The following is a 144,179-nucleotide window of genomic DNA, read 5'->3' as shown; positions in this document are numbered from 1 at the left end:
CTGCGGCACCCTCATTGCAGGAGCGCTTCCGCAGATCCTTCCGCCCATCAGCTGTCAGGCTGTTTAACAAAAAATGGCTGAGTGTTAAGACCTACCGTATGCATGCATGTACATCTATGTGTATGTATGTATATATGTGCTTATATATGTATGTATGTGTATGTACACGTATGTATGTGTGTATGTATATATATATATTTCAGCAACACCCTCTTTATTTAAATATTTATTCATGTATTTATTTATTAACTTACTTATTACCTATCTATTTATGTCTAAAATGCCTTCCTATTTCTGCTTCCTCCCCCTCTTGCTACTGTGACAACGAAATTTCCCGAATACGGGATGAATAAAGTAATCCAATCCAATCCAATACATCACATCTAGATATTAGGATATTATTTAAATGTTCTCTTTCTAAAGTTAAATTACAAAAGATTAGATTTGCTACTCATGAAACTATAACTCGATGCCTTTTTTTTCTTCTCAAACAACACGCTTATTTATTTATTAACTTATTTATTACCTATTTATTTATGTATAAAATGTATTTTCCTGTGTTCCTGTGTCTGTATTCTCACCCTCTTGTTACTGTGACAATGAAATTTCCTGAATACGGGATGAATAAAGTTATCTAATCTAATCTAAACTAATTTTTAAAAAAAGTAAGAGAAGGCCAGGGAGAATTTACTTAGATCTTTTAGGGAATCGTTTCTGTGTTGTCTTGCATCTCATAATCGCTCATTTTGGCCATGTTATTGTCCTTTTGTGTTCATGCTCCGAATTAGCCTCTATTGCTATTGCTAACCTAAAAACATGTTTCCTCTTCTTCCCATGACTGTTGGTCTGGAACTAGAATTCATCACAATTTTTGTCATTAAAAATTATCAGATTCTCATCAAGATAGACTTATTTAGAAAAAAATGACAAAGAAGGGATTTTTTTCAAATTGAATAATTGGATATTTTGCATTTACAAAGACGGGCATAATAACTTCCTTATGATATTGACCCTATTAATATGCTTTTGATACATACAGTATCTCAGAAATACTACTTGTGATGATTTTTCTCAAGATTTTCCCTTCAAAAGAACACATTTGGACTCCCTATTAAAACCATGAATATGGAGGTGAAACTTGCGAATCAGGGGGCGGCTTATGCACGAGAAATTGTAAAATTCAACAATTTAAAGGCAATTTTATGGGTGTGGCTTGTACGCACGGGCGGCTTATATGTGAGTAAATACGGTATATTTGATTCATTGTTGCTGTTTGCCACAATTTGCTCATTTATTGTCCCATTCATGACCTTGCACTAAAATATACAACTAACATATATAGGAAGAAAAAATGTTTATTTTTATTTTATTTTTATTTTTTAAGACAACATCTTCTAGTGCACACAGCACGTTGTGAAGGCTACAGTAAATTGATGTTGGGAGACAACTGTACCAGACTAGCTGTTAAACTTCTTGTTAGTATATCACTGGGAAGAGGAGCACAGGTTGCTCAAGATACAGTAAGTGTATTTTTTAACTAGTAATTTATTTTAGCGATCAACAGTAACAAATTACTGGCTGCGTCTTTTTTGACAGAACTTTTCAGACTCTCGCTATGGTGACATTATATCAGTGAGGCCTATGAGGGATTACTCTGCAAAAGAAATAGCCTTCTATAACCATATTTTCAATGTGCCTTCTGTTTTCTCACCAAACCTGAACACTAAGGTAAGTAAGGCCTACCATTCTGAGGTCTCAGATTTTCCGTGGAATTGAATTGAATTGTATGTTTTTTATTGTGATTATACAAAAAAATTCATTTCACTGTGGCAGTGTCAAATATTGTAGTGTACACTATGGTCAAAGTGTAGCTGAAGTCAACATTTTTTTCACAGACAAAATTGAATGTATATATTGATGATAAAAACAAGGAGTAAAGCTGACAAAACACATTAATGATAGTTGATCTAATCTAAGATTATTCATATTCACATTCTATTTTGGATGTTTATTTTACGTATTTCAACAACCTATGAAACATTTGGCTTTAAAAAAAAACTCCAGTTTAATGGAGACTAAGTAGTTATGCAAAATAAGATAAAACTTCATGTAACTGTGTCAAATAGATTAAAGAAAAGGCCAGCATTCAGCATCTGACGGAAAGCTTTATCAATAAACTGCAAGTAGATTTCCCATGTACTGTGAGCACCGTCTACAGGTTAGTATGCCATTTTTTTCGTGAGTGGAACAATATTCGACATTCAGTTATTACATTCTTTAGAGCGTTTTGGAATGATCAAATGTATATGTGCACTCTCCAACTGTTAAACACATTGTGTCTTGAAGAACAAGTGAAAAGCTGCAAACAACTTGTATGAGTTCATCCTATACAAACACCTGTGACAGATGTTTGCTCTGTATGTGTTCTCTGGATGCTTCACCTGGTGAGTCGTTAACGTTTTAATCTTCTGCAATTGCCAAAGAAATTAAGTATATGCTTGATTGAGACCACTCAGTATAATTTTTGTACAGGCCCCTAGAAGAGGTAGAATTGTGAATTCACCATAGCATTGAACAAACGCTAGGCAGGGAACTAAGGTTAAAATGTGAAACTTGAGTTTTATTAAAACAGTGATACAATAATTCTCAATGTACTGGAAAGGCCCTTGTTTACTGATATTATTTGACAATCAATTTAAAACAAACAAACAACAAATAATAGGATGTTATAATGCAAAAACATTTTTATTGGTTGTAATTCAGCATCCACTAACAGAGTAACAAATAACTAGTGGTTATGATGTTTAATAATAAAATTATGCATTTTTCTATACAACGGGGAGTTTGCGGATGGCGGTCGGTTGAGAGAGAAAGAGACAGAGAGAGAGAAAGTGAAAGAGAGTGAGAGAAAGTGAGAGAGAGTGAGAGAGAGTGAGAGAGGGAGTGAGGGAGAGAGAGAGTGAGGGAGAGGGAGTGAGAGAGTAAGTGAGAGAGAGAGTGAGTGTGTGTGAGTGTGTGTGAGTGAGTGTGTGAGTGAGTGTGTGAGTGAGTGTGTGAGTGAGTGTGTGAGTGAGTGTGTGAGTGAGTGTGTGAGTGAGTGTGTGAGTGAGTGTGTGAGTGAGTGTGTGAGTGAGTGTGTGAGTGAGTGTGTGAGTGAGTGTGTGAGTGAGTGAGTGTGTGAGTGAGTGTGAGTGAGAGTGTGTGTGTGAGAGTCATTTTTTGCACGGCAACGTGCTCGCAACATAACATAAACAAACTTAAATGAACTTGGATTACGATACAGCCACACTCAAAAATAAATTAAATCTAACCTTACACTAAACTTATTTCTAATTTAATTTTAGAGGTAAAACAAAAACCTTTCTTCTCCTGGGTTGGCTCTATTTGCCCCGCCTCCACCCTGACTTTCAGCTGCAGTTTTTAAAGGGAACCTATCAAGGATTGTTTGCTTTTGTCTTCCCTTCGAAATATTCCGAATATGATGCACACAAATGTCCTCACAATAGGATAACACACGACCGCTTGCCAACGAGAGGTAGTATATTCCTCTCGTATTAGCGAGCAAGCTCCCCCATTCTGCACTGATTAATAGGAGAAAAACATATATAGATTGGATTGGATAACTTTATTCATCCCGTATTCGGGAAATTTTGTTGTCACAGTAGCAAGAGGGTGAGGATGCAGAAATAGGAAAGGCATTTTAGACATAAATAGATAGGTAATAGTAAGTTAATAAATAAATACATGAATAAATATATAAATAAATAAGCGTGTTGCTTAGCACATATATACATACATACACATAAATATACATGCATGCATACGGTAGGTCTCAACACTCAGCCATTTTTTTGTTAAAGAGCCTGACAGCTGATGGGAGGAAGGATCTGCGGAAGCGCTCCATCCTGCAATGAGGATGCCGCAATCTATTGCTAAAGGAGCTTCGGAGGGACTCCACAGACTCGTGCAGGGGGTGGGAGGTGCTGTCCATGATGGACATCATCCTGGTCAGCATTCTCCGCTCTCCCACTTCCTCCACAGAGTCCAAAGGACAGCCCAGAACAGAGCTGGCCCTCCTGACCAGCTTATTCAGCCTGTTCCTGTCCCTCTCCGTGCTCCCGCATCCCCAACAGAGCACTGCATAAAACACTGTAGATGCCACCACAGTGTCGTAGAAAGTCCTCAGCAGTGTCCTGCACACTCCAAAGGAACGTAGACTCCTCAGTAGCTAGAGGCGGCTCTGGCCCCTTTTGTTCAGGGCATCTATGTTTGTGGACCAATCTAGTTTGTTGTTGAGGTGAACACCCAGGTACTTAAAATTCTCCACGATTTCAATGTCTGTACCCTGGATGTTCACCTGAGTGGTCTGTTGAGGATTCCTCCGAAAATCGATGACCATTTCCTTTGTCTTACTGGTGTTGATGTAGAGGTGGTTTTGCCTACACCAGTCAACAAAGGCTGTGATGACTCCCCTGTACTCCAGGTCGTTCCCGTCCGTCACTCGTCCAATAATAGCGGTGTCGTCAGAGAACTTCTGGAGGTGGCAGGTGGCTGTATTATGTTGGAAATCCGATGTGTAGAGGGAGAAGAGGAGTGGGGAGAGCACTGTGCCTTGTGGGGCCCCCGTGCATGTATATATATATACATATACATATACATATATATATATATATATATATATATATATATATATATATACATATATACATATATACATATATAAGGTATATATATAAGGCCTATAAGGTGAGGGCGGACAGAGATGCTGAGGAGAGCGGTAGGAAAGGGGGGGGACTAGCTGTTTTTATTAATAGTAGATGGTGCAGCCCCGGGCACATTACTGTGAAGGAGCGACTCTGCACTCGAGATATCGAGCTAGTAGCTGTTAGCATCAGGCCGTTTTACATCCCCCGGGAGTTCTCGCACGTTATCATAATAACTGCGTATATACGTCCCTCGGCCGATGCGACAGTCGCCCGCGAGCTGCTTCACGCCACTGTGTCCCGGCTGCAAACGTCACACCCCCAGTCTCTCCTTCTTATCTCTGGTGATTTTAACCATGCTCCCTTGGCTTCTACTCTCCCCACCTTCACTCAGTTTGTGAAGTGCCACACCAGGGAACAAAAAACTCTGGACCTGCTGTATGCCAACACAAAGGAGGCATACAGCTCAGTCCCCCTCCCCCCACTGGGCCGCTCAGACCACAACCTGGTCCATCTGATCCCCACCTACATCCCTATGGTGAGGAAAATAAAACCTACCACGAGGATCGTACAAAGATGGACCGAGGAGACCAGCATGGTACTGAGGGACTGTTTTGAGACCACTGACTGGGAGGTGCTGTGCAATTCACATTGTAATGACATTGACAGCTTGACCCACTGCATCACAGATTATATTAACTTCTGTGTTGAGAACATTGTACCCTCCAAGAAGGTCCGTTGTTTCTCCAACAATAAGCCGTGGGTCACCAGGGATCTAAGGGCCCTCCTGAACAAGAAGAAGAGGGCTTTTAGGTCTGGGGAGAAAGAGAGCCTGAAAATGGTCCAGAAGGAGCTGAAGAGAGAGATAAGGAAGGGTAAGACCATCTACAGGAGGAAGCTGGAGAACCAACTCCAGAGAGGCAACACCAAAGAGGTCTGGAGGAGCTTGAGGACTATTTCGGGCCATGGAGGCAACAGCGAGAGAGACCCGGAGTCTGGCGGCAGGGAGTGGGCCAATGAACTGAATCAGTTCTTTAACAGATTCAGTCCTGCCCCCACTCCCCTGACCCCCCAGACCAGAAGCAACGCTCCCCCCTCGTTCTCCTCCTCCTCCTCTTCCTCCCCCTCTTCCACCGCTCTCTGCATTACTGTCGATCAGGTGATAAAACAGCTCAAGAAGATCGAGGCAAGGAAGGCTACCGGTCCAGACGGCCTCAGCTCCAGACTACTGAGAGAGTGTGCGGATCAGCTTGGTATAGTGATTCTGCATATTTTCAGCCTCAGTCTGCAGAAGGTCCCCACCTTGTGGAAAACTTCCTGCGTGGTCCCAGTTCCTAAGACTGCGTACCCCAGGGAGCCAAACCACTTCAGGCCGGTAGCATTAACCTCTCACCTGATCAAGACATTGGAGAGAATCATCCTCAATCACCTCAGCCCCCTGATGAATGCAGAGCTGGACCCTCTGCAGTTCGCCTATCGTCCAGGCATTGGTGTGGAAGATGCTACCACCTACCTGATGCACAGGTCTCTTTCACACCTGGAGAACGCGGGAAGCACGCTGAGAATGATGTTTTTTGACCTCTCCAGTGCCTTCAACACCATTCAGCCGGTTCTACTGAGAGGGAAACTGGAAGAGGCTGGAGTAAGGAACCACCTAGCCGCATGGATCATCGACTTCCTCACTGACAGACCACAATATGTGAGACTCCAGGACTGTACGTCTGATGTGGTAGCTTGCAGCACGGGGGCCCCACAAGGCACAGTGCTCTCTCCACTCCTCTTCTCCCTCTACACATCGGACTTTAAACATAATACAGACACCTGCCACCTCCAGAAGTTCTCTGACGACACCGCTATTGTTGGACGAGTGACGGACGGGAACGACCTGGAGTACAGGGGAGTCATCACAGCCTTTGTTGACTGGTGTAGGCAAAACCACCTCTACATCAACACCAGTAAGACAAAGGAAATGGTCATCGATTTTCGGAGGAATCCTCAACAGACCACTCAGGTGAACATCCAGGGTACAGACATTGAAATCGTGGAGAATTTTAAGTACCTGGGTGTTCACCTCAACAACAAACTAGACTGGTCCACAAACACAGATGCCCTGTACAAAAGGGGCCAGAGCCGCCTCTACCTACTGAGGAGTCTACGGTCCTTTGGAGTGTGCAGGACACTGCTGAGGACTTTCTACGACACTGTGGTGGCCTCTGCAGTGTTTTATGCAGTGCTTTGTTGGGGATGCGGGAGCACGGAGAGGGACAGGAACAGGCTGAATAAGCTGGTCAGGAGGGCCAGCTCTGTTCTGGGCTGTCCTTTGGACTCTGTGGAGGAAGTGGGAGAGCGGAGGATGCTGACCAGGATGATGTCCATCATGGACAGCACCTCCCACCCCCTGCATGAGTCTGTGGAGTCCCTCCGAAGCTCCTTTAGCAATAGACTGCGGCACCCTCATTGCAGGAAGGAGCGCTTCCGCAGATCCTTCCTCCCATCAGCTGTCAGGCTCTTTAACAAAAAAATGGCTGTGTGTTAAGACCTACCGTATGCATGCATGTACATTTATGTGTATGTATGTATGTATATATGTCCTAAGCAACACGCTTATTTAATTATATATTTATTCATGTATTTATTTCTTGACCTACTTATTACCTATCTATTTATGTCTAAAATGCCTTTCCTATTCCTGCATCCTCACCCTCTTGCCACTGGAACAACGAAATTTCCCGAATACGGGATGAATAAAGTTATCCAATCCAATATATACATATATACATATATACATATATACATATATACATATATACATATATACATATATACATATATACATATATACATATATATATACATATATATATACATATATACATATATACACACACATACAGTTGTGGTCAAAAGTTTACATACACTTGTGAAGAACATGTCATGGCTCTCTTGAGTTTCCAGTTATTTCTACAACTCTGATTTTTCTCTGATAGAGTGATTGCAACAGATACTTCTTTGTCACAAAAAACATTCATGAAGTTTGGTTCTTTTATGACTTTATAATGGATGAACAGAAAAAAGTGATCAAATCTGCTGGGTCAAAAATATACATACAGCAGCGCTAATATTTGGTAACATGTCCCTTGGCCATTTTCACTTCAATTAGGCGCTTTTGGTACCCATCCACAAGCTTCTGGTTGAATCTTTGACCACTCTTCTTGACAGAATTGCAGTTCAGTTACATTTGATGGCTTTCTGACATGGACTTGTTTCTTCAGCATTGTCCACAAGTTCTCAATGGGGTTTAAGTCAGGACTTTGGGAAGGCCATTCAAAAACCTTAATTCTAGCCTGATTTAGCCATTCCATTACCATTTTGATGTGTGTTTGGGGTCATTGTCCTGTTGGAACACCCAACTGCGCCCAAGACCCAATCTTCGGGCTGATGACTTTAGGTTATCTTGAAGAATTTGAAGGTAAACCTCCTTCTTCATTATCCCATTTACTCTCTGTAAAGCACCAGTTCCATTGAAAGCAAAACAGCCCCACAGCATAATACTACCACCACCGTGCTTGACGGTAGGCATGGTGTACTTGGGGTTAAAGGCCTCACCTTTTCTCCTCCAAACATATTGCTGGGCATTGTGGCCAAACAGCTCGATTTTTGTTTCCTCTGACCACAGAACTTTCCTCCAGAAGGTCTTATCTTTGTCCATGTGATCAGCAGCAAACTTCAGTCGAGCCTTAAGGTGCCGCTTTTGGAGCAAGGGCTTCCTTCTTGCACGGCAGCCTCTCAGTCCATGGAGATGCAAAACACGCTTGACTGTGGACACTGACACCTGTGTTCCAGCAGCTTCTAATTCTTGGCTGATCTGCCTTTTGGTGATTCTCGGTTGAATCTTCACTCTCCTGACCGATTTTCTCTCAGCAGCATGTGATAGCTTGCGTTTTCTTCCTGATCATGGCAGTGACAAAACAGCATGCACTTTATACTTACAAACAATTGTTTGCACTGTTGCTCTTGGGACCTGCAGCTGCTTTGAAATGGCTCCAAGTGGCTTTCCTGACTTGTTCAAGTGAAGGATTCACTTTTTCAGATCCATGCTGATCTCCTTTGACTTTCCCATTGTATCCTTTGTGGGTGTTTGCATCCAATGAGCCCTATTTAAATAGCCTCAGAGAAGTCACCAGCTGTAGTCACTCATAATCACTCACAAGAAGTTAAGAGGCCATGCTATGAAGCTCATTTCACCTGACACAACTTTCTAACTCACCAAAGTTGCTAATTGTTGCTGTATGTATATTTTTGACCCGGCAGATTTGAGCACTTTTTCTGTTAACCCATAATAAAGTCATAAAAGAACCAAACTTCATGAATGTTTTTTGTGACAAAGAAGTATCTGTTCCAATCACTCAGTTGTAGAAATAACTGGAAACTCAAGAGAGCCAAGTATATGTAAACTTTTGACCACAACTGTAGTTTTTTTTCATTATGCTGTACTGTAACGTGGGGGAGGGTGTGTGGGTGTGTGTGGGTGTGTATATATGTTCATTAATGTGTTGCCCCCTATTAATAAATAAATCCTAAATACTAAAAAAAAGTTGACACACATGGACTTCAGCACCCCCACTACACTACCCTTGTGGTGATAAGTGGTTCTGAAAATGAATGAATGAATTCAACATTGTCATTGACTGTGAGAGATGTCAAATTCCTTCAAACCGGATGGAATGATTGTGACTGCTCATTTTTAAATGCCACTGATGGTGATAGATTGCATGTCTAGAATTGTCAAAGGCAGCCAATGAGTTAACATCATCACATGAATTGTAAACCAAACTTTTTTAAATCCAAAGAGAATTAGATACAATGAATCTTCAAACACATTGCACATCCAGAAGCGGGTCTAGAACCCAGGCAGTTGCTTTAGCCAATAAGGAGGCCCCTAAGGACTGCCAAGAATCCAGTCATTTTTGCTTATTTGGAAAATTATTATTTTTCCTCTTTTCGGATTTATGTTCTACTTTCTCATTTCTTGTTTCGGTATCAACCATATTTCAGAAAATTTGCTTTGTTTTGCGTCCGAATTCCTTCATTTTTCTGGGCATCCGCACTATGCTGATCCGAGCTCCATTGTGACTTTGTTGTTTGACTGTTACTGGCAGTATACACAGTGTACAGACGCTCCCCTACTTACGAACATTCAACTTACGAACAACGGTACATACGAACATGTCTGCAAATTGCGTTTAAGTCCAAAAATGTTCGCAAGTCCAATTTTGTATTTCGCGCCTTTTTCGGAGTAGTACTTCTTTCCGCCGCTAATACCGACGCGTGGCGCTGTGAGAGCTCAGCTCACCCAGCATCTACCTTCTTCTTCGTTGCAATGCGGAAGTGCGTGAATGTATCTCCAGTGTGCAAAGAACCTTTTTCATTTGTATCATTAAATATCTCATGCATCCAATATTGAATATGGTTGGTAAAAAGCTAAAGGCTTCTATTGAGGGAGTTGCAAGGAAGAGGCAAGGCATTTCATTTGAAACGAGTGGCAATAATAACGAAGCTTGATGCGCGTGAGAGTGGTGAGCGTTTCACGGGCATTGAATCGTTCGAGCGTCAGTACCATTTATAAACAGAAAGATCGAGCAGCAGGACCCAAATATTGAACGTTGCACAAAGTTTGCAAATCAATTGAATGATGCCATACAGTGCTACCTCATCATTTATGATGAAAAAAAGAAGAAAACTGCAATCGTCATTAGGTCGCTTCTTTTGGCCAGTTTCTAATACATAAATCTCTCTCTCTCTCTACAGTACTGTACATATTCTCTCCATTTTATTAAATGTTTTTTTTTTCAGTACAAACCAATGCGTGTTACTTATACAAGCCTTAAACATACAAATGCACTTATATAAACCTTCAATATACTTATATCGGCCTTAAACATAAATTATAATACAAAATATAGCACTGAATCAACTTACAAACAAATTCAACTTATGAACAATCGCTCGGAACCAATTGCGTTCGTAAGTAGGGGAGTGTCTGTACTTCAATGTTTAGCATCACACTACCTCCAAGTGGCCAAGGTGCACACAACAAGACACTCAGAAAAGCAATATAGCATAGCATGGCCATAAATACTCTGTAATGCTAAATTAGACATTGAAGCAACATTTACACTAATATTGTAAACGATACATATGACCTAACCAGATGATTGTGCAAATGCTACTGCCATATGAATGAACTTTTACCATTTCTCCTTAGAAAATGCTTCAGCCTTAAAGGCTACCCAGATATCTAAATGCCTCTCACAGACCAAATCTGGAGTTGCCAACGGTGCTTTGTCTCCCATTCAAAATACAGGTCTGTAAACTTTCTGAGACTTTTCTGCAATAGTTGTTAAAAATTAAAACTGCCTTATCATTCACTAAGAAAAATCAGAGATATATAATATCTTCGGCGTATGCTCTTGTTTGTGTGCTATTCAATTTTTAAAGCTTTGCTTGTGCATTTTTCACCCAAGTACATTGTACCGCCAGGCTTCTGACATACTCTCTGCCAGTATCCTGGTAATGCGTGTGCAATCACCAAGAAATGCAACTCTAAAATTTCTGAGGAGGACTTGGAGCAGAGAATAGCCCTGATGCTTGTGTTACTAAGGGAGAGAAAGTGCACCTCCAAACCTGAGGCCATGGTCCTCAGTCAGAAAAAGGTGGCATTCCATCTCCGTGTCAGGGATGAGGTCCTTCCCCAAGTGGAAGAGTTTAAATGTCTCGGGCTCTTGTTCACGACTGAGTGAAGAATTGAGCGGAAGATTGCCAGGCAAATTGGTGCAACCTCAGCAGCTGTAGATAACCAGAAAAATACACCCAGAGAACTATTTATTAGATTGTGTTTTAGTATCTATTTTTTTAAACCATGTCTTCGAACAATACTTCCCTCACACCGAAATAACAGCGAAGTCAAGTGCTACATACTTATCTGCATATTTCCTCCTTTTGGCTTTCACATGACTTACCGTATTTTCTCGCATACAAGCCGTATTTGTAACTAAAAAAATGATGACTGAATCAAGGCTACGGCTTATGTGCACAAATTAGACTTGACATGCACGAAACTGCAAGGTGACGAAACGCCATATTGCAAGACAATGCGGCCTATACGGTCATTTACCATATTTTCTCGCATATAAGCCGCCCCTTAAAATTGCTGAATTTTACAATTTCTCATGTACAAGCCGCCCCCTGATTCACAATTTTCACCTCCATATTTATGGTTTTAATAGCGAATACAAATGTGTTACTTTGAAAGGAAAATCTTAAGAAAAATCATCACATGATATTTCTGAGATACAGTATGAATCAAAAGCACATTATTAGGGTCAATATCATAAGGAAGTTCATATGCCCGCGACCCTAGTGAGGATAAAGCGGTTCAGAAAATGAGGATAAGTTATTATACCCGTCTTTGTAAATGTAAAATATCAAATTATTCAATTAAAAAAAATCATGTTTGTTTCGCGTTTTATCTATTTATCTCTTCCCTATTTTGAAATAAATGACCATATCGGCCGTATTGTCTTGCGTTATGGTGAAATTCAAGAAAAAAATCTTGCATAAAATGTGAAAAAACTCACCTCCTGCCATTGCTTGCTCAGTGTGTCGCCATCTTACCTTTTACCGGTAGTTAAACGCAGTGGTGTGTCATCAGGGCCTTCAAGGCCTTCTCTGCTGGCCTAAGAAATATCTGCATCACCGACTGATGTTAATTATATTTTGTCCATCAATACTTATTAAATAATTCCAAATTGTCTGTTAGCTTCCTTTCATTGCTTTCCCCCCTGGTTGCACTGCTTCCAGATGTGTGTTTTCATATTGAAGCATTTAACCAATCACATTTCAGCCATTATTTGTTGCCAGGGTCAGAAATCTGTCTCAAGGCCTTCACAATCAGTTCTGCAGGCTCCGTTGCATTAAACAAGCGTCGATAAGACTGTTGCTTTAACCAATCAGATTTCGAGTTGGCAACACCATAATGCCTTCTCGCAGGCGTAGGGATACGTCATTGCCTTCTCGCAGGCGTAGGGATACGTTATGGCTTTCACCAACTATGATTGGCTAGTGATAGAGTGGACTAGCCAGAGCTACCAAACTGTATCTGGAGCGAGCTGCACAAGCAAATATATTGTTGTGTTGATTTAAAGCCATTTTCAAGACTGACTTTTCAAGAAAAAAAAGCTGGACATCATTAAGAAAGGTCGGACAACTCCAAAGCAAGCAAGCCTGTCACAACCGGGAACAAACATTTTCAGCACTAAATCGAATAATAACGTATGCCAGAAATACGACAGGACAGGCTCGACTTTCAGCATTATCTTCGATGGCGATAGAGAAGAAGGAAGAAAGAAAGGAGGATGGATATTGTGTACAGTTAAAAATGATTTTGGTGAGTAAAATATGGCTATATTCCTAAATAATATTTCAATTGTATGAGGTTATTATTGATTATTTTTATGTGTCGCAGCTGTAGCTGCAGTAGAGCTTTTATAGCCATAAAATAGTTTTTGCTGAAGGCGTCAGGAAATGCACGGGCCGCCACTGGTTAAACGTGCTCTGACTAGCCAGACGCGAGTTGCCTTATTACATGTGTTCGTAGTGTTTACCATGTCAGCACATCCCATTTATTGTTAAGGTTGATCGAAGGTCTTGCGGTCGATCATTAAAATATCAGCCTTGATACCTGCGTAATGTTTATCTTATGCTATTGCATCCAGAGACTCGGACACACTTCCTGGTTGTACTGCTCACGTGACTTCCTTTTTGAATTCGTCCATGTGCAGGCAACACCCTTTTGGAATGAGCAATCCAGATGACGACCCTTTCGATTCATACAGTATCTCAGAAATACCACGTGCTATGGTTTTTCTTGAGATTTTCCCTTCAAAGTAACACATTTGTACTCCCTATTAAAACCATGAATATAAAGGTGAAAATTTTGGATCAGGGAGCATCTTATACTAGAGAAATTGTAAAATTCCACGATTTTAAGGCAATTTTAAGGGTACGGCTTATACGCAAATGCGGTCAATATGCGAGAAAATACAGTATGTTTGACTCATGATATGCATTGATTTCTCTCTGCCATACTTTCCTTTCCTGTAAAACACTTTCCCATGGTTTCGCTGAGTCCATAGATAATTTTGCTCTGTGCCGTTTGTTCTTTCGTGCGTACTCACTGGGCGATCTCTGACAGTGAGCGCAGCACTGCTATCCACAGAGTGAATGTGCAATGACACTTTATTTTGGTCCGGTAAAAAGTATGTTTTTTAAAGAAAGGCGAGTGATGATGTCTGGTGCTGGACTTGTGATTGGGTGATAGGTGCATCCATCCACCTGCGTAACCTTGGGTTTGACGCTCCCGACCATCCAGTCCGCTCACGGAGCTCTATTTTCGGATAGAATGATGGCGTCCACCCGGCGGGTGCCATTATTCTTCTTCGATGCGGAGTTAAATAGCAGTCAGGGGATTTCCGCCATTTATCTTTGATGCTGAGTTTAGCTGCGGTCCTCTGTCTTCCGCTTGCGAGTTTGATGTAAATTTTGACATTTTTATGAATATTTTTGATCTGGAAACTTAATATAAAATCCTGTGATAGACTGAAGCCGTAAATGTTTAAACCGCGAAGTGGTGAAGGATGACAGTATCAAACGGCTCTCCACATCACTGGCATTGCTCCGCGCCCTCCTAGGGTGAACCCCGCTATTTGAAAAGCACTGTCTTAGAGCAATATTTTTGTTTCGGCACATAAGTTTAGGATGTAAGAGTTTTTTTCCAGTCTTGGCTCCAAAAATGCAACAAGGATGTCCCAAAACATGTTACTTGTAATCAGTAATTTTTAACCCGTAGTAAAAAAAAAATGCAATTTATTTAAAAAAAATTAAAATAAAAAATCAATTACTTGTAGAAAAAATATACAGTCAAACCTCTACTTACAAATGCCTCTAGGTACGAAATTTTCAGGTTACGAACGCTTTTTACAGTAGCACCTGTATCTAAGAAATTAATTGGTTCCAGAACTTTTTTCGGAACTTGAAAAGTTTGTAAGTAGTGCAGTACTTAATATGTAAATTCTCTAATTCGTTCTACGCTCCTCACACAACTACCAACTAAACCCTTCAAAATTGGTCCCAATTTTTTCAAGCATCCCAATTTTGTATGAAAGATGCGAGACACACAAAAATGAGAGAAAATTATAAGAAAATTATGTATTAATGTCTTAAAATGAATAACAAGCATACAAAATATATCCGTGTTGAAGAATGATATGCGCACACGCATTTCCCTATGACCCGATGGCGTCAGAAAGCTGTCCACTTTGTAGTACATTTTAGACTTTTACGTGTGCCCTGTGTGTGTGTGCGTGTGTGAAAACCGCGTTGCAATTCTACGCTTTTTTAAAATATTGCTTAATAAGGGGAATTGCAATCATTAATAAGGGGAGCATTTAGCCAAGGTGGACAGGGCATGTTATGCACACGTGCATTCCCCTTTGACATGTCTGCGTCATAAAGCCGTGCAATTCTTAGTAAATATTAGTCTATTATGTGTGCCCAATGTGATTAAATATGTTCCCTGTGTGTAAATATATGCCGCGTTGCATTAAAAAAAAAATTTAATCGCTTACTAAGGGGAAATGCAATCATTGATAAGGGGAGCATTTAACCGAGGTGGACAGGGCATGATATGCGCAGACGCATTTCCCTATGACCCGATGGCGTCAGAAAGAGTCCACTTTGTAGTACATTTTAAACTTTTACGTATGCTCTGTGTGCGTGTGTACATATGTGCCGCGTTGCATTTTAACGTTTTTTTTTATATCACTTAATAAGGGGAGCATTTAGCTGAGGTGGACAAGGCATGTTATGTGCACGCGCATTCCCCTTTGACCCATCCGCGTCATAAAGCTGTGCATTTTGTAGTAAATTTTAGACTTCTATAGTGAGGATAAAGCGGTTCAGAAAACAAATGGTGTGCCCTATGTGTATATGAAAATATGTACCGCGTTGCATTTGTAGGGGTTTTCTCGCTTAATAAGGGGAATTGCAATCATTAATCAGGGGAACATTTAGCCGACGTTGAGAGGTATGTAGGAGAGAATCTTGAAACATGGATAGTGGTTGTTGTAAGACAGCCAATGAGAGCCCAGTAGAGTGTAGCGAGGTTCTAAACTGAGAATCAATCCATCCGCAATAATATTTTCAAAATAAAGTAACAGGTAAGAAAATGCATTTACTTTTTGGATTTCGTAACTTGGCTTTTTTTTCGTATCTCGAGGCACTCATTAGCTTGTAAAAAGCTTTCTTAATCTGAAAACTTCATACCTAGAGGCATTCGTAAGGAGAGGTATGACTGCAATTGTGCCGTGAAAAAGTATTTGCCTCCTTGATTTTTTTTGTTGCATATTTATCACACACAGAGGTTTCAGATCATCAAACCAATTTTAGTATGACACAGAGACAACCCAAGGAAATAGAAAATGCAGTTTCTAAAAGATCATTTTATTTACCAAGGCAGAAAAAAATTACATACTTGTCTGGCCCACCGTGAAAAAGTAATTGCCCCCTGAACCTAATATCGGGTTGTGCCACCTTAACCAGCATTAACTGAAATCAAGCGTTTACAATAGTTTGTGATGTCCTTCACAACTCTTTGGAGGAATTTTGGCCCACTCATCTGTGTAGAATTGTTTCAATTCTGCAATATTAGAGGGTTTTCTAGCATGAACAGCCCGTTTCAGATCACATCACAGCACAGCATTTCAATAGGATTTAAATCCGGACTTTGACTCGGACACTCCAAAACCTTAACTTTGTTTTTTTTAGCCATTCAGAGGTGGACCTGCTGATGTGCTTTGGATCATGTCATGCTGCATACTCCAAGAGCGCTGGGGTTTGAGCACACAAACTGAGGGCCGGAAGTTCTCCTCCAAAATTTGCTGCTAGACAGCAGAATTCACTCTTGCATGAATTACAGCAAGTCGTCCTAGTCATGAGGTAGCAAAACAGCCCCGGACCATCACACTGCCACCACTATGCTTCACTGTTTGTGTAGTGTTATTTTTATTTAGTGCTGTGCAATTTTTTTGCCAAATTTAACGGGCCGCAAACCTTCCAATAATTTCAACTTTTGAATCATCAGTCCACCGAATGTTCTTCCAAAAGTGTGGAGGATCATCAACATGTTTTTTGGCAAAGGTAAGACGAGCCTTTATATTGGAACAATGCCATGAATGCCAGCTTTGGCCAGTGTTTTTCTTATAGTAGAGTCATGAACATTGACCTTAAGTGAGGCCAGCGAGGCCTACAGTTCTTTTCTCAGTGTTTTTCTAGGTTCTTTTGTGACCTCCTGGATGAGTCGTCGTCACACTCTTGGAGTAATTTTAGCTGGCCGACTACTCCGGGGAAGGTTTGCCACTGTTCCCAGTTCTCTACATTTGTGGATAAGGGCCCTGACGGTGGTTCGCTGTAGCCCCAAAAGCCTTGGAAATGGCTGTGTAACATTTTCCAGACTGATAGATGTCATCCCTTTTTTTCACATTTCATCTTGAATTTCTTTGGATTCCAGTTGGATAACTTTATTCATCCCGTATTCGGGAAATTTCATTGTGGCAGTAGTAAGAAGGTGATTAGACAGAACAACAAAGCAAAAGCACAAAGTACAAAGCAAATCAAAGTAAATGGGATCATTGAGAATCACCAAATCAAATCATTAAGACAGAAAAGCAGCAAAAAAACAAAACGAGCAAGAGTGGACGGAGCTACCGCCGCCGGCTGCGACTTGAACGGCGCCATCTTGGTTGCGGTAGCTAAAACGGATACAGACTCAAAAAGACGTAAAGTTGGACAAAAACTGGAACCACACACAGGAAGTCTTCCACAAGATGGGGAACTTCTGCAGACGGGGACCGAGGTAGAGAATATGCAGAGTCACTCTTCCAAGCTTATCCACACAGTTCCTCAGTAGTCTGGAGCTGAAAAAAACAGCAGTAGGGCAGAACTCCTCGACTCCGCTCCGGCCTCGTAAGCGCCGACAGCTCTTCCATCTTATCCCATGATGGAATGGTTGGTCAGAAGCGTTGCTTCTTCTCCCGGCACTTTTGTCCAGCTCCGAATTTCCAGCGGTAATTGAGGTGTTGCTCCTTCTGCTGCGTATTGTAACAGGTAGTCCCATGTGTATGACAGCGTAGGCATGTCTGAATGGTTCCAAAAAAGAAGTAGCAGAAAGAAGCCAGGCTAACAGAACAAAGAAAGTTGTAAAAACATAAAGTAAAAAGTATAAAGTACAAAGTAAAGTAAAAAGGAATGTACGTATTAAGAAATATTAAAATGTAATTAAAAAAAGATAGAAGGGCTGTAAAACACGAAAAACATAAGAGTGGACAGAGCTACTGCCACTGGCTTCTGCGTGACGGCGCCATCTTGGAAAAATAAAAAAATGATTGTGGGCATGATGCTCTGATCTTTTAACCTACTTCACTTTGTCTGACACATTCTATTTAAGTGTTTACTTAATTTAACACGTGGTGGTAATCAGGTGTGGGTGTGCCCTGTGAAATTGAACTCACTTTTCCTACAATTGTGATTACTCACTGTTATTTTGTGACTTAACAAAGGGGGCAATTACTTTTTCACAGAGGGCCAGACTTTTTTTTTCTTCATTTGTAAATAAAATCATCTTTTAGAAACTGCACTTTCTTTCCTTGAGTTGTCTCTGTGTCCTACGAAAATTCATTTGATGGCATGAATGCTCTGTGTGTGATAAATATGCAAAAACACATAAATCAATGTAGGGGGCACATACTTTTTCACAGCACTGTAGTTTGCAGATTGTATCTGTCCATCCAACTTCAAGTTCAACAGTCATTTGAATGATTTTGTAGCAATATCTGATGTTGTATTTAATTACATCCAGAATCGAGAGGTACAACTATAGAAAAATGTTCCAAAGGCAGAGGAGAGCATTGTGAAACATCTGTGGAAGAGAGAGGCTGCTGTTCTGTTATCAGGTGCACCTTGTATAATGTTTTATCGCTATAATTAAGGATTAATGTGCCTATAATGTTAAATTCTATTTTATTTTATATATTTTGACTATAGGCAAGACATTGTTCCCCCTATCTTATAACTCATATGTCCTAGGGTTCCAAACAGTACTGATGTGACAAGCCTACTGTGTTACAGTTGTCAGTTGACCATCAAAGACATGGTGAGTGACGATATGCAGAACCGAATCCCGCCAAAGCAAATAACTATGTAAAACCTGGTACTCGGACGATTCGCCGAAAGACGTTTCGCCGACGGACGTTTGGCCGACGGACAGTTATAATATAAAAAATTGGCAGCACATTGTAGTACATACTTGTATTTAGAAATATGTCCAGCAGGGGGCAGTACATGCCCTTGTTATTCCTAAATGAATGTTATCTGTAACGGGCCATATGTGGCCTGCGGGCCGAGGTTGAAAAACTTGTACACACACGATCCGGGGGCGGGGCGAGCGTTTCGGCGAAATGTCCGTTCGGCGAACTGTCCGTCGGCCAAACGTCCGTCGACCAAACGTCTTTCGGCGAATCGTCCGGTCATGGTAAAACCTGTTTAAAAAAAATGAGTTGTTACAGTTCTGTATATTTATTTACTGTACAGATTTTTTCAGCATTGCCGACAGTTGGTCTGAAACCTTGAATGGGGTTTTCAGCAATAAAAATATTTACCATTTGTAATGCCTAAAAAAGTATCAGGGGCATGCATAAAATCTTCTTTGCAGTTTCTCATACAAAGAGTGCAAATACTCTATTGGAAATTTGCATATTGCTGAAGCAAATCAAGATAATAATGTAAGCAATATACAGATATTGCCCACCCCCAACATGCACCTTGATATGGAACCATTCAGACTTGGCTCACTACAATATATAAAATAATAAAGTTTCTCTTCCCCTCTTTTGTTTTTCTTTTAGTCCTCAATTGATTGTCTCCCTCATTACATTTTGTTGGAGGCTCAGATAAGACAAAGGAGGTAAGCCAATGGTTTATTAATGTAATCAAATCAATCATGAATGAAATATGGCGGTACCTCTACTTACAAAATCAGTTGGTTCGAGAAGTGGTTTCATAACTTGGATTGTTCATAAGTAGAAGCATATTTTTACATTGAAGTAGTAACAGATCCTTTCACGTTCTTTGATACTGCCCCCTAAACCCCATGAAAATTAAGTATACCAATTTATATGAAATATATATGCAAAACAAGTAATAAAAATCAACCCAGCGGACATTCACCCTAAAAATAGCCTCCCAGCGTATTCCAAGCATTACGGTAAATCCATTCAATACAAGCATGCCAGTTGACTTCCGTGTACTCGTAGTGCTTTTAACCCTCCATACAAAGAGGGGCAGGCAGCGTCGCATGTGTTACGTGACGATTTGGAATGGATTGTCGATGCCTGGGCTTTTGTCAAATTAGTATTACGAAACCCCACGCCCACAACTCTGACCCTTACAATAAGATGGAACCCAGCATTGTTGGCGAACTCGCCCACTTGGCTAAACTTGTTATGTTGGATACAGAAGATGAGGACTGACAGATTTGTAGATGTTTGAATATTTTGACTTATATTTTTGCGAATACACCTTACATCAATAAAACAAAATCAAACTCAGTTTTGCTCCTGTTGCCTTTTTTAAATCATACGCTAGCATGCATGCCAATGTGTTTGTCATGCTAGCACAACGCGTCCTTTGAAACGAAGCACCTTGTGTATTGCCAAAAAACTGAAAATACACCCGCAACTGAGACGGCGTCCTTTCAGGCGGTGCGTCGTATAGGTGTGAAAATACGGTCATTGCGAGCAGATGAGTACACAGACCTATACATGCACGTAACACATTTTAACGACTTAAAATTATTTTGCGCACACTCGGAAAACTAAAAAAAAACTCTGTGACAAGCGAGGGTTACACGATTCAGGAACTTAGTACTGGCTGGAGCTGATTAGCCATAGACCCAGGAAGATTAAAAGTGCCTTGAAAAAGGGACGTTTGGACAGAGAGTCGCGGTCAAACTCTGTTGGAGTGCACTGTTTTTTGACGTGGTGGCCAGTTTGCTACCCAGCTGGTTCTAAAGTCCGCCAACAGCGTGCTAACCTCGGTTGGGGCATCATGCACCTTACTTGTAGCCATTTGAGGGCAGCGCGATCTTGGGAGACAGAGCAACTCTATCATGCCAATTTAAAAAAAAAACGATGCAGGAAATGTATTCACGTTTGGGTGGTTGTTTGATTTTGTTTGATGTGTTTTTTTTTGTATCTTTGAACAAAAGGTTTCCCATCAAGGTTTTTCAATAACCTGAATATTTCATATGCAGATATGAAATTCAGGGTGTTCCAAAATGTTTGAGCCCATTTCGTAGGCCAATAATTTTGACAATTTTCGTTGTAAACACCTCAAATTTTCACAGCTTGTTTAGAAACGTTTAAAGTTTTTGCGTGTGTTTTTCATTTCTATCTTTTCAGGTTAAGAAATGCCATTCAGTGCGGCCCGGTGGTGCGAGTAGTTAGCGCGTCGGCCTCACAGCTCTGGGGCCCTAGGTTCAAATCCAGGTCACGTCCACCTGTGTGGAGTTTGCATGTTCTCCCAGGCCTGCGTGGGTTTCCTCCGGGTACTCCAGTTTCCTCCCACATTCCAAAAACATGCATGGTAGGCTGATTGGACACTCTAAATTGCCCCTAGGTATGCATGAGAGTGTGCATGGTTGTCCGTCTCTTTGTGCCCTGCGATCGGCTGGCCACCAATTCAGGGTGTTCCCTTCCTCTGGCCCGGCGTCAGCTGGGATAGGCTCCAGCATCCCCCGCGACCCTAATGAGGATAAAAGCAGTTCAGAAAATGAGATGGGATGAGAAATGCCGTTCACTTCACAAGAAAGGGCATTTTGCGTGTTAGAGTATGCTCGGACTCAGTCACCAAGGACAGTTCAGCGTGCCTTCACAAATTTTGCCAAAAAGGCACCAAATACAAAAAAAAATTGGACTTCCAAGGTAAGTTCTACTTATGCTTACCTAAATCACCAGGACGGCCATCAACATCAGCAGAGACAGTGGAGCAGGTTCGTGAAGCCTTCATGCGTAGTCCTCTGAAGAGTGTTGGAAGAGCAAGTTAGGGAAATCCACATTCCAGCGGTGCTCGGATGATTCGCTGAAAGACGTTTCGCCGACGGACGTTTGACAGAGGGACAGGTCGCCGAATGGACGTTCCACCGAACGGTCAATCGGCCGAACGGAGCTTCCGCCGAACGGAGCTTCCGCCGAGCGGAAGTTTCGCCGGCGCGCTCGCCCCGCCCCCGGATCGTGTGTGTACAAGTTTTTCAACCTCGGCCCGCGGGCCATTTACGCCCGTTACAGATAACATTCATTTAGGAATAACAAGGGCATGTACTGCCTGCCCCCGCAATAATAAGGGCATGTACTGCCCCCCGCTGGGCATTTTTCTAAATACAAGTACACGGCATATAATGACAGCACTCATGTTAATTTCATCCTAAAACAGCATTTAATGATCAAATACAAATACTGGAGCTCTTTGGACATTAGAACCGAGCCCAGGGAAGTGAATTCCTCGGTAAAATGTCGCGATGATGTCGCGATAAGGCAAAAAAAACGTCTATATATATACGACCATTCGCCAAACGGCTCAAAATGCGTTTAATGATTAAATACAAATACTAGTATTTGTATATACAATACTAGTATTGTATTTTATACTAGTATTTTATTTAAAAGAAGACAAAGGAAATTCACATATTCTTTGTGTATACAGACTAGACGTCCGATGCGCGTTGTGAGACCACGGAGCTCGACGTCGTCGCTTGTCGGCCATTTTAAGAACAGAGCCATTCGCCAAACGGCTCAAAATGCTCTCAAATTCGGTCAAATCCAGCCGAAAACAGCGTTTAATGATTAAATACAAATACTAATATTTGTATTTAATCATTAAACGCATTTTGAGCCGTTTGGCGAATGGTCGTATATAGACGTTTTTTCGGATACGCTCGGGGAAAAACCCCCGCCGATGTGTGTGGTGCTCACACTTAGAAAAAAATATGGTGCTCAGGATTCCAGCGGGGCAAGTGTCACCCCTGTCCGCCCACAGAGCACTGTGCTCGGTGAAAAACCCCCTCCAATGTGTGTGGGGCTCAAATTTGAAAAATTTCTGGAGCTCCAGAAATTCAGCGGGGCGCCGTCCAACCCAGTCCGCTCAGGGTGCACTATTCTCGGATAGGCTCGGGGAAACCCTCGCCAATTTTTAAAGTGCTCAAACTCGGGAAATATATGGAGCTCGATAATGAAACTCGGCATGTGTCATTAAAATCCGCCCACGAAGCACTGTTCCCGGGGAGAAACCCCTCCGATGACCGTAGGGATATGATTTACATACTCGGCAGGCCAGATTAAAAATCCTAATGGGCCTTAAATGGCCCGCGGGCTGAGGTTGCAAAACTTGTACACACACGATCCGGGGGCGGGGCGAGCGCGCCGGCGAAACCTCCGCTCGGCGGAAGCTCCGTTCGGCCGATTGACCGTTCGGTGGAACGTCCATTCGGCGACCTGTCCCTCTGTCAAACGTCCGTCGGCGAAACGTCTTTCAGCGAATCATCCGGCCACGCATTCCAGCCCTTTTCTTGAAATTTTTGATTCCATGTCATATTTTGTTTTGTAGTTGGTGCCTTCTTGGTAAAATTTGTGAAAAAGGCACGCTGCACTGTCTTCGGTGACTGAGTCAGAGAATACTCTAACACGCAAAATTCCTTTCCTTTTGAAGTGAACGGCTTTTCTTAACCTGAAAAGCTAGAAATGCCAAGCATTACACTCAAAAACTTGAAAGTTTTTACACAAGCTGTGAAAATTTGAGGTCATTCCAACAAAAATTCTCAAAATGATTGACCTACAAAATAGGGTCAAACATTTTGGAACACCCTGTACAGTAATAAGTAATACAGGTGTACCTGTCAACTAGTACAGTTTGCCCGTATTTTATTCAGGTTTTTGAAACTTCTTAACGGGTACGGCGTACAGTAAAATGTTTTATGGGAAAACATCAGTGGCGGGCCGTCAGGGCCTTCAAGGCCTTCTCTGCTAGCTTAAGAAATATCTGAATCATATATTATATTTTGTCCATCAATACTTATTAAATAATTCCAAATGGTCTGTTCGCTTCCTTTCATTGCTTTTCCCCCTGGTTGCACTGCTTCCAGATGTGTGTTTTTATATTGAAGCATTTAACCAATTACATTTCAGCCATTATTTGTTGCCAGGGTCAGAAATCTGCCTCATGGCCTTCACAATCAGTTCTGCAGGCTCTGCTGCATTAAACAAGCGTCGATAAGACTTGCTTTAACCAATCAGATTTCGAGTTGGCAACACCACAATGCATTGTCGCAGGCGTAGGGATACGTCATTGCCTTGTCGCAGGCGTAGGGATACGTCATCGCTTTCACCAACTATGATTGGCTAGTGATTAGCCAGAGCTACCAAAGTGTATCTGCAGCGAGCTGCACAAGCAAATATATTGTTGTGTTGATTTAAAGCCATTTTCAAGACGGACTATGCCAGAAATACGACAGGACAGGCTCGACTTTCATCATTAGCTTCGATGGCGATAGAAAAGAAGGAAGAAAGAAAGGAGGATGGATATTGTGTACAGTTAAAAAGGATTTTTGGTGAGTAAAATATGGCTATATTCCTAAATAATATTTCAATTGTGGGCCAACTTCTGATATCTGAAAAGCTCCAGTGTTTGTATTTAAGGTCCAGTGTTTGTATTTAATCACTAAATGCTGCTAGGAATTGGATTTTTACCCCATTTTAGTGCAATTTTTGCCGGTACGCCATTGACGTTCATCGCTGTCTTTTCCCGGGAAAATCACACCCCGGCCCGGTTGTAATGTCTGAAAAGCTCCAGTGTTTGTATTTAATCAATAAATGCTGTTTTCGGCTGGATTTTACCCCATTTTCGGGCAATGTTTGCCGGTACGCCATTGACGTTCATCGCTGTCTTTTCCCGGGAAAATCACCCCCCAGCCCGGTTGTAATGTCTGAAAAGCTCCAGTATTTGTATTTAATCATTAAATGCAGTTAGGAAGTGGATTTTACCCGTTGAAGGCGCAACGAGAAAATGCACGGACCGCCACTGGAAAACATGCAAGTTAAACACAATACTGCATGCATCAACTATGCTTCCATAACACTCCACTCGTACACACACTGCTTCCAGTCTCCAAAATTGCAACAGTATGAATTTTATGGTTTCCAAGTGAATTTAGTACTAAAGAGACATTAAATTTCTTAGATATGTATGAAATTCAAACTTTTTTTCACAATATAGTAGTATCTACTTTTTTTTTTTTACTGCGCGCCATAGGATTGCTGCTGCGCAGAGAAGAGAGTAGTGCGCAATTGCGCACGCGCGCAGCTTAGAGGGAACAGTGGTTGTGAGAGCTTCACCACATAGTGCACATGTAACAACAGGTAGCATATCAAGGTTCAGACATTGCCTACCCATTCTCCAGACCTATACCCAATAGAAAATCTTTTTGGCGGGATCTCAAACTCTGTTTCTCAGCGACAGCTTAGAAACCTTACTGCTGATATGTGTGGAGGAATGGGTCAAAATCCAATCTTGGAACAATGGTTTTCATATCAAAGTGACTCGTAACACAAAAAATGTGTATATGGAAGCATTCTTTCGTGGAGGTACCACTATATTAATAACGCAGTGTATTTCAATCCAGTTTAATATTTTTAAATTGAATTTAATAAAAATGAACTCTTAAAGTTGGTACCCGGACATTTCGTCGAGGGACACTTCGACCCCGGGCGTTTCGTCGAACGGAGGCTTGGTCGGACAGACATTTCGTCGGACAGACATTTCGTCACCGTACATTTCGTCACCGGACATTTCGTCGACGGACAATTCGTCGCCGGATATTTCGTCGCCGGATTCGCTCGCTCTCAAATTATAATCAAGAGAGAGAGCAAGAGAGATTTTACTGTTGAAAGCGATCAACCAGGTAATCTCTCACTCTCAAAATTATAATCATGAGAGAGAGAGAGAGTTTGTCATTGCCTTGACAATGTCAGAGCATTAATATCTAAATATCTAATATCAAAATTATCAATAAGTTGCGTATTATTTGCGTGTGGACATGTTTTTCAATGTATGTGTTCCTGGGTGACAGAACGAAACGTCCTGTTCTCGTGTGTGTATAGACAAACTTGCCTCGCCCGTGCCCATCCCACATTTTATACTATTATTGTCATGTCCCAACACCTGTTAAAGTGGTTAGATTAGAACTTCCACGTAAGCCTCTGATACAAAAGTCCATTTAAATAATTTGTTATGCACCCTTTGTTGGCAATAACGGAGGCCAAACATTTTCTGTATCTCTTCACAAGCTTTTCACACACTGTTGCTGGTATTTTGGCCCATTCCTCCATGCACATCTCTACAGCAGTGATGTTTTGGGTGTGTCGTTGGGCAACACAGACTTTCAACTCCCTCCGCAGATTTTCTATGGGCTTGAGATTTGGAGACGGCTAGGCCACTCCAGGACCTTGAAATGCTTCTTACGAAGCCACTCCTTTGTTGCCCTGGCTGTGTGTTTGGGATCATTGTCATGCTGAGGGACCCAGCCACGTCTCATCTTCAATGTCCTTGCTGATGGAAGGAGATTCCCTTTACACAGATCAGTTGTCCTGGTCCTTTTGCAGAAAAACAGCTCCCAAGCATGATGTTTCTACCCCCATGCTTCACAGTGGGTATGGTGTTCTTCGGATGCAATCCAGTATTCTTTCTCCTCCAAACACGTGAACCTGTGTTTCTACCAAAAAGTTCTATTTTAGTTTCATCTGACCATAGCACATTCTCCCAGTCCTCTTCCGGATCATCCAAATGCTCTCTAGCGAACCACAGACGGGCCTGGATGTGTACTGGCTTCAGCACGGGGATACGTCTGGCAGTGCAGGATTTGAGTCCTTGACGGCGCATTGTGTTACTGATAGTAGCCTTTGTTACTGTAGTCCCAGTTCTCTGTAGGTCATTCACTGGGTCACCCCGTGTGGTTCTGGGATTTTTGCTCACCGTTCTTGTTATCATTTTGACGCCACGGGGTGAGATCTTGCAAGGAGCCCCAGATCGAGGGAGATTATCAGTGGTCTTGTATATCTTCCATTTTCTTATAATTACTCCCACATTTGATTTCTTTACACCAAGCGTTTTACCTATTGCAGATTCAATCTTCCCAGCCTGGTGCAAGTCTACTATTTTGTCTCTGGTGTCCTTCGACAGCTCTTTGGTCTTGGCCATGGTGGAGTTTGGAGTGTGAGAAACTGGGGTTGTGGATAGGTGTCTTTTATACCGATAGAGTTAAAACAGATGCTATTAAGACAGGTAACGAGTGGAGACCTCGTTAGAAGAAGTTAGACCTCTTTGACAGCCAGAAATCTTGCTTGTTTGTAGGTGACCAAATACTTATTTTCCACTCTAATTTGGAAATACATTTTATGGGTTTTTTTCCACATTCTGTCACTCATGGTTGAGGTTTACCCATGTTGACAATTACAGGACTCTCTAATGCAGGGGTCCCCAAACTTTTTCTTGTGAGGGCCACATAACTTTTCCCTTCTCTGATGGGGGGCCAGTGTCAGTTTGTAACAGAAAAAGTGTGACGATCGTAGGGGAGCTTAATTTTTTTTTATTGTTTTCCAGAAAGCCACACACAACCAAATAACCCTTTCCAGGTTCTTTATAGAAATAAAGTCAGGAAACATATAATAACACTATTAATGAAATAAATAATAACTAAATAACCCTCTCTGAGTTCTTCACGGAAAAAACAGGAAATAAATAACACTATTTATGAAATAAATAATAACTAAATAACTCTCTCTGGGTTCTTCATAGAAAAAAAAGCCATGGAACATTAACTTTCTGTTGTGCCATGCACAATCTTAACAGATAAAAGTTCAGCTCAGTTGTCAGAGCAGAATCTCTCTCACGTCAACATTTTGCAGCACAGTGCATGGTGGTGAATTTGGCAGTGGACTCGTAGCGGGGCGGTGAGACCCCTTTTTTCCAACTCCCGGTTCATGCGTCCCATTATTAGACCGCAAGTTTCGGCCACCATGCTAGGAGCCCCGTCAGTCGTGATGCTAGCTAGCTTTGACCAGTCCAGGTCCAATTTCTCCATGGTTTGGCACACTTTGTCAAAAATATCCTCTCCCGTTGTAGTCCCTTTGAGACTTTGGAGGGCTGCCAGATCCTCGCAAATCTCAAAGTTTGCGCTAACTCCACAAATAAAAATGAGCAGTTGCGCTGTGTCTTGCACGTCCGTGCTTTCATCCAGTGCTAATGAAAAAAAGTCAAATTATTTCGTCTTCTGCTGCAGCTGGGCATATACATTACTCCCGATTTCTTCAACGCGTCTGGTCATTGTACTCACCGACAGACTTACGGCATTAAATGCATCTTTCTTCTCGGGACACACCTCCTCCGCGTCAGTATCCATACATTTCTTAACAAACTCTCCGTCAGTGAAAGGCTTACCGCTGCTTGCTATCAATTTAGCAACCCAAAAGCTGGCCCGAACGGATGCCTGGTTCTGCTGAGATAGTAGTCCACTTATTCGCTTTGAGAGTTTGTCTGCTCGTATTTGGCCTTGCAATCTATCGTACTTGTCTTTGTGACGGGATTCATAGTGTCGGCAAAGATTGTATTCTTTGAATACTGTCACCGTCTCTTGACAAATGAGACAAACAGCCTTTTCTTTGCATTGAACAAAAAAATAATCGTTTGTCCACTCCAGGTTAAATACCCTGCATTCTGAATTCACCTAACTTTTTCGCCATTATTCCGTTCTCAAACAGGTTGCAGTTTTAATATGCTTGAATAGTCCGCGATGGTCCCAGGGCTCCGCCCTCACCTGCGATCGTCCAGATGTCTCGGTAACACTGCTCGTGCATGCAACGGTGGACGTGCCCGCATGCATCAAAGGGAAACACTCTCCCCGCGCGTGTCACCAAAGAAGCAATGCGAAGCCCCGCTTCACTGGGATGATTTGTGGGCTCAGCAGGGGTGCAATGAACCAAACACAAGATTAAAACGTCCCAGTCTTCAAGGCCAAATAGGAAAAAAAATCCGATAGCGTCTCTGGTATTGTTCAGAGGGCCGGTCCAAATGTGCCGGCGTGCCGCATCCCCCCCCCAAAAAAAAAAATAATAAATCCGATAGCGTCTCTGGTATTGCTCAGAGGGTCGGTCCAAATGTGCCGGCGGGCCGTATCCGGCCCGCGGGCCGTAGTTTGGTGACCCCTGCTCTAATGTTTTCAAGTAGGAGAACTTGCACAATTGGTGGATGACTAAATATGTGCCCCCACTTTATGTTATGCTAGCCGCTAGCGTATGTTAGGCTAGCCGCTAGCGTTTTTTTTTTAAGACAGCACGAGCTGATAATGCTTTATTGAGGTATAAGGTACACTCTGTTATAAAGAGTTGGGCGTTTAACATGCTAGGCTCCACTGTCAGTCATTGATGTGTATTCCGGGAACTTGACTCCAGCTTTGGCGAAAGCTCGAACAACAGTGCTGGCCGACACTTTAGCCCAGTCATCCGCAATCCATTGTAACTCGCGACATGCATCACTCCCAAGCCTTTGATTCTCCTCGCTGTTATATCAGCATCGACAATTCATTCCAAATCGTCACGTAACTCGTGCGACGCTGCTTGCCCAAACTACTATGTTGGCCATCCATTAGCAAAGCTGTTAAATTGTGTTCGATCCATGGCTTCAGTCCATTTTCCAAGTGTTCACAACCGCATTCTGTTGTCATTCACGTCTGGTATTTCCTCTGTGTAGCTCTAATATGTTGTTTCTTTGAGTATTGAGATTCCTTTTGAGGGTTAAAAGCGCTGCGAGCGAGCACACTGAAGTCAAATGCATTGCCACTCCCCTGGGATGTTTTGAATGGATTTACCGTAATGCTTGGAATGCGCGGGGAGGCTATTTTTAGGGTGAACGTCCGCTGGGTTGATCCCAATAAGTAGTGTGCCGGCAATAAATAAAACCAGTCACTCAAGCGGTCAGGGCCATACAAAAATTGAATTTAGTGCAACAGACAAGGCGCATCGACCATTTTAGAGAAAATTTTAGACTTTTAAATGCGCCGTATAGGTGTGAAAATACGGTATTTCGTTTTGCAGAGCAACGTTTGGTTTGAAAGCAAATTTATAAAAATAAAGATGCCTGTCAAAATTTCTACAGGTTTTATTCTTTACTTTTCATAGAGGAAGGAGGGACTTCTCTTTATTGCACAACAGAACAACAAAAATAATTTTTTTAATCATCATATTTGATACTCTTTTCTGGTAAAGTAAGGTAACATAGTTACTTTCATATTTGAATAAGGAGGAAAGTAATTTATTTACTTATAGTGTGAAATTTCAAATTTGAAAAAAACATGATAGTTATTGTAATAACTATCGATATCGACAGTTTTTTTTGTAGTGATATTTATTGTGATATCGCCCAGCATTATTGTAAAGACATACGTAACTATTTATAAGATTACCTACAGCCTTGGGTTGACAGGTATGGCTCATAATTATTGTATAGTACATATTGCATGTTTTGCCCATTTCAGTTTAATTTAACTGTGGTCTTTTCTGTTTTCAGGTCCCGTATGAGAGATGAGATTACTGATTTTCTTCTGGATGATTAGGATGAACAGCATTTTAGTTGGCGAAAAATGTTAAATTATAATTGTCACCAACAAGATTTTCTATCGGAGCAAGTTTGTTTTGTATTCTTGATTAGTGTCAAAAACATGCCCGTTAACCACCAGTAGTTGTAATGCGTGAGGAGGAACTAAATGTCCCACCTACGTAATAATAATTCTGCAACATTCAGTGGATTGAAGTAATCACACCCTACAAAGAATGAGATTAGGATAAATCAATATCAAGACTGACTGTTCTGATTGTATCAATTATCTTGTTTTAAAATCATGTTAATTGTACGACATGTATGATTATATTTCCTGTATTGTAAGGTCAAATAAAACATAATAATATTCATTCATTATCTGTACCGCTTATCCTCAAAGGTTGCGGGGAGTGCTGGATCCTATCCCAGCTGAGTTTGGGCACCAAGCATGGGACACCCTGAATTGGTGTCCAGCAAATCACAGGGCACAAAGAGACAGACAACCATTTATGCTTACACTTATCACTAGAGGCAATCTAGAGTGTTCAGCCAGTCAGCCCTAGCTGTTTTTGTGATGTGGGAGGAAACCGGAGTAACCAGAGAAAACCTATGCAGGTGGGGAGAGCAAGGAACCACACAGGAACCTCATAGCTGTGAGGCCAACATACTAACCCCTTGCCACATATGTGTGTTAAACGTGCTCTGACTGGCCAGACGCGAGTAGCCTTGATTTTGAAATAAAACAAAATTCCACTTTGATTTTTTTCGTTTTATTTCTTGTTCGAAAGTGACAACTATTGAAGTACAGTGGTACCTCGAGATACGGGCTTAATGCGTTCCGAGACTGAGCTCGTATGTCGATTTTCTCGTAACTCAAACGAACGTTTCCCATAGAAATGAACTAAAACAAATTAATTCGTTCCAACCCTCTGCAAAAACACCCAAAACAGGATACTGGATTGGAAAAACATTTGTATTTGTTCTAATTTGCCATCTATTAACAAAGTAACACATAACTAGTGGTTTAATATTACAAAAATGTGTTTAATAGTACTAAAATTATACGGATTTCGCAGGGGGGGAGAGAGACGGACAGAGAGAGTGTTGCACGGCAACACGCTTGTGACATAACTGTGAAATAATCTTGAAAAGTAATCAAATAATGTTTGTGACAATAACATAAACAAATTTTAATGAACTTGGATTACGATGCAGCCACTCAAAAATAAATTTAATCTAACCTAACACTAAACTTAATTCTAATTTTGTTTGACATTTTGATACCGTTCTTCTCCCAGGTTGGCTCTATTTTCCCCACCTCCACACTGACTTTCAGTCAATATCAACGGTTGTTTGATTTTGTATTCCCTTACAAATATTCCCAAAATAATGCACGCAAATGTCCTCACAATAGGATAATGCACGACCACTTGCCAACGAGAAGTAGTATATGTATACACCATTCGCACTAATGGGGGGAAAAACACTGAAAAAAATGTAACGCTCCGCGCAGTGCTCGCAGAGACATTACATGAGGGAGTTGCGACCACAGAGACGTTACACGAGGGAGTTGCGGGGAGAGAGATATTGCCCATGATGTTCTTATGATCAGCCTCTTGCGTCTGCTGTCTGCTCGTATATCAAAATTTGTCTCGTATCTCAAATTGCTCGTATGTCGTACCACTGTAATATGAACCATCGAAAGAATTGAGATATTTTGACATTAGAAGCAAAATGGCTGCCACAACATCTTAAACTTCTGGTAAGAAAATTTTCATTTCTGTAATTAGAAAGCATCACGTTCTCATTAAGATAGACATTTCTATTTTCAAATTGAATAATTTGATATTTTGCATTTACAAAGACAGGCATATTAACCTCCTTATGATATTGACCCTAATAATGTCCTTTTGATTCATAAAGTATCTCAGAAATACCACGTGCGATGGTTTTTCTTAAGATTTTCCCTTCAAAGTAACACTTTTGTACTCACTATTAAAACCATGAATATTGGGAAAATTGGGATTCGGGGGTGGTTTATATGCTAGAAATTGTAAAATTCAACATTTTAAGGCAATTTTAAGGGCACTGCTTATACGTGAGTAAGTATGGTACATCCAGTAAAAAGAGCGGAGTCTGCTTTCTTGAGCAGTAAATTCAAAAGAACACAAAAGGCTCCTGCTATAAAAAAAAAAAACCAAAGAAGAGGTAAGATGGTTTCTCATCTTGTCAGAAGAATGTACATCTGGCTCAGAGGTCTCCAAACCGGTCCGCTGTGGGTGAAGGTTTTTTTTCAAACACAAACAGTTTAACCCATGATGTTTCTGCTGAAAAAAGAAGCACCTGACTGCAATCCACTGATTGCACTTCTATGATAACAGATTGGTGGAAAGGTTACCTATTACAGGTTGGAACGAAAACCTGCACCCACTGCGGCCCTTTCTGGATTTCTGGATAGTTTGGGGACCACTGATCTGGAAAAACAAATACTCCACACCCCATGGACGATGGGCGCAAGTTAATGAACTGCTGACCAATCTGACAAAGACAACTTTTCCCTTTGTTTTCAAATTGTATAATAATGTTTACAAGGTAGAGAGTCTCTGCTATTCTAGTGGCCTATGCTAAAGCTAAGATATTAATACTCTGAAGTTAATGAACAAGTGGCTTTACACACGGGTCAGCTGCAGGGTTATCAGCCAGGAACCACTGTTCATTGATGTTTCGCTCTTTTAATCCTGGAACATCTGGTGGCTGAGCAGTAACAGAGACGTCTCCCTGTCACCCCCTGCAGCTGATAGCTGTTGTCTCCTCCAGCCGTTGTTGGGGTTTGCTGTTGTTTCCCCAGCTCCTGTCCTTCCTCCTAAGCCAGAGCCAAAAGCTGCCTTTCTCTGCCTCCTCTGCGAGCTCTTTTATGGCCTTCCTCAGGTTGCCTCCAGACACCCCTGCATCCCTCAGGAAGCGTGTTGTTGACAGACCAACGTAGCCTCTGCAGCCAAACTCGACTGGGTAGATGGTGCACTTCTAACCAATTTCCTGGCACTCAGCTGCCAGCTCCAAGTATTTGGCCTTCTTGCGCTCGAAGGCGGCCTCAATCCCCTCCTCTGATGGTACTGTTAGTTCTATGAGGTGCACTGCTCTTGCCTTGGAGTACCATACCACAATGTCTGGGCGGAGTGATGTGCTGATGATCTCCGTGGGGAATCGGAGCCGCCTGTTGAGGTCTCTTTTCCCCCCGTCCGTTACGAAGTTGGCGTGGATCTCTCTTGGTGGTGAATTTTTACTGCTCTGTCGGTGTCTCTCCAGCACTTCAGCTAGTTTCATCAGGACCCGGTCATGGTGCCATCTGTAGCGCCCCTGAGAAAGTGCAGACAGGGAAGCGTGTCGTAGGTTGCGTGAATGAGGAAGCTGATCCTTGCCTGCGGGATCTTCCACAGGTTGGACCAACTGATGATTCGGTAAACAACTCCCTCCCAGGTTGTCCAGCTTCCTTGCAACACGCCCTTCATCTTGTAGCACTCTTCCCCCATCCTTGTCACCTACGCCACCACCATCTCCTTCCTCTCCTTACGGTTAGTTCTGGACCAGAATTGCGGTGCTTCTCCCTATCCTAGACCTGCTCTTCCTGCCTGAACTCTCCCCATGATCTCCTGATGCTGCAGTCTATTGATGGCTTGGTCAACCTCGGCCTGGGCATTCCACCTCCAGCCAGTAGGAACCGTGATGTTGGCGTTCCTTACTGACTGGTCAGTGGACTGTCTTGGCTCAAGAACCAGCCTATACTTATTTTGCCTGTAGCCCAGACTGATAGTCTGCAGTGGCAGTTGCAGTGCATTCCTTCCAAAGAGGCCCGTTCCGTGGTAGACCTAGCCACTTCCTGATGAATGAATTGGCTTTTCCATCCATCTTGCTCACAGTGGATGAGGATGAGTATAAAAGAGTTCATAAAAATTCTAAATTCACGCTGAAACTTGCAAGCGGAAGACGGGATGAAATAAACTGTGGAAGTCAGGGCTCAGAGCTGAAAAAGAAGCAGATTTTTTTCCGTAGAAGGAGAGTGACAAATCGAATATTATAAAAGCCCAAGAAGGATGACATCTTGCCTTCTCCTGTTTTGTTGCGTGAGAATTTTCCATCACGTACATCGACTGTGGAGAAATACTACATCGAGCCTATTCCAGCTTTGTTTGGATTTTGAGTCGTAGTTGAAAATGCCTCTTAAGCGTCCTGGGCCATCTAAAACATCGAGTGAGCCCAAGAAAAAATGATGCCAGTGACGGAAAAAGTTAGTGTAGCAAACCATTGCGGAATAAATAAATCTACCCTGGGTTAAACCAAGAAAGAAGCGAAGATTCAGAAAAAGCCAACAGTAACCTTTGCCTAGGACACCAAGAGAGTGGTAATCACTAGGAATAAAAAAATAAACCAGCTTCCAACAATCAGATTTCACCATAGATTTCACATAGATAGCTGGCATGACGAGAAGACATCAACATACTGCTCAAGAGCCACTCACAACCCCCCCCCCCATATTGAGGAGGACCTCAACTAAATTATCTCATCGGGGAGTGAGGAAGAAGAGGCAGCGAAAAATAACAAGAATGAGGAGAAAGAACGTCTTCCTTTAAGACATCTTAAGGAGATCTTCAATATGCCATGGAGTTTGCAACAACGGGTTCAGGAGATTGATGACAACCTGGTCGGAGCAATTGAATTTGGCAATCATCTTGACAGTGTCATGTCCTTGTACAACAGCATATAGAAACATAAGAAATGTATAAGAAACGGCGGCCGCCATGTTCATTGTGCGCCGAAAACCTCTCGCAGAAAGAAGCTCCTCCGGTTGCCCCTTCGGCACCCCCTGAAAATTCAATCGATGATCCAATGCCTCCCGAATATGATGACTTGGATTAAAGCTCCCAATAACCTGTTTTTTTAGCTTATCACTGAGTACAGTATTTCAAGTATTTACATTTTTTAAATTTATAGATTATATTTAGATATTAATATATTAGTCTTTTCATATGCATCTAACTAATATTTAATAAATACACTTTTTGAGAATTGAACTTCTGTATTTGTATCTGTAACTAACTGTCATGTCCTTTCGACCATATTGATAACACTATCAAAGTAAGGGTGGCCCAGTGGAGCGAGTGGTTAGCGTGTCGGCCTCACGGCTCTGGGGTCTTGGGTTCAAATCCCTGTCATGTCCACCTGTATGGAGTTTGCATGTTCTCCCTGGGCATGCGTGGGTTCCCTCCGGGTACTCTGGTTTCCTCCCACATTCCAAAAACATGCATGGTAGGCTGATTGGACACTAAATTGCCCGTAGGTATGGGTGTGAGGGTGCATGGTTGTTCGTCTCTTTGTGCCCTGCGATCGGCTGGCCACCGATTTAGGATGTCCCCCGCCTCTGGCCCGGAGTCACCTGGGATAGGCTCCAGCACACCCCGTGACCCTAATTAGGATTAAAGCTGTTCAGAAAATGAGAGAGAATATAAAAGTGCATTCTTAAATTCATCCATTCATTTTTATCCTAACGAAGTACATAACATTTAAAATTTTGCCGAATGTGTTTGGTCACTTAAATAAAATTAGTGTGTTTCTAAATTCAAATTGTCATAAATGCAAAAATAAACAGAATCAGAATTATCTTTGAATTTTACAATTTCTCGTGTATAAGCCGCCGCCTGATTCACAATTTTCTCCTCCATATTCATGGTTTTAATAGGGAGTACAAATGTGTTACTTGAAAGGGAAAATCTTGAGAAAAATCATCGCACGTGGTATTTCTGAGATACTAGATGAATCAAAAGCCCATGATTAGGGTCAATATCATACGGAAGTTAATATGTCTGTCTTTGTAAATGCAAAATATAAAATTATTCAATTTGAAAAAAGAAATAAGTCTATCTCGATGAGAACCTGATGGTTTTTAATGACAGAAATTACAAATTTCTTACCAGAAGTTTAAGATGTTGTGGCAGCCAAATTGCTACTAACGTTGCAATATCTCGATTTTTTTATGGTTAATATTACTGCAATAGTTGTCACTTTCGAACAAGAAAATAAAGAAAATAAATCAAAGCCGAGTTTTGTTTTATTTAATAATCACAAATGTAGATATGACGCAGGTGTGTGTATCAAGTCTGATATTTTAACGATCGACCGCAAGACTTTCGATCAGCCTTAAATACTATTGGGATCTGCTGACATGGTAAACGCTAAGAACACATCTATCAAGGCAACTCGCGTCTGGCCCGTCAGAGCACGTTTATAATTGCGGTGGGCTGTCAATGCCCTAAGCGAGTGCTGGCAAGCACAAGTGTCTTTTCTCTATTTTGAAATAAATGACCGTATCGGCTGCATTGTTTTGCATCATGGTGTCACGGCGTCAAGCGTTATGGTGTTTCGTCTTTGTTACCGTGCATGCCGTCTTTGTATGCGCATTTAAAAAAAAAAAAATCTTCCAAGATGGCGCCGTCAAGCGGAAGCCAGTGGCAGTAGCTCTGTCCACTCTTATTTGTTTTTCGTGTTTTACAGCCCTTCTATCTTTTTTGTAATTACATTTTAATATTTCTTAATACATTCCTTTTTTCTTTACTTTGTACTTTATACTTTTTACTTTAATGTTTTTACAACTTTCTCTGTTCTGTTAGCCTGACTTCTTTCTGCCACTTCTTTTTTGGAACCATCAGCCATGCCTACGCTGTCATACACATGGGACTAGCTGTTACAATATGAGGCAGAAGGAGCAACACCTCAATCCCACTGGGGCTGGACAAAAGTGCCGGGAGATGAAGCAACGCTTCTGACCAACCATTCCATCAGTGGCAGCCAGCGGCGGTAGCTCCGTCCACTCTGCTCGTTTTGTAATTTTGCTGCCTTTCTGTCATAATGATTTGATTTGGTGATTCTTAATGATCCCATTTACTTTGATTTGCTTTGTACTTTGCGCTTTTGCTTGTTGTTCTGTCTAATCACCCTCTGCTACTGTCACAATGAAGTTTCCCAAATGCGGGATGAATAAAGTTATCCAATATAAGACTTGATTCAGTCATCATTTTTTGTCCAACAAATGCGGCTTATATGCGAGTGAATACAGTATTCCATTATTGTTGTTTGTAAAAATCCAAATCAGTCAAAATTATGTACCGTATTTGCTCGCATATACGCCACCTCCGTGTAAAAGACGCACACTTAAAATTGCTTTAAAATCTTTGAATTTTACAATTTCTTGCGTAGAACTCACCCCCTGATTCACAATTTTCACCTTTATATTCATGGTTTTAATGGGGAGTACAAATGTATTACTTAGAAGGGAAGATCTTAAGAAAAATCATCGCACGTGGTATTTCTGAGATACTGTATGAATCAAAAGCACATTATTAGGGTCGATATCATAAGGAATTAATTCATCCAGTAATAGTTGTTTTCTTACTGCAAAACAGAAAATAACCAACAAATAGTAAATGTTACTTTGCAGACTGGTGAAAAAAGAGTATAGCAAGTCTTGTGCGCACATAAGCCGTAGCCTTGATTCAGTCATTTATTTTGTTACAAATACGGCTTATATGCAAGAACATACGGTATATTAACTAGTATTCTGTTCTAATCATGACTTTCTTGTTAGGCTTGAGAACTATAAAAGTCTGTAAACATGTCTAAATTCACGTTGAAACTCGCAAGCGGGAGACACTTACGTCTTCCGCTTTCCACTAAGAAAATGGCGGGAGACAGACTCAACCCCGAGAAAGAAAAATGGCGGGCAGCGGGTGGTGTACCAAAAAATAAACAGTGGTCACAACTCCTATCAACATCTTTCCTAATTTGTACAAGAAAAGAAACAGCCGTCACCATGTTCCTTGTGTGCCAAACACCTCTCTCATAAGCTCCTCCTGAAAAGCTCCCCTACGGTGCCCCTGAAAGATTCCATCGATGATCCAATGCTTCTTGAATCTGATCAAAATGACTTGGACAAAATCTCCCAATATCCTTTTTTAATGTTTTTTTCAAATTAACCGGAGGCACTTTTTTCACTGTGAATGTACAGTATTTAAAGTATTTTCCTTTTTTATTTATATATATATATATATATATATATATATATATATATATATATATATATATATATATATATATATATATATACATACACATTAGGCTTTACATACAGTGGGGAAAATAAGTATTTGGTCAACCACCAATTGTGCAAGTTATCCTACTTGAAAAGATTAGAGAGGCCTGTAATTGTAACATGGGTAAACCTCAACTATGAGAGACAGAATGTGGAGAAAAAAAACAGAAAATCACATTGTTTGATTTTAAAGAATTTATTTGCAAATCATGGTGGAAATTAAGTATTTGGTCAACCACCAATTGTGCAAGTTATCCTACTTGAAAAGATTAGAGAGGCCTGTAATTGTAACATGGGTAAACCTCAACTATGAGAGACAGAATGTGGAGAAAAAAAACAGAAAATCACATTGTTTGATTTTAAAGAATTTATTTGCAAATCATGGTGGAAATTAAGTATTTGGTCAATACCTTAAGTTCATCTCAATACTTTATGTACCCTTTGTTGGCAATAACGGAGGCCAAACGTTTTTGCCGTGTGTGTGCGCGTGCGTGTGTGCGTGTGCGTGCATGTGTGTGTGTGGGGGCGTGTGCGCATGCATGTGTGTGTGGGGGCGTGTGTGCGTGTGTTTGTTGAGATAAATGATGGCAAAGCTGACAAAGTTAGCAGGCCTGGCACTCATTTGTCATCCAACTTGTTCTGGGTGTGACAGTCACTCTATACTTGGCTGGTTGAAGAACAACACCAAACTTGCCCTCCAGGAGGGGTGGAGGTTGACCAGGTGGAGAAGACAATGTGAAGCGCTGCAGAATCCAGGAAAGGAAGAGAAAAAGTTCCATCTTGGCTAAGGCCTCGCCAAGACACACTCTGACCCCGGCACCAAATGGCATGTAACTGAATGATGGGTTGATCAAACCTGTGCCTTCACTGTTCAAAAATCGACCTGTCAAAAAAAAGACAAATTACCAAGAGAAATGTGGAATTTTGGAAGACTGGCCGAGATAAGTAAGGGACATGTGTTAGTTTGTAGTATTTTCCAAAGAAAAGCAAAAATGTTCTAACAGTAGTACCATACTTGAAGACTTCAATTTTATGAAAAGACGACATTCAATGCACCTTATATTTCGATGGATATTGGTTAATTATTGTATGAAATTTCCTTTAGCACATCTCCATTTAGTTGATGTATTATACACCCCTATTACGACTACTACAGCTTCATCCACTGCAGGGGTGACCAACTCAGGTACTCAAGGGCCCCTATTCAGTCTGTTTTCCATATCTCCCTCCTCTACCGTGATGAATCAAATGATCAACTCATTAGTAAGCTTTCCAGAAGATTGATAATCATCCTGATTATTTGATTCAGGTTTATTGGTGGAGGGAAACTTGGAAAACAGACTGGATAAGCCCCCCCGTGGACTGAAGTTGAACACCCCTGATTTAGTGGATGTATATCACAATCCCCTACTACCACCACCACCTCCACTACTACTACTGCGTCTTATGATCCGGTGCGCCTTAAATATGAAACACATTTTAAGATTGACCATTCATTGAAGGTGTGCCTTACAGTGTGGGAAATACAGTAATTTCTATGATTTTACATGAAGAATTGTGAATATAGGCGGCATACTAAGTCACTGGTTCATACCCTTTTCCCATATAAATTTACTGCTCCCAAAAATAAAGAGAACACTTCAGCAGTTATTTGTTCACTATAGTTATTTGTATATATGCTATCTCTAAATGGTATGTATCTGGTATATATACTGTATATATGGTATATATAGATCAGTGGTCCTTAACCTTGTTGGAGCTACCGAACCCCACCAGTTTCATATATGCATTCACCGAACCCCACCAGTTTCCTATGCGCATTCAACGAACCCTACCTTAGTGTAAAATAAAAAATGATTTTTTTTTCTCAAATTCAAGATACATAAATTCCTCGCATCACTGATTGGCCAAGCAATGTTACGTGATTATCTGCATTCAGTGATGGTCAAGCAGGGCATGTTATTGTGAATAGACATACATGATGAGTCGGTGTGTCTTGACTTCTGTGGTAGAGGCTCCACCGAACCCAGGTTAAGAACCACTGATATATCTATATGCACGTTTGTATACACACAACACTAACTTGACCTTTATTGTGACCAATTGTAAGAATCTTTTCCAATCTTGTCCAAGTCTTCCAGTGCAGAAGAAGCAGTGCAGAAGGAGCAGTACACAGAAGTTGAAAATGCTGTGATTTTTTGTCATACTTTGTATTATCTTTTCACCTATTACTCATTCGTTCATTAATTCATTCATCTTGCGTGCCACGCATCCTCGTAAGGTTTGCGGGGTTTGCTGGAGCCTATCCCATCTGACTTCGAGCGAAAGGCAGACTATACCCCATTCAGCCGAAGGGAACACAGAGAGACAGACTACAATTCGCACACACAATCATACAGCCACCAGAGGTAATCGAGCCCGCGCTGCGAGTGAACCACTACAACACCAACAGCTGACTCATTTTACCCATATCAAATAAAATTCAATGCCATTATGTCTCAACATTTGTGCCATTTTGATTCAAGCTGAAATTTGATTAGATATTTTTGAAGGATGTAAGGTTCAAACATCAGCTGGTGGGTGTCCTTTCAGTTCTGTTATTTCATTACTCTTCATATACTGCCTTGAAATTACTGTTTAGCAACATCTTACAATTCACATCAAATCACGTGTACAATCAGTGCATATCAAATTATTGTTATCATGGAAGTTGTTTCTCACCAGGGTCAAATAGCTCTGGGTCTTTCCATTCTTTCTCATCGTGGTGGAGAGACCAAAGGTTGACAATGACTCTGGTCCCTTTTCGCACTTTGAAATTTCCAATGCTAAAAAAAAAATACACACAGTTGCAAAATTTTGTTGAAATACACACTCAAATTTAAAGGTGGTACAATATTGGATGTCATTTCATTAGAATTTCAATCAATTCAGGGTATTTGCCGCCTACTGGTTAGAATAGGCTCCAGAACCCCCGCAACCCTTGTGAGGATAAGCGGCTTGGAAAATGAGTGAAAGCAAGACAATATATTTACAAAATGCCTTTTCCAAACTATTTTGTTTTGTTATGATTCATGGTTTTGTTTGCTTGTCCCAACAAACAGCCAGATTCATTAATGTGTGGTTGACTAGATCAGATTGAAATATTTATTAATTCATTCATTGTCCAAACTACGTATCTGCTTAAGGGTAGTGGGAGGTGGGGTGGCTATCCGAGCCAACTACGGGCAGTACTCGGGGGACACCTTGAACTGGTTGCCAGCCAATCACAGAGGACAATGAGACGACAACCATTCACGCTCACACTCATAACAATAACACTCGGGGCAATTTAGACCGTTGAACCAGCCTACCATGAAAATATTCTGAATGTGGGAGGAAACTAAAGTTCCCAAAGAAAAAAATCCAATTTTTTTTTTACTGCGCGCCATATGATTGCTGCTGCGCAGAGAAGACGAGAGTAGTGCGCAATTGCGCACGCGCGCAGCTTAGAGGGAACACTGGTGGAGCCTATCCCAGCCAATTACGGGTAGCAGGCGCGCGACACCCAGAATTTGTGATCAGCCAGCTGGCATTATTGCAGAGGTTGAAGGTGTGGCTAGTCAGTCTGTCAGTGCTCAGACCAATTGCCAGTGAAGATTTACAAGTGTTTTTTGTGTTGCTTCATGAAATGATATAATAAAACATTAATCAAACTTACAAAAAATAATGCATTAAATAATTTTTCCATGTCATGTTTAAATGAGATGAGATTTAAACATGACATGGAAAATTATTTAATGCATTAATTTTTAGTAAGTTTGATGAATGACAGAAAAATTAACGTACTGATTGTACCTTGTGTCCTGTAGAGCCACATGAGGGATAAGAAGAGGAGAAACTGGGCGTATTCGCAACACCTCTCTGATGGTGGCCTCTAAATACGGCAGATTGCCTCGGTCACGAAGGAGGGGCCGTTGCTCCCTCCCTAATTTTCTGTCCATCTCTTCCTGAATATGTTTCTGTACCTGAAAACATAAACAGTGGCCATCTATATGTAAAAATGTTAATGAAAATCTAAAACTTGATCAACAAACAAAATCTGTAAAATTCATTTATGTCATGTTACGTCTTCAGTTGCGAAGCGAGGTGGGACCCAAGTGGATGACAAGCAGAATGCTGGTGCACAAAACTAAAGGCTTTGATCAAAAGTAACAAAAAAGCCATACAAACTTAGAACATTGTAAAATTAACAAATAAACAAACCTAATGGGTCTGATTCATACGCATGACATCACAGAGACAAAAAAATAATCCCACAACCTGACATACCTGAACACAGGGTTTAAATACACACACAAGGGCTGATTACGAAACACACACACCTGGCCACATAAGGAGAGGGGTGCCCGGAGGGACACAAGAGGCGCAAAGCACACAATCACCCGGACAGCACACACAAGGAAGTCCTCCCTGAGAGAGTCTCCGCCCTCGGCCTCAAAGTCATCGCCGAGAGGGTTTCCGCCTTCGGCTTCAATGTCCTGGCCAAGTGGTTCGCCGCCGTCGGGGACGCCGTCAGGGCCCCCGCTAAGAAAATAGGCGTCGCTAGGGCCCCCGCCAAGAAAATCGGCGTCGCCCGGGCCCCCGCCAAGAGAATCGTCGTCGCCGGGGCCCCCGCCAAGAGAACCGCCGTCGCATAAGAGCGGGGCCCCGGGGGCACACAAGCTGAGTGCCGGGATGGGGGCAAAAGAGCTGCTAGCCGGAATGTCACCTGCTTGAGGGCGGTCGTCGGAGCCTAACACACAACGAAATTCTCTCCGCTCCGGCTCCTCCTCCCCCGCCACTGGCAGCCGGGACGCCAGTCTGCCCAGCACCTTGGGGAGGGGCATGCCACTGTGTTCCTGTCAACTGGGAAAATAAGGATTCCTCAGTCAATGGCCGAGAGTCCGTGACGGGGAGAGGGCTCATGGGAGCTCCACTCCCCTGCGCCTGCCGAGTAGAATGAGTGGGAGAGAGAAAGCCCCACTCGGACTCGGAGCCCAGGAGATTAATGAGTTCTGGTCCATCCTCGTATTCGCCCATATCCGAGTCCGAGTCCCATTCAAAAGTGATATGTCCTTCTGTAGAGGATGGCGGAAGCAGAGATGTTCCGTGGGGGAATAACGAGGGGTGACAAGCTGGACATCGTCGGTGTTCACGCCGATGCCGATGGCCTCCCCCCGACTCACTGGGAGAAGCCAAGTGAGCTATCCCACACCCGAACCATAGTGATCCTGCTGGGTCCAATATTGGTGGGATTATTCTGTCATGTTACGTCTTTGGTTGCGAAGTGGGACCCAGAAGTGCCGGAAATGGACGACAAGCAGAATGCTTTTGCAAAAAACTAAAGGATTTAATCAAAAGTAACAGCAAAGCCATACAATCTTGAGACATAGTAAAATTTAAAAAGAAACAAACCTAACAAGGCTGATGCATACGCACAGCGACGAGGGGACGATATGACCGAGTCAACACAATAATTCCACAACCAGACATACCAGAACACAGGGTTTAAATACACACACAAGGGCTGATTACGAATCACATACACCTGGTCACATAAGGAAAGGGGAGCCCGGAGGGACACAAGAGGCGAAAAGCACACAATCACCCGGACAGCACACATCCAATCAAAATCAAACTTTCAAGGAGGAAGCAAATATTTTATTAATGGGTTGTAACCTAACAACTGATTCAAACTTTCCCTTATATTTAACTCAAAGTTAAAACTTATTTTCACAAACATTACCTCAGGATTAAGGATGAGGTAAATGATGGCCCATTTGAGGACAGTCATGGTGGTTTCAACTCCAGCACCGAAGATATCCCCCACAGTCATAAGGATGTGATCATCACTAAGGCCCAAGATATTTGAACTAATCTCTGTTGTGTTGTTGTTCTCAGCATATCGTTTGGCTCTGAGTAGAGCATCTATCAAGTCTTTCTGCAAATTGTCACTGTATTCTGCCTGCGAGTCACATCATGTCAAAACAAAAAAAACAAAAAAAGAGCAGAATATCATGAATATTATTGTATTCATATATATATATATATATATATATATATATATATATATATATATATATATATATATATATATATATATATATATATATATATATATATATAATTATTTTTTCTTACTCTTTGTACGGAACGACATGGTAAGACATTTCCCATACCTTGTGTTCTTCATATTTCTTATGTAGAAGTTTGTCTCGCATTGATACACATTGTTTTAGGAGGCGCAGGTCTGCATTAGGAAATACCTGCAAAATGAAATTGTTGTATTTAATGATTTGACGGGACTGGTTATCTTTTGCATGAAAGTGTTTTCATTCCACATTCGAAAAACCTAGATTCTTTGGAACTAATAAATCACAGGTGTCAAACTGGGGCTTCAGGGCCCAGGTCCAGCCCTCGTCATCATTTTGTGCAACCCATGAAATTAAATATAATATATATATATATATATATATATATATATATATATATATATATATATATATATATATATATATATATATATATATATATATAATATGTATATATATACATATATATGTATATATAGGAATAATTTGGGGGATTATTTAATTCCTGTTAATAAATATATATATACATACATACATATATACATATATATACATATATGTATATATGTATATATATATATATATATATGTGTGTATATATATAGGAATAATTTGGGGGATTATTTAATTCCTGTTAATAAAACTTTGATGAGAACGACTTTATAATGTTAATATAGATGACAGTTTTAAATGAGATTTTCAGCTAGTGGTGTGCCTTGAGATTTTCTCAATGCAAAAACTGTGCCGCAGCTAAAAAAAGGCTGGGAAAGACTGTGCTAAAGGCGTAGCATGCCATTGCGGCATATTTATGGATCTACTGTGCATTATACCAAGAAAGAAGACCCGAACATTCAGGAAGCATCAACAATATCCTTTTCCAAGGACACCAAGCTAGTGGTAATCACTAGGAATTCAAAAATGAGCCAGCATTATGGGGGATTTACGCCGTAGATATGGTCGTGAAACTGGCATGACGAAAGGAAGTCAACACACTGCTCGAGAGGTACTCAGAGACCCCCAGCCGCCCAACTGATGAGGACCTCGTCGAAATTATCCCATTGGGGAGTGAGGAAGAAGAGGCAGTGGACAAAGACGATAATGAGGATGAAGAACGTGGTCTTCCTTTAAGACATTTTCAGGAGATCGTCTTGATAGTGTTATGTCCATGTACAACAGCATATTTGTACAAGAACAGAAACAGCGGTCGCTGTGTTCCTTGTGCGCCAAAAAACTCTTGCAGAAAGAACCTCCTCCGGTTGGCCCTATGGCGCCCCCTAAAGATTCCATCGATGATCCAATGTCTCTCGAAATGGATGAAGAGGACTTGGACTAAAGATCCCAGTAACCAGTTTTGTTTATTATTTAAATCAAGCGGACTGAAGCTCCCAAAAAACTGTTTTTTTATTATTATTTAAATCAAGTGGAGAGGAACTATTTTCACTGTCAATACAGTACTTAAAGTCTGTTTTATTTATAGAATATATTTAGATATTAATACATTACAGTCTTCATATGCATATAACTGTAATATTTAATAAATACATTTCTTGATAATTCAACTTGTATTTTTGTATGGGCGCAAAACCATGTAGTGTGGTACTAATAATAGCGGTGATTCTACTTTGCGGTTTTTCGATTATTGCGCTCATGTCTGGTCTACATTATCTGCAATATTCAAGGGATTACTTTATATATTTTTTAAATCCAACAATTGTTCTAATTCCATCTTTAGTGCAAAAAGCTTCCTCACTTCTAATTTTAGGGATGGAGTCCCTCTATGTAGCTGTTGGCGGTTGTCAATGGTGGCAAGTTGTTGTCACCTGGCATGGCTTTGCGGAACACCGAGACCTAGATAACAGCCAACTTGCTTAGCTATGTGTGCATTTATGTTTGCTGACCTGTAACCACGGGAAAATATCCACCAGGCTGTCTTTGGCAACAGTGTCCACAATGCCTTGGCTGTAAAGGAGCATGGCCTCAAACTCAGGATCTCCTATGGAGTACGTGGAGTTGAAACAGAGTGAACAGATGACGTTGGTGACCACACACATCAGTTCAGGAGAAAAGTCCACAGACTGGTCAGAAGCAGCTTTCTCTTGCATCATGGAGCAAAGAGTGTTGGCCTGTGTGCAGACTGAACAGAAGAAACAAGCATTATAACTATCTTTAGTGGATTTTGTATGTGCTTTAATGAAATTTGACACTTAAGCTTAAATTACATGCAGGTATCCAGCTATGACTACGACTAGTTGAATTGCTAAAAAGAAAGTATTTGACGGATTTTATAGCATTTTGTACAATCAAAACACTGCCACAAAACAGTCATGCTAAATGCATTAACAATTGTAAATATACACACATCCAGTTATCCAGATAGACTGGTTGAATTTGGTTTCATCATACATCATATTGTATATTTCAAAGATCAATTGTAAAATTTCTTTATTCTAAATTCAGAGTGATCTATATATTTCATCTTCGTGATAGAGTTGGTACATTACTGGATTATTTTTTTGACTTTAGAAACAATGTACATATTTTCAAGTACACAGGTAACTCAAATGTAATAAAAAATGCAGATAGGGAACTTTGATTTTTTTTTATACCAAAGTTTAGATACTGTATTCCCAAAACACTACTCACTGATCTTTTCAATTAAAGCAGACCCATGTCCAAACATGTGGAGAGCTCCATGGACGATTTTTCTGTGGAATTTCCATGTTGCACTGTAGTCTCCAAAAGCAATATCTTTCCCGTCCCGTGTTAGCAGATCTGTGGTTACCTTTATTCCACAGTGAGAAAAAGCAGATAATACATATGTTTAGAGGTGAAAGCCTACTCACTCAATCTGCTCTTCCAACATAATGTAAAAGGCAAAGATGTACCCACAGTTCTTGGTCTTCCTGCAAATATCTTGCCCTTTTTCAGCAGTACCTCTTTGGCATGTGAATACTGGTTGACAATGATGAATCTATGGGATCCCATCATCAGTGAATATGTCTGACCATATTTCTCCTGTAGTTTCTTGAAAAGCAAATGAGGTGGATGTTCACTTATTAGACTCAGCAGACTGCCGATGAAAGGGAGTGATGGAAGACTTGGGAGCTCCTCTAAGCCATGCATTGAGTTTCTCAATCTTGAAATTAAAGTTAAAATGATCAGGCCTATAAAAAAAAATACATTAAGACACAGAAACCAATTCATTTTATGTGCCTGAGATAACTAGAATAGAAGTGGCTTTGGTGGAGAGAGGCGATGAGCTGCAACAGAACACCTTTTTAAGCAGCTCCTTCAATGTCATATCCTTGAAACGGTGCCACTTTAAACAAAATACACCAACACTGGAAGCATGGAATAGTACATTCAAATATGTGTACTTCATGATGAAAATGATCTGTTAATGTATGTATTATCGTGTATTATTCCAAATGAAACAAAATATCTAATAATGATATGCAATACAGATATACTGCTACACCGTTGATAGGTCCTGATATTTTCTTTGTGCTTTCAAGGGTTATCGTGAGACTTGCATATTCCAAAACCATGCTGTGTATGTATGTATAATTGATGAATGTAAAACTGTGTGTGTGTGTGTGTGTGTGTATAGTAATCCCTTGATTATCGTGGTTAGGCTTTTTGTGTTGTTGATAATGACGACAGGGCCTATGTCCGATTATTATTATTATTATTATTATTAATGTAGACCAGACATGGCCGCGATAAACGAAAAACCGAAAAAACAAAAGTAGGGTCACCCCTATTTAAAAAAAATTAAAAAATATATTTTTTTTTTACTTCAGTGTTGAGTCCTAGTAGCAAGCGGAGGACAGGGGAGTGGCTTCCGCTTGCGAATTTCAGCGTGGATTTTCACATTTTTATGAACTTTAAAAAAAAAGGTTTTTTTACTTCAGTGCTGAATTCTAGTAGCAAGCGGAGGACAGGGGAGTGGCTTAAGCTTGCGAGTTTCAGCGTGGATTTTCATATTTTTATGAACTTTAATTATTATTTTTTTACTTCAGTGCTGAGTTCTAGTAGCAAGCGGAGGTCAGGGGAGTGGTTTCCGCTTGCCAGTTTCAGCGTGGATTTTCACATTTGATTGAACTTATGAAAAAAAATGTAATTAACACAAAAAAAAATCCCCCAGAAAAAAACGCGATGTAGTGAAGCTGCGATAGTTGAAGCCGCAATATTCGAGGGATTACTGTAGTGGCACTTCAACACTGTCTAGTTACATTTTTGTTAATAAACCCCATAGTCTGAACAAACAAAAAGAGAGTTGTCAAAACACCTGTGGCATGTTAAAGCGGTTTCAGCATTAACATGTAGTAATGTAATATTCTGTGTTAAAGCGGTTTCAGCATTAACATGTAATGTAATATTCTGTGTTAAAGCGGTTTCAGCATTAACATGTAATGTAATATTCTGTGTTAAAGCAAGAAAAAGAATAAAAGGTTAACACAGTAGGAATCTGTGTACGCTTGAAAACAATGAAATCGGCTAAATCCTTACAATTAAGGGTAAATGGAACTTTTTTGTCATGATCTGCCTCAGGTCCGTAGCGAGACAGAACCCAGGAGGCGAGAAGCAGGCAGGAAAAAGGCAAAGGAAGTGCTAGTACAAAATTTAGGACGTTTAATGACAAAAATAACCATACAAAAATAACACGGGGACAAAATGACAACTAAACTGGGAGGAACGCACACCGACAAAGAGACAAAAACATGACTTACGTGAAGGGGACCAAACGACACACTAGGTACACACCAGACATGTCAGACACAGGGGTTTAAATACAAACATAATGGCACACACAAGGAAAAACACGCACACATCCATCCAGAACCCCAACACAATGTGACACTTTTACACAAGGATGTTTAATTTTAGACGTTGCCTCTCATGTTACCTCTTTTTCAAAACGCTGTTTATTCCCATGCATTTTTTGCTGTCCAAAACACTGACGTTATCATTTCTCATCTCTCTCATCTCATTTTCTGAAGTGCTTTATCCTCATTAGGGTTGCGGGGGGTGCTGGAGCCTATCCCAGCTGACTACGGGCCAGAGGCGGTGAACACCCTGAATCGGTAGCCAGCCGATCGCAGGGCACAAGGAGACGGACAACCATGGACACTCACACCCATACCGAGGGGCAATTTAGAGTGTCCAATCAGCCTACCATGCATGTTTTGGAATACTTTTCTAAACTTGATACAGTGGTACCTTGAGATACCAGCTTAATGCGTTCCGGGACTGAGCTCGTATGTTGATTTAGTCGTATCAAATCAACGTTTCCCATAGAAATGAACTAAATACAAATTAATTCGTTACTACCGTCTGAAAAAATACACAAAACAGGATATTGGAATGTATGTGTTCTAATTCACCATCTATTAACATAGTAACAAATAACTAGTGGTTATGATGTTTAATACTACTAAAATTATTTTGCGGAGGGGAGAGAGGGATAGGGAGAGAGAGACATTTTGCACGGCAATGCGCTCGTAACATAGCATAAACAAATTTAAATTAACTTGGATTACGATACAGACACACTCAAAAAGAAGTTTAATCTAACTTTACACTAAACTTAATTCTAATTTTGTTTTACATTTTTTTAAACTTTCTTCTCTCGGGTTGGCCCTTTTTGCCCTGCCTCCACCCTGACTTTCTGCCGGAGTTTTTAACGTATCGAGGGTTGTTTGCTTTTGTCTTCCCGTCAAAATATTCCGAAAATGACGCTCACAAATGTCCTCACAATAGGATAACGCACGACCATTTGCCAATTTGTTCGAGTGCCCCTTTTACATAAAATCAGAAAACTCTTGCCACTTTGCTAACATATGTTTGATTTCCTTTGTAGCGAGGCGGTCCCCCCTTCCACTCCCTCCTCGCTACTGAGCTCCATCAACGCTCCGCCCATTGTTTGAAGGTACCTTCACATGAGGGAGTTGCGGTGAGAAAGACAGTACCCATGCTGTTCTCATAAGCAGCCTCTCGCGCCGGCCACTTGACTGTATGCTCGTATACCAAAATGTGTCTCGTAACTCAAGGTAAATATTTGCTCGGAATTTTACTTGTGTATATCAAAATGTGTCTGGTATCTCAAGGAAAATATTTGCTCAGAATTTTACTTGTATCTCAAATTCCTCGTATGTCGGGGCACTCGTATGTCAAGGTATTTCTGTAGTTGGGACTTTGCTAAGCCTCAACACACAGTCTTTTTCTTTTGTTGATTGGCTGGCCACCACAGTTTGAGGGTGTCCCTCCTAGATAGCTGAGATTGGCTCCAGCATCCATCAGTCCAACATTTTTTAAATATACAATTTTAATACTTACGGATCTGTAAGAGTCTTGATTGTTTATTTTGGAATACTCTTTGACAAGATTCTATCATTTAATTGGTGTGTAAAAATCCACAATAAGGGGCTTTTAAATCAGGGCTGAAACCACTATTGCCTACTACAGCACATTTCTAGGTTCCCTTACTGTATGTTTTTTGTGTGACTTGTGCTTTGTATCAAATTATGCTTATTTTCTGATTGCTATTTTAATTGTCCCAACCTCCTGCCCATAGTTATTAGGAATAGGCTCCAGCACTCCCGCAACCAACGCTCCCTCTAAGCTGTGCACGTGTGCAATTGCGCACTACTCTCCTGTTCTCCATGCACAGAAAACATATGTTGCCCAAAAAATAAAATCTAACCTGAATTGTAAAAAAATAAACACATTCCAATTTTTCTGTGCCATTTTGCAATGCAACTCAGAGAGTGGCAGCCTCTCTGGCTTATTCTTGTAACATGGCACCTGCTTATGGCAGGTGTGATACTGCTGTGTGCCCATAGCGAGCAATTATGCTGTTGTTCACATTGGTCCTCAGTATGCTCAGGGAGGTTGTCTGTATGCCCAGACATATGAAAAATTAGAGGGAACATTGCCCACGACCCTAATGAGGATACGCCGTACGGATGATGAATGAGTGAAATGTAATTGTTTTTGTTTTCAACTGTGTACTATTTCATCAAGAGCGGCCCAGTGGCACGAATGGTTAGCGCGTCGGCCTCACAGCTCTGGGGTCCTGCGTTCAAATCAAGGTCACATTCCCAAAACATGCAAGGTAGGCTGATTGGACACGAAGTTGCCCCTAGGTATGGGTTGAGTGTGCATGGTTGCCTGTCTCCTTGTGCCCTTCGATCGGCTGGACACCGATTCAGGCGGTCCCCCGCCTCTGGCCCGGAGACAGCTTGGATTGGCTCCAGCACCCTCCGTGACCCTAATGAGGCAGACTACACCCTAGACTGGTCACCAGTCAGTCATAGGGCACACAGAGAGACAGACAACCTCTCACACTGCTACCAATAGGGAATTGAACCCAGACTTCCCACATCAAGGTCAGGCAGAAGAACCACTGCACCATTAGGTAGTACATGATTTTCAAGTATTTTTAATTAGTTTTTATTTTATTTTATTAATTTATTATTTTTAGTCGTGTCTTGCTGAGTTTAGTTTAGTGTGATGGAAAGCACAGTTTTTTGTAAATTGTGTGATGCCAATATTCTGCCTATAACCTTGTAAGGATAAGCGGCTTGAAAGATAAAATGTGCCTTTTTTACGTCAAAACCCGTTACATACTCGGCTGGCAACATGAGAATAAGAATGGCAGCGGTGGGGAAAAAGCCGTGACGTCAGCGATTTCTTGCCAAAACCCGCACATTTTTTCCCTACTGTCCTATCATAGTTACTATACAGCAAAACAAAGATGGCGTCCACCGAAACTCAGCCTCGGTTTGGTCAGTCTGTGAAAGGCTTATTATCGGATAAAGTGGGCTCTTGCAGCGTAGATGTAATTGCGCTGGCGCGACAGGTACTTAAAGTTTCCCGCAGCCAAGAGGTAAGTCGATGCGTTTGTTTTTGCGCTTCACAAACAATCAACTTCAGATTGAAGTGGAGCTACGTTAACAGTATTAATTTGATTTGAAGTATTTGCTTAACTGGGCTTTTTGCAACAACAAAAATCCGCGTTTCAAAAGCTGCTCTTTCCAATGCCTTGTTTACAACATTTGCGCAACAAACCTACACGTCGTCTTTGTAAAACTTCGTCTCGCGTAACGGGAAGCAATTTAGATAATGGATTTAAGATGTATACGTGCGCTCATATTTTTATATTAGAGTAGTTCGTTTTTCTTCCGCTTCCGAAAGAATTACTTGCACCGAATAAACAGGTGACGACAGACTATGCGTATGGTATTGGAGTAATAGTACATTTCCAGTTTTTAAAACTTCACTGTTTCGTCAAAAGCTACATTCCCGATTCAGATCCGCTTTAGACGAGCCATAGTTCTGAGGATACTATTGTTTTAAATGGTAAAACAAACGCCTAAAATGTATTTTCACAATTTCCTGGTTTGCCACTTCCGTTGTATAAAGTGACTTCCGGTCGCACATTCTTAATGCTTATTTCATCAATTCGAATACTAAAATTAAAAACAGTCAGCAATATATCAATGAGAATCATTGGGTTTGGAGAACAGAAATAACTTCAAAAGGAGACAGAAAGAATGTTAAAAGTTGTCTTTCAAACATGTTTAAATTGAACCAATTGTTAGTAAAAATATATTAATTAATTTTCTGTTCCGCATATCCTCACAAGGGCCATGGGATGCTGGAGCACAATGATCAGCATTTATAACAAAAATAATTTCAATGTTTTTTTTTAAAGTCAGTTTTAAAAATTATCCAAATCATGTTATGCAATATTTTATGTTATGTCCCTCAGCTTCTAGGCCAAGCAGCCAGAAACATGGTCATTCAGGAGGATGCCATCCTGCACTCAGAGGATGTAAGTATTAAAACATTGGGGTTTTGTGTTAACAATGGTTATTATAGTATATTTTTGCTTTTAATAGCGCATTCATGAGACTATCAAAAGTGGTTATTATAGTATATTTATGTTTATAACAGCGCATTTATGAGACTATCAAAAGTGGTTATTATAGTATATTTTTGCTTATATTAGCACATTTATGAGACTATATGAGACTATCAAAAGGGTTATTATAGTACATTTTTGCTTATATTAGCACATTTATGGGACTATAAAAAGCAAAAATACAGCCATTAGAATTCCAGAAAGGAAATTCCACAATAAACATCAAGTACAGAAACCCCCCCACAATAATACGTGATTAAATTCAATTACTGCCCATTATGTCTAATACAATACACTCTAATGCACTACATTTTAATAACAAACGTTAGTTGTATCCAGGAAAGATAAAGCAGAGGACACCTTTAGAAATTAGGGAAAAATTGTGATGGATTCTACTAAATCCCTACCCACACGAATATGACGGAGATCTCCGCAAGCACAACGGCAATCTGAACAGCAAAACAAAAAGATTAGCTATAGCATAACATAAAATTTGATTTGCCCCTTAGTGTTAGGTTTATGTTTCTTTGGGGTTTTTGAGTACGGTATTCTCACACCTATGGGGCGCATTTAAATGTCTAAAATTTTCTCAAAATGGACAGTGCGCCCAATCAGTCAGTGCATGTTGGTTATGATGCACTAAGTTCAAAATTTTGTATGACCTTGACCGCTTGACTGACCGGTTTCATTTCTTAGCGGCACACTACTTACTGTGGTCAACCCAGTGGACGTTCACCCTAAAACTGAACTGAACTGCAGCCTGCGGTAGGCGAAATCGTGTCGCGGTGGCAGGCGATGGGGCTTGAGGTCAGTAATGAGGACGTTGACAAGTTGGTCGATGGGCACCAAAATGACATCTAAACGTAGCATGAGTAAATGCAACGCTCGGCAAAACACGAGGAATTCAACGAAAAGGGGGCTGAGGAGGAAGAAGCCACCATTGCAACAGCACAAATCAGAAAAAACGAGGGAGAAATGAACTTTCTGACTTTCTGGAAAAAAAAAACCCTGAACGATGTTTGTCTTGTGCATTTTAGAAACATTATTAAAAGTTGTCAAAGGCAATTGTTTTTAGATCGATTTCTCAAAACATCTGTCAACAAGCACCGCCAAAGGGGAACTTAAATCTAAACAGGTAAGAAGCAGTGGCGATAAATAAAATGGGTGAAAAATTAGATGCTAAGAAATCATAAAACGCTAATGAAAAAGATTAAAAGTCAAATCTAATGTTGTTTTGAATTCTTAATTTTATGTTTATTAGATTGTGTTCGTGTGCTCTCTGCCTGTTTCCCAATGCTAACTTCCTCTTGTTTCCCTGCGTTTCTACACAGATTTCACATGCTTTTTATTCATTTTAAGACATAAATCATTTTCTTATAATTTAATCTCATTTTTGTGTGTGTTTCTCACATCTTTCATGCAAAATTGGGACATTTTGACCAATTTTAAATGGTTTAGTTGGTATTTGTGTGATCACCGTGGACCAAATTAGAGAATTTACATATAAAGTACTGCTCTACTTGTGAAATTTTCATGTTACAAAAAAAGTTCTGGAACCAATTCATTTCGTAAATAGAGGTACGACTGTATTACGAAACCCCACGACGACAACTCTACCCTGACAATGAGAAGGAACCCAGCATTGTTGGCGAACACCTGGCCGAATTCTCTGTCGGGTACAGAAGATGAGGACTTTGACAGATTTATAGTTGTTTGAATGCTTTGACTTATATTATCGCGAATACACGTTGTTCTTCCTGGGCCTGCGTGGGTTTCCTCCATGTACTCTAGTTTCCTCCCACATTCCAAAAATATGCATGGTAGGCTGATTGGACACTCTAAATTGCCCCTAGGTATGGGTGTAAGTCTGTATGGTTGTCCGTCTCCTTGTGCCCTGCGATTGGCTGGACACCGATTCAGGGTGTCCCCCGCCTCTGGCTCGGAGACAGCTGGGATAGGCTCCAGCACCCCCCGCCACCCTGGTGAGGATAAAGCGGTTCACAAAATGAGATGAGATGAGACATTACATCAATAAAACAAAATCAAGCTCAGTTTTGCTCCTATTGCCTCTTTTAAAACACGTGAGCAAGCATGCTAACGTATGTGTAATGCAAGCACGACCATTGCAGCGCGTTCTTTGATCCCAAGCACATTTTCTACAACATAAATTGCACCCGCAACCAAGACAGCGCCATCTAGGTGTGAAAATACAGTATTCTTCGCTTTTTCCCTTTGTGTAACTTGTCTGTAATTACCCATTGAGTTCACCTGTTGTTTCCCAGCCATTGTGTCTTTCTCTATTCATTGCCTCTCGTGTCACCCACTTGTTTCTCATTATCTTATTAACCCTGTCTGTCTATTTAAACCCTCTTGTCATAATCTGCCCATGGTACGATCTTCTGCGTTTGTTGTGTTCATGCCCAGTTCTCTTTTTGCTCCTCGGGGCTTTCATGGTGTCCCTGTAGGTTTTGCTCCTTGTTGTTACTTTAGTTTTTGTGTTAATGTTTGTTTTCAGTGAACATGTTTAAGTTATTAAAAGAATACAGAGGCAACCCTAGCCCTTTGTCTGTTCCCTGCACTTAGGTCCTTCCTACTCGTACATTACTCCACTTCACCCACGCACTTATAACCTGCAAGCACCCACAACCTGCAAGCACCCATAACCTTAACAATTAGGACTTGTGTTCTGAATGTGGCCGAAAAGACGAAAATGCATAGGAATAGCTATGAATTCAATGTTGCTTTTTGATGCAATTCCTTATTAATCAGTTCTCATTGATTCAGTGTGGAAAACACACATGATTTTGTTTGAGATGTTAGATTTAAGGAATTTAATTTTCTTCTAATTTACTACCCATTACCATTAATCACTGTTTTTCAGAGTCTCCGGAAAATGTCCATCATCACTACTCATTTACAATATCAGTAGGTAATTTTCTATCTATCATAAATCAAAATGATCATGAATTCCTTTTAAAGCCTTTCATGTGAAACAGCGTTCCCTGTACACTCACTTTTTCTTTTAATTTAGGCAGGAAGCTATCCAGAAGAAGTAAGTCAAAACACGAGCCTTTTTAAAAAGCGATCCAGGGTGCAAATCACTGTCTCACCTGTGAGCCATAACATCACCTAAAGTTTCCTCTTCTTTCCTTAAGTGTGGAGCATTCCAAAAACCTGCAGGATCAGCTGACATATCTACTCAAGTGACATTAGATTTTGCGTATGAGAAAATTTTCTTTATTAGATAAGAGCAGCCAAAACACGATGACTGCTTGCAGAATGTAAGTATCTTCCATAGAGTTGTTTAGCACACAGTCAAGTATTGTTCTGTCACTTTGGTTTGTTGTTGTTAGCAACATGCCACTTGTTGTGGAATACTGGTCTCTTAATGATTATTTGGTGTAAATCATTGTCAGGGTTAAATATTTAAGGAGATAATTCTTGTGAGATTTTCAAGTGTTATCCATTTATTTAACAGTAGTGTTGTCTCATGTTTACATCATGCCTCTGCGCCAATTTGAATATTTAACTTTATTGCAAACTAGGGATGTCCTGATCACATATATTTCCATGTGACTCCGAGTTGCCTGATTTTGAGAATCTACTGAGAATGAGTCACGAGCCGGTATACAGGAAATGTATTAACTAAGAGATAAAGTACTATATCCAAATGTCTTTTGCCCATCCAATTTGAATAGAGCTGTCGCAACGTTATAATCCAATAAATGGGTGATTTCAACAAAGCAGAAAAATAAATAAATTGAGCTATTTTAGTTGTGATTTGTTGGACCTTTTACTTTTTACTACAAGGTTTTTTAAGTATCAAAATAAATACAAATATGACAAAATATACTCTATAGCTATACATTTTTGGATTATATTTATTGATGATTTTGTTGCTTATCTTTACTCATTAACTGCCATAACAAGTGATCCTATTTCACCCCCATTGACGGCAAGAGGCGTCCAATCCAATTTGACTGTGTTGGGGGGGTTTATCATCAAAATGGATTGGACGTATTCCACCATCAATGGCATGTAAATGAGTTAAGACAAAAATGTAAACCAATACATTTAAAACATTTTTTTAATCTCAATCCGATCCTTTGAAAATGGCATAATCACGCCCGATTTCCGAATTCAGTTAAATTCCGATCTGATTTTTGTATTCACTATTATTACATATAAGGCGTGGAAATGTCCAAAGTTGCTTTATGTGCCGTATACATGTACACATTCATACTACTGTTGTAAAATTACAAAATGCTAATAAAAATAACTACCATTCTGGATTATAATTGCCTTTAATAATTGTTTTACTTTGTGTGTTTTGTTTTGTCTTTATGTTAATGGTAAAAGTATTACTTCTATTAAAGTACAAAATGTGAGAATATGTCTCTTGTTGTAATAATTCATTGTAATTTAGACTAGACTGGTTAATTCAAATTTTAGAAAAATTTAAACACCTGCTTGATGATTTGACTTTTTTTCCGTGGATTTTAATCAGTTCTTTGTCTTCAGACTACAGATTGTGCGCTACTTCTGACAAAAGCTGTTTTCTTAGAATGCATTAAATATGTTATTAAATACTCCATTGCAATAACAACATGTTATCCAATGCCCTTCACTGAGTGCATCATGGGCATAGTTCAGATAATGAGCAAAAGGACAAACCTATCAGCAAATATTGGCCAGCTGCATGACCTTGATTGTATCCCTGAGGATGCTGAGAACGTTACATAATGTTGTCCATGCTGATATGAGCATACAGAATCCATCTGTACAGTTCACAGTACGGCACTGTATAATGCTGTTTTGGCAATAGGGGTTTTCATATATATGTATATATGTGTGTGTTTGTGAATTGAAACATCCACTTGATGATAGTGTGTATATTTGTATGTGTGTATATACGTGTATGTATATATATCATCTCATTTTCTGAACCGCTTTATTCTCATTAGGGTTTCGGGGGGGGTAGGGGGTGCTGGAGCCTATCCCAGCTGACTGACTTGAATCGGTGGCCAGCCGATCGCAGGGCACAAGTAGACGGACAATCATGCACACTCACACCCATACCAAGGGGCAATTTAGAGTTTCCAATCAGCCTACCATGCATGTCTTTGGAATGTGGGAGGAAACCGGAGTACCCGGATGAAACCCACACAGGCCTGGGGAGAACATGCAAACTCCACACAGATGGACGTGGCCTGGATTTGAACCCAGGACCCCAGAGCTGTGTTGTGTGTATGTATACTGCCGTGAAAAACTATTTGACCCATTCCTGATTTCTGTGTTTTTTGCATATTTATCATCATACACAAAGGTTTCAGATCACCAAACCAATTTTAGTGTGATACAGAGACAACCCAAGGAAATAGAAAATGCAGTTTCAAAATTTTAATTTGTGATGAGTCTTTCACAACACTTTGGAGTAATTATGGCCTACTCTTTTGAGCAGAATTGTCTCAATTCTGCAATATTCGAGGCTTTTCTAGCATGAACAGCCTCTTTCAGATCACACCACAGCATTTCAATAGAATTTAAATCCAGACTTTGACTTGGCCACCCTAAAACTTTAACTTTATTTTTTATTTTATTTTAGAGAGATCTGCTGGTTTGCTTTGATTGTTGTCATGCTGCATACTTCAAGAGTGCTTGAGTTTGAGTGCATGAACTGAGGGCCGGACGTTCTCCTTCATAATTTCCTGGTAGACAGCAGAATTCTTTCTTCCATCAATTACAGCAAGTTGTCCTAGTCCTCAGGAAGCAAAGCAGTCTAAGACTATCACACTGCCACCACCAGGCTTCACTGTTGGTATAGTGTTTTTTTGATGGAATGCTGTGCCATTTTTTTCGCCAAATGTAATGGGCCATACACCTTCCAATAAGTTCAACTTTTGACCCATCAGTCCACAGAATGTTCTTCCAAAAGTGTGGAGGATCATAAAGATGTGTTTTTGCAAACGTAAGACGAGCCTTTATATTCTTTTTGGACAGCAATGGTTTTTGCCTTGAAACTCTGCCACTCATGCCAGCTTTGGCCAGTGATTTTCTTATAGTAGAGTCATGAACATTGATCTTAACTGAGGCCAGCGAAGCCTGGAGTTCTTTCTATGTTTTTCTAGGTTCCTTTGTGTCCTCCTGGATGAGTCGTCGTCACACTCATAAAGTAACGTATATACAAGCTGCTCGCACGTATAAGCTGCATGCTTAAAATTGCCTTAAAATTGTTGAATTTTAAAATATCTCGCGTATAAGCTGCCCCTGTTCACAATAAACAACCCCATATTCATGGTTTTAATAGGGAGAACAAATTATCGCGGTTAATGGGGGGTCAGACCCCCCCGCGAAAAGTGAAGGTGGTGGTGGTGGTGCCATCACTGGTGCTTCCACACTTGGGTTGGAATTTTCAGCTGAGGCTTGAACTCTTCTCTTGTCCCACTTCCCCTAAAATTTTTAATAGTTGCGATTATCGCGGTTAATGTAGACCAGACATGGCCGCAATAAACGAAAAGCCGCAAAGTAGGGTATTTAAAAAAAATATATATATATTTTTTAGTGCTGAGTCCTAGTAGCAAGCGGAGGACATTAACTGCCCATGTTTCTTATTTTTCATCTTAGCTTCATCTCCCCGTGTGGTTTTCATCGTTTCACGATTCCGTTTTGTTTTCCCTAAGTAACTCCCCTTCCTTTTTAAACAACTGTAAAACTGATTATTTATCTCTCCTTTCCCGTCTTTTATCGCTCTTATCTTTTGGTTTCTAGTTCTCAATTCTAACTTCCATATCCGCGCACAAGATTACATCAAATGTTCCACCTGCAGGCCAGCTGGGGTTTAATTTTTTTGTGCGCTTGGCCCATTTCCTACATAGGTCTTCAATTTTCTATTTCCTCGTCAGATATTTGACTCCCAAAATCATCATCGCAGGATAGGCTATCTTAGCAATGTTTTCCCAATAGCGAGTTAGTAAGTAACTGTTTATTTATATCGTAGAGCTATCTTAAAAAAATCAACAAGCTTCGTTCAATGTCAGTGGATTAAAATTAAAATTTACGTAGACCGTCTGTTTATATTAAGCTGGATAGTAGACGTTAAGACAAAATGACTTAAATTCAAACGCAGTAAGTGGTGGTGTCTATTCGCAGAGTTAATCTTTATCAACTCGATTATATTCTAAATTCTCCTCAAGTGAGTAATACAAAAATTCAAAAGAATGCAATAGACACAAAAAATAAAAACACACATTCCGCTCTCAAGGGAAACCACTCACAGCGCTTTCAGAGATTCTAACTACACTAACAACTGCACCTAAGTCTCAACTCAACTCTTCCCACAAAAATACAATCCAGCTCTCCCTCAACAAGACAAGAAAAGTGACGTATTTACTCGAATATAAGCCGCTTTTGTCGGACAAGAAAATGATGACTGAATCAAGGGTACGGCTTATATGCGCATAAAAACACGATATGCACGAAACTGCAACTTGACGACGCCATGACATGATGAGGTCACGGCAAACAGACGCTGTGATGTCATGATGCAATGATGCTGTGATGTCATGATGCAATGATGCTGTGATGTCATGATGCAATGATGCCGTGATGTCATGACGCAACACAATGCAGCCTGATACGGTCATTTATTTCAAAATACCGTAGTTTAACGTGGTCAGACTGGCCAGACGTGAGTACACTTACTTGTCTGCTATTGCTCGATCAGGGCACCACCATCTTACTGTAGTTAAACGTGCTCTGACCGTAGCGTTTACCATGTCAGCACATCACAAAAGTTGAAAGCTGATCGAAGCTCTTGTAGTCGATCATTAAAATATAAACCTTGATACCTGCGAAATGTGTATGCTATTATTGCACCCAGAAACTTGGTAAACACTACGTATACCGCTAAGGGCATATTTCCCGAATACGGGATGAATAAAGTTATCCAATCCAATCCAATTTCCTGGTTGTGCTTACGTTACTTCCTTTTTGAATTTGTCTACGTGCAAACAACACCCCCCCCCCCCCCCCTTTCGGAACACAGAAAGGAGATGATTGTACCTTTGTAATTATGAAATAAAAGAAAATTCTGCTTTGATTTTTTTCCATTTTATTTCTTGTTCGAAAGTGTTGCAGTAATATGAACAATCGAAAAAAATTGAGATATTTCGACATTACAAACAATTTAGCTGACAACATCTTATACTTCTGGTAAGAAAATTGTAATTTATGTCAGTAACAAGCATCGGGTTCTTATCAAGATAGACATTTCTTTTTTCAAATTGAATAATTTGATATTTTGCATTTACAAAGATAGGCATATTAATTTATGATATTGACCCTGACATTATGCTTTTGATTCTTACAGTATCTCAAAAATACCACGTGATGATTTTTCTTAAGATTTTCCCTTCAAAGTAACAAATTTGTACTCCCTATTAAAACCATAAATATGGAGGTGAAAATTGTGAATCAGGGGGCAACTTATACATGAGAAATCGTAAAATTCAACAATTTTAAGGCAGTTTTAAGGGTGCGGCTTATGCGCGCAGGGCGGCTTATATGCGAGTACATATGGGCCGCACGCACAGAGAAAAGACCACAGCACTTAATTCAGCATACCTGAGTCAAACCGCAATACATTATCGAAGAACCTGTGCTTTTTTACTCATTCTATTATTCCTGGGTGCAAACTAACCAGCGTCAAATTTGTGTTTACTGTTCCAGAAGTGACCAATCAAACAGTTTTCCATAAAGAGTTTTAACTTTATGTTTTTAACACTTTTAACACTTTATTTTCCAAACAGTCCTATATCCTCATATGCAGACTATTTTTGGGGATTTCCGGAGTTTCGGGAGGCTGTCAGGACACCCAGAGTTTGTGTTGCTTGTCCGGGTAAACTACAGAAATTCCGGAGAAGTTGGCAGCTCTGATATTCATGTTAATGAACATATATATGTAAATATGAAAGATTGTAGCCGAGGGCTAATTCCATCATTACTCCCTTGTGCAGGTTGAAGGTAAACGATGACCCATACACACACACCCTAACTTTATAAGAAAAGAGAATATAAAATTTGATTTAAAAAAGTATTTTTGTTGTTCTGTTGTGCAATAAAAATAAGACATCACCCTCTTAGTACTATGAAAAGTAAAGAATAAAACCTGCAGAAATTTTCACAAGTGTCTAGCTTTATCAACTTCCCTTCAAACCAAAAGTTGCTGTGCGATATTAAATAAATAAATAAAATAATCAACTGAAGATATCATCGCATTTGGCAAGCAGACTATTTTCAGCCTCACAAAAAGAAACAGTGTAAGTTTACCTCACATATGGCCATTTAGAATGTCGGCAGTGGGCTGCTCTCTGCCCTCACTGGAAGACATTGCCAGCCCTCGTTACCTCAGCAGAGCCAGGAACATCATCGGGGACCCATACCACCCTGGTCACAATCTGTTCCAGCTGCTGCCCTCTGGCAGACGCTATAGGTCCCACAAAGTACGGTCAAATATATTTAATGACAGTTTTTCCCCACATCCATCAGAACTCTAAACTTGCGGTAACACAACACACAATCCCTTCTGTGTAATAACTTTGGGGTGAGGTAATATGAAAAGACGTTTGGGCGGAGATCTGCCTCCTACTGGCTGACTGAAGGTAAGTGAAAGACAGTGAGAGGTAGGTGATCCGCTCGGGGGGGTGATGCGATGTATCCATAATGGCAGAATGCCAAATTACGAGTCCGAAACTATCACTTATTTGGGTCTTTTGCCAAGAAAACGCACCTTATGGAGAAGCACTACCAATTTTGTCATACGCAGTTTCTGGGTGTGATGACAATTAGGCTTTTGTTGTTGATGATGATGACAGGGCCTATGTCCGATTATTATTATTTACAAAAAATAAAATAAAATAAAAAAAGTTGGGATAAACCCATTTTTACCCCCGATAACAAGTTTTAGATTTTTGCAACCTTTTCATTTACAAGGAATGGGAAAACACCTGAATATCAAGTAAGAAAAATATTAGACTATCCTCAACGGTGGGTTAAGGACATTTCAATAAGGCTGCCTGCTCTTTGCACAGGTATTTACGAGGCATTAAAAAAAGTTAAGAAAACGCCAGGAAGAATTCACTTAGATCTTTTAGTGTTGTCCTGCATCTTATAACCTGACAACCAGTAGTTTAAATTTGTCCTCTGTAGAGGACATTTCTAAACCTAAATATCTCCCACACAATGCATCAAATCACATTAACTTTTGTGCTCTATAGAGGACATTCAGAGCTTTCCAATGATACCAAATTTCTTTTGCAGTATTCCAATTACTTCACATAGATTGGGGAATTTCAAAATAAATGTGTTTGGACATTTTTTTTCTCCTGGTAGTCAGGAGGCTAGTCGCTTATTTTGACTGTTATTGTCCTTTGGGGTTCATGCTCCATGTTAGCCTTTATTGCTAACCTAAAAACACGTTTCCTCTTCTCCTGAGCGTTGGTCTGGAGCTAGCGTTCATCTCGTAACAGCGCCCCTCTTTTCTGTGGTGGTCAGGTGGTTTAATTGCAGTTTAAAATTATCAAATTTTTATCGAAAGTTGTTATTAATATTGTTGCCAAAAATTATTTCACAATAACTATTATTATCATTTCATCGCCAAACTACTGATAACAGTATATTCATTCATTAAATTTTCACACCGCTTATCCTTGTCGGGGTTGTGGGGGTGCTGGAGCCTATTCCAGCTGTCTTCGGGCGAAAGGCTGACTACACCCTAAACTGGTCAACAGTCAATTGCAGAGCACAAATAGAGAGACAACCATTCACACTCCCTATCACACCACCACCGAGTCGGAATTTGAACTCAGTCAGACAGACTGCACCGAAGACACGTGAAAGAACCACATCACCAACGGGTGGCCTATACCAAACAGTACAGTTATAATAAAATAATTTTTGCAGGAAGAAGTCATTCATTTTGGCTTCATTTTTTGCTTAAAACATGTGTAAATCAAATGAACTCAATATTACTATTACATTGCAAACATATTTGCAAAAAGTGGCATTAATCCAACTAATTGATTAATCAGAGTAATTCATGAGCACCTCCCGCCCAGACACGGGTCACCGGTGGAGGGGCACGATGGCGAGCGTTTGGTGGCCGGGCCTACACCCATGGGGCCCAGCCCAAAGGGACGACATAGGTTCCCCCTCACATGGGCTCATCACCTATGAGAGGGGCCAAAGAGTTCGGGTGAGTGAAAAGCTGGGCGGCAGCCAAAGGAGGGATCCTTGGCGGTCCGATCCCCGGCTGCAGAAACTGGCTTTTGGGATGTGGAATGACATCACTCTGATTGGCAAAGAGCCTTAGCTAGTGTGTGAGGTCGAGAAATTCCGGCTTGTAGTCGTGCCCACCTCTACTCTCCTCTCGTGGGGGGTCTGACACTCTTCCACTTTGGAGTTGCTCACGGTGGGAGGCGCTGAGCAGGTGTGGGCATACTTATCGCCCCCCATCTCGGTGCCTGCATGTTGGGGTTTACCCCGGTGGATGAGAGGGTAGTATCCCCCCGTCTTCGGGTTTGGGGATGGGACCTGACTGTTGTTTGTGCGTATACACCAAATAGCAGTTCAGAGTACCCACCCTTTTTTGAGTCCATGGAAGGGGTGCTGGAGAGTGCTCCTTTGGGGGACTCCCTCGTTTTGCCGTCGGCAACGACAGTTAGACATGGAGGGGAGTGATTGGGAAGAACGCCCCCCCTGATCGGAACACGAGTGGTGTTCTATTGTTAAATTTCTACGCTCGTCGTGGACTGACAATAATGAACACCATATGCAAGCGTAAGGGTGTCCATATGTGCACTTGGCATCAGGACACCCTAGGCCGCAGTTTGATGATCGACTTTATGTTGGTGTCATCGGACCTGCGGCCGCATGTCTTGGACACTCGGGTAAAGAGAGGGGTGGAGCTGTCAACCGATCACCACCTGGTGGTGAGTTGGCCCTGATGGTGGGGGCGGATGCCCGTGCGGCCCGGGAGACCGAAATGTTTCGTGAGGGTCTGCTGGGAACGCCTGGCGGAGTCCCCTGTCAGAAGGAGTTTCAATTCCCACCTCCGACAGAGCTTCTCACATGTCTAGGAAGAGGCGGGGGACATTGAGTCCGAGTTGACCATGTTCCGCGCTTCTATTGCTGAGGCAGCTGACCGAAGCTGCGGCCGCAAGGTGATCGGTGCCTGTCGTGACGGCAATCCCAGAACCCGCTGGTGCACACCGGCAGTAAGGGGATGCTGTCAGGCTGAAAAAGGAGTCCTATTGGGCCTCTTTGACCCGGAGGCAGCTGACAGGTACCGGGTGGCCAAGCAACACGCGTCTCTGGTCGTCTCCGAGGCAAAAACACGGGCATGGGAGGAGTTCGGTGAGGCCATGGAGAACGAATTCCGGGTGCCTTCAAGGAAATTTTGGTCCACCATCCGACGTCTCATGATGGGGAAGCAGTGCACTATCAACACAGTGTACAGTGGGAAAAGGGCGCTGCTGACCTCGACTCGGGATGTGGTGAATCGGTGGGCCGAATACTTTGAGACCTCCTCAACTCCACCAACATGCCTTACCCTGAAGAAGCAGAGCCGAGGGACTCTGGGGCGGATTCTCTTATCTCTGGGGTCGAAGTCCCCGAGGTGGTCAAAAAGCTCCCCTATGGCAAGGCCCCGGGGGTGGATGAGATCCGCCTGGAGCTTCTAAAGCAGTGGTACTTAACCTGGTTGGAGTTGCCAAACCCCACCAGTTTCATATGCGCATTCGCCGAACCCTACTTTAGTGTAAAATAAAATACAGTAATGCCTTGAGATAAGAGCTTAATGCGTTCCGGGACCGAGCTCGTATGTCAATTTACTCGTATCTCAAATCAATGTTTCGCATAGAAATGAACTAAATATAATTTAATTTGTTCCCACCCTTTGAAAAAAACAGCAAAAACAGGATATTACAATGGAAAAACATTTTTATTGGTTCTAATTCACCATCTACGTGGGTATATGAAAAAAAAAACTTCATGAAAAAACTTCAAACAAAACTTCATTCTAATTTTGTGTTTATTATTTTTTACTTTTCTTATTCGGGCTTGGCCCTTTTTGCCGTGCTCCACCTTCCCTTTTAGCGGGAGTTTTTAAAAGAGACCTATCGCGGATTGTTTGCTTTTGTCTCCCCTTCAAAATATTACGAAAATGACGCACATAAATGTCCTCACAATAGGATAACACACGACCACTTGCCAACTTGTTTGGGTGTTCCTGTCGTATTGGCGAGCAGGCTCCATCACACATACACCTTGGTCATCTGGGAGGGACTCGGAGTGGAGCCGCTGCTTCTCCGAATCAAGAGGAGCCAGGTGAGTTGGTTCAAGCATCTGATCAGGATACCCCCTGGACACCTCCCTAGGGAGGTGTTCCGGGCACGTTCCACCGGGAGGAGGCCACGGGGCCGACCTCGGACACGCTGGGTAGACAGTCTCCCGACTAGCCCAGGAGCGCCTTGGGGTCCTCCCGGAAGAGCTAGGGAGAGGGTAGTCTGGGCTTCCCTTCTGAGGCTGCTGCCCGCACAACCCGAGATGAGACTTGTGAGCAATGTTGTGTGTTGTTGAAATATTGAGCCCTATCATAACTTTAATACTGTGTCTTTTCTGCTCATCTTTCAACAAATGTGGATCTTCCCGGAGTTGCTCCCTTATCTTACTCTATGTACGAATGTGCCACACACCGTTGTTATTGTGATTGTCCACATCCTCGTGACAGATCCCCTCGTCCAACCTTATCCTTACTTTATCTGGTGTCAGCGTCCCTGGTTGTGGTGTCTAGTACTACTTTAAATGTGGGTCTTTTTTATTGTTTTCGTTTTTCACTTTTTCCTGAGGCGCTGTAATTGGCTCATACAAGTTTTTGAATGTTGAATTGTAAATTCGTTGAAATTTAGCTAATCTAGTATAGCATGTAAAGCAAAATTACATGCTGCCTGAAATATGTCGGTCATTCGTTGTTACTGCACCAATAAAATACTAAATTCAAAGACAAGAATAGCCTTTTTCATTCATACTAAGAAACCAAAATTGCAAAATGTATTGAACGATTAATTGTGGTTTAATCACAAACCGTTGTATTATTCCTTGTTTTATTTATCATGGATATATAACAAGCTATCCATGTAGCACAGTTGAAGACGATCATGTTCACCAATGAATCTGTGGGTCTGGACCCATTGGTATGTGTTCATCTGCATTTTCAGTACGCGGATCATGATTTAAGTTTCTGCTTTGAAATCCCTGGGAACCATAGTGAAGACAGGTATCCTCAGTTTGTCCCGATCCATCAGGCCGATCCCAAAATTCGTGGCCATCTAAGACTTCAATCCCAGAGTCTCCTGTGTTGTGCCGGTACCTGCCCTGCAACATATCCTTGTTGTTGGAAGCACTTTGAGAGTTGAGCTGATGAATCCCTAGTATGGCTGTGCAAACGGCATCACTAGGGATGGATATGGGTATGTGATGACAGGATTCATCATGTCTTTCTGCGGGTGGAGATGTTGCCAGGACAGCTGTGTAAGGAGGTGGAGGAGTAGATGGATGTTCAACAACTTCGTCATAGGCTGGCAACAGGTAGGAGGGTAAGAATCCTAAGGAATGACAATCAAAGATAATGATTACTTTCAACCAAAAATAAAAAAAATATCTCCTTTATATTTTTAACACTTCCATTTACTAAAATGAATATTTTTGGAAGGTTACAAAAAATAATGTTGTAGTTTAAGTTTCATATGTACATTTACAAGTCTTCGTTTGATCAGATTATAAACAAGTGGTGCCTGAGTGCGAAGGGCTCTATTGTTCTTCAAATTAGGGCCTGAGCGGAGAACAGATGTTGAAAAATGGCAGAAATCAGGGCACCGCTTCTTTTTCAGGGCTGAAATGGGTGGCACGCAGTGCAGAAAAAGAGGCAAAATTTCACAGTAGAAGAATGACATGTCGAATAATACGAACAGCTGACAAGGACGCCCTCTTGCCTTTTCCTATTCTCTTCGGATTACATTTCGCATTGCGCACAGAAAGACTACGGCACGTTTGCAGCATTATTTGGATTTTGAATTGCCGTTGAAAATGCCTCCAAAGGTTCCTGCGTAATCTAAATATAAAGAAAGAAGTGAATAGTTGGAAATCGTCAATGATATTTTTTTCCGAGGACACCAAGCGAGTGGTAAACTCTTGGAATACAATAAAATTATCGTTAAAATGGAGAATGCCCCATCGTCTGGATCTCGGACCATAGGAAGAGGATACCTCTGGATACCAGCATGATTACAACTACAGCCAAGACCTTTTACGATAGCTTAGCTCCTGACAAAGACAATGAAGATGAACCTCAGGCACTCAGCCGCTAGTGATCCTCGTGGTTTATATATATATATATATATATATATATATATATATATATATATATATATATATATATATATGTTTATATATATATTTATATATATATATATATATATATATATATGTTTATATATATATTTATATATATATATATATATATATATATGTTTATATATATATATTTATATATATATATATATATATTTATATATATATATAGATATATATTTTCCTGTTCCTCATCCATTAGACATGCAGTTTACGAGTGCGTTGTGTGGAAAAAAACCCGAAGCCCCCCGCCCCTTTTGTGCCCCTCTCCCCTCGGCGAAATCCGCCCAATTTTAGTTAGATTAAACACATTTTATTTCTATTAAACCACTAGTTATGTGTTACTTTGTTAATAGATGGGGAATTAGAAGAAATAAAACATTTTTTTCCAATCCAATATCCTGTTTTTGGTGTTTTTTCAGAGGGCTGGAACAAATTAAATTTTTTTTCCCATTCATTTCAATGGGAAACGTCCGCTCGAGTTACGAGAACCTCGTCATACGATCTCAGTCTCAGAACGGATTACGATCGTATGTCGAGGTACCACTGTATATTATATATGGATGAACATCGAAACGCAATAGCGCTGGCTACCGGAAGCAGCCTATTTCCGGGTTCCGGTGCGCAGTGACTGCTGGGAAATATAGTTCTTGCACGCTACACCCACACGCTAAAAACATGTTTTAAAAAGGCAACGGAAGCAAAACTGAGTTCGGTTGTACTTTATTTAGACATTTTACAACTCACTCACGTCATCATCACCCACAAATCCCTCAAAGTCCTCATTTTCTGTGTCCGAATTAAACAATCCAAAAAGCCGGGTCCCCTCTCTTCGTTCTCAGAGTCACCGTCATTTCCATCAATCCATTCACAAATCGTAGCGTAAGAAGCCCGGTGCTGCCTGCCATTTTTTGTGAAGCCAGGCCAGGCATGGCATGGCATATATTTTTTTCAATTTCAATTCAATTTATTGGCAAGAAAAAAGCACCAGGCTAAGGGCCATGTAACAAGATACAGAAATGTGCAACAAAACGCGGTGTAGTCACTGGTTCACGGCCGAAAAGTCATCCAGAGCCCTCTTGAACTGGGCGACCGTCGGCTTCTCGACCACACTCTGCGGAAGCCGGTTCCAAGGACCGGCGATGCGCACTAAAAAAGCAGCCTTCCGCCGATTCAACCGGAACCTGCGAGGATACAGCTTCCAAGGATGACCAGGTGCGGGCGTGAAGAAGAGGTCGCGGGGCATGCTGTAGATACCGTGGAGGATGTTGCAGGCCAGTATCAGGTCCCCTCGCAGACGCCTAGCCTCAAGGGTCGGCAGGTTGAGTCGCTGGCATCTTTCCTCGTAGGACATTAAGCTGAGGCCGCGGACCATCCTCGTTGCAAGCCTCTGGACCCGCTCCAGATGCTGGATGTCCCTGGCGAGGTACGGTGATGCGGCTTGGATCCCATACTCGAGAATGGGCCTCACCAGGGAAACATACAACGGAAGGAAGATGTCTGCTGTGATGACGGCAAAGGACCGGAACATTAGGAACAGCACTCCGCGAGCTTTGTTGGCTGCTTGGATGCATTGGGCCGTTGGTTTGAACGTGTCGTCGACAATGATGCCCAGATCTTTGCACCGTTGAGATCGTTCCAGTTCCAGGCGTCCCGGTTCAAAGTCAAGAGGTGCGTCAGGAGGAGGCCCAATAGCCAAGTGACTGCATTTCGTGATGTTGAGCTGCAGGTCCCACAGGTTCGACCATCTCCACACATGATGAAGGCACCTACGCAGGTCCTCGTAGTCGCTCCGGGGAGCAACGAGCTTCACATCATCGGCAAAGAGGAGAACCCGCTGGGAGATGTGCTCTGGCAGGTCGTTTACAAACACCACGAACAGCAGTGGTCCAAGAACGGAGCCTTGGGGGACACCGCTGGGGGCGTTGTGAGTCTCAGAGTATGCCGTTGACTTGTACCTGAAAGGTGCGGCCAGCCAAAAACGCATCAATCCACCTCACGACCGCTGGGTGAATCGCATATGCTTCCAACTTGCGGAGTAGCAAGCGATGGTTGACCGAGTCAAACGCCTTGGCGAAGTCCAGGAAGACCAGGTCGGCAACTTGTCGATCGTCCATTAATTGAGTGACCCATTCCTCCATCATCAGCAAGTTGGTGAGGCAGGATCTCTTGGACACGAAGCCATGCTGACTATCGGAGATCGCCGCTGCGTTCTGGAGATGGGCCATCATGGACGTTTTGATAATAGATTCTAACATTTTGCAGATTACTGAAGTGAGGGAGACCGGCCGGTAATTCAACGGGTCTTCACGGTCTCCTTTCTTGTAGATAGGGCAGATGACGGCCCGTCTCCAGTCTTCAGGGATGTCACCTGATTGCAAGGACAGTGTGAAGAGATATGCGAGGGGAAGTGCTATGGTCGGAGCGAGTGCCTGGAGGACCCTCGGGTGAATACCATCCGGACCATGGCTTTTAGTGGCGTCCAGACACATCAAGGCTCGGTAGACTTCAGGAGGTGTAATGGCAACTGCAGGCATTGGGGGAACATCCCGAGCAAATGGGGGTGCTGGTCGCCCATCATCGGCTTTGTAAATGCCTGCGAACACCCTAGCAAAAAGAAAGCTTTGCCCCTCTGCATCCGTGACACCGATTCCATCAGCATCCTTGAGTTTAACCACTTGATTGTGTAGACGTTTGTTGGCTTGAACATGGGCAAAGAAGCGTTTGGGGTTTGCACGAGAAGACTGCGCTAACCTCAGTTCATAATTGCTCTGCTCTTGCCTTTCAGTGAACACTGCCCTATTTCGCTGCTGCTTGTAGACCTCATATGCTGCTGCCGTGCCTCGTTCCTGGAATTCGCGCCAAGCAACATCTCTGAGAGTCCGTTCCCGCTTCACCTTTTGCGTCGCCCAGGGTTTGTGCTTCTGGTGCCGTGGCATCGACAATGGTACTGAACACTCAGTCACCCGGAGTATGGATTGTTTCAACAATGTCCACAGCTCACCGACTGAAGTGATCTCCATGAAGGAAGTCCAGTCAACAGCCTCGGAAGCCTCCGCCAGTGCGTGATGATTCAGGGCAGAAAACCTTCTCTTCGGAAGCATCTCACTCTGTAAGGCCGGAATTGTTGCGTGCCAGTTGAACTTGAGCACCACATGGTCAGACATGGAGAGCGGCGGGAGGATGATGAGAGACGATACCGATGACGGGTAGCACGTGAGTACCAGGTCCAGAAGAGACGGGCGTTGGTTACTGCGGAAGCGCGTCGGAGCTGCAACATGCTGTGTTAAAAAGCAGTTATACACTGTGTCGAGGAGTGCCTGATCGAACCGGTCGGCTGATGAGCAGACGACATCGCTCCAGTCTATTGATGGTGCGTTGAAGTCGCCAATAATAAGGCAGTCCTGGTGTGATGAGACCGAGCGAATTGCACTGATTACGTGGTTGTCGTCTTCGGCGGTAGCTTGTGGAGATCGGTAGACTCCCAAGATAGGCAGACAGACTCCGCCCACAGTTATATTGCATCGCACAACCTCAAAGAAGTCGGTCTGTTGAGCAGCGGGAGGGAGAGGACAAAGGGAGGGCTTTAGCTCGCCCTTAGCATTGATGATAACTCCACCACCACGTCTGTCTCGCCTGTCGCACCGGAAGGGGATGTAGCCCACCAGGTTTATCTCAGCATCGTGCACTTCAGAGCTTAGCCAAGTTTCAGTAATGACGATCATATCAGGCTTGAGTCTTGATACAATACTGAAGAGGTCACTGAACTTGGCGATCAAACTGCACGCGTTGGTGTAGATGATGACTAGGGGTGGGTCACCCAGTTGTTCTGAGTCTCTGTAGTTGGCCGTTGCGGATGCACAGACCTCTTTCGCCCTTCTGACGTCTCGCTGCCAGCTCTGCTACAAGGTTGCGCCAACGAATCCTCTCCCTCAAAGAGTACTCCTTCCGAAAATCCAGTTCGAGATCAGGCCATTGGATTTTCTTGGCGCTTGTTAAGAAGGTCTCGACTTCAGATGGAGTGCCAAGAGTCATCTTTAATGGACGGGGGCGCGCGTCAGGAGAGGATGGTGGATCGCGTCCAAGCCTCACCGATCTTCCGAGTGAGAGAGATGCCCCGGGTGCCAGTGTCTCCAGGATCAACTTATATATATATATATATATATATATATATATACATATATATATATATATATATATATATATACATATATATATATATATATATATATATATATATATATATATATATATATATATATATATATATATACACATATATATATATATACACATATATATATACACATATATACACACATATATACACATATATACACACATATATACACACATATATACACACATATATACACACATATATACACACATATATACACACATATATACACACATATATACACATATATATACACAAATATATACACAAATATATACACATTCTTATACACACATATATATATATATACACATTCTTATACACATACATATACACATACATACACACACACATACACATACATACACACATACATACACACACACATACATACACACACACATACACACACACACACATACACACACATACACACACACATACACACACTAACACACATATATACATATATATATATATATATATATATATATATATATATATATATATATATATACATATATACATATATACATATATACATATATACATATATACATATATACATATATACATATATACATATACACACATACACACACACACACACACTGAGCCACCTGGAGCACCATGGGAACTATGTGAGGATGCTTTTCATTGACTATAGCTCAGCCTTCAACACTATAATACCGGACATTCTGGCTGACAAACTCTCCCACCTTGGACTATCCTCTTCCATCTGCTGCTGGATAAAGAACTTCTTAACCAACCGACCACAAACTGTTAGACTTGGTCCCCACCTCTCTTCCTCCATTACACTGAGCACTGGCTCCCCTCAAGGCTGTATACTGAGTCCTCTTCTGTACTCCCTGTACACTTATGACTGTACACCGACCCACCAGTCTAACTCCATCATCAAATTTGCCGATGACACCACTGTGGTCGGACTCATCTCAGGAGGGGACAAGTCGGTCTACAGAGATGATGTCAACAAACTGTCTTTGTGGTGTTTGGTGAACAATCTCACACTAAACACCACGAAAACTAAAGAAATAATCCTGGACTTTCGCAGACGCAGCACAGATCTGGCCCCACTCTTCATAAATGGAGTATGCGTAGACAGGGTCCAGTCCTTCAAATTCCTGGGGTCCACGTCACGGATAAGCTCTCCTGGTCTACCAACACCACGGTAGTGGTGAAGAAGGCCCAGAAACGACTCCATTTCCTGAGGCTACTCAAGAGGAACAACTTGGACACGAAGCTTCTGGTAACCTTCTATAGAGCCACTGTGGAGAGCACCCTGGCATACTGCATTACAGTGTGGTAAGCTGGAAGCACTGCAGCAGACAAAAAGGCCATGCAGAGAGTGATCAACACTGCCCAGAAGATCGTCAGCTGCTCTCTGCCCTCACTGGAAGACATTGCCAGCCCTCGCTACCTCAGCAGAGCCGGGAACATTGTCGGGGACTCATACCATCCTGGTCACAACCTGTTCCAGCCGCTGCCCTCTCACAAAGCACGGACAAATAGGCTTAAGGACAGTTTTTCCCACAATCATCAGGACTCTGAACCTGCGGTAGCACGACACACAATCCCTTCTGTGTAATAACTTTGGGGTCAGGTAACATGAATGACGTTGGGCGGTGATCTGCCTCCTGCTGGCTGACTGAAGGTAAGTGAGGGGACAGTGAAAACGGGGAAAATAGTAGAGTCGGGGGCTGCTTGCCGTAGTTGTGAGAGCTGTAGAGGATGGTGTACCCTATCGACTGATTTATTTTATTTTATCGTGATAACAATTTTAGTATTGGTCCATATATAAAGCGCACTGGATTATAAGGCGCCCTGTCTATTTTGGAGAAAATTTAAGATTTTTATGTGCACCTTATAGTCGTGAAAATACGGTACTTATTTTGGCCTTTTGCCGTGAAAGCGCACTTTGTGGAGTAGCACCACCAATTTCGTCATACGCAGCTGGGTATGATGACAATTAGGCTTTTGACGAGTCAATGATGATGACAAAGCCTATGTCTGATTAGAAATGAGAGATTAGAGAGAGGGGGGAGAGGGGGGGGGACTTTTTGCACGGCAACGCGCTCGTAACATAATAAACAAATTTAAATGAACTTGGATTACGATGCAGACACAAAAAAATAAATTTAATCTAGCCTTACACTAAACTTAATTCTAATTTTGTTTTAAATTTTGTTACCATTCTTCTCCCGGCCGGGTTGGCCCTATTTGGCCCGCCTCCACCCTGACTTTCAGATGCAACCTAGATGTTTGCTTTTGTATTCCCTTCAATATATTCCCAAAATGATGCACACAAATGTCCTCACAATAAGAAAACGCACGACAACTTGCCAACGAGAAGTAGTATATATAACTCTCGTATTAGCAATCGCCTCGCCATTTGCACTGACTAACGGGAGAAAAAAAACACTGAAAAAAATGCAACGCCCAGTGCTTGCAGAGACATTACACGAGGGAGTTGTGACCAGAGAGACAGTACACGAGAGAGTTGCAGGGAGAGAGACAGTGCCCATGATGTTCTTATGAGGAGCCTCTCGCGTCCGCTGTCTGCTCGTATATCAAAAATTGTCTCATATCTCAAGATAAATATTTGCTCAAAATTCTACTCGTATCTCAAATTGCCCATATGTCGGGGCACTCGTATGTCAAGGTACCACTGTATATTGCCAAACACTCGTGTGTAATGTTAAGATCATTATTCTGACTGACAAGTGTGAGATTTATCTTGATTTTGTAGGTGGGCGTGGTTAAACAGCTCAGTGGCGGCCTAGCGCTCTTTGTATTCACGTTTTGAACAACCATAGCTCGGCTCTAAATCAACATATCTACACCAAACTTCCTAAAGCCATTGAGAGCCACACAGTGAACAGGCAAGTAGGGGTTATTTGCAAAAACTCTACAGCTCCAACTAATGGCAACAAAAATTCAATCTTTTGACTTAGGCACATCCAGGTCATTGCAATTTGGGTTTTATCCCTTGAATATCAGTCATTGTGGTCACAAGACTTAACATGTCATTCTTTCATAATTTGAAGCCCATGTCCACGAGTAGTTGCGTGTTGCCAGGGTGACCCAGTCTTTGCCATGAACAGTAAGTAGTTTTTTCTGGCTATTGGGAAGCAGGTACGTCCACAAAATTTTGCATGTTTTTATTGTGGTTTGGGTTTCGTGGGGGGGGGGGGGGGGGGGTGACCTTAATTTTCTCCTACAAGCCTCTACATGCGAATGAGCGAATTTGCCACACTCCGAGCTGTGTCGGGTCCAGACATGGCCTGTGTCCGACTTGCGTGAGCGGTGCTCGGGCTCGTTCAGTACTGCTTGCAGTCCTAGTTAGTGCTGCAGTAGTTATTAATCTTTTAGATTTTGTAAATCTGAACTTCCAAACCTTTTTCCATTTTCATTTCCTTCAGGAAATATGTAGGATTATTAATGTTGCTTCAACGAGCCACAGTGAATCTTACGAAATTATTGGTTCTAAGAGTTTTTTCGTAAATCGGATTGTTCTTAAGTATATTAAGCCATATTTTAAGTTGGATTAGCATAATTAATTCCACAATCTTTACTACTACCCACAATTAGCCCTTTAAAAATTATAATGTTTACCAATTTTGTATAAAATATGTATGCAAGTGTATGCAAAAAGAGCAAAAATATAATACAATTATTTATTAAGCCATTAAAATGATGCCACAACATCAAACCAAACAAAACAAAATCGCAAGTCCAGCTCTTTGCTGTTGCCGTCTCTCCTTTTTCCTCGTTACTCACACGGCCTGCCTGACAACAGCATAAAAATATTGAAACACTAGGACCCAATTTGTTTAAAAGATGTTAAAAAAATAAAAAAAAAAGAATTAAAATGAACCAAAATAATGAACCCTAACTTCAAGTTATATTAGTCACATTGAGAAAAACTCAAGAATCAACTCTGTGACGGACGAGGGTCGGCACAAAAATCAGGAACTCGTTGCCAGAAAGACAAGGAGGGTCGAACCATGACTCACTAATTACTCTTTGACGTCAACGGCTCCTCTGCTAAATTGGCTGGCTTCTTAAGTGCGCTAACCTTGGGCATCATAGAGCCATTGCTTCCTGCTTGTGAATGTGAGGCCAGTGAGATGTTTAGAGAGAAAGCTAAAGGAAAACAACTTGAGCACATTTTGAAAGGAAGAAATATTGGATGCAGGAAGTGTATTGTAGTGTTGCTTGTGTGTGGCGACGTGATGCATGCTCATGCTTATTTCCTCCTACGGGAGCTGAAAGAAGTCGTTGGGATGAAAGAAGCTATTGCCCCCGTGACCTGACTCCAGATAAAACGGAAGATGGTTGGACAACTTATAGTCAGAAGTGGTTTATACAGTAGTGCAATATGTACAGTTATACAAATAAAAATAACTTGAAATTGTTCAGTTGCTACTGATTTTTAAGATATGGATGTATAGTTTCATTGTTGGTATCAAGTTACTGTATGTAGGTACAGTATCATAATTGAATAATTTTGCCACCATGATAACACCAACTACTGTAAGTACTGTATTTTATGAAGTATATGTATTCATATGTAATACATATGAATTCATATGAAAATAAAACATTGTAATACTATATTACAATAAGCAAAGCACAGATATCCAACTTCAGCATATTGGATTCTACAATGATAACTGTACTTCTGAAAACAAGCCTTTGAAGAAAAAATGTTTGACATTCCTGGTCAGTGGCAGTGTAACTAAGACAAAAACACTCCTTACTGAGATAGAGGGGAAGCTGAGAGTTGTTGTGAGCTTCTCTGTAGGCAATGAGGTTGATCTCATTCTGTCGGCGCTGCTGCTGGAAGCGCTGTTTTGCGCGCCAATGTTGACACAAACAACAGCATGTCAGGATGCCAATCAGAGTCCACACCAACCAGAACCCTATAAATTGACCATAAAATATAACAAGAAAGATAAATAAATGCAAATAACCATGATGTTGGGGAAATAAGTGCATTTTTTGTTTTTAATTGGGGTAGGGGGACACAACAACTAAAGACAAAGGGGGCATGGATGATGTCCATAACGACTAACGACAGAGGCGTCGCAAGACGACAGCAAAAGAAACAAGTCCAAAGCACAATTGCATTAATTCATTATTACTATCGCGACGGATCCAAGATGGCGGGCTGCACGGGTGCAGCGGCTCTTTGCTCTCCAGTTTGGTGTTTTGTTTTCTCAGTCTTATCGTTATTTACGAACATCTGCGAGGCAAACATTTTCTACAGTCGCCAGGATTTAATTACTCGGTAAGAGATGCGATATATCCATCACAACAAATTACCAACGAACCTAAAATATCCCCGAGGACATCTCGAGAGCACCGGGATCTCCGTCCTTTGCGTGTACATACACGACTGGTGCTGCAACAGTAGGATCATTAACACTCACTGTTCACATGATTTAGAGGTCTTGGCAGTTCGGTGCAGGCCCTTCCTTCTATCTACCTAGAGAGCTAACAATTGTCATTGTAATGGATGTTTACATCCCACCGGATGCTAACATTAGCACGACACTTAGCCTCCTGCTAGCGACTATAAACAAACAGCAGCTTGACCACCCCGATGGAGTCTTTATTGTCGCCGGTGACTTCAACAAAGCATGTTGAAAGACTGTTCTGCCTAAATGTATCCAGTATGTGAAGTGTCACACTAGAGGAGATAAAACTCTAGAACATGTTTATTCTAACATCAAACATGCTTATAGAGCCACGCCCCTCCCTCACCTTGCTGGATCCGACCGTCTCTGCCTGTCCCTCACCCCCTCATGCACCCCACTCCGGAGGCTAACAAGGTAACAAATAAAGATAATAAAAACATGGCCCCAGGACGCCCTTTCTCAGCTGCAGGACTGTTTTTCCCCGCACAATTTGGGAACTTTTTGAACACCACAACCTCCAGGACTACACGGACACTGTACTTTCCTACATCAAAAACTGTACGGACACTGTCACTATTAATAAACGTATCCGGCTTTTTCCTAACCAAAAACCCTGGATGACCAGTGAGACACAGGCACTCATCAAATGCCGTAACAGCGCCTTGAGGTCAGGGGACAAGTTACAATACAGCGCTGCCAGAGCAGACCTGGAGAGAGGCATTAGAAAGGCCAAGGCAGCATATCACAGAAAACAATCTGTAAGATTATATCAGTTTTTGTGAGCATAAAAGCATCGTTCTCATACAAACTGTGAATGGCTGACATGTCAGCATAAACACTCAACTGTCTGACTGATTAATCAATCTTAGTCTTGTAATTAGGTTGACATGTCAGCACAAACACTCAACTGTCCGACACTGATCAATTACTTTTTGCCCTGCAAATGACTAAAACGTATCTGTCCAAAGTCCTGCTGAAAACTGTCAGTTTTGCCTGTATATAAGACTCACTCACTGGTCATTCGGAGAGAGATGCAAGGACAACAGACTGTGACCTGGTCTCCCTCTTTCTTAACCTGCTCCTTAAGCTGTTTTACAGACCTATCATACTTTGGTGCCGAAGCCCGAGACCCAACATGCCAGCAATTGCCAGAGCGACGACAGACCGATAAGAAGGGCAAAATAAAGACTGTCGACAGTATCCTCCATTGAAAGGGTCAGCCCGACAGACGTTCCCTCGCCCCTCCGGTGATCTGGTGACGGGTCCCCCGAACTAGGGCAGGTTCGGAACGAGAAAGCTTGTGAGTTCACCCTTTGATTTCTGTCTCTGTAAAGTGTGATAATTTGAATGAATATTATCACTGCGATAGTGTTGAATGTTCGTGGTCTGGGACCAACGTACGTAGAACAAGAACAGATTCAGGGACTCCGCTAAGAGACAAAGTCAGGGACTTGTCTGATCTTTTCGGTAAATTTAGAATAGAATTGTTGTTTAAACTATTAAGTAAGTGATTAATATGGATCAGAAAGCAACAAGGGAGATGGGTTTGTTGCCAGACTGCAGAATGGAGATCGGAGGGTTGCCAGATGTGGGGTATGTGCGGATGCGTAGTGTGGGGGGTTGCCTGTGTCTGCCGCGATGGGTGGAAATGCATATGTCATGGCCTGAATGATATACATATTGAAATTAACATACTCACAGTCTTATTTGTCGTAAGAAGAGCATATTGCATTTATTTTTCATTGTTACACAACGAATGCTGCCCAGCGGAGTAGATGGCACATCGGCCTCAGGTTTCAATCCCACGTGCTCAGACAATCGCAGGGCACAAGGGAAGAGTAGAGTTTGCATGTTCGCATGTTTCTCTAGGTACTCCAGTTTCCTCCCACGTCCCAAACATGAAGTTGAACCCTCTAAATTTCCCCTAGGTATGAGTGTGAGAATGAATGGCTGTCTGTCTGTTTGATTGTAAAATAGTGTTTAATAAGAGGGGCCTTGATGTAATTGATATTTTATTCACGGGGTGAGATCTTGTAGGGAGCCCCAGATCCAGGGAGATTATCAGTGGTCTTGTATGTCTTCCATTTTCTAATAATTGCTCCCACAGTTGATTTTCTTTACACCAAGCGTTTTACCGGTACCCGGACATTTCTTCGATGGACACTTCGTCGCTGGACGCTTTGTCCCCGGACAATTCGTCGCCGGACACTTCGTCGACAGACAGTTCGCCTAACCTTAACCACTATTAAAGAAGACAAAGGAAATTCACATATTCTTTATGAAGGTAAATAAAACAGCAAAAACTCGCTCGACAACACAAACACATTAACATTTGGGCATGTGCGTACTAAATGGGCTCGTCTCCAAACGGTTCCTACATTGAGCGCTCCATTTTTAAAATAAAAGGCAATAAATAACATTATTTTATCAAAAATGTTATTAAAAGAAGACAAAGGAAATTCGGTTCTCGGGGGGCACTGAGTGACTCCACTAAATTACTATTAACTGTTTGGTTTTTAATCGCGAATTGATGTGGCTACGATTCTGACTGGATGCTATTTGTTATGAAGTATGCCAAAAATACTGCATCTCTGACTTTGATATAGACGCACAAGTTTGATTTTAAATCAAGCAATCTATTGTCCTTTCAAAGAACAAATTCTATTGACTCTATTAATAGGAGCGAATGGGCCTGTTCTTAAAATGTCCGACGAGCAACAACGTCTAGCTCCGTTGCCTCACAACGCGCATCCGAAATCTAGTCTGTATACACGATACCTATGGGAATACCAAGCAAAAAAAAGGACGGCGGCGAAGAATATGTGAATTTCTTTTATCTTCTTTTTAATAACATTTTTAATCAAATAATTTTATTTATTGCCTTTTATTTTAAAAATGGAGCGCTCAACGTAGGAACCGTTTCGTGCGTAGAGTGTTTAGAGACGAGCCCATTTAATACGCACGCGCCCAAATGTTAATATGTTTGTGTTGTCGAGCGAGTTTTTGCTGGTTTATTTTCTTTAATAAAGAATATGTGAATTTCCCTTGTCTTCTTTTTAATAACATTTTTAATAAAATAATTTTATTTATTGCCTTTTATTTTAAAAATGGAGCGTTCAACGTAGGAACCGTTTAGAGACGAGCCCATTTAGTACGCACACGCCCAAATGTTAGTGTTTGTGTTGTCGAGCGAGTTTTTGCTGTTTTATTTTCTTTAATAAAGAATACAGTGGTACCTCGTCATACGACCGCTCGTCATACAAAATGCTCGTCTTACGGGGGAAATTTCGATCGAATAATTTGCCCGTGATGCGGTCAAAATTTCGTGATGCGACCAAGCTAGGTGGCCATGGCATTTTTTCATAGGCGCCGTTTGAGGGGATGCGAACACAGATGCTACAAGCTAAAAGGAGCCGCTAGCCAGCGCCCCCGAAGCTCCCATGAGCTGGGGCGCGATCGCTGATAAAAGACTGCTGCTCGTTGGCAAGTGGTCGTGCGTTATTCGATTGTGAGGACATTTGTGTGCATCATTTTCGGAATATTTTGAAGGGAATAGTATGACAGCAAACAGCCCATCGATAGCGAACGTGAGGGTGGAGTGTTTGTTCCGTTTACGAGTGCGTTGTGTGGAAAAAAAAAACGAAGCCCCCCGCCCCTTTTGTGCCCCTCTCCCCTCAGCGAAATCCGCCCAATTTTAGTTAGATTAAACACTTTATTTCTATTAAACCACTCGTTATTTATTACTTTGTCAATATATGGCGAATTAGAAGAAATAAAACATTTTTTTCAATCCAATATCCTGTTTTTGGTGTTTTTTTCAGAGAGTTGGAACGAATTAATTTGTTTCCCATTCATTTCAATGGGAAACTTCCGCTCGAGTTACGAGAATCTTGTCATATGAGCTCAGTCCTGGAACGGATTAAGCTCGTATCTCGAGGTACCACTGTATGTGAATTTCCTTTGTCTTCTTTTTAATAAAATAATTTTATTTATTGCCTTTTATTTTAAAAATGGAGCGCTCAACGTAGGAACCGTTTAACGTAGGAACCGTTTAGACGAGCCCATTTAGTACGCACACGCCCAAATATTAGTGTTTGTTTTGTTGAGCGAGTTTTTGCTGTTTTATTTTCTTTAATAAAGAATATGTCAATTTCCTTTGTTTTTAATAGTGGTTAAGGTTAGGCGAACTGTCTGGCGACGAAGTGTCCGGCGACGAATTGTCCGTCGACGAAGTGTCCGGTCGACGAACCGTCCAGGGACGAAGCGTCCGGCGACGAAGCGTCCGTCGACGAAATGTCTGGTCACGGTTTTACCTATTGCAGATTCCGATATTGAGTTAAAACAGATGCTATTAATACAGGTAACGAGTGGAGACCTTGTTAGAAGTTAGACCTCTTTGACAGCCAGAAATCTTGCTTGTTTGTAGGTGACCAAATACTTATTTTCCACTCTAATTTGGAAATAAATTCTTTAAAAATCAAAGGATGTGATTTTCGTTTTTTTTTACACATTCTGTCTCTCATGGTTGAGGTTTACCCATGCTGACAATTACAGGCCTCTAATCTTTTCAAGTAGGAGAACTTGCATAATTGGTGGTTGACTAAATACTTATTTGCCCCACTGTATGCAATACACTGACAATTGTGCTTGTCTTGTACTGTTTTTTGTATAGGTGCGGAAACATGTATTATGGTAGTAATAATAAGTGTGATCCTACTTCGCGGTTTTTAGATTATCGCGGCCATGTCTGGTCTACATTATTCGCGAAAATCGAGGGATTAGTGTACTTACATTTTGTTCGAACATGCATATCTGACTCATTTAACAATTATTGTTAGGATCTCATAAGGATCTGACTGTGGTGCCGACAGCCTCGACTAATATTCACAACTTCTCACAGCTGCTTGCAAAGGCTTTCCTTTGATGCTAAATAGCTTCATTTCGGTGCCCTTCGTTGATCATCAGACGCGTCTGAACTGCCCTCTGTCCAACCTCTGTGCCGATACCCCTGGGAGGTTGGCAGCTTTAACATGGTAGATCGCAGGAGGTTGGCTACTTGAAAAGTAAAAAGTCTGAGCACCCCTAGTGTAGAACATTGGATAAAGAGACTTTTCTGTCTGCAGAATCCCGAACAAGCAATAATAATAATAATACATAAATAAATTGAGAATTAAATTTAATGGCAAGGAATATAACTATATGATTAGACACTTGAGTTGGAATGCAATTAATAGAGACTGGTATGTTGGATTTCCCTTTTGTGTGTACCTATGATGTCACATGCTGTTTAGAGCCTGCATTTTAAATCACTTGTCAACTCCTTATTTGTTGAAAATGCCTCCTAAGTGTCCTGGCATCCAATGAGCCCAGGAAAAACGAGACATGATGACAATGACCGACAGGTGACAGGGACTATGCTAAGGGACGTAGCATGCCATTGTGGCATAAATGAATCTACCGTGTGTTTTACCAAGAAAGAAGAGGCAAACAGACGGCCACAATATCCTTTTCCTAGGACAGTAAGGAGTCATAACCACTATGAATAAAAAAAATGAACCAGCATTATGAGGGATTTACGCTGTAGATACGGCCGTGAAGCTGGCATGATGAGACATCTGCAGGAGATCTAATAATAATAATAATCGGACATAGGCCATGTCGTCATTACCACAACACAAAAGCCTACTTGTCATCACACGCAGAAACTGCGTGTGACGAAATTGATGGTGCTTCTCCATAAGCTACGTTTAATCGGCAAAAGACCTAAATAAGTGTAAGTTACGGACTTGTAATTTGTCATTCCGCTGTTGTGGATACAGGTCGCTTACCTCTCGATTACCGCACACTGTCTGCCACTTACCTTCCTTCAAGTCAGCTAGTAGGAGGCAGATCACCAACCAAACATCTATTCATATGCCGCAGAAGGGAAGGGGGGATATGTTAGCGCGAGTTTAGATGTCTGATGGATGTGGGGAAAAAACTGTCCTTAAGCCTATTTGTCCGAGCTTTGTGGGACCTATAGCGTCTGCCAGAGGGCAGCAGCTGGAACAGATTGTGACCAGGGTGGTAAGGGTCCCCTATGATGTTCTTGGCTCTGCTGAGGTAACGCGGGCTGGCAATGTCTTCAAGTGAGGGCAGAGAGCAGCCGACAATCCTCTGGGCAGTGTTAATCACTTTCTGCATGGCCTTTTTGTCTGCCGCCGTGCTTCCAGCGTACCACACTGTGATGCCGTACGCCAGGATGCTCTCTACAGTGGTTCTATAGAAGGTTCTCAGAAGATTGGATCTTCAATATGGAACCCAGTTTGCAACGTCTCCAGAAGACTGATGACAACATGGTGCGCTAAAAACCTAAATATAAGAAAGAAAGAAGCTCCTCCTGCTTCTTCTTCTTCTTCTTCTTCTTTTTCACCTTAGGCGCATGAGGATTACCCTCAGCAGCGCTAGAGCTGCCACTGGAACACAGATTAGTTCATCCAGGGAGTTGCCCAGGCCGCGATGGTAGCGTTCGGTCATTAAGGCCGGACAGCGGAGCATAGGTGTTCAGACGACTCTGTTTCCTCGTCGCACAGGCGGCAGCGATCCGAGTCGGATTTCCCCACAAGGTGGAGCCAACGGAGGAGCAGGGGGTGGTGTCCACTGCGGAAACGAATCAGGTCTGTGCGGTCTCCTTTCGATAGGGTAAGTTCTTCCTCTGTGACTTTCGTAGTGTAGGTCTGCAAAAGGCGGGGGTGGGAGAGGGGGGAGTGATCTTCACGTTGAATGATGGCACGTCTTGTGGCTGCGTCCGGGGAGGTATGGGTTTGGTCATCTGACGAGCCAAGTTTAGCTAGGGCATCGGCCAGGTCGTTACCGCATATGTTGCAGTGGCCCGGGATCCACAGTAGCTGTAGTCGCTTAGGCGGAGGGAAAAGGGCGATGTCACCCTGCAGTCTCCGGATGGCGGGGTCTTGCGTGTGGGGGTTTCCCATAGCTTGGACCAGCAGTGATTTTGTTGGAATTATTGTATATAAGTTATCCTGATTCTGGTATGACTGTCAAAATGTTAGTTAATAGAATTAGAGTGTCTTGGGCCCTGGGGAGTTTCACCTTATTCAACAAAGAGGAACTACCCGTGGGGGCCGACGCCTGTCTGAACTATTGTGTGAGAGTTGCAGGATATCGGGAAGGAGACTATAAAGATGTTATCTTGAAGGGGCATATGGTAATGATCAAAGAACCTTTTGTAACTGGGAGAGAAATCTTCTCCTTTTGTTTGCTTGAAACTTCCTGTAACTTGGACACTCCCAAAACACAATAAGAGACTTGGCAGGAGGAGATTTTCTTCAGAGTGTGTCGAAGGACTGAGACGCGAACGGTCCTGAGACCCTCTCATTTTTAAAATAAAATAACCTCAATTCTCTGTGATTTCCTCTTTTCATATTGGTGATACAAATGTCTGGTGTTTAAACCTAACAGATTTGCAGTCACTGAGGATGATTGATGTCTGCCAGTCTGCTGTTTCCCTCAGCCAGGAGTGCCTCGGTCAGTGCCACTTTTTCAGAGTGGTAGGAGCTGCTGCGGGTGCCAGCTCCTCCTGCTGCTCCCATGGCGCCTCCTCAAGATTCCATTGATGATCCAATGCCTCTCGAACCTGACGTAGAGGACATGGACTAAAACTCACAATAACCCTTTTTTTATAATCAAACATAGAGGAACTATTTTCACTTGCTCATAAGTTACTCTGCTTAATCAGTTAATTGGATTAATGGCACTTTTTGCAAATATCTTTGCAATTTAATAATAGTAATAATGGGTTCATTTGTGTTACGCAAAGGTTGATTTAATTTAAAGTTGTTTTAATCCTAAAAAAAATAGGTTTATGGTTGTTTTAGTCCAAGTCCTCGCTGCCTGAATCTTCAGGGGGCACCGTTGGGGCAGTAGGAGGAACTCCCGTAACAGGTTTTCGGCGCACAAGGAACATCGTGATGGGGAGTTATGTCTGCTGTTTTTTTGTACAAGTATGTTTTTGTACAAAGACATGACACCGTCCAAACGATTAGCAAATTCGATGGCTTTGACCATGTTTTCTTCAATCTCCTGGACCCGTTGTTGTAAATCGCATGCCTTGTCGAAGATTTCCTGTAGAATTTTTAATGAAAGACCACGTTCTTCATCCTCGTCCTCGTCGTTGCCCACTGCCTCTTCTTCTTCACTAGCCGACTGCATCATTTCGATGAGGTTTTCATCATTTGAGAGTGTTGAGTGGCTCTCGAGCAGCGTTTTAACTTCCTGCGCTGTCATGTCCGAAAATCCTTCGGTGGCTACTGACTGAGCCAGCTCCACTGCCTCGTCAACAGCGGAGTCCTGAATCTCCTCAGGGGTAAACCCCTTTAAGTCCTCAGTGATTTTTTGGGGCCACAAACCTTTCGAGACGGAAATTATGGTCTTCTCTTTCATGTTCTTAATTGGATTCTGGATGTCCGTCAGGTATGTGGCAATGTTGTATTTGCATCAACAGTCTTTGGTGCTGCTGTTCTGATTGCCTTGGTCAATTGATGAAACAAGTCAGTGCATTGTGGATTTTGTGTACAGGGCCCCTGAATGCACGGATAACCCCCTGATCCATAGGTTGTATCAGTGAAGTGTTGTTGGGGGACAGAAACTCCACTTGAACCTAGTCGTAATGGAGGTCGGGGGCGTGTCCTCGGGCACGGTCCAATAGGAGGAGGACATTGAAAGGCAGCCCTCTTTGGAGAAGGTTCAGCTTCACGTTCTGGATGAAGCAGAAAAAATGCAACGCTCCGCTCAGTGCTCGCAAAGACGTTACAAAAAGGTAGTTGCGACCAGAGATATTACACAAGGAGTAGCGGGGGAGAGAGCCAGTGCCCCTGATGTTCTTATGAGCAGCCAACTAGAAGTAATATACTATACTGCTCGTGTTAGCGATCGCTCCGGCATTCGCGCTGAGTGACAGAAAAAAACTGTGCTCGTAGATATCTGTTATACACGAAAGAGATGCGATAAAAAAGACAGTGCGCTACAATGATAAACAGCCTCTCATGTCTTGGCCACCTGGCTTTCTCGCATCTCAAATTTTTTCTCGTATCCAGAGATAATTATTTGCTCAAAATTTTCCTCGTATCTTGAAATGCTCGTGTGTAGAGTTGCTTGTATGTAGAGGTACCACTGTACAGGAAACTAGCAGAAAACAATGTGCGATGAAGTGAATCCACAAAAGTTGAATCCGCAATATTTGAAGGATTACTGTAAAGGGTATCAAGATGGAGAGTCTTCTTTTACTATAATGTGGATAAAAGATAAACAGTTAGCGGGAGAACTGGGATACACACTATTCTCAGGCATGGAGAAGCAGCAAGTTCCGAAAGCCGCGGTGGAATACATTAAAACTCGGTTAGCGCACAAAAAGGTTTATGCTTAGTGTAACGTAAGATTAAAACTTATTTTTAAGTGTACGCATAGTAATATAAGGTCATTTAAGTTACCGTATTTTCACACCTATAAAACGCACCGCCCTAAAGGTCGCAGTCTCCATTGCGAGTGTTTCTTATCTCATTTTCTGAACCGCTTTATCCTCATTATGGTCGTGGGGGGTGCTTGAGCCTATCCCACCTGACTCCGGGTCAGAGGCCAGAGTACCCTGAGGAAACCCACGCAGCCCCGGGGAGAACATGCAAACTCCACACAGGTGGACGTGACCTGGATTTGAACCCAGGACCCCAGAACTGTGAGGCCGACGCGCAAACCACTCGCTCCACCGGGCCGCCCAGTTGCGAGTGTATTTTCTGGTTTTTGTCAATACATAGGGCGCTTCATTTGAAAGGGCGCGCTGCTATGGTTGTGCTAGCATGACACCCAGCATAGCACATAGCCTGCATGCTATGTGCAAGCATGACACACAGCATAGCACATAGCATGCATGCTAGCGTACGATTTAAAAAGGGCAACAGGAGCAACACTGAGTTTGATTTTGTTTTATTGATGTTATGTATATTCGCGAAAATCTAATTCAAAGTATTCAAACATCTACAAATCTGTCAAATACCTCATCTTCTGTATCTGACATAAAAAGTTGGCCAACAATGGCTTCCATAACATGGTCAGGGTCAGCGTGTTCGTCGTGGGGTTTCGTAATAGTAATTTGACGAAAGCTCAAACTACAGGGCTCGCCAGCACTTTCGCCCAGGCATGGACCATCCATTCCAAATCGTCATGTAACTCATGTGACGCTGCCTGCCTTTGTATGGAAACCAATATGTCGGCGGCCATCCGACATTCATCACACCCAAGCCGTTCGCAAAGCTGTTCCTCCTTGCTGTTAAATTGTGTTCGATCCATGGCTTTAGTCCATTTTCCAAACGTTCACACCATTCCATTGTAATTTACTGTTTTTGGTGTTTTTTCAGAGAGTGGGAACGGATTAATTTGCATTTAGCCAATTTCTATGGGAAACATGTATTTGAGATACGCTTTAAGCTCGTATCTCAACGTATCACTGTATTGTGCTGGGCACAATGCGAAGTCGCGGAACAAATGAGACATCTTTCAGAACCAAAAGGGAACCAACAGACTGATTCAAATCTTACTCTGATGCGATCTAGCGAGAGTACTTTGGCGATCAACGTATTGAGTAACCCTGATCTAGCTCATCGGTGACCCTTGTGATGATAGGCAGCGCAGATAACATATAGATGTTTTACTCACATATTGTTTGATTTACTCAAGAAGAAAGTTACTTACACCATAATTCGTAGTAGTAGCTGCAGCACTGTGTTTCTCCACAGCAGTGACCAGATGCACAAGTATAGCTCTGGTTGGTAAAGCCTATGCACACCAACTTCTCCTGTGAATGCAAAAAGAAAAACAATTTTGTGTTGTGACGGTTTGTGAGATTTGCTATGATGTCATGTCAAAGTTGTCCAGATGTTCCATCACTTTTGAAACAAATGTTTGACTTCAATCAATAATGCAAGTTCCAAAGAGGAAGGTGAGATCGAACCCACGCAGCAAGAGACTTGTTTCCATCCAGTTTCAAAGTGCGGACCTTTCGCGTGTTAGGCGAACATGATAACCATTAGTCTATTGAGCCATAGATTTTCTTGATGTCAAGTCAAAATATTAGGATGCTCTTGATTGGAAAATATTAGGATTTTCGCACATATCATTAAAGTTCAGTCAACTCCCAATAATATCTAAATTGCAGACTGTGTTTATTCTTTTATTTGACTCAATTTGATTTCTCCCGTGTTCAAACCGTATGCAAAACATGTTTTTGGAACGTGAGAGGAAACTGGAGTACCCGGAGAAAACCCCACGCAAGATCCACACAGGCTGGTCCGAAAATAGGATTGAACCCACTCAGAACTGTGATACCTGGGGTCTTGTGATTTAAAAAACACATTGACATGGTGGATAGCAGTGGTGCACTCACTGTCAGAGTTCGTCCAGGGAGTAGGGCACAAAAGAAGAACATATAGCAGAGCAGAACTATCCAGCAAGTCAGCGAATTATGGAAAAAATTGTTTTGTTTTACAGGGACGGAAAAAAGGCAGAGAGCAACGCAGATAGTGACTCAAACATAAATCACCCGAAAGTCAAAAAGAGGAAATATGATGAGATGTGTATTTAACGCTCGTTATTTCGGTAGGAGATGAGGAAAGACCGGTAAGTTTCCTGTTAAAAAATTAACCCCCCAAAATTAGTACAGTAATCCCTCGAATATCGCGGCTTCACTAAATCGCAGATTTTTTTTCTGTGGGAATTTTTTTATTTTTTGTAAATTCATAAAATGTGAAAATTCACGCTGAAACTTGCATATGGAAGCAACTCCGCTGTCCTTCGCTTGCTACTAGGACTCAGCACTGAAGTAAAAAAATAATAATTATTATATATATATTTTTTTGTAAATAGGGGTGACCCTACTTTGCGGTTTTTAGTTTATCGCGGCCATGTCTGGTCTACATTAATGGAGGGATTACTGTACTCATTTAAAGACATTACACGCCAATCACGCTAATAAGCCGCTTGAGTTTATCTTCAGCAAAAACATGCCGAATATTTGCAACAATTGTGGACTACGATGCTAACAGCGCTCGCTGGTTTACTGTACAGTAATACCTCGAGATATGATCTTAATGCGTTCTGGGACCGAGCTCGTATTTTAATAAAATTTTCTAAAACTAATTAATCCATTCCCACCCTTTAAAAAAACACCTAAAATAGCATATTATAATGGGAAGACATGTTTTAATTGTTCTAATTCACCACCTACACTCACAAAGTAACAAATACAGTGGGCAAATAAGTATTTAGTCAACCACCAATTGTGCAAGTTCTCCTATTTGAAAAGATTAGAGAGGCCTGTAATTGTCAACATGGGTAAACCTCAACCATGTGGGACAGAATGTGAAAGAAAAAAAAACAGAAAATCACATTGTTTGATTTTTAAAGAATTTATTTCCAAATTAGAGTGGAAAATAAGTATTTGGTCACCTACAAACAAGCAAGATTTCTGGCTGTCAAAGAGGTTTAACTTCTAATGAGGTCTCCAATCGTTACCTGTATTAATAGCATCTGTTTTAACTCATTATCGGTATAAAAGACACCTGCCCACAATCTCAGTCTCTCACACTCCAAACTCCACTATATCCAAGACCAAAGAGTTGTCGAAGGACATCAGAGACACAATTTTAGACCTGCACCAGGCTGGGAAGTCTGAATCTGCAATCGGTAAAACGCTTGGTGTAAAGAAATCAACTGTGGGAGCAATTATTAGAAAATTGAAGACATACAAGATCACTGATAATCTCCCTCGATCTGGGGCTCCATGCAAGATCTCACCCTGTGGCGTCAAAATGATAATAAGAGCGGTGAGCAAAAATCCCAGAACCACACGGGGGGACCTAGTGAATGACCTACAGAGAGCTGGGATCACAGTAACAAAGGCCAAACATGTACCCCTGCTGAAGCCAGTACACATCTGCGGTTCACTAGAGAGCATTTGGATGATCCAGAAGAGGACTGAGAAAATATGTTACGGTCAGATGAAACCAAAATAGAACTTTTTGATAGAAACACAGGTTCTCGTGTTTGGGAAAGAAAGAATACTGAATTGCATCCAAAGAACAGCATGCCCACTGTGAAGGATGGGGGTGGAAACATCATGCTTTGGGGCTGTTTTTCTGCAAAGGGACCCGGACGACTGATCTGTGTAAAGGAAAGAAAGAATGGGGACATGTATCGTTAGATTTTGAGTGAAAATCTCCTTCCATCAGCAAGGACATTGAAGATGAGACGTGGCTTGGGTATTTCAGCATGACAATGATCCCAAACACGCAGCCAGGGCAAAAAAGGAGTGCTTCGTAAGAAGTCTCCAAATCTCAACCCCATAGAAAATTGGTGGAGGGAATTGAAAGACTGTGTTGCCCAACGACAGTCCCAAAACATCACTGCTCTAGAGGAGATCTGCATGGAGGAATGGGCCAAAATACCAGCAACAGTGCGTGAAATGCTTGTGAAGAGTTACAGAAATACTTATTTTCCACATGATTTGCAAATAAATTCTTTAAAAATCCAACAATGTGATTTTCTGTGGGTTTTTCCACATTCTGTCTCTCATGGTTGAAGTTTACCCATGTTGACAATTACGGGCCAGATCGAGGGAGATTATCAGTGGTCTTGTATGTCTTCCATTTTCTAATCATTGCTCCCACAGTTGATTTTCTTAACACCAAGCGTTTTACCTATTGCAGATTCCGATATTGAGTTAAAACAGATGCTATTAATACAGGTAACGACTGGAGACCTCGTTAGAAGTGAGACCTCTTTGACAGCCAGAAATCTTGCTTGTTTGTAGGTGACCAAATACTTATTTTCCACTCTAATTTGGAAATAAATTATTTAAAAATCAAACAATGTGATTTTCTGGGTTTTTTTCCACATTCTGTCTCTCATGGTTGAGGTTTACCCATGTTGACAATTACAGGCCTCTCTAATATTTTCAAGTAGGATAACTTGCACAATTGGTGGTTGACTAAATACTTATTTGCCCCACTGTAGGGTCTGGTCCCTATAGCGCCGGTGTCAGATTCTGGTGCGCATACCCGGCAGTAAGTTGGATTCCTTTCCAGTGGGGGGTTGGACTCTGCCAAGGCTGCCTTATGTCACGATTCTGTTAATAACCTTTATGGACAGAATAAATAGGTGCAGCCGTGGCGTTAACATGGTCCGGTTTTATAGCCTCAGTATTGCATCCCTGCTTTTTCTGGTCTGTTTTCCATATCTCCCTCCACCAACAAACCTGAATCAAATAATCTGGATCGGTTTCAAGCTTCTGGACAGCTTTCTGATGAGTTGATCATTTGATTCCGGTGTGGTGGAGGAGGGAGATATAGAAAACAGATTGAATAGGGGCTCTCGAGCACCGGAGTTAGCCACCCCTGCTCTACAGTAATACCTTGACATACGAGTGTCCCAACTAACGAGAAATTTGAGATACGAGGAAAATGCCGAGCAAATTTGTGCCTTGAGATATGAGAACAATTTGAAATACGAGCATACGAGATGGTTTTCGATGCGGCCGTCCGGGTGGTCGAGTATGCAGGAGGCTTCTTATGTGAACAGCATCGCTTTGTCTTTCTCGCTGCATCTCCCTCGTCTAAATATATCTACAACCAGCGGTCATACTGGTTGCATTTTTTACGTGTTTTTTTGCATTAATCAGTGGAGAACTAAGGTAAAAACAATGGGTACAAAGCAAGCTGGTGCAATGAAGAGTAGTGAGAAGAAAGAGTGTATGATGACAATCAATATTAAACACAAAATACAGTCATACCTCCACTTACGAATGCCTCTAGGTACAAAATTTCCAGGTTACGAAAGCTTTTTATATGCAAATGAATGCCTCAAGAAAAGAAAAAGATCAAAGTTACGGTATCCCCCAAAAAGCATTTACTTATCCGTTATTTTATTTTGAAAATATTGTCGCGGATGCATTGATTCTCACTTTAGAACCTCGCTACATTCTACTGGGCTCTCATTGGCTGTCTCACAACAAGCACCTCCCATGTTTCAAGATTCTCTCTTACATACCTGTCAACCTCGGCTAAATGTTCCCCTTATTAATGATTGCAATTCCCTTTATTAAGCGAGAAAAATCGTACAAATTCAACGCAGTACATATTTACAAACACACACACATAGGGCACACGTTCATTCATTCATTTTCTGAACTGCTTTATCCTCACTATAAAAGTCTAAAATTTACTACAAAATGCACGGCGTTCTGACGCGACTGGTCAAAGGGGAATACTCGTGTACATATCATGCCCTGTCCACCTCGGCTAAATGCTCCCGCAATTCCCCTTGTTAAGCTATTAAAAAAACACAGAAATGCAACACGGTGTATATTTACACATATAGGGAACATATTTACTCACATAGGGCACACATAAAAGTCAAAAATTTACAAAAGGCACAGCTTTCTGACGCAACGTGTCAAAGGGGAATGCGCGTGCGCATATCATGCCCTGTCCACCTCGGCTAAATGCTCCCCTTATTAATGATTGCAATTCCCCTTATTAAGCGATTAAAAAAATGTAGAAATGCAACGGGGCATATATTTACATACATAGGGAACATATTAACTCACATAGGGCACACGTAAAAGTCTCAAATGTACTACAAAGTGGACGGTTTTCTGACGCCACCGGGTTATAGGGAAATGCGCTTGCGCATTTCATGCTTCAACACCGATAGATTTTGTATGCTTGTTATTCATTTAAAGATATTAATAAATAATTTTCATAAAATTTTCTCTCATTTTTCTGTTTCTCACATCTTTCATACAAAATTGGGACACTTTGACCAATTTTAAAGGGTTTAGTTGGTAGTTGTGTGAGGACCATGGAACGAATTAGAGAATCTACACTTATATATAAATGTAAGTTTGTGTGTGTGTGTAGGTTTGTCTGTACCCTCCGTTCTCTGGAATGGGTGGACCGATTTTCATAAAACTTTACACGGTTTTACTTTAAACATCAGTGAGTGTTCTGAGCTTGGTTTTGTATCGTAATTCTTCCGATAAGTGTCAAAAATCGCTAATTGAAAAAAATCAGATTTTTTGAAAAATGGTCTGAGGTAGTAATCCTGCTTGGACACACGATGGCGGTGTTTCCCAGGTCAAGATACTATGTGCTATGCATGTAACTCACATTTTCTTTTTTCATCTAACCCATTTTTCAAAAGAGAATTTTTTTATAGTGCAACTGTCTTCTAAATTTATATATAAATTTAAGTTTGCAAGATCAGCGGCCTCTTCAGAGCAAATAAAAATCGATATATTTTTTTTAAATAAAAAAATAATAATAATGCACTGCACTCCCCCTCCACCTTTACATCCACCGGAAATGGCTCCCAGGAAGACCCACCTCAGACGTCAAACAAGGACAGCTGTGGCCATTCGAGCCAACAAGCAGAAGGCCCGGCAACGTTTACAATGTTTACATATAAAGTACTGCTCTACTTGCCAAATTTTCAAGTTACAAAAAAAGTTCTGGAACCAATTAATTTCGTAAGTAGAGGTACGACTGTAACAGGAAAACATGAGTGGTGTACGTGTGACTGAGCTGGCTCGCCAATACGAGGTATTGCCTCAACAATATGTACCCTCCTCAACGAGAAAAAAAAAGGCAAGTGCCTTTATTGTCATCATACACAGCTGCGTGTAACAAAATTGGTGGTGCTACTCCACAAAGTGCGTTTCCCCAGTTAAAAAAAACCAAATACAGTGGTACCTCGAGATACGAGCTTAATCCGTTCCGGGACTGAGCTCGTATGACAAGATTCTCGTAACTCGAGGTAAAGTTTCCCATTGAAATGAATGGGAAACAAATTAATTCGTTCCAACTCTCTGAAAAAAACACCAAAAATAGGATATTGGATTGAAATTTTTTTTTTATTTCTTATAATTCGCCATATATTGACAAAGTAATAAATAACGAGTGGTTTAATAGAAATAAAGTGTTTAATCTAACTAAAATTGGGCGGATTTCGCCGAGGGGAGAGAGAGACGCACAAAAGGGGCGGGGGGCTTCGGTTTGTATTCCACACGACGCACTCGTAAACAGAACCAACACTCCACCCTCACGTTCGCTATCGATGGGCTGTTTGCTGTCGTACTATTCCCTTCAAAATATTCCGAAAATGATGCACACAAATGTCCTCACAATCGGAGAACGCACGACCACTTGCCAACGAGCAGCAGTCTTATCAGCGATCGCACCGCTGCTCATGGGAGCTTCGGGGGCGCTGGCTAGCGGCTCCCTTTTAGCTTGTAGCATCTGTGTTCGCATCCCCTCGAACGGCGCCTATGATAGAGTTGCTACCGGGGATGCTGTTGCGAGCCAGTGCCCCCGATGTTCTTATGAGCAGCCAACGAGCAGAGTCTTTTATCAGCGATCGCCCCGTTGCTTATGGGAGCTTCGGGGGCGCTGGCTAGCGGCTCCTTTTAGCTTGTAGCATCTGTGTTCGCATCCCCTCGAACGGCGCCTATGATAGAGTTGCTACCGGGGATGCTTTTGCGAGCACGAGTATACTTCATTACCCAGAAAGCCCTCTTTTCCCCGCGCATGCGCGTTGTGCGTTTCCTGGTCTGAATAGCTCATCCGGTGCTCGTAAATATTGTTATACACGAAAGATATGCCAAAAAAAATGCCATGGCAACCTGGCTTTGTCGCATCACGAAATTTTGACCGCATCACGGGCGAATTATTCGATCGAAATTTCCCCCGTAAGACGAGCATTCCGTATGACGAACGGTCGTATGACGAGGTACCACTGTAGTAATATAAAAGTATAAAAAGTCACATCCCGGCTAGGTAAATTCTAAAATATTGCACAGTCTAAGATATTGCACATTGTTATTGCACACCCCGAAGTTATTGCACAGAAGGGATTGTGTGTCGTGCTAACGCAAGTTCAGAGTCCTGATGGCTGTGGGAAAAAAACTGTCCTTAAGTCTATTTGTCTGTGCTTGGTGAGACCTGTAGCATCTGCCAGAGGGCAGCAGCTGGAACAGGTTGTGACCAGGGTGGTATTGGTCCCTGACAATGTTCCTGGCTCTGCTGAGGTAGCGAGGGCTGGCAATGTCATGCAGTGAGGGCAGAGAGCAGCCGATGATCTTCTGGGCAGTGTTGATCACTCTCTGCATGCCCTTTCTGTCTGCTGCTGTGCTTTAAGCGTACCACACTGTAATGCAGTATGCCAGGATGCTCTCCACAGTGGCTCTATAGAAGGTTACCAGTGTCCAAGTTGTTCCTCCTGAGTACCCTCAGGAAATGGAGTCGTTTCTGGGCCTTCTTCACCACTGCCGTGGTGTTGGTAGACCAGGAGAGCTTGTCCGTGACGTGGACCCCTAGGAATTTGAAAGACTGGACCCTGTCTACGCATACTCAATTTATGAGAAGTGGGGCCAGATCTGTGCTACGTTTGCGCAAGTCCAAGATTATTTATTTAGTTTTCGTGGTGTTTAGTGTGAGATTGTTCACCAAACACCACGAAGACAGTTTGTTGACCTCATCTCTGTAAGCAGACTCATCCCTCCTGAGATGAGTCCGAACACAGTGGTGTCATCGGCAAATTTAATGATGGAGTTAGACTGGTGGGTCGGTGTACAGCCGTATGTGTACAGGGAGTACAGAAGAGGACTCAGAACACAACCTTCAGGGAGCCGGTGCTCAGTCTAATGGAGGAAGAGAGGTGGGAACCAAGTCTAACAGTTTGTGGTCGGTTGGTTAAGAAGTTCTTTATCCAGTAGCAGATGGAAGAGGATAGTCCAAGGTGGGAGAGTTTGTCAGCCAGAATTGGCGGTATTATAGTGTTGAAGGCTGAGCTATAGTCAATGAAAAGCATCCTCACGTAGTTCCCATGGTGCTCCAGGTGGCTCAGTGCTGTGTGTAGAGCTACGGCGATGGCGTCCTCAGTGGACCTATTTGCTCTATAGGCAAACTGGTGAGGGTCAACTGAGGGAGGGATTGTATCCCTGATATGGCGGGCGACCAACTTTTCAAAGCACTTCATTATCACAGGCGTGAGTACAACAGGCCTATAATCATTCAGGCTGTCAATGGTTGGCTTTTTAGGGACAGGGATAATGATGGCAGATTTCAGGCAGGAGGGGATAATGGATTGTTGCAGGGAACAATTGAAGATCTTTGTGAAAACACCAGTCAGCTGGTCAGCACAGGCTTTGAGCACGTTCAGAGGTAATACGTCAGGGCCAGCAGCCTTCCTGGTGTTCACAGTCCGCAGTACCTGTCTCACTTCATGTTCCTGAAGCTCCAGTGTACTGCTGCAGTGGTGGTGGTGGATGTGTTGAGACTGGGTCTGATTTGTCAGTCTCAAAGCGGGCAAAGAAACGGTTCAGTTCCTCTGCTAGTGAGGCATCTGCGTTAACAGACACATTATTGTCATTGTAATTGGTAATATGTCGTATTCCCTGCCACATCTTCTTTGGGTTATTTCCTGTGAACTGCTCCTCAATTTTCCTTGTATATGCTGCCTTGGCCTTTTTAATGACTCTCTTCAGCTCTGCTCTGGCAGCGCTGTTTTGTACCTTGTCCCCTGACCTTAAGGCGGTGTTACGGCATATGATGAGTGCCTGTGTCTCACTGGTCATCCAGGGTTTTTGGTTAGGAAAAACCTGTATCCGTTTATTACCAGTGACGTTGTCTGTGCGGTTTTTGATGTAGGAAAGTACAGTGTCCGTGTAGTCCTGGAGGTTGTGGTGTTCAAAAAGTTCCCAAATGGTGCGGGAAAAACAGTCCTGCAGCTGGGAAAGGGCGTCCTCGGGCCATGTTTATATTATCTTTATTTGTTGCCTTGTTAGCTTCCGGAGTGGGGTGTATGAGGGGGTGAGTGACAGGCAGAGATGGTCTGATCCAGCAAGGTGAGGGAGGGGTGTGGCTCTATAAGCATGTTTGATATTAGAATAAACATGGTCTAGAGTTTTTTCCTCTGGTGTGACACTTTACTTAGTAGATAAACTTAGGCAGAACAGTCTTTAAACATGCTTTGTTGAAGTCACCAGCGACAATAAAGACTCCATCGGGGTGGTCAAGCTGCTGTTTGTTTACAGCCGCTAGTAGGAGGCTAAGTGCCGTGCTAATCGTTAGCTGTCTAGGTAGATAGAAGGGCCTTCACCGTACTGCCAAGAGCTCTAAATCCGGGGAGCAGTGAGTGTTAATAATCCTATTGTTGCAGCACCATTCATTGTGTATAAACATGCATACCCCCCCCCCCCCCTTTGCTTTTCCCTGATAATTCTTTCGAATGATCATTTCGGAATATCGTCCGGCTAGCTAGCGATGCCGCGGCGTCGGGGATTTGCGGGTGTAGCCACGTTTCCGTGATGAAAATAACGTTGCAGTTCCTGACAAAGCTGTTGGTAGCAAGCTGAAGTTCCAAATCGTCCATTTTGTGGGTGATGGATCTGGCGTTGGTCAAATAGATACTCGGAAGCGGTGCTCAGTGTGGTTGCTTTGTTAGCTTAGCAGCTAGGCCCGCCCGGCATCCACGCTTTTGCTTTTTTCCCTTCGCCGCCTCCGACGTACTATGAGTGGGCTGACTATCCACGGAGATCCCGGTGGTCTCGAGATGTCCTCGGGATATTGTAGGTCCATTGGTAATCTGTTGTGATGGATATATCGCATCTCCTCCCGAGAGTAATTAAATCCTGGTGACTGTAGAAAAAGTTTGCCTCGGAAATAACGATAAGATTGAGAAAACAAAACACTAAACTGGAGAACATAGAGCCGCTGCACCTGTGCGCGCCACCAACTTGCAAGCTCATTAACCCAATGTTAATGATGCTATAAAGGGACTGCCGTGGTACCCGGTCGTTTCGGCGAAAGACGTTTGGTCGACGGACGTTTGGTCGACGGACAGTTCGTCGAACGGACGTTTCGTCGAACGGACGTTTCGTCGAACGGACGTTTTGTCGAACGGACATTTTGTCGACGGATTCGCCGCCGGACATTTCGTCGAACGGACGTTTCGTCATCGCCGGGTTCGCTCGCTCTCAAAATTATAATCATAAGAGAGAGAGAGGGAGAGACAGACAGAGAGTTTACTGTTGAAAGCGATCAACCAGGTAATCTCTCGCTATCAAAATTATAATCATGAGACAGAGTGAGTTTGTAATTGCATTGACAATGTAAGAGCATTAATATAATATCTAAATATCCAGGTAATCTCTCGCTTCCAAGTATCTTCTTGACCAACGACAGATCCATCACCCACAATTGATTTTTACTGTAATTTGGACAACGTTGGTGGGCCGGATTAAAAAGCCTAACGGGCCGTATATGGCCAGCGGGGCGTAGCTTGAAAAACGTGTACACACACGCCAATACGAGCGAATCCGGGGGCGGGGCGAGTGAGCGAATCCGGCGATGAGAAACATGTACACACACGCCAATAATACGCAACTTATTGATAATTTGGATATTAGATATTCAGATATTAATGCTCTTACATTGTCAATGCAATTACAAACTCACTCTCTCTCATGTACACACACGCCAATACGAGCGAATCCGGGGGCGGGGCGAGCGAATGCTCTTACATTGTCAATGTAATTACAAACTCTCTCTCTCTCATGATTATAATTTTGAGAGCGAGCGAACCCGGCGACGACGAAACGTGCGTTCGATGAAATGTCCGTCCGACCGAACGTCCGTCGACCGAACGTCCGTCGACCGAACGTCCGTCGACCGAACGTCCGTCGACCGAACGTCCGTCGACCGAACGTCCGTCGACCGAACGTCCGTCGACCGAACGTCCGTCGACCGAACGTCCGTCGACCGAACGTCCGTCGACCGAACGTCCGTCGACCGAACGTCCGTCGACCGAACGTCCGTCGACCGAACGTCCGTCGACCGAACGTCCGTCGACCGAACGTCCGTCGACCGAACGTCCGTCGACCGAACGTCCGTCGACCGAACGTCCGTCGACCGAACGTCCGTCGACCGAACGTCCGTCGACCGAACGTCCGTCGACCGAACGTCCGTCGACCGAACGTCCGTCGACCGAACGTCCGTCGACCGAACGTCCGTCGACCGAACGTCCGTCGACCGAACGTCCGTCGACCGAACGTCCGTCGACCGAACGTCCGTCGACCGAACGTCCGTCGACCGAACGTCCGTCGACCGAACGTCCGTCGACCGAACGTCCGTCGACCGAACGTCCGTCGACCGAACGTCCGTCGACCGAACGTCCGTCGACCAAACGTCCGGTCACGTACTACCGTCTTTTCACATCCATAGGGCGCACTTAAAAGTCTAAAATTTTCTCTAAAATGGTTGATGCGCCCAAACGGTGTCTCACTGACAGTGGAGCCTAGCATGTTAAACGCCGAACTATTTATATCAGAGTGTACCTTTGACCTCAATAAAGCATTATCAAACTCAAAAGTTTTGCTTGTGCTGTCTTTGAAAAAAAAACACGCTAGTGCCAAGCCTGACATAGGCTAGCAGCTAGCATAATATATGCTAGCCTAGTGTCATGCTAGCGCCCTATCGGACAAGGCGTCCAATGTATTGACAAAAAACAGAAAATATACCCGCAAATGAGACTGCGCCCTATCACACTATCATTATATCAACTATCATTTCCAAGCTGCGCACTGACATTCATAACGAGATGGAGAGCCTTCGGTACTCGGATGATTCGCCGACGGACGTTTGACAGATGGACAGGTCGCCGAATGGACGCTCCGCCGAACGGAGGTTTCGCCGAAACGGGATTCGCGCCCTCGCCCCGCCCCCGGATCGTGTGTGTACAAGTTTTTCAACCTCAGCCCGCGGGCCATATACGGCCCGTTAGGATTTTTAATCCGGCCCGCCGCCGGCGTTGTCCAAATTATAGTAAAAATCAATTATTCATTTCCCTTTGCTGCTCATCACTCTCAATTTATTAGTCTACCGTCAATGGCAGCCCGGGAATAAGCACTCTTGGGCGGGCATGTCAGCCTGGGAATAAGCACTCTTGGGCGGGCAGATGTAGCAGAACCGAGCCGTGAAATGACAGCAATCAGGTCAAATCCATCCTAAAACAGCATTTAATGATCAAATACAAATAGTGGAGCTCTTTGGACATTAGAACCGAGCCCAGGGGAGTGAATTCCTCGGTAAAATGCTGAGATGATGTCGCGATAAGGCAAAAAAACGTCTACATACACGTCCATTCGCCAAACGGCTCAAAATGCTCTCAAATTCGGTCAAACTTTATTTTCAACCGTTCATGCCGTTCTATTTTTCAAACATTCCCCGTAGTGCCATTCAATTAGAGGGTGCCGCTCTATTTTTCAACTAGCTGGTCAGAATTTTGAGAAGATGCGGTACATTTTTTTGTTTATTTAAAAAGAGGCACAAATTCACTCGTGAAAATCAAGTGACACATAGCTGTTGTTATTAGAGGTGCCGTTCAAATAGAGGTGCCGCTCAAAAAGAGGTTTTACGGTAAGTAAAATTTAAAGTTTGTTATGTTATGAGTGTGTTGCCATCCATCAAGTCTCTCTCCTGAGCTTTCTATCTCTCTCGTCCGCTACTGTATGTAGTGAATAATGACAGATTTTAGTATTGATGATCATAACCACTAGATAGGTATTTGTTACTGTGTGAGTAGGTTGGGTGTATTGGACCAAATAAAAATGTTTTTCCATTGTAATATCCTGTTGTGGTCATTTTTCAGTGGGTGGGAACGGATTCATTTGCATTCAGTTATTTTCTATCGCAGTGGAGACTATGTCTCCCGGCTGGCCCGGAATCGCCTTGGGAACCTCCGGAAGAGCTGGACGATGTGGCTTAGGGAAGGGAAGTCTATCCTTCCCTGCTGAAGCTGCGGCCCCCTGTGACCCGACTTTAGATAAGCGGAGGAAAGTGAGATGAAATGCTCTAATGGATATAAAGCTATTACATGCAGATTTTAGATTACATTGTATAATGACCAACTTTTGGCTTATCCCTTCTGGGGTCTCCTGACAGCGAAACATTCGATCCTCATGATAGATCTACTCTGTGTTAATTCAAGTTCAAACTGATCAGAAAATCAGTTAAGTACATTAAGCAGTCTGGGTTCCATTCTAATAAGGTAACATGCGCTACTCCAATGAATATACTCTCATCCTTCACCACTTCGTGGCTTCACTCTATCGCACTATTTTATATTAAGTATCCAAATCAAAAATATTCATAAAAATGTCAAAAATCACACAAGTAGCAAGCGAAAGACACCTACCTGTCCTCCGCTTGCTACTCAGAAAAAAATGGTAGAAGACAGGGGACCGTCACTCAACTCAGCTCCGAAGAAGAAAAATGGCATGCACCGGGCAGAGGCCATTGCTCTTATCCAAAAATAGAGCTCTCTGAGCGGACTGGACAGCCGGGAGACTCGGTGAGGATGGATTATTTTTCAGAAATTCGATCCCAGGACAACCTTAGAGAGGACGCTGTCGCCCTTACCGGAAAATAGAGCACTCTGGTGGGCCGGACAACCGGGAGCGTTGGAGTAGCGGAGCTGAGGGTGAAGTTTTCCAGAAATGCTTCAAAGTGCAAGCTCCAGTCGACGTTACGGCAGATGCCATCGCCCTTTTCCGAAAATAGAGCTCTCTGGGCACGTAAAATGGCTGGACACCACTGAGTCCAAAAATAGAACTCTCTGGGAGAGAAGTGGAATTCAATTTCCCCAAAAATGTCTCATCTCATTTTCTGAACCTCTTTATCCTCATTAGGGTCGCGGGGGGTGCTGGAGCCTGTCCCAGCTGTCAGAGGCGGGGGACACCCTGAATGCACAAGGAGACGGACAACTATACACACACACCCATACCTAGGGGCAATTTAGAGTGTCCAATCAGCCTGCCATGCATGTTTTTGGAATGTGGGAGGAAACTGGAGTACTCGGAGGAAGCCCACGCAGGCCTGGGGAGAACATGCAAACTCCACACAGGTGGACGTGACCTGGATTTGAACCCAGGATCCCAGAGCTGTGAGGCCGAAGCGGTAACCACTCGCCCCACCGGTCCGCCCTCCCCTAAAATTATGATGGCAATAAAGATGAAGAACGTGGTATTAATAATTTGAGAAATAATAGGGGTAATCCTACTTCGCGGTTTATCGTGGCCATGTCTGGTCTACATTATACGCGCAATTCGAGGGAATACTGTATACACGTCAGGATGCTGTTCTTCATCTCACTTCCTCAGACAAGAATTTTAAACTATACTGCCCTTGAGTGATTTATAAATACAGTCATACCTCTACTAACGAAATTAATTGGTTCAGAACGTTTTTCTTAAATTGAAAATGTCGTGTGAGGTGGCCAGGCAGCTTGAGTGGTTATCACATTGGCCTCGTAGCTCTGGGGTCCTGGGTTCAAATCCAGGTTAGTCAATCTGTGTGGAGTTTGTATGTTCTCCTCAGGCAGCGTGGGTTTTCCATGGGTACTCTGGTTTCCTTCCACATTCCAAAAAACATGCATGGTAGGCTGATTGAACACTCTAAATTGCCCCAACCTATGATTGTGAATGGTTGTCCTTTTCCTTGTACCTGCGATCGGCTGGCCACCGATACAGGGTGTCCCCTGCCTCTGGCCCAAAGTCAGATGGGATAGGGTCCGGCACCCCCCGCAACCCTTGTGAGGATAAGTGGTTCAGAAATTGAATGAATGAAAATTTCGTAAATAGAGCAGTACTTTATATGTAAATTCTCTAATGCGTTTCAGTCCTCACACAACCACCAACTAAACCCTTGTCCCAATTTTGCATGAAAGATGTGAGAAACACAAAAACGAGAGAAAATGATGTATTAATATCTTAAAATGATTAACAAGCATACAAAATGTCTACGTATTGAAACGCAGATGAACAAGAGGAAGACAGAGACCATATGAACATACATCTAATAAACATAAAATTAAGAATTCAAACAACAACATTAACAACATTACCGGCCCGGTGGAGCGAGTGATTAGCGCGTCGGCCTCACAGCTCTGGGGTCCTGGGTTCAAATCCAGGTCATGTCCACCTGTGTGGAGTTTGCATGTTCTCCCCAGGCCTGTGTGGGTTTCCTCCAGGTACTCCGGTTTCCTCCCTCATTCCAAAAACATGCATGGTAGGCTGATTGGATACTCTAAATTGCCCTTAGATATGGGTGTGAGTGTGCATGGTTGTCCGTCTCCTTGTGCCCTGCGATCGGTTGACCACCGATTCAGGGTGTCCCCCGCCTCTGGCCTGGAGACAGCTGGGATAGGCTCCAGCATCCCCCACGACCCTAATGAGGATAAAGCGGTTCAGAAAATGAGATGAGAACATTAATTCATTCAGAACTTGGATCTCGTTTTCATATCTTGGGGCACTCATTTGTATATAACAAGATTTTCTAACCTGGAAATTTAGTACCGAGGGGCATTTCTTAAGTATATGTGTGGTTGTATACTTAAAAAATGTGGAAATGGAATTCAGATATAAAATCTATTTGAACTCAGTGGATAGCGTGAAGTGATCATCTTTTAATGTTCTAATCCATTCCGACCAGGAGGTGCTGGCATTTAAAATCAGTTACTTCAATAAAAAATGTTGTTTATATGTGGCCATAGTTTGTGTTGATAATGGCAATTTACTAGTTATGTGTTTTCAAACGTAAAAAGTTATTTTTTATAGCATATCTGGTACGTCAATAGGAGGTAATGAGTTGAAACGAAATGATTGCTAAATATTTATTGCTATGAAAACGCAACATGCTGTCGAGTTAGTTTTGACGAGATTTCATACATTTCACTCATACCAATAAATAAATATAAGTTGGGTAGAAATAAACCTTGAACAAATTTGTAGTTGGAGGGTGATAAAAAAATGTAATAAGAAATTAGGAGCAATTAGCTATGGGACTAACGTTAGCATTAACCTTTCCACGTTACCTCTGCCACCGTGGCCTCGGTCACAAGACTTTCTTGTCCAACGGTGTACTCAAACATTCCCATTGCTTTCAAGTACAATGATGAGGTATCTCTCTAGGACCAAACGCAGCCAACACTTCACATTGTTGAAAATCCAGAACATCTGCAAGGGTAGCCACCCTAACAAAACAACCAAACCAAAACAAGTTGTACTAAACTTCCAGAGTAAGTCGCTTCGGCTTCCTACGATTGGTCGGACCAAAAACAGTGTCGTCTTCTATGCAGTCATTGGCCGTCCGAGATGCATTACGCTGGGTTGTCTCGATGCTACGTCAGCGGGTACTAGGCAGGATAGAGACATTTATTCATTGCGAATTTAGATGTTTTATGTTGACGTTAAAATTTAAAATACATTAACCCCTTAAGGGACGTCACTCGCAACAGTGGGCAAGAATTCAAACAGGGACGTCACTGGCAAGAGTGGGCAAGTTTTTTAAAATTCTTATCAGGTAAATACTATTTTTGGTTATTTCAAAAAACGTATTAAAAGTATTAGCAATCACATATTCATTCACTGTTTGAACCTATCCTCAGATGGGACAGGGGTTGGGGGGGTTCTATTGGACCATACCCCAGCTAACTCGGGGCATCAGGCAGGGGGCACCCTGAATGGGTGGCCAGACAATTGCAGGGCACAAGGAGACGAACGACCATCCACGCTCATACTCATACCTTTGGGCAATTTATTGTGTTCAAACAGCCTACCCTGCATGCTATTGGGATGTGAGAGGAAACTGGAGTACCCGGACAAAGCCCACGCAAACCCAGGGAGAACATGCGAACTCTATAGAGTGAGGACCGGCCTGGGATCAAACCCTCGACCCCAGAACTGTGAGGCCGACGTACCCTGAAAAGCCTCCACTCTCGGCGTGATTCCCACTTGCCAGAGCCATGTAGAGGAAGAGTTGCGACACACTCTGATCTCGCCAGTGGAGTCACGTGGTTCACAGAGGCGTGCTTCTGAACCGAAGCAGTCCAGCTATGTGCCCACCCTCCGGTGAGATCAGAGAGTGTCCCAACTCTCTTTCTATATGGCTCTGGTTGTGAGACGTGAGCGGGCTGGCGAGGTTCGAATAAAAGTCAATCATGTTTGCTCACTTTGTTTCTCACATACTACAGATAAGACGACTCATTTGAATCACCTCAGAAACACGGGTAATAACTATAGGGCCGTTCTCGATTGAAAAAATGTAAGGGATTATTTTTGGGGTAAGAGCAAAAAAGTTGTTTCGTTATGTGACGTAACACAAGTAACAGCGTTAGTTCCAACACTGGAAATTATGTACAAACATTATTTATCAAACCGAAATGCCAGACCATTTGATGAATAATTATTTTCCATGTCTGAATCAATTGCGTTTATAAACAAAGCCGCCGGATGAAGTGACGTTTTCTTTTTCCAACACACTTGAATCAAATAAATATGATTGTTATCAGGCATCTGGAGAGATTGCTGGATTTAATAATTTCAGTCAGGTGAGTTTGGGGAGGGAGCCTGGATAGGTACCCTTGAGGAGTGGAGTTCGTGAATATCAAAAGCAAAAAGTATTTTCCTGTCCCAAAACGGCCAGCAGATGGGAGTGATGCGGCATTTAAGGTATCTGGCCAACCCTGTTTGTGAGTTCACACGAACTAATGGAAATTGCGGCATTTTGGCCCAACCAACCATTTTCTTTTGGTTGAATGAGTAAAAGGAAAGAAAGAAAGACACCCCATCTATTGTTTCATTTTATTTTAACAAAAAATGTTTATATGCGCTATAAGCACTGCTTTGTTGATCTTGAGGGAAAAAGGTTTACCAAATTGACCATCTGTTATTCAAAAATACTTCCACCAGGTAGAGCCAAATGATGAAGTGGACAATAAATTTCAAAAACAAACCTGCAATTCCTGGCACAATATCCACCACTGTTAAACGTTCTTAATTATATATTGACAATTTTCAAAGAGGCAAAAATAGTGTAGCCTACAATACAGAAGAAACTCAATTAAAATATTTTCTTCAATAGCAAAAATTCTATGAAGGGATGTAATTCAATCTGGAGCTATCATTTACACTTCAGATTTCAGAGGTGTGCAAACCGGTCCTCGGGGGCCGCTGTGGGTGCAGGTTTTTGTTTCAACTGACCCAACACAAAGAGTTGAGGTTTCTGCTGAAACAAGAGGCACCTAACTGCAATCCACTGATTGCACTTCTAACATACCAGATTGGTAGAAAGGTTTCCTCTTATAAATTGGAACAAAAAAACCCGCACCGACTGTGCCCCTTTCTGGAAAAGTTTGCCCACCTTTGCTTTAGAAGGTACACACCCATTTGTACTAAATAAAAAGTAGGATGTAAATCTGCTAAAATGGTAGCTCAATTGTAACTGACACTCTTGACCCCCTCTTTGAGTCATGTAAAATGCCTTTTCTGTTGAAGTTTCTCCTACCGCATTCATGGCATCTTGACTTCTTTAGAACTTCTTAGCCCAGTTAAAGGGAACAAAAGAAAACAAAACATATTGTTCTTTGAGGAAGTTTTGTTTTGTTTGCCACTTTTCATGGCATCTTTTTTAGGGCACCTCCTTAGTCAGAATCCCAAGAAAGTCAATGGCTCCTCACATCCCAGTTTGACAAGTCAGGAGGATACATGCTAATCCCCTTAATCTAGCCTTTCTCTTACACACTGCCACAGGGAGAAAGGGGCCTCAGAGAGTAATCCTGTCGGAGAGACAATAGGATTAAGAGCTCAACCCTGTGAGTGACAATCATGCATCTAGTGACTGATCTGCAAAGCAGGTGCCCCAACTACTGTTGTGAATGTGACTTTATTTTTGTTTGGCAGGTCTGACAAGGATTGAGGTGATTTAGGGGAGGGATGCGTGGGATGTGACATGGGGAGTTTACTTCTTTGAGCGGCTGCTGGAGGTCTGACCGGCATGCGGTCTCCTGAGCATCAGGGACCCGGGAATGACTGGCAGGTGAAGTGTAAGGACCAGGTGGGCTTGGTAAGAGCGAGAGTTAAACCTTAGGGATGGACATGTATTTGTGAAGAGTACACAACAGAATTGTTCAGAGAAAAAAAACAGACAACATTTTGTTGCACTAGTGAAGACAACAATTTGACAATGGTCGAAATTTGCAAGGTCTGTCCTCTAACTACAAATTGTCTTTAAACTTAAAGACAAAGTAATTGTGGTAGACCACACATAACATAGACCAGATGAAGCCAACAGGAGCGCTGTCCCACGAGATTATAGAGAAAATTGTTGCAAAGAATGGGAAAAAATAAAGGCAAAAAAAACCCATGTCAAAGCATCTTGGTGTTCCTGTAACTCCAGTTTCAGAAAATTTCTCATCTCATCTAATTTTCTGAACCGTTTTATCCTCACTAGGGTCGCAGGGGGTGCTGGAGCCTATGCCAGCTGACTCCGGGCCAGAGGCAGGGGACACCCTGAATCGGTGGCCAGCCGAACGCAGGGCAAAAGGAGACGGACATTCATGCACACTCACACTAGGGGCAATTTAGAGAGTCCAATCAGCCTACCATGCATGTTTTTGGAATGTGGGAGGAAACCAGAATACCCAGAGGAAACCCACGCAGGCCCGGGGAGAACCTACACACAGGTGGACGTGACCTGGATTTGAACCCATCAGGTGACCCCAGAGCTGCGAGGCCGACGCTCTAACCACTCGCACCACCGGGCCGCCTTTATAGGTACCACCTATATTTTTTCACTCTCCCTTGTGTGTTTTTTAGCTGGTGGGTTTATACTCAGGTGTAACTCAAAATATGGTAGTAACATGGAGCAGATATTCTCTTTGGAACATAACATTTTTTCAACCAAAAGTTCTAAATTCTTACCAGGTTAACTGAAATAATGGGACATTTAAATGCTTTTTAACTTGAGCCCCATGATATTCTCAGAATAAAATGTTTGGGGAAAATGTAAATCTGCTCCTTTGTCCTACTTGATGTAACTCTCTCAATGTATGCAGATATTGAACCGGCCTGTAGTTTGCATTAGCTTGGTTCTCTAAAGAATTGTGGGAGAAGCATGTTTCAAGACGTGGTTTTTATGACACATGACCACCAACCCAAACCTTTGTAGTGTTAAACTCCAGGGGCACTGTATTTGTGTGTTGATAATCCAGGATCTGCGCAAAGTAACCCACCTATATGTATCTTTTCATAGTAAGAAGTAGGTTTTGGGATCAAACATGCAAATCCCCCATGGTGTGTGATGTGAGATGCTTGAGTCAAATTAACTTACTTCCAAAATTGTGTCTATTCACAGTGATGTGTTTGCTTTGTCAAGAGGATACCGTGCCTTAATCTCTTCAAAGACTTCAGATGAATTCACATAGCCCAGTCACAAAAATGGGTGAGAAAAGTTTTACCTCTCTTCCTGACTGGACCACTGTGTACATTTTTATGTGTCAAGCATGTATGTCATCAATGGCCCTAATGGATTACCATTTTTGCAAAAGGCTCCTGAATGCTTCTTCTGTCCAAGAACGCGATCCTAATTGTTCTGTCCATTGATCTTTTAGAATCTTTCCAGATTATATAAAATTGTTATATTTATTTTGCGGACAGGTACATTTCTAATAACTATTCCATTTATTTAGTTTTTTTTTTTGCTGTTGCACTTAATATATACAGTGGTACCTCGAGATAGGAGCTTAATGTGGTTGTATGTCGATTTACTCGTATCTCAAATCAACGTAAAATCAAATTAATTCATTCCAACATTCTGAAAAAACACCAAAACTGGATATTGGATTGGAAAAACATTTTTATTTGTTCTAATTCACCATCTATCAACAGAGTAACAAATAACTCGTGGTTATGATATTTAATAGTACTAAAATTAGACGGATTTTGCGGAGGCGAGAGAGAGAGAAAGAGAGAGGATGAGAGTTTTTGCACGGCAACATGCTCGTAACATAACATAGACAAATTTAAATGAACTTGGATTACGATACAGACACACTCAAAAATAAGTTTAATCTAACCTTACAATAAACTTAATTCTAATTTAGTTTTACAATTTTATACCTTTCTTTTCCCGGTTTGGCTCTATTTGTCCCGCCTCCACCCTGACTTTCAGCTGCAGTTTTTAAAAGGAACCTATCGAGGGTTGTTTGTGTTTGTCTTCTCTTCAAAATATTCCGAAAATAATGCACACAAATGTCCTCAAAATAGGATAAAGCACGACTACTTGGCAACGAGAAGTACTATACTCCTCTCGTATTAGTGAGCAAGCTCCGCCGTTCTGCACTGACTAACGGGAAAAAAACACTGAAAAAAATGCAACGCTCCACCCAGTGCTCGTAGAGACATTGCACGAGGGAGTTGCGACGGGAAAGACAGTGCCCATGTTGTTCTCAAAAGCAGCCTGTTGTCTCGTATCTCAAGGTAAATATTTGCTCAAAATTTTACTCATATCTCAAATTGCTGGTATGTTGGGGCTCTCGTATGTCGAAGTATTACTGTATAGGATTTTCATATTGATATTATAATTTGGGGCATACAGTCAACTCATACTTACAGTGACATAAATATACAGTGGGGCAAATAAGTATTTAGTCAACCACCAATTGTGCAAGTTATCCTACTTGAAAAGATTAGAAAGGCCTGTAATTGACAACATGGGTAAACCTCAACCATTAGAGACAGAATGTGGACCCCCCCCCCCCCCCCGAAAACCACATTGTTTGATTTTTAAAGAATTTATTTACAAATTATGGTGGGAAATAAGTATTTGGTTAATACCAAAAGTTCATCTCAATACTTTGTTATGTAGCCTCTGTCTGTCGTTGTCGCAACACGGACTTTCAACTCCCTCCACACATTTTCTATGGGGTTGAGATCTGAAGATTGGCTAGGCCACTCCAGAACCTTGAAATGCTTCTTACGAAGCCACTCCTTTGTTGCCCTGGCTGTGTTTGGGATCATTGTCATGCTGAAAGACCCAGCCACATCTCATCTTCAATGTCCTTGCTGATGGAAAGAGATTTTCACTCAAAATCTATTGATACATGGCCCCATTCATTCTTTCCTTTACACAGATCAGTCGTCCTGGTACCTTTGCAGAAAAAAACAGCCCCAAAGCATGATGTTTCCACCCCCATGCTTCACTGTGGGTATGGTGTTTTTCGGATGCAATTCAGTATTCTTTCTCCTCTAAACAGGAGGACCTGTGTTTCTACCAAAAAGTTCTATTTTGGTTTCATCTGACGATAACACATTCTCCCAGTCCTCTTCTGGATCATCCAAATGCTCTCTAGCGAACCGCAGACGGGCCTGGATGTGTACTGGCTTCAGCAGGGGGAAACGTCTGGCAGTGCAGGATTTGAGTCCCTGGCGGTGCATTGTGTTACTGATAGTAGCCTTTGTTACTGTGGTCCTAGCTCTCTGTAGGCCATTCACTAGGTCCTCCTGTGTGGTTCTGGGATTTTTGCTTACCGTTCTTGTTATCATTTTGACGCCACGGGGTGAGATCTTGCATGGAACCCCAAATCGAGGGAGATTATCAGTGGTCTTGTATCTCTTCCATTTCCTACTAATTGCTCCCACAGTTGATTTCCTTACACCCAGCGTTTTACCTATTGCAGATTCAGTCTTCCCAGCCTGGTCCAGGTCTACAATTTTGTCTCTGGTGTCCTTCGATAGCTCTTTGGTCTTGGCCATAGTGGAACTTGGAGTGTGAGAGCTGAGGTTGTGGACAGGTGGCTTTTATACCGATAATTAGTTGAAACAGATGCTATCAATACAGGTAACGAGTGGAGACCTCGTTAGACCTCGTTAGAAGAAGTTAGACCTCTTTGACAGGGTACTCGGACGTTTCGTTGAAAGACGTTTGGTCCCCGGACGTTTGGTCGAACAGACGTTTGGTCGAACAGACGTTTGGTCGACCGGACGTTTGTTCGAACGGACGTTTGGTAGAACGGACGTTTGGCAGATTTGGCTGACATCTATAAATCAACATACACAAGCACATGAAACTCAGGGATTAGATTAGATTTGACGAGATGACACTGTCTCTCTCTCTGTCTCTCTCTCTCTCTCTCTCTCTCTCTCTGTGTGTGTCTCTCTCTCTCCCCCTCTCTCTCTCCCTCTCTCCCTCCCTTTCTTTCTAGAACAGTTCAGAAATACAACCTTATCTTTTGAATCAAATTTGCTAACATACGTACACACTCAACTTAACAAGTTAAATGGATTTGTCTATACAAAATGTTTCAGAAAGGGTTAAAACAATTGTATGTGCAACCAAATGTCTCATCTCATTTTCTGAACCGCTTTATCCTCACTAGGGTCACGGGGTTGTGCTGAAGCCTATCTCAGCTGACTTCGGGCCAGAGGCAAGGGACACCCTGAATTGGTGGCCAGCCAATCGCAGGACACAAGGAGACAAACAACCATTCACATACTCATACATAGGGGCAATTTAGAGTGTCCAATCAGCCTGCCATGCATGTCTTTGGAATGTGGGGGAAAACCAGAGAACCCGGAGAAAACCCACGCAGGCCCGGGGAAAACATGCAAACTCCACACAGGTGGAGCGACCTGGATTTGAACCCAGGTCCCCCACTGTGGGGCCGACGCGCTAACCACTCAGCCGCCGGGCCGTCCACAACCAAATTTAATGGTTTTAAAAATAGAAAAAAGTATCATATCAAAAAAGCACGCACAGCAATTTAACGTACATGAAAATAAACCACCTTAGCCATGTCAGCTAACGTCCGGTATCCTAAGGTTAACCACCCTAATGTTACCACATCCACTCTCCTCTTTAGTTTCTCTCGCCGGCTTCTGCCTGGTAGCTATATCCTCAATACTATTTTACCAATTAACTCGTGATTTGTTCATTCATTCATTTATTTTCCTCTGCTCTATACCATGTGGTACATTAAAAGAGGTGCGGGGGAGGTGGGACAGGCAACAGGCCAACACCTGGCCAGAAACACACAGACATAGTATATGATGGATTAAAATTAGAGGATTTGGCAGGAGCTGTAGACCACATAACAGTCATTTGAAAAACCTGAATGAATATGAGGTGAGAGAAATATTTACAATAAGAGAGAACTGTGAGGTTTGAGACGCAAATTCCTGCCAGCCAGGTCCTGCATGACGGGATGGAAGACCCAAGAGGAGAAACGACCAGGTAAACCCCCCCATCAAACCACCGGGGACACGACCCTCAACATGCCCTACAGCCCAATATCACCGCACCCTGCCAAGGATCCATCTCAGTACCTCGACAGGAGTAGATACACACAAAAAGAGAGCTTTATTGTTAATCGAGAATTGTAAAAAAAGCATTTGAGCCATTTTTTCCAATTAATGACTGGATTAAAATATAAATATGAATGACATATCATCAATCAGAGTTCCCTCGTGGTGTAGAGCCTGACTTCGGTGCGGGCAGGCGTGGACTCGATTCCTGCTGGTGGTGGTATAATTGGGAGTGCGGAAGGTTGTTTTTTCTCTCTTTGTGCCATACGACTGACTGGCAACCAGTCTAGGGTGTAGTCTGCCTTTTGCCCGAAGAAAGCTGGGTTAGGCTTCAGCAATCCCCACAACCCTTTCGAGGATGGACTGTATGGAAACTGAATGAATGAATATCATCAATCATAATACGTAGGACTAATAGCCAAGATTTCAGACATTTCAGACACTTGAACTTTCAAGATGGCCAGCTCTTGATGCTCGTCTGAGAGGACACTATTAATTATTGATATATAAAAAGAGCCCCTCTTAAAAGATTTACAACCCTTCCCTTTTTTCTAAATCTCCAGGGTGATCTACAGATTGGTTCATATTAATTTTACTTGGCTGAACTCCATCACCCCAAAATATACTAAGAGACCTGTGCTGTCCCAAATGAAAACCGCTCTTCCCAAAGAATTAAGCATTCTTGGCAACACAATCATCAGTGGTTTACAAAAATAAGATTCCATCACAAATGAAAAAACCTTGAAAATAAGGTTTTTCCAAATCAAGATCATGAAAACAAGGGCACCGTTATCCTGGAAATTAAAAAGTTATTCCCTAAATGTTCCTCTCCGTTTGTGGAAAGAATAAAATTAGTGTTGTACTGAGGGATACTAGTTGGGTAGTACAATGTTGCTATTGGGATTGGCGAGTACTGACAAATAATTCACCGGTGTGTTAGACGTAAAGTTTTAGCTTCTGACTCCAATTCCTAAATCTGTCTTCTCCCGTCTAACAATGGTGCGTGTTCAGCATCGAAGGAAGAGACCAGGGTTTGCAAGTTACTCCACAGATGATTTATTCCTAATATTGATCCTTACAGAGCTCCGGGTCCCTTTCCCAAATATAAAACCAGCTGAGCGTCGCCGTGCTTCAGTGGAGGATTAAAGAGACTAAAGTCCAAACCCGCGTTTGCCCAATTATAGTATAACAAAGAAGAATATTCATTCGCTGATTTTAATGATATGTGGACTGTCCCACGACATTCTGGAGGGGTGTCCTCTCCTGGAATCTGCTTGCCCGTGAATCCACGTCTGGCCTTGGTCGCCTTCTCCGCGGGGAATCCTTTGTCTCCTTTGACGGTTTCACCTGGACCACTTGACACCTTGACCACACCTTGAAGTAGAAACTCAGACAAAGACCTTTTGTCCATTGTAATTGAGTTGAGAACAATAGTTTTAATCCTACAGTGGTACTATATCAAAATGAAACAGCTACAATAAAATGAAGGAGTAAAATATGTCATATTCTTCAGGTGCCATTTTTTCATCAACACAAATATGGAACTGGGAATGCAGCGGCTTGTGTCTCCTGTTGCAATAATTATGCTGTTTAGTCAGTATCTTAATATGCCACACCTATTAGGTGTGATGGATTATCTCAACAAAGCTCACTAACACTGACTAAGTTATACATGGGCACATTTACTGAGATTAAAAACTTGATTAGACAAAATTGCTTCATGTTCTCCCCAACGTGTAATACAGTCGTACCTCTACTTACGAAATTAGTAATTGGTTCCAAACTTTTTTCATAACTTGATTTTTTTTAAATAGAGGTGTATTCTTTATACGTAAATTCTCTAATTCGTTCCACGGTCCTCACACAACTACCAACTAAACCCTTTAAAAATGGTCAGTGTCCCAATTTTGTATGAAAGATGTGAGGAAACACAAACATGAGAGAAAATTATAAGGAAATGATTTATTAATGTCTTAAATTAAATAAAGCATGTGAAAATGTGCCCTGCACCGTTGAAATAGTTCCCCCCGCGGCTGTTATTATGGGAGACGTAATACCCGTGTTTGTCCGCCAGATGGTGGCAAGAGCCCGTTCTACCAGCGCCGAAAGCGGTCCACTTTGTACTACATTTTTTACTTTTACCTGTGCCCTATGAAGTGTGTGTCAAAATATGTGCCGCGTTGCATTTGTACGGTTTTTAATCGCTTAAAAGGGGGAATTGCAATCATTAATATGGGGAGCATTTAGCTGAGGTGGCCAGGTATGTAAGGGAATCTTGAATAATGGATATAGGTTGTTGTGAGACAGCCAATTGAATTGAATTGAATGCTTTTATCGTCATTATACAAGATAGAATGAGAGCGATGAAATGAGAGCCCAGTAGAGGGTAGCAATGTTCTAAAATGAGAATCAATGCATCCGCAACAATATTTTCAATATTAAATAACGGATAAGGAAATGCATTAATTTTGGGGGGATTTCCTAACTTGGATCTTTTTTGTATCTCGAGTCACTCATTTGCATATAAAAATTTCATAACCTGAAAATTTTGTACCTAGAGGCATTCATAAATAGAGGTATGACTCTATTTCTAATCAATCAAGATTTTAGTCCTAGCGAGCGGAATGGTTTATTTCAATTCCTAATCCGGTTGGTGCATATAAAAACTATTATTTCAAAATTTCAGAACAAACCGTGTTAACCATAACTCATTAGCCACGTTATGTTTTTCCCGGGAAGCTAATAGAAGCAGGATGAGTGGAAGACAGGGCGGACGTGAGACTGAACTGATCTGTACTTGAAGCAAACATGTTGCTGGGGACTGAATTGCTCTGTATCCGAAACGAACACGTAGCTGGAGATATTAAAATATTTTACAACTGTTGAAATAAACTGACAGAAGAAAAAAATGCTAATGTTTAAGGGAGATATAGATGTTTTGGCAGTGGCAGGCCGTCAGGGCCTTCAAGGCCTTCTCTGCTGGCCTAAGAAATATCTGAATCATGTTATATTTTGTCCATCAATACTTATTATTCCCAATGGTCTGTTAGCTTCCTTTCATTGCTTTTCCCCCTGGTTGCACTGCTTCCAGATGTGTGTTTTCATATTGAAGCATTTAACCAATCACATTTAAGCCATTATTTGTTGCCAGATCAGATCTGCCTCAAAGCCTTCACAATCAGTTCTTGCGGGCTCTGCTGCATTAAACTAGACTGTTGCTTTTAACCAATCAGATTTCGAGTTGGCAACCCCACAATGATTTTTTATAGGCGTTAGCATTTTGCTGGCTGGGACATGTCATTGCTTTCACAAACTATGATTGGCTAGTAGGCGGGCCAAAGCAGTACCCGAGGCAGCCGAGATCGCAAACTTCACCCACCCACAATGGCCGACAGAAGCAAAAACAAATGGATTCTGTTTGCTCACAAAGCTATTTTCCAGACGGACTTTTCCAGAAAAAAATGGACATCATTAAGAAAGGGCGGTCAACTCCGAAGCTAGCAAGCCTGTTACAGCCGGGAAAATGGCGTGTGCAGCACTTTCAGCGCGCTAACTTAGCTCCACAAGCAAATAGTATATTGTTGTGTTGATTTAAAGCTATTTTCTAAACGGACTATGCCGGAAATATGACTGGACAGGCTCGACTTTCATCATTAGCTTCGATGGCGATAGGAAAGAAGGAAGAAAGAAAGGAGGATGGATATTGTGTAAAAAGGATTTTTGGTGAGTAAAATATATGGCTATATTCCTAAATAATATTTCAATTGTGGGCCAAGTTCTGATATCTGAAAAGCTCCAGTGTTTGTATTTAAGCTCCAGTGTTTGTATTTAATCACAAAATGCTGCTGGGAAGTGGATTTTACCCCAGTTTAATTTTTGGCGTTTCACCATTGACGTCCATTACTGTCTTTTCCCGGGAAAAATCACCCCCCTGGCCTGGTTGTAATGTCTCAAAAATTCCAGTATTTGTATTCAATCAATAAATGATGCTAGGAAGTGGATTTTACCTAATTTTAGTGCATTTTTTTGTCATTTCACGTATGGACGTATCAACGTTCATCGCTGTCTTTTTACCAGGGAAATGATACTCCGGGCCCAGTTCTGATGTCTAAAAAGCTCCAGTATTTGTATTTAATCAATAAATGCTGTTTTCGGCTGGATTTTACCCCATTTTCGGGCAATGTTTGCCCGTACGCCATTGACGTTCATCGCTGTCTTTTCCCGGGAAAATCACCCCCTGGCCTGGTTTTAATGTCTGAAAAGCTCCAGTATTTGTATTCAATCAATAAATGATGCTAGGAAGGGGATTTTACCTAATTTTAGTGCATTTTTTGTCATTTCACGTATGGACGTATCAACGTTCATCGCTGTCTTTTCCCGGGAAAATCACCCCCTGGCCTGGTTTTAATGTCTGAAAAGCTCCAGTATTTGTATTTAATCATGAAATGCTGCTAGGAAGTGTATTTTACCCCATTTTTGTGCATTAATTTATTGATTATTTTTTATGTGTCGCAGCTGTGGCTGCAGTAGAGGTTTTATAGCCATAAAATAGTTTTTGAGGGTTGGATTGATACGTTGAAGGCGCTACCAGAAAATGCACCGCCCGCCACTGTGTTTTGGTGACAAGGAAGTACTAGCTACTCTTCTTCAACGAGTATCTCTGGTATATTTGGTAAATCTGCGCATGTTCCAACCGAAAGTGTGAGCTGAATGACTTGAGTGTTTTTGCAAACAGTGCTTCATATCATAATTTTAATCTGAATTCTGATCACATTAAAGTATTTTTTTCAATCTAAATGTAACCACTGATTTGGATTTTTTAAAATGGAATGTAAATATCTAGAGATCCAGATCAGAAAAAAAGGAACAAAACCAAAAACGTTGCATTGCGAATTTTTTTTTTTTTTTTTTTTTACATCCAAGTTAGAGTTACTAATCCTCCTCTTATCTATGGGACGGTAGGGGCAATGCGCATATTCAAATCGACATTTTAAGATAGAAATTGTAGCGTGGCCAACCGGACAAAGGCTATGTGTCGTCGTTTCATATCTGTGAGGTATGTTGCTGGAAACACGTCCAACATTCTCACTCATGTAAGAAGTCATCACTCGGATTTGCCTATCACTGGAGGAAGCAGAAAGAAATTGTTATTCCCAACAAATTATCCCGCTGCTTTTAAGCAGCCAGAGGATGTGAAAGGAGTCAGAGCCACAGTCCTTACTTTTGCAAGAGATGCATTAAAATGGCTTTTATTAATGGCCCTTCAACTTTTCAAACTTTCACCACATTTCAGGCTTCAAACAAATATATATATATATATATATAAAAAATGTCACGAATCAACAACAAGTGGCATACAATTGTGAAGTGGAAAGAAATTCATTGGATATTCTATACTATTTTAACAAATACAAACCTGAAAAGTGGGGCGTGCAACATTATTTGGCTGCCTCACATTAGTACTTTGTATTGTGGCCGTCTTCCGAATGATTGCCTCTTCTTTCTTGGTAAAAGGCAAAGTAGATTAATTTCTGCCGCAATGGCGTTCTACGTCGTTTTGCATAGCAACGTCACTTTTTCTCGGTCACTGTCATCATGTCTCATTTTTTTCTGGGCTCATTGGATGCCAGGACGCTTAGGAGGCCATTTAAAAAAAATATTTTCTGCAACTCAAATTGCTTTTCAGTACCTTGTGTGGCACCCTTGAGCTTGTATGTGTTAAATTTGTTGGGGTTTGGTGGTTTGGGTGTTTTCCCTTGTGTGTCCTGTCCGCGTGTTTATGCATGTGTTTCAGCTGCTGTGTCTTTCTAGCTCCAATTCCCTCGTGTGACCCAGGTGTCTGCAATTATCTTGTCAAACCTGTGTCTATGGATTTAAACTCCGTGTTTTTGTCAGGTGGGGTGGAAGTATTGTCTTATTCTCTCTGGAGGTTATGGTGTTATGTGGCCAACGTCTCTCCTTCCGTGTTTTCCCCAGTTAGTTTTTGTCTTTGTGTTATTAGTTTTCCAAGTTGTTGGAATAATCCTTAGGTATTTCCAAATTCACAATAAAAGAGGCATCTGAAGTCACATCTTTGTTTAATTCTTGCAAGAAGAGAATACATCCATCCGCGCATGTAGTCTAGATCAGGGGTCTCGAACTCAATTTACCTGGGGGCCGCTAGAGGCCGAGTCTGGGTGAGACTGGGCCGCATCAGGATTTCCACAAGAAAAGCACTGATAAAACTTTCCAACGTTATCAAATATCTTTATTTTTTAACAAAAAATAATGAATTAAATAAATTAACTTAAAGATGAATAAAAAATAAATCAATCAGTAATATAAAACCAAATAATACTAATGAGCATACAGTAGAGATACACTGGCTGGCTAAGTAGAGAAAATGAATTATTTTTATTCCGTTTCAAATGTCTGTATTAACAGCTCTTTAACCTTTAACTTTCTGAACTTGAATGGAACATTGAACATGAAATATTCTGAACACGGCTTCTTTTGCCTACTCCTTGCTGCTAGAGACCTGGCAGCGCTTCTTCTCACATAGTCACATTTGGCTTGAGGGAGGAAGCAGTGGAGACCCTCAGTAGAGCTTGAAGATGCTCATCAGTAAGTCTGGACCTGTACTTGGACTTATTGAAGTTCAAGGTGGAGAAGAGCTTCTCACACAAGTATGTGCTCCCAAAAAGGCACATGGTCCGCTTGAACCTTCGGGAAAGTTCAGGGAAGCTGGGGGTCAACTCTCTCAAAAATTGCCCAAGCTTGTCTGCTTCTCCACTCACCTCCCTGAACTTGGCTTTGAGTGCAGAGTTGCACTGCAGGTCAATGAGCTCCATTTGAAGCTCAGGAGGGGCATCTTGCACATCAAAGGAGAAGGGGTCCGCAAAAATTTGAAATGTGGCTTTGTGTGTCTTGAAGTCTGCAAATCTGTGATCAAATTCCTCCTGTAGCTTCGAAATGGCCTCAACATACTTCTCACCACTGAATGGTGTGCCTGCATCCACGAGAGCCTTGCATGCTGGGAAATGGCAAAGGTTTGTCTGAGAGAGCTGGGCTTTCCATAACACAAGTTTAGTGCAGAATGCTCTCACGTTGTCATAGGCAGCACTGACAAGTTGCCCCTGGCCTTGTAGCTTCTTGTTCAGTACATTAAGCTCATGTGTGATATCAACAAGAAAAGCCAAGTCCATGAGCCATTTGGGATCACTTAGCACAGGATCAATCAACTCACAAACGGCGTAGCTAGCTTTGACTGCTGCATTACTGTCTTTGGTAGCCTTCTTGAAGAGATCCTGTTGCCTCAGAAGACGTGTTTTAAGACTGGCAACCTGGTTGGCTCTCTCATCTCCCTGGTATTTTTCGTACTCCTCAGCATGTCTCATAGTACAATTACGTTTCAAATTGTATTCCTTGTGCACCGCAACTTTTTCAGTGTAAATGAGACACGTCGGGGTGCCCCTGTGTTCAACAAAGAAATATTGCACTCCCCACTTTTCTTGAAACTGTCTGTGCTCATCACCGACCTTTCTCTTCACGGCAGGCTTTGAAAGAGACATCTCTGGGGCTCTGTAATATGTTTTTCCACTTGGAATGAGTCTCGGGTTGATCTTTCACATTCAGTCGCGCGGGTTTGTGGCGCATGTGCACTTTCGCTCTCCGTTTCAATCGCGGAGATGGCTACAGACACTGACACAGGCTGGATCACGGATCATAGCGCCTCATTCAGTTCTATGCTGAGAGCAGCGGAGGAGTGTGCGCGCCGAGCGGAGTGATCGGCCTCACGGCTTCTCCTCCGCCCAGCTGATTGGAGGAATGAATGAGTGAGTGAGCGAGGCACTGGACAGCCAGGCCGATGTCCCGCCCTCCAGAGCCGTATACCTCACCGTGATTGGTTCATTCAGCTCCGAACCAAAGTTCCCTCTAATTTTTTGTTGGTCTGAGCAGAAAGACAACCTCCCTGAGCGCACTGAGTACCAGTGTGAGCGACATCATCGGTACTCGGATGATTCGCCTAAAGACGTTTCGCCGACGGACGTTTGACAGACGGGCAGGTCGCCGAATGGACGTTCCACCGAACGTTCATTCGGCCGAACGGAGGTTTCGCCGAACGTTCATTCGGCCGAACGGAGGTTTCGCCGAAACGGGATTCGAACGCTCGCCCCGCCGGATCGTGTGTGTACAAGTTTTTCAACCTCGGCCCGCGGGCCATATACGGCCCGTTAGGATTTTTAATCCGGCCCGCCGCCAGTGTTGTCCAAATTATAGTAAAAATCAATGTTCGTCTACCATCAATGGCAGTCCGGGAATAAGCACTCTTGGGCAGGCAGATGTAGCAGAACCGAGCCGTAAAATGACAGCAATCGGGTCAAATCCATCCTAAAACAGCATTTAATGATTAAATACAAATACTGGATGATATCGCGATGGAGGCAAAAAAACGTCTATAGACGTCCATTCGCCAAACGGCTCAAAATGCTCTCGAATTCGGTCAAATCCAGCTGAAAACAGCGTTTAATGATTAAATACAAATACTAGTATTTGTATTTAATCATTAAACTAACAAATACTAGTACGACCTGTCCGTCTGTCAAACGTCCGTCGGCGAAACGTCTTTAGGCGAATCATCCGGTCACGACATCATCATTGCTCGCTATCGGCACACCAGTATCACACCTGCCACAAGCAGGTGCATGTCAATGTTCCCTCTAATTTTTCATGTAAAACATGCTGTAAAACAAGAAAAACATGAGTGGACAGAGCTACTGCCACTGGCTGCCACTTAAACGGCGCCATCATGGGGAAAGGGGTAAAAAAAAAAAAAAAAAAAATTAAAAAAAAAAAAAAAAAAAAAAAATCGATCTTTCATATTAAGACGGGGGCCGCAAATTATCGTCCCGCGGGCCGCAGTTGGCCCGCGGGCCGCAAGTTTGAGACCCCTGGTCTAGATCATTCTAACAACTCGAGGTCTCTTGAGCGCTTGTTGTGGACCCATCCTGCGAAGCCGAAAACAGTCCACAGTTCCCAAGGGCGCTTGTTGTGGACTCATCTTCCGAAGCCGAAAACAGTCCACTGTTCCCAAGAGCGCTTGTTGTGGACTCATCTTCTGAAGCCGAAAACAGTCCACAGTTCCCAAGACCGCTTGTTGTGAACCCATCCTGCCCAAGGCCATTCCCAGTCCTCTTGATGCGAACCACAGTCCTTACTTTTGCAAGAGATGCATTAAAATGGCTTTTATTAATGCCAATAACTCTAACATAAAAGAAAAGCGTTCTAGCACCTATATTGATTAATATTGATACACATTTAGGATGAGCAATACTATTCATAATAAGCAAATATATATTGATTAATATTGATACACATTTAGGATGAGCAATACTATTCCTAATAAGCATATATATATATTGATTAATGTTGCAAGCATAATAAGCATTTGTATTGAAGGTTTTATTTTGTAGACTGCCCTTTTGTATTAAACCTTAGGTTAGTGCACCCACACTCCCTTCTCCGCCTGAATTCCGGCATCTGGATCCAACTCCGTTTCACCAACCAACACGTAATAGTATGTATGCTTGACAATGTTGTGGCATGCTCCTAATGAGACAACAGATGATGTGTTGTGGCGTTTTCTCACAGATCTGTGTGAGGGCATCCCTGAGTTGTAGTATAGTCTGAAGAGCAACCTGGCGCTGCCTAATGGACCGAAACAATATCTCACGGGTGTTCTTTGGGTTGTCTCATGGGATCGTGAAGGCCATTCAATTGTTTCAATTCCTTCATCCTCCGGGTACTGGCTGCATACTCTTTCCACATGAGGACCGGCGTTGTTGTTGTTGTTGTTGTTGTTAGGTCACCTCAGGCGCCTGACGATTACCCTCAGCAGCGCTAGAGCTGCCACTGGAACGCGGATTAGTTCATCCAGGGGGTAGCCGCAGGTGTGGGGCAGTGCGAATATATCCGGCTGGATGAAAAACGTAGGGCGCCACGTTCCTGGGTTGCAGCTCTGGGTGGTTTTGTTGGATTCGCAGGCCGCGACAGGCGGCCTCTCGGGAGACACCTTGTGAAGGTTCCAACTGTTGTCTCCCGACCGGCGTTGTTGTGCATTAGGAGGAAACCGGGACCTACTGCACCAGCGTAGAGTCTAACAATCAAGGATTTCATCTCGATACCTTATGACAGTCAGATCACCATTTCTTAGGCAGTATAGGTCTGTGCGTCCCTCCATGGATATGCATCCCCAGATCATCACTCATCCACCACTAAACCTGTCATGTTGAACAACATAGCAATAGGGTGCTATACAAGGTCATTTTGGTTATAAAAAGGTCAATACATATTTATTTTAACATGTTATTTTAGTAACAATTATTAGGCACCAAGCAATTGTGAAGTGGCCACTCAGGCGAGTTTTTAACAGCAAAGAGTTCTACAGTGTTGCAAGAGAGCAACCAAAACTTTCAAAGTTATTTCCCAACTCTCTGATATTTTTGCCATCTTCAACATTTGACTTTCGACGACACAAACTTTTATTATGAAAATAGAAAGTGAAAAAAACAATTAAAATGCCACTTGGCAAAATACCATATTTTCACGCCTATAAGGCATACATAATTTTTTTTTCTAAAATTAACAGGGAGCCCAATTAGTTGGTGCACCTTGTGTATGCACTAAATTCAAAATGTTGTAGATGTTGCTGTATGACCCTGACCGCTTGACTGTCAGGGTACACTTTTTGCCGACACGCTGCTTGTATTAAAAGAAAAGAGCATGCCCCAACAGGACAATATTTAGGTTTGCATTTTGAAAAACAATATAGTTTTCCCACCGACAATGGCACCTGCAAAGAGATACTCTTCTTACGAGGCACAGTTCAAACTGGGTACTATCTGATACACGGATATGCGGATGTAAGGCGAACAGCTTGGGATTTGTAATATGTTTTAATGCTTTGGGTTATATTAACATGACTACACATTGTGTCAGTAAAGCACTCAAACTCAGTTTTGCTTCTGCTGCCTTTTTTAAAGCATACGTAATATTACTAAAGTGCTAGCAATTAAACATACACTAGCATGAGACATATGCTGGCATGCTTGCTAGCTAATGTCATGCCCTTACTACAGTAATGTTGCGCCCATTGAGCCAAACCACCTTTTGTATGGGAAAAATACAGAATTTCCACCCGCAACTGAGACAGCACCCTTTAAGTTGGTGAGCTCTATAGGCATGAAAATACGATAATTTGATTAATGAGTCCTGCACTGGGTTTTCTTCAATGATCTGTTGGGGTTTATGCTGGAGTTCACATTTGTAAGAAGTGATCTCACAGTAAAAAGATTAAGCATTTACCCCTTTCCCTTTTCTATCATACCGTTGCATCCGGTGACAAGTGACTGTGCTACTGATTTCATATTGGATCAAATATTTCCTCATTCTTGTGTATGATGTTCTATCCTACAACTTCTATAATGAATTAAATCTCATTTGCACAAAGTTTTTCTCCGTGCATTACTGCAAAAAAATAATGTGCTTGGAAACAGCTGCACTTCACACTGCTGCCTCAGTTCCTCATTGCTAGTCCTGGTCTTATTCTTGACTTCTCCCCGCCACTACCCTAGACCAATTAAAAGACAGAACAAACAATATTAAAAAATAAATGCTGAAGACTCATACAGATCCTTTAGTATTAAAAAACATTTTTGTAATATTGCCATCAACTTTCTTAAAAAAGGGGGGCCAGCAGAGGGTGTATGCCTACACGCGACACCAGTACGTAAAAATGTTCTTATTGGTTATATCATGGAGTATGTTTGTGTTGGGGCAGCCGGTGGCTGAGTGGTTAGCGCGTTGGCCTCAAAATGGGAGACCTGGGTTTAAAACCAGGTCGGTCCACCTGTGTGGAGTTTGCATTGTCTCCCCGGGCCTGCATGAGTTTTCTCCGGGTACTCCAGTTTCCTCCCACATTCCAAAGACATGCATGGTAGATGATTGGACACTCTAAATTGCCCCTAGGTTTGAGTGTGATCGTGAATGGTTGTTTGTGTCCTTGTGCCCTGCAATTGGCTGGCCTCCAATTCAGGGTGTCCCCCGCCACTCCCCGCAACCCTAGTGAGGAAGAAGTGGTTCAGAAAATGAGAGCGATGAGATGAAAGATCTTAGTGTTCTTAATTTTGTTCTGAAGGATTTTGTGAAATAAGTGACAAAACATAGACAAGACATTATTGAAGCTTCAATGTTCAATTCTCTTTATTCGCAGGGGAAAGGACAACTTTCTCGTGATCTGACTCCATCTTAAAAGAACTCTCCCTCATCCCAAAGTGGGCATTAATTTGAATATTAGTGGGTGGGTTTCAGTTTCAAAGGTACCATATTTTTACGACTATATGGCGCATCGCGTTTAAAGCCGCAGTGTCAGTAACGAGTGCTATTTCTGTATTTGACACACACACAGGATGCACCATTTTTAAAGACGCAGCCATGCATGGCAAAACATACACCAGCTTAAACATACGGACACACGCTAAAAACACGTTTTTTAAAAGGCAACAGAAGCAAAACTGAGTTCGGTTGTACTTTATTTAGCCATTTTGCAATGTACTCACATCATCATCACAAATCCATCAAAGTCCTCATTTTCTGTGTCCGAATTGAACAATTGTCCAAATGAGTCATCGAAAACGCTGAGTTTTATACGTTTGTCCAGGCGGCCACAATCCATTTGCAAATAGTAGCTAGCTAGTAGCCAGCGTAACTAGCCCGTCGCTGCCTGCCACCCTTTGTAAAGCTGTGTTGATGTCGATGTCCAGGCCACAATCCATTCGCAAATAGTAGCTAGCTAGTAGCTAGCGTAACTAGCCCAGCGCTGCTTGCCACCCTTCGTAAAGCTGTGTTGATGTTGTTGTTGTTGTTAGGTCACCTCAGGCGCCTGAGGATTACCCTCAGCAGCGCTAGAGCTGCCACTGGAACGCGGAATAGTTCATCCAGGGAGTAGCCGGAGGTGTGGGGCAGTGCGAATATCTCTGGCTGGATGAAAAACGTAGGGCGCCACGTTCCTGGATGGCAGCTCTGGGTGGTTTTGTTGGATTCGCAGGCCGCGACAGGCGGCCTCTCAGGAGACACCTCGTGATGGTTCCAACTGTTGTCTCCCTGTGTTGATGTCGATGTCCACGCCAACATCTAGCGGCAGTTCTTTTGTAAATCCAGCCGGAATGACGGCGAGCACCAAATTAGTGTGCTCGCCGTCATACTGGGTGTATTGACAAAATAACTATATATCCCAGCAGTCACTGCGCAGTACTTTTTCTACGGGGAAAATAGTAGAGTCGGGGGTTGCTTGCCGTAGTTGTGAGAGCTGTAGAGGATGGTGTACCCTATCGACTGATTTATTTTATTTTATCGTGATAACAATTTTAGTATTGGTCCATATATAAAGCGCACTGGATTATAAGGCGCCCTGTCTATTTTTGAGAAAATTTAAGACTTTTAAGTGCACCTTATAGTCGTGAAAATACGGTACATCCAATTCCCATAGCTAGTTTGAGAACAAATACTAGTGAGTTTTAACTTAAACATCTGTTGGGGCAGAGATCTCGAGATATGAAACTTCGCTTTGAACTATAAGAACAGGCCATTTGGACACAGGTCAGGAAAAGCTTTTGCAATGTTTGTTTCTTTGAACAGCTTTTACAACTGCCAGAACACAGGCGCAATTGTGCCACATGCTGTGGTCACACATTACTGTGACCAGGCTACACAACTCAATGGTCAAATAGAGGTAGACACTTTGATCAGCAAGCATGAAGCCACTATATTCTGGCGGGAATATTTTGAATATAACACAAACGGGAATGTATATTTTTAATATATCACAAATGGTAATGTATATTTTTGACAGTATGACAAGAACAAACTTGAAAGTGTATCCCAAAATCACCATAACACGGTATACACGGTATCTTGAGCTCCATTCACATTATTGAATGCTAAATATCCAGCATTACCGAACCCTTGACTCTATAAACCAGGGGTCTCAAACTCAATTTACCTGGGGGCCGCTAGAGGCCGAGTCTGGGTGAGACTGGGCCGCATCAGGATTTCCACAAGAAAAGCGCTGATAAAACATTCTAATGTTATCAAATATCTTTATTTTTTAACAAGAAATAATGAATTAAATAAATTAACTTAAAGATGACTATAAATAAATCAATCAGTAATACAAAAATAAAATAATAATAATGAGCATACAGTAGCTATACACTGGCTGGCTAAGTAGAGAAAATGAATTATTTTTATTCCTTTTCAAATGTCTGTATTAACAGCTCTTTAACCTTTAACTTTCTGAACTTGAATGGAACATTGAACATGAAATATTCTGAACACGGCTTCTCTTGCCTACTCCTTGCTGCTAGAGACCTGGCAGCGCTTCTTCTCACATAGCTGAGTCACATTTGGCTTGAGGGAGGAAGCAGTGGAGACCCTCAGTAGAGCTTGAAGATGCTCATCAGTAAGTCTGGACCTGTACTTGGACTTATTGAAGTTCAAGGTGGAGAAGAGCTTCTCACACAAGTATGTGCTCCCAAAAAGGCACATGGTCCGCTTGAACATTCGGGAAAGTTCAGGGAAGCTGGGGGTCAACTCTCTCAAAAATTGCCCAAGCTTGTCTGCTTCTCCACTCACCTCCCTGAACTTGGCTTTGAGTGCAGAGTTGCAATGCAGGTCAATGAGCTCAATTTGAAGCTTAGGAGGGGCATCTTGCACATCAAAGGAGAAGGGGTCCGCCAAAATTTGAAATGTGGCTCTGTGTGTCTTGAAGTCTGCAAATCTGTGATCAAATTCCTCCTGTAGCTTCAAAATGGCCTCAACATACTTCTCACCACTGAATGGTGTGCCTGCATCCACGAGAGCCTTGCATGCTGGGAAATGGCAAAGGTTTGTCTGAGAGAGCTGGGCTTTCCATGACACAAGTTTAGTGCAGAATGCTCTCACGTTGTCATAGGCAGCACTGACAAGTTGCCCCTGGCCTTGTAGCTTCTTGTTCAGTACATTAAGCTCATGTGTGATATCAACAAGAAAAGCCAAGTCCATGAGCCATTTGGGATCACTTAGCACAGGAACAGCAACCCCGTCTATCTCCATGAAGTCTTTTACTTCTGCTCTCAACTCAAAAAATCTCTTCAACACGTTTCCCCTGCTGAGCCAACGTACCTCAGTGAAGTAGAGCACATCCCCATATTCAGACTCCATTTCCTCTAAAAAAGCACGGAACCTTCTGTGCTTTAAGCCCCTGGATCTGATTTGGTTGACACATTTCACAACGACAGACATCACATTGTCAAACTTCAGGCATCTGCTGCAAAGGGCCTGCTGATGGATTGTTGCAGAAACTGGTCTAGATTGGCAAGCTTGGATGACACACGCGTGCGAAAAAACCATCAGGCCTTCGATAAAATTAACCCATACAGTGGGGGCATTACAAATCATAATTCAGACTGACAAATTAACTTGTGGATCCTTGTCTGACGTTTTTCCTAAGTCCATGGGCAGGTGGAGAACCATGTCTATGGAGACGGTGGGAAAGTCGTCAGAGATGGAAACACCCGGATCCGCCATAGTAAAATTAAAATCTGAGATAACCAGAGAATTCATTTCTGCAACGGGGAGTTCCCAAACGGGAGGCGGTAAGAAATAATTGGTTGCTGTTGATGGAAAATGCAGCTATTACTATAAATCAAACCTGCATAACATGTATGGGGCCCCGCCCTCTCTTACGAGTAGTGCCCGCACAAATTACTCCTGATTGTGTAAAGGAGATAATGACAAAAGAAGATGTAAGCCCAAAATGTATGAAATGGAATAATGTCTACCCAGTTACAACGGCAGCAAAGGACAAGCCTAACTTTTCAACACATGTCGCGTTTAATCATTTTACCTGTTTAGTCCTCACAGGGCACGGTCCGGCACTGGGAGCGATAAATGTGATGTGGTGTGCCCACGTCCTAAAACAGACTGCACCCCTGATTCCACGTTCTGACCTATGGTGGTGGTGGGGTCAAAACAAATTATACGACTCCTGCCAAAATGACAGCAGGACTTTGTGCCTTGGTCTCACTGCTATTACCAGTGTCTGTTTTTCCATCTACAGTAGAGGAGATACAATTGGCTGCACAGAAATCCGGTATGATGGCGGGCCCCTCGCGACGGCGTCGATCGGCATGGAGAGAGGGTGATCCGACATACATTGATGCGATTGGCATCCACGGGGCGTACCAGATGAGTATAAGCTGGCTAATAAGATCGCAGCAGGTTGGGAGTCTATTTTTCTTTTAATTACTCCAAACAAAAATGTTGATCGGATAAATTACCTGCATTACAATGTCCAAAAACTTGGAAACTATACTGAACAGGGATTTGTGGCGATAAAGGAACAATTGGCAGCCACCAGTCTTATGGCGTTCCAGGATCGCATAGCAGTTGATATGCTGCTTGCGGAGCAAGGGGGCGTATGCAATGTTTGAAAATGTTGCACTCAACAACACGTCACCCGGTGGGTCCCTCACCCAGGCCACTAGTGGCCTGCAGACCCTCAACCGCAATATGAAGAAGCATTCTGGAGTCGGAGAATTCCGCCTTGAAAAGCTGGTGCCATAAGTCCTTTTGATTTGGCCCAATCTGTTGCATTTTCCGTAGCCCTTTTTGCTACGATTTTGACATTATGTGGGTGTTGTATTATTCCCTGCTTAAGATCTTTGATAAGCCGACTTATAACCACTGTGATTGCCCCTACAAATTCTAAATTGCATGAATTATATCCCCTACTAATGAAGCGTGCTGAAGCAGCAGTGAATTCCAGGAGCATGGTAATTCCGAGGATGAATTGGGCGAAAATGATCTTGTTTTCTGCTTTTCAGACCTGCCGAACGAGTAGAGCCTAAGCGGGTAAAATTAAAACAGCCAACGGAGATATCCCTGTCTCTTTTTGGATTTGTCATAAAATGAATAACAAACATATAGTAAAAGGAGGGAATGTTAGAATTATTATGGAATATTCTATGTGTTGTAAGCATTTTTTAAATAAGTAGTAAGGCTATAAACAGTCATGGGAACATGGACATTTTTCCTCCACATCATCGTCTCCTCAAGGCCAAAGCTCGAGGACACTTCTCCGGCAGGACCCAATGAGACTGTTATGACGAGACTCCAGCAGCAGATTTGAAAATATGGCTTTGCTTACATTATAATACTGCTTTGTTTACATTATAATCCTGCTTGGTTTACTTTAGAATGCTTTGTTTACATTATAATACTACTTTGTTTACCTTATAATGCATTCCTCACACTGTTGTTTTTCTAAACATCTAGGGTGTTATTGTACTGATTACATAAACATGTTTTTCGAATGTCGCGATTAAATACAATGATTCAGTTACTGCAATTCAGAATGCATTGTGGACTGAGACGACGTCACAAGGCATCTCCTTGCAAGTTGTAAGCAGAATTTATTGAAAGATGTTTTTCCTTTTTTAATTAAATATTACTAATAATGATTTAAAAGGTTTGAATCATTATTCCAACAGATAATGCAGTGCAGAGCTATGGCCTCCTCCACACCCTCCTCTTCCAGTTTTTTTTTGAACAAGTGCTACCAGTCCATTCTTCCTCCCTGTCATTGATGGGGCTCCATTGGTTGTTATTCCAACAAAGCTCTTCCATGGCAAACCGGCATTCTTAATGGCATCACACAGCTGGTGAAATATTTCCTTAGCGGTGGTCTGGCCATGTATTGGAATTACTGTGAGCAACTCCTCCATTACTTCAAAATTGTCATCAACATCACGGACATATATTGCGAGCTGGGCAGTGTCTGTGATGTCTGTGGTCTCATCAAGAGCCACTGAATATACACTGAAACATTGTGCTTTCTCACTCAGTTGATCATAAATGTCACTTGACAGGTGAGAAATGCGCTCTGCCACGGTTGTTGGCAGAAAGGCTGATGTGGTTGAACAGACTTTTCTTTTCTGGACAGACAATATGTGCAGCCTGTAATATGCACTTTTTGATAAATTCACCTTCTGTGAATGGCTTTCCTGCTTTAGCAATCAACTCACAAACAGCGTAGCTAGCTTCGACTGCTGCATTACTGTCTTTGGTAGCCTTCTTGAAGAAATCCTGTTGCCTCAGAAGACATGTTTTAAGACTGGCAACCTGGTTGGCTCTCTCATCTCCCTGGTATTTTTCGTACTCCTCAGCATATCTCGTAGTATAATGACGTTTCAAATTGTATTCCTTGTGCACCGCAACTTTTTCAGTGCAAATGAGACACATCGGGGTGCCCCTGTGTTCAACAAAGAAATATTCCACTCCCCACTTTTCTTGAAACTGTCTGTGCTCATCACCGACCTTTCTCTTCACGGCAGGCTTTGAAAGAGACATCTCTGGGGCTCTGTAATATGTTTTTCCACTTGGAATGAGTCTCGGGTTGATCTTTCACTTTCAGTCGCGCGGGTTTGTGGCGCATGCGCACTTTCGCTCTCCGTTTCTCCGTTTCACTCGCGGAGATGGCTACAGACACTGACACAGGCTGGATCACGGATCATAGCGCCTCATTCAGTTCTATGCTGAGAGCAGCGGAGGAGTGTGCGGGCCGAGCGGAGTGATCGGTTTCACGGCTTCTCCTCCGCTCAGCTGATTGGAGGAATGAATGAGTGAGTGAGCGAGGCACTGGACAGCCCGGCCGATGTCCCGCCCTCCAGAGCCGTATACCTCACCGTGATTGGTTCATTCAGCTCCGAACACAACAAGTGTCATTCATATCAATCTTGTGGGCCACACGAACATTAATCTTTCATATTAAGACGGGGGCCGCAAATTATCGTCCCGAGGGCCGCAGTTGGCCCGCGGGCCGCGAGTTTGAGACCCCTGCTTTATAATAAACAAACCTACCGATTGAAAATCTAATATTTCATCGTGATACTGGTGTGCACATAGCGAGCAATGATGATGTCGTGACCGGATGATTCGCCTAAAGACATTTCGCCGACGGACGTTTGACAGATGGACAGGTCGCCGAATGAACGTTCGTTCAAACAGCGTTTAATGATTAAATACAAATACTAGTATTTGTTAGTTTAATGATTAAATACAAATACTAGTATTTGTTAGTTTAATGATTAAATACAAATACTAGTATTTAATCATTAAATGCTGTTTTCAGCTGGATTTGACCGCATTTGAGAGCATTTTGAGCCGTTTGGCGAATGGACGTATATGGACATTTTTTTGCCTCCATCGCGACATCATCGCGACATTTTACCGAGGAATTCACTTCCCTGGGCTCGGTTCTAATGTCCAAAGAGCTCCAGTATTTGTATTTAATCATTAAACACTGTTTTCGGCTGGATTTGACCGAATTTGAGAGCATTTTGAGCCGTTTGGCTAATGGATGTATATAGACGTTTTTTTGCCTCCATCGCAATATCATCACGACATTTTACCGAGGAATTCACTTCCCTTGGCTCGGTTCTAATGTCCAAAGAGCTCCAGTATTTTTATTTAATCATTAAATGCTGTTTCAGGATGGATTTGACCCGATTGCTGTCATTTTACGGCTCGGTTCTGCTACATCTGCCCGCCCAAGAGTGCTTATTCCCGGACTGCCATGCCCGCCCAAGAGTGCTTATTCCCGGGCTGCCATTGATGGTAGACTAACATTGATTTTTACTATAATTTGGACAACACCGGCGGCGGGCCGGATTAAAAATCCTAACGGGCCGTAAATGGCCCGCGGGCCGAGGTTGAAAAACTTGTACACACACGATCCGGGGGCGGGGTGAGCGCGCGAATCCCGTTTCGGCGAAACCTCCGTTCGGCCGAATGAATGTTCGGCGGAACGTCCATTCGGCGACCTGCCCGTCTGTCAAACGTCCGTCGGCGAAACGTCTTTAGGCGAATCATCCGAGTACCAATGATGTCGCTCACACTGGTACTCAGTGCGTTCAGGGAGGTTGACTTTCTGCTCAGACCAACGAAAAATTAGAGGGAACATTGTTTATAGCCATAAAATAGTTTTTAAGGGTTGGATTGATACGTTGAAGGCGCTACCAGAAAATGCACCGCCCGCCACTGCCATTGTCGCATGTCAAACAAGAAGGAAGAAGGCTAAAAAAATGACCCTATGCTATCGATGATTATGTGACCATATAACATTTGGAGTAACTTCTGCAATTCTTTCAACGTTGCTATTTTTTTTAAATCCAATAATACTTTAAAAATGATCAAAATCTCCAAATTTTGAATGAAAGATGTGAGAAAAACAAAAACAAAAGAAAATGGTGAGAAAATGATTTACCATATTTTCACGACTATAAGGCGCACTTTGTCAATGAATGACACATTTTATTTTTTTTCCATATTTAAGGCGCACCGCTCCGCATTACACTGGTCTACCGCACCACATTATATGGGTCTACAGTAGAGGCTGGGGTTACGTTATGCATCCACTAGAATGGTGCTGCGCTAAAGGGAATGTCAACAAAACAGTCAGATAGGTCAGCCAAACTTTATTAATAGATTACAAATCAGCTTTCTGACAACTCCATTCACTCCCAACATGAATAAACAACAGTTTTTTTTCTCCGAGGTTAAAGTATTAGTATTTTCGTGACACAGCAATAGCATAATAACTCTTGTTGAACAGGTGGACGAATGCGGCATCCACCACGGACGTCTCCGTCTCACCAAAGTCGTCATTAATCAAGTCAGTAATTTCTGCCTTCCTGAAAGCTCAGACCACAGTTGGGACTTCCACTGGGAATGACGGCAAACATAGAATTAATGTGCTAGATCGAGCTCAACCGAAATGAAACGCTGTTTTATATATCTCAGCATTCACCACGCACCGGAAATAGAGTCGGGGGCTGCTTGCCGTAGTTGCGAGAGCTGTTGCGGCTCAATATTGATCCATATATAATATATTGATACATATAGTTCGCAGTCTAGCTCTGAATGCTCTGTTGACGCCAACATCTAGCGGCAGGAGTTCTTTTGTAAATACACCCTTGTAAATGACGGCCGCTATCAATTGGTTGACAAAAGAATTATATATCCCAGCAGTTACTGCGCACTACTTTTTCTACGGGGAAAATAGAGTCGGGGGCTGTTTGCCGTAGTTGCGAGAGCTGTTGCGGCTCAATATTGATCCATATATATAATATATATATACAGACACTCCTCAACTTACGAACGCAATTGGTTCCGAGCGATTGTTCATAAGTTGAATTTGTTTGTAAGTTGATTTAGTGCTATATTTTGTATTATAATTTATGTTTAAGGCCTATATAAGTATATTGAAGGTTTATATAAGTGCATTTGTATGTTTAAGGCTTGTATAAGTAACACGCATTGGTTTGTACTGAAAAAAAAAACATTTAATAAAATGGAGAGAATATGTACAGTACTGTAGAGAGAGAGATAGATTTATGTATTAGAAACTGGCCAAAAGAAGCGACCTAATGACGATTGCACAGTTTTCTTCTTTTTTTCATCATAAATGATGCAGTAGCACTGTATGGCATCATTCAATTGATTTGCAAACTTTGTGCAACGTTCAATATTTGGGTCCTGCTGCTCGATCTTTCTGTTTATAAATGGTACTGAATGTGCAACGCTCACCACTTTCTGACGCGCATCAAGCTTCGTTATTATTGCCACTCGTTTCAAATGAAATGGCTTGCCTCTTCCTTGCAACTCCCTCAATAGAAGCCTTTAGCTTTTTACCAACCATATTCAATATTGGATGCATGAGATATTTAATGATACAAATGAAAAAGGTTCTTTGCACACTGGAGATACATTCACGCACTTCCCCATTGCAACGAAGAAGGTAGATGCTGGGTGAGCTGAGCTCTCACAGCGCCAGGCGTCGGTATTAGCGGCGGAAAGAAGTACTACTCCGAAAAAGACGCGAAATACAAAATTGGACTTGCGAACATTTTTGGACTTAAACGCAATTTGCAGACATGTTCGTATGTACCGTTGTTCGTAAGTTGAATGTTCGTAAGTAGGGGAGCGTCTGTATAGGTATTCGGACGTTACGTCGAAAGACGTTTGGTCCCCGGACGTTAGGTCCCTGGACGTTAGGTCCCCGGACGTTAGGTCCCCGGACGATTGGTCGACCGGACGTTTGATAGAACGGACGATTGGTCGCCGGGTTCGCGAGTCCCGAGGTTTGAGTCACAAGACTTTCATTTGTTTAACCCTAACCCTATTCACTCAATGTTAAATAATAGTCATTAAATCCCTATTCACCCAATGTTAAAATCTATCAATTGCATGCGAACCCGTTCTACCGAACGTCCGTTCTACCGAACGTCCGTTCTACCGAACGTCCGTTCTACCAAACGTCCGTCCTACCAGTGGCGGTCCGTGCATTTCCTAGTGACGCCTTCAGCAAAAACTATTTTATGGCTAAACCTCTACTGCAGCTACAGCTACGACACATAAAAGATAATCAATAAGTCAGTGCACAAAAATGGTGTGAAATCCACTTCTTAGCAGCATTTAATGATTAAATACAAATACTGGAGATTTTCAGACATTACAACCGGGCCAGGGGGTGATTTTCCCAGGAAAAGACAGCGATGAACGTCAATGGCGTATCGGCAAACATTGCCCGAAAATGGGGTAAAATCCAGTCGAAAACAGCATTTATTGATTAAATACAAATACTGGAGTTTTTCAGACATTACAACTGGGCCAGAGGGGTGATTTCCCCGGGAAAAGACAGCGATGGACGTCAATGGCGAAACGGCAAAAAAATGCACTAAAATGGGGTAAAATCCACTTCCTAGCAGCATTTAATGATTAAATACAAATACTGGAGCTTTTCAGACATTACAACCGGGCCAGGGGGGGGTGAATTTCCCGGGAAAAGACAGCGATGGACGTCAATGGCGAAACGGCAAAAAAATGCACTAAAATGGGGTAAAATCCACTTCCTAGCAGCATTTAATGATTAAATACAAATACTGGAGCTTTTCAGAAATTACAACCGGGCCAGGGGGGGGTGAATTTCCCGGGAAAAGACAGCGATGGACGTCCATGGCGAACCGGCAAAAATTGCACTAAAATGGGTTAAAATCCACTTCCTAGCAGCATTTATTGATTAAATACAAACACTGCAGCTTCAATACAAACACTGGAGCTTAAATACAAACACTGGAGCTTTTCAGATATCACAACCAGGCCCGGATGACGACTTTCCCCGGGAATTTCATAGAATTGAAATATTATTTAGGAATATAGCCATATTTTACTCACTAAAAATCCTTATTAACTGTAAAACAATATCCATCCTCCTTTCTTTCTTCCTTCTTTTCTATCGCCATCAAAGCTAATGCTGAAAGTCGAGCCTGTCCTGTCGTATTTCTGGCATAGTCCATCTTGAAAATGGCTTTAATTCAATGCAACAATATATTTGCTTGTGCAGCTCGCTCCAGATACAGTTTGTTAGCTCTGGCTAGTCAACTCTATCACTAGCCAATCATAGTTGGTGAAAGCGATGACGTATCCCTACGCCTGTGAGAAGGCAATGACGTATCCCTATGCCTGCGAGAAGCCATTGTGGTGTTGCCAACTCGAAATCTGATTGGTTAAAGCAACAGTCTTATCGACGCTTGTTTAATGCAGCAGAGCCCGCAAAACTGATTGTGAAGGCCTTGAGGCAGATTTCTGACCCTGGCAACAAATAATGGCTGAAATGTAATTGGTTAAATGCTTCAATATGAAAACACACATCTGGAAGCAGTGCAACCAGGGGGAAAAGCAATGAAAGGAAGCTAACAGACAGTATTCATGGGCAAAATATAATTAACATCAGTCTGTGATTCAGATATTTCTTAGGCCAGCAGAGAAGGCCTTGAAGGCCCTGATGGCACACCACTGCATTCTACCAAACGCCGGTCGACCAATTGTCAGGGGACCAAATGTCTTTCGACAAAACGTCCGGTCACGATATATATATATATATATATATATATATATATATATATATATATATATATATATATATATATATATATATATATATATATATATATATATATAAGCCGGGAACCGATATGATGATGTGGGATTTGTCAGAAAAGTGACATTTTACCATTAAAAAAATAAAAAATAAAAAGTCAACTGAAAATCCAAACCACATGGAACACAGTCTGCCTGGGCTTCTCTGAATCGTCTTTCAAGTAAGCTGGTCTATCCTCTCCTCAACGTACGTAAAGCTACAAAATCAAACAGTTATATATATATATATATATATATATATATATATATATATATATATATATATAGTTCGCAGTCTAGCTTTGAATGCTCAAATCCCAGCATGAACCGCGCACGGGGGAAAATGAAGTCGTAGGCTGCTTACCGTAGTTGCGAGACCTGTAGAGGATGGTGTACCTTATCGACTGATTTATTTTATTTTATCGTGATATCAATTTTAATATTGGTCCATATATAAGGCACACTGGATTATTATTATTATTTTGGAGAAAATTTAAGACTTTTAAGTGCGCCTTATAGTCGTGAAAATACGGTATTAATATATTGAAATGAATAACAAACGTAAAAACAGAGTGGAATTTTTTTTATGGTGACCAGAAATGGCTGTCGGATCCTAATAGATGAGTTGAATGACTTTCTTCACCTTCTCTAAATGTGTAAACTCAATCTTTTATTTGGTAAACACCTATTTTTCAAGAGATTTTTTTAATAGCGCAACAATTGTCTTTTGGTTCTAAACAAGGCAGCTTCGCCTGTCCCCCCCTGCTTGTTTTACATGAAGAACAAAGTTGCTTTAAATAATTTTTCACTCCTGAGTACTGTATTTAAAGTAGTTATATTTTTAAATACATACATTACATTTAGATATTAATACATTACAGTCTTTTGACATAGCTATAATATTTAATAAATATACACTTTTTGATATTTGTACTTGTGTAATTGTATTTCTGTATCGGCACGAAAGCGTATTGTGGTAGTTTTAATGGGGTTATCCTACTTCGCGGTTTTTCGTTTAACGCGGCCATGTCTGGTCTACATTAACTGCGATATCCGAGGGATTACTGTATTTATCGATTCCAAAAAGATTGATCTTTGTCTTTCCCTGCAGAACTCTTTCAGTAGTGTTGTTCTTTGTCAGCATGGGCCCCTTCCAAATACAGAAAACAGCAACCCCAGTTTGGCTTCATAATTCATGAGCCAACTGTAGACAGCCCCCCAATGAAGGATCACCTTATTGTGGTGCTGGCGTTTGTATGTTCCAATGATCCTTGGTGATATGTTGACTGGGGCCTGACTTTTTCGTTGCACATATACATCAAATGGCAGCCCAGAGTACCCACCTATTTGGGGTCCTTCGAAGGGCTGCTGGAGAGGGCTCCTTCTGGGGACTCCCTCTTTCTGCTGGGAGATCTCAATGCTCACGTGGGCAATGACAGTGAGAACCGGATGGGGTGATTGGGAAGAATGGTCCCCTTTATTGGAACTCGAGTGCTGTATTATTCTTGGATTCGTGTGCTCGCCTTGGATTGACAACAATGAACACCATGTTCAAGCATAAAGGTGTCCAAATGTGCATATGTTAACAGGACACCATAGGCTGGAGTTCGATGATTGACTTTGTGGTCGTGTCATCGGACTTGCCGCAACATGTCTTGGGCACTCAGGTAAAGAGAGGGGCGGAGCTGTCAACCGATCACCACCTGGTGGTAAGTTGGATGCGATGGTGGGGATGGATGCTGGTGCGGCCCGGCAGACTCAAACGTTTTGTGAGGGTCTTCTACGAATGCCTGGTAGAGTCCCCCATAAGAAGGAGTTTCAATTCCCACCTCCGACAGAGCTTCTGTGATGGCCAGGAAGAGGTGGGGCACATTGAGTCCAAGTGGACTACGTTCCGTGCCTTTATTGCTGAGGCGGCAGACCGGAGCTGTGACCACAATGTGGTTGGTGCCTGTTGTCCTGGCAACCCCAGAACCTGCTAGTGGACACCGGCAGCAAGGGATGGTGTCAGGCTGAAAGAGTCCTATGAGGCCTTTTTGGCCCACAGGACTGTGAAGGCAGCTCACAGGTAGCGGCTGGCCAAGCGCCACTCGGCTTTGGTGGTCTCTAAAGCAAAATCCGTGGATGGAAGGTGTTTATGAGGCCATGGGGAACGACTTCCAGGCGTGGCATCTACAAGATGCCAAAAATCAAATAGTGTTTTCCAATGTGCCAAACTCTCCACATTTCCACCAGCTTGCCCCTTGTCAGTTTGAACCGCTATAACGCGGCTTTAGTGCATTGTGTCTGGCCAAACTTTGTATGGTTTACCATAGTTCCGCCCTGAATAGTACTTAAGGGTCATTTACGAATAATCTATTGCGCCAAGTAGTGGGCAACAAAAAGTACATGTTTTGTCTGTTTTTTTCTCCACTGTTATAGTCTAGGTGACCTTTGAAGCTTTTGAAGCCTCACTATAGCGACCCAGTGTTTGCCGTAAAGAGGAACCAGTTTTTTTCTGGTTGTTAGGAAGCACATGCGGCCACAGAATTTGGCCCGCTTGTTCCCGGTGGAGGCGGCCTGGCGGCTGAGTGGTTAGCTCGTCGGCCTCATAGATCTGGGGTCCTGGGTTCAAATCCAGGTCGGTCCACCTGTGTGGAAATTGGATGTTCTCCTCGGCCCTGCGCGGGTTTCCCCGGGTAGTCTGGTTTCCTCTCACATTCCGAAGTCATGCATGGTAAGCTGGTTGGACAATCTAAATTGCTCCTAGGTATGAGTGTGAGCATGAATGGTTTTCTGTCTCTTTGTGACCTGCGATCGGCTGGCCACTGATTTAGGGTGTCCCCCGCCTCGTGCCGAAAGTCAGCTGGGATAGGCTAAACAATGACTCTACAGTAATACCTAGACATACGAGTGCCCCGACATACGAGGAATTTGAGATACAAGTAAAATTCCGGGCAAATATTTACCTTGAGATACGAGACAAATTTTGAGATAAAAGCAGATGCGAGAGGCTGTTTTTGATTTCAGCGCACTGTCTTTCTTGCCGCATCTCCCTCGTGCAAAGATCTCTATGAGCACTGGGCGGAGCGCTGCGTTTTTTTCCGTGTTTCAGTGCAGAATTAGCGGAAACCCAATCGGTCCAAAGAAAAGCCGGTGCAATGAAGGGTAGTGTGAAGAAAAGGCGTATACAGTGGTACCTCGACATACGAGCGTAATCCATTCCGAGACTGAGCTCGTATGACGAGGTTCTCGTAACTCGAGCGGACGTTTCCCATTGAAATGAATGGAAAAAAATTTAATTCGTTCCAGCCCTCTGAAAAAACACCAAAAACAGGATATTGGATTGAATTTTTTTAAAATTTCTTCTAATTCCCCATCTATTAACAAAGTAACACATAACTAGTGGTTTAATAGAAATAAAGTGTTTAATCTAACTAAAATTGGGCGGATTTTGCCGAGGGGAGAGGGGCACAAAAGGCGGGGGGCTTCGTTTTTTTTCCACACAACGCACTCGTAAACAGAACAAACACTCCACCCTTACGTTCGCTATCGATGGGCTGTTTGCTGTCGTACTATTCCCTTCAAAATATTCCGAAAATGATGCATACAAATGTCCTCACAATCGGAGAACGCACGACCACTTGCCAACGAGCAGCAGTCTTGTCAGCGATCGCACCACTGCTCATGGGAGCTTCGGGGGCGCTGGCTAGCGGCTCCTTTTAGCTTGTAGCATCTGTGTTCGCATCCCCTCGAACGGCGCCTATGATAGAGTTGCTACCGGGGATGCTGTTGCGAGCACGAGTATACTTCATTACCCAGAAAGCCCTCTTTTCCCCGCGCATGCGCGTTGTGCGTTTCCTGGTCTGAATAGCTCATCCGGTGCTCGTAAATATTGTTATACACGAAATATATGCCAAAAAAAATGCCATGGCCACCTGGCTTGGTCGCATCACGAAATTTTGACCGCATCACGGGCGAATTATTCGATCGAAATTTCCCCCGTAAGACGAGCATTTTGTATGATGAACGGTCGTATGACGAGGTACCACTGTAATGACAATCGATATTAAGCATGAAATAATCGAAAAACATGAGTAGGGTATGCGTGACTGAGCTGGTACATATGGAGAAGCAGGAAGTTTGCTTCAAAAGCCGCGGTGGAATACATTAACCTCTTTGCCTTGGTTATTACACAAGAAGGTTTAAATTTAGTGTAACGCAAGATTACAACTTTTTTAAAGTGTGTGTGTTGGAATCTAAATTCATTTAAGTTAAATTTAAAGTTAATGTTACGTTGCCTGCGCATCCGTCAAGTCTCTCTTTCTCTCTCTCTCTCTCTCTCTCTCCCATCCGTGCACTCTACGTTATAATGAATAAAGTCTCTTTTTTTATTTATTAAACATCATAACCACTAATTATTTGTTACTCTTTTAGTAGATGGTGAATTAAAACCAATAAAGATATGTTTTTCCATTGTAATATCCTGGTTTTTGGTGTTTTTTTTCATTTGGTGGGAATGAATTAATTTGTATTTAGTTCATTTTTATGGTAAACGTTGATTTGAGATACGAGTAAATCGACATATGAGCTCAGTTCCGGAAGGCATTAAGCTCGTATCTCAAGGTATGACTGTATTTTCAACCTCAGCCTCAGTCTGCAGAAGGTCCCAACCCTGTGAGGGCTTCCTGTGTTTGGTTCCAGTTTTATCTAGGTCTACATTGTCTTCTCCTGTGTCTCTGCTTGCTACTGCTACAAACTGAATTTCTCAAATATATGATGAATAAAGGTTAATCTAATCTAAACAACATCCAATTATTCTCTCAAGAATAGGCACACAGTGAATTAATATAAAGTCATATTTAAAAAACAAATTATTTTCTGTACAAACCTCCGTGAAGTTGTGCGCCCCATCAGACTTCAAAATCAAAGATCACAGGACATAGAAGCAACCATAAAAAATGCAGACAATTCGAGCAAGGACAGACAAACACACGGTGTAAATTGAGATACATGGGTTGACAAGAGTATCGGAAACACCTGGGTTACACAAGAGGGAGCAACCAGGAAATACACTAGGGGCGGGGAAACGACAGGTGAACTCAATCGGCAATCACAGGGACAGGTCACACAGGGGGAAAAACATGACAAAACCAATACTTAAATCTATTGTGCTTCATTTGTGTTGTAAACGTTTTCGTCTGTGCTGTAACACTGCTTTATAATTTCAATTTGTAGCAATGACAGCCCATTCATCTGCGGTGGAAGGCTTCCGTTGTTCCGTCAGATTTTGGTCCCTCATCAGATTTTGGTAACCAAGCTTTTTCTGATAGACATTAACAATTTTTGCTACTTTATCAAGTTTCTATACCTCTGTTTTCCCATAGAAAAAAAATCTACTTCTGTTTATGGGGAAGCACATTTTGATGGTTTCATTGCACCTATCCAACAAAATGCTCACAGTTTTCAAAACATTATTAGATCAATAATATTCAACTCAATTCCCTGTGACAGTAATCACATGTATTTTCGATGTGTTTTTATTTGTTACAATTTGGTGGTTCCGTTACACCCTATCAAATAAATTGTATTTTGTGCTCTAGGCACCAATGTTTGAGATCTTCTGGATAAAGGGTGCAACATATGGGCATAACAAGAACAGAACCGCAAAGTATGAATTTCTTATGGATAGCAAAATATCACAGAACAGAGTTCGTTTGTGCTAGGAAAAGTTCCATTTTGCTGCTATCGTTTTTGAGACCAGACATGGCCGTGATAATAAAAAAAACGCGAAGTTGGATCACCCATATCATTACTACAATACTACGTTTTTGCGCCTATTCGAAAATACAGTTACCTGAGTGCAATTATCAAGAAGTGTATTTATTAAATATTACATTTATAAGCATATGAAAAGACTATAATGTATTAATATAAGACGAACCCTCGTTTCAGTCATCATTCTTTTGTCCGAAAAAGCGTCTTATATGTGAGTAAATACGGTAAATATAAAATATATATTTAAAAATTTTAAATCGTTTAAATACTATACTCATAATGAAAATAGTTTCTCTCCGCTTGATATAGATAAAAAAACAGGTTAATGGGAGTTTTAATCCAAGTCAATTTCCTT

General features: G+C 42.2%; 4 protein-coding genes across 18 annotated transcripts in view; 2 read left to right on the top strand and 2 right to left on the bottom strand.

Moving 5' to 3' along the window:
• The window catches only part of ctu2 (cytosolic thiouridylase subunit 2 homolog (S. pombe)), a 72,204-nt gene extending 41,321 nt beyond the window's left edge, over positions 1-30,883 (top strand). For 10 of the 12 annotated variants that reach the window (XM_077612897.1, XM_077612898.1, XM_077612895.1 and 7 more), the window contains 9 exons: positions 1,385-1,520; positions 1,597-1,728; positions 2,127-2,218; positions 2,347-2,444; positions 10,969-11,067; positions 18,676-18,769; positions 18,903-18,969; positions 19,721-19,779; positions 30,483-30,883. In XM_077612897.1, coding sequence (XP_077469023.1) covers positions 1,385-1,520; positions 1,597-1,728; positions 2,127-2,218; positions 2,347-2,444; positions 10,969-11,067; positions 18,676-18,769; positions 18,903-18,969; positions 19,721-19,779; positions 30,483-30,528 — 823 coding nt within the window. In that variant the 3' untranslated portion in view covers positions 30,529-30,883. The other 2 variants (XR_013303817.1, XM_077612900.1) reach the window with 2 other exon arrangements.
• A 7,946-nt stretch (positions 30,884-38,829) lies between these two features.
• cyp17a1 (cytochrome P450, family 17, subfamily A, polypeptide 1) lies at positions 38,830-49,785 on the bottom strand. 3 transcript variants are annotated; one of them, XM_077612892.1, is made up of 8 exons: positions 47,652-49,785; positions 47,406-47,544; positions 46,661-46,896; positions 44,850-44,936; positions 44,417-44,635; positions 42,478-42,656; positions 41,374-41,477; positions 38,830-39,535 (listed from the first exon to the last, which is right to left on the bottom strand). In XM_077612892.1, exons 1-8 carry the CDS (start codon positions 47,964-47,966, stop codon positions 39,255-39,257), a joined length of 1,560 nt encoding a protein of 519 aa, XP_077469018.1. In that variant the 5' UTR covers positions 47,967-49,785; the 3' UTR covers positions 38,830-39,254. The 3 variants fall into 3 exon arrangements, with proteins under 3 accessions (XP_077469018.1, XP_077469019.1, XP_077469020.1); XM_077612893.1 differs by having other exon boundaries at positions 42,487-42,656; positions 47,652-49,780; XM_077612894.1 differs by having other exon boundaries at positions 47,648-47,790.
• A 2,647-nt stretch (positions 49,786-52,432) lies between these two features.
• borcs7 (BLOC-1 related complex subunit 7) lies at positions 52,433-57,989 on the top strand. The gene is made up of 5 exons (XM_077612907.1): positions 52,433-52,653; positions 53,539-53,601; positions 56,573-56,616; positions 56,723-56,743; positions 56,847-57,989. Exons 1-5 carry the CDS (start codon positions 52,522-52,524, stop codon positions 56,896-56,898), a joined length of 312 nt encoding a protein of 103 aa, XP_077469033.1. The 5' UTR covers positions 52,433-52,521; the 3' UTR covers positions 56,899-57,989.
• A 9,823-nt stretch (positions 57,990-67,812) lies between these two features.
• On the bottom strand, positions 67,813-106,069 carry LOC144084519 (WW domain-binding protein 1-like). 2 transcript variants are annotated; one of them, XM_077613043.1, is made up of 5 exons: positions 105,986-106,069; positions 105,748-105,906; positions 89,518-89,620; positions 78,118-78,279; positions 67,813-68,351 (listed from the first exon to the last, which is right to left on the bottom strand). In XM_077613043.1, exons 2-5 carry the CDS (start codon positions 105,808-105,810, stop codon positions 67,909-67,911), a joined length of 771 nt encoding a protein of 256 aa, XP_077469169.1. In that variant the 5' UTR covers positions 105,811-105,906; positions 105,986-106,069; the 3' UTR covers positions 67,813-67,908. The 2 variants fall into 2 exon arrangements, with proteins under 2 accessions (XP_077469169.1, XP_077469167.1); XM_077613041.1 differs by lacking the exon at positions 105,986-106,069 and having other exon boundaries at positions 105,748-105,979.
• Between the last annotated feature and the right edge of the window lie 38,110 nt (positions 106,070-144,179).

The sequence above is a fragment of the Stigmatopora argus genome, chromosome 11, assembly GCF_051989625.1.
Source record: "Stigmatopora argus isolate UIUO_Sarg chromosome 11, RoL_Sarg_1.0, whole genome shotgun sequence".
NCBI classification, from domain to species: domain Eukaryota; kingdom Metazoa; phylum Chordata; class Actinopteri; order Syngnathiformes; family Syngnathidae; genus Stigmatopora; species Stigmatopora argus.
Note: the sequence above shows the minus strand (reverse complement) of the source record. Positions and strands in the feature narration are given on the sequence as shown.

Excerpts from the sequence above, each read along its gene's own strand:
- cyp17a1 (XM_077612892.1), bottom strand. The coding sequence starts at position 47,966 with ATGAATTGGTTTCTGTGTCTTAATGTATTTTTTTTTATAGGCCTGATC. Across the intron at positions 46,897-47,405 it reads TGCTTTAATTGAAAAGATCA|TCTGCACACAGGCCAACACT; the intron begins GTGAGTAGTGTT and ends TCTTCTGTTCAG. Across the intron at positions 44,937-46,660 it reads ATATTTTCCCGTGGTTACAG|GTATTTCCTAATGCAGACCT; the intron begins GTCAGCAAACAT and ends TTCATTTTGCAG.
- borcs7 (XM_077612907.1), top strand. The coding sequence starts at position 52,522 with ATGGCGTCCACCGAAACTCAGCCTCGGTTTGGTCAGTCTGTGAAAGGC. Across the intron at positions 52,654-53,538 it reads AAGTTTCCCGCAGCCAAGAG|CTTCTAGGCCAAGCAGCCAG; the intron begins GTAAGTCGATGC and ends TATGTCCCTCAG. Across the intron at positions 53,602-56,572 it reads CCATCCTGCACTCAGAGGAT|AGTCTCCGGAAAATGTCCAT; the intron begins GTAAGTATTAAA and ends ACTGTTTTTCAG.
- LOC144084519 (XM_077613043.1), bottom strand. The coding sequence starts at position 105,810 with ATGGGAATGTTTGAGTACACCGTTGGACAAGAAAGTCTTGTGACCGAG. Across the intron at positions 89,621-105,747 it reads CCGAGGCCACGGTGGCAGAG|GAGAAGTTGGTGTGCATAGG; the intron begins GTAACGTGGAAA and ends TTGCATTCACAG. Across the intron at positions 78,280-89,517 it reads CTACTACTACGAATTATGGT|GGTTCTGGTTGGTGTGGACT; the intron begins GTAAGTAACTTT and ends GTCAATTTATAG.